Here is a 121896-nt window from a genome sequence, read left to right on the forward strand (position 1 = left end):
GGTCGCATGTGGGCTGTGAGTTTGACATGCTTGCTGTAGTTGATAGCCTGAGGCTAATCAAGTCTGAGTGTCAATGTGACTGCAGGCAGAGGCAGCTCTCTGGAGGCTTTAAGTATTTGTGTGATCCAATCCTGGGCACGAAATTAGGAAAAGCAGACGGTGGTTCACACCGTGGTTCTTTCCAAAGGCACCCAGCCCCCATAGAGGGAGCCACAACCTGTGGGCTGCTGATAGCTTGAAACAGGGGACTCAGGGCCAGTCACAAACAGCATCTGATGTTGTTCTGCACTAGAGATTGGGAGGCGTAGCAGATCTACCTAATAGGTAGCCAAAATGGGGAGACAAAAAGAAACTCCAAATGAAAGAACAAGAGAATTTTACAGAAGAAGAGCTAAACGAAATGGAGATAAGAAATTTACCAGACATAGCGTTCAGAATAATGGTGGCAGAGATGCTCACCAATATGAATAAAGATATAAAAACTATGAAGAATGACACAGCACTAATAAAGAGCACATTGGAAGGAATACACAGCAGATTAGGGGAAGCCAGTGATCGGATCAGTGAATTAGAAGACAGGATAGGAAAAAATCACTCAATCAGAAAACCAAAAAGAAAAAAAACAAAATTTAAAAACAGGGGACAGCTTAAGGGAGCTGTGGAACAACCTGAAACATTATAATATTAACATCATTGGAATACCAAAAGGAGATGAAAGTTAGCAAGGGATAGAAAACGTGTTTGAATAAATGGCAGAAAACTTCCCTAACCTGGTGAAAAAAAAAGTCACACAAGTTCAGGAGGCACAAAGAGTCCCAAGCAAGAAGAACCCTAAAAGGCCCATGCTCTGACACATCATAATTAAAATGCCAAAAATTAAAGACAAAGAGAAAATCTTAAAGGCAGCAAGAGAAAAGCAAACTGTTACCTACACAGGAGTTCCCATAAGACTGTCACCTGATTTCTCATCAGAAACTCTACAGGCCAGAAGGGAATGGCATAATGTATTCAAAGTAATGAAAAGCAAGGATCTGAAATCAAGATTACTATATCCAACAAGACTATCATTCAAAGCTGATGGTGAAATAAAGAGCTTCCCAGACCAAAAAAAAAAAAAAAAGGCTAAAGGAGTATATAATCACCAAACAAGCATTGCAAGAAATTCTAAAGAGACTGCTGTAATGAGAAGAAATAGAGAGAGAAAGAAACATAGGTAATGGCAATAAATAAGTACCTATCAAACAATAACCTTAAATGTAAAAGGGTTAAGTGCTCCAGTCAAAAGACCTAGGATAACTGAATGGATTCAAATACGTGACCCACTTATGTGCTATCTACAAGAGACCCAACTCAGAACAAAAGACTCACACAGGATGAGAGTGAAGGGATTGAAAAAAAGCTTCAATGCAAATAGAAACAAAAAAAAGCTGGAGTAGCAACACTCATATCAGACAAAATAGACTTCAAAATGAAGGCCATCAAAAGAGACAACAAAGGCCACTACATAATATTAAAGGGATCGATGCAACATGAGTTTATAAACCTGATAAACATATTTGCACCCAATACAGGAACACCTAAATATATATTAAAAAAACACACACAACTTCTAGAGGAGTTTAAGGGAGGGATTGACAGCAATACAGTCATAGTAGGGGACTTTAACACCCCCTGGCTTCACTGGATAGATCTTCTAGACAAAAAATTAACAAGGAAACAGTGACTGTAAATGATACACTGGATTAGATGGATTTAATTGACATTTATAGACCATTCCACCCCAAAGGTATGAAATATACATTCTTCTAGAGTGCACATGGGTCATTCTCAAAGACAGACAACATACATGTTAGGGCACAAAACAAGTCTCTACAAGTTCAAGAAAATTTAAATCATATCAATCATCTTCTCAGATCACAATGGAATAAAATTAGAAATCAACTAAAACAATTACACCCAAAAACATTCAAACACATGTAGGCTAAATAGCATGTTATTAATCAATAAATGGGTTACCCAAGAGATCAAGAAAGAAACCAAAAACTTCCTGGAAACAAATTAAAATGAGCACACAAAATCTATGGGACACGGTGAAAGCAGCCCTAAAGGGAAATTCATAGCACTACAGGCCTACCTCAAGAAACAAGATAAATCCTATATAATAAAAGGGTAATATGCAAATTGACACTAATGGCAGAACCGGGAATGACTGGGAACGACCCGTCGCTATGACACGCACTGACCACCAAGGGGCAGATGCTCAACGCAGGAGCTGCCCCCTGGTGGTCAGTGCACTTCCACAGGGGGAGCGCTGCTCAGTCAGAAGCTGGCTCATGGCTGGCCAGCGCAGCAGTGGTGGTGGGAGCCTCTCCCACCTCTGTGGCAGCACTAAGGATGTTGGACATCCCCTGAGGGCTCTCAGCTGCCAGAGGGATATCTGACTGCCATCTTAGGCCCGAGCCCCCCAGGAAGTGGGCCTAAGCCATCAGTCGTACATCCCCCAAGGGGTCCTGGACTGTGAGAGGGCGCAGGCCGGGCTGAGGGACCGGCCCCCCACACCCTAAGTGCACAAATTTTCATGCAGTAGGCCCCTAGTTAATAATAAATTACAACTTAAAGAATTAGAAAGAGAACAACAAGAAAAGCACAGAGTAAGTAGATAGAAGAAAATAAATATTAGAGCAGAAATAAATGACATAGAGGCTAAAAATACAGTCTAAAAAAATCAATGAAACCAAGAGCTGGTTCTTTGAAAAGATAAACAAGATTTATGAACCATTAGCCAGACTCATCAAGAAACAAAGAGAGAGTCCGAGCGAGTCTCCACAACTGTCTCCTTGTGGTGTGATCCTCGAGCCTCTTCCCGTGGCGGCAGCGGCTGCCGCGGTGGCAACAGGAGGGAGCAGAAGCGAGCAGGCAGCAGGCTCCACGGAGAGCGGCGGATGCCGGAGCAGAGGTAGCACTTCCTCCACAGTACCCGGGCTCCAGTGACCCATGCTCTTGCCTTGCCCCGCGTCGGAGCGGCTGCCGGTTCCAGGACTGACTGGCCTCGCTGCCCACCCCGCGCCACTGCCTCACCTCCCGACACCCCTGCACCCGACTCGCCTGGGTCCCACTTCCCGGGGGGTGGCGGTGTCTGGAGGAGAATCGGCCGCCAGAGCTCACCTCTAAGATGAAGTTCAAGCTCAACCAGACACGGACCTACAACCACAAGGGCTTCAAGAAGTGGACATCGTGCCTGTGCTTCTGGACCAAGCAGGAGGACAAGGTGTTATTGGTGAGCAGTAGTTGGTACCCAGACAAATGGGCGAGGAGGAGCCTGGCAGTGCTGCGATGAGGGAGGTTTATAAAGAGGCTGGAGTCAAAAGAAAATTGAGCAGACTCCTGGGCATATTAGAGAACCAAGACCAAAAGCACAGAACATATGTCTATGTTCTTATTGTCACTGAAATATTAGAAGATTGGGAAGATTCTGTTAATATAGGAAAGAAGAGAGAGTGGTTCAAAGTAGCAGATGCCATCAAAATTCTCCAATGTCATAAGCCTGTGCATGCAGAGTATCTGGAAAAACTAAAGCCGGGCTGTTCTCCATCCAATGGAAATTCCACAGTCTCTTCTCTCCCAGATAATAACACCTTATTTGTAACTGCTGCACAGACCTCTGGCTTGCCATCTACTATAAGATAGAATGGGAGGTCATCTCCCACCATGTGCAATCTCATGGGAGAGGCTTCTTTATTTTCCTTGGTAAACATCTGAATAATGCTTGCAAACTGTCTGAATTTGCAATACAAGGTTTTCAAACAAGTTGCATGTTTTCCAGATGCTTTTGAATCTTTTTTTTAATAGTGTAAAATATTTTAATAAGCCAAAGCCATGTGGAGTGTTTTTTAGATGCCTTAACTGTGCCCCCAACCCCATCCCACCCTCCGTGTTATTTTGGTTGTCATTTTTTTCAGTTTTTTGTCCATTTGATGTCAGTCTGTAGTTTCTGTCAGATCACCTTACTTGTGGGTTTTACCCCCAAATTGTTTTCTCATTCACAGCATTAATGTATTCAACAAATCCTTCTGTTGTGGAAATTTACAAAAATAATTCTTGATGTTACAGGAAAACTTTTTCATAGTAAAAAAAAAACAAAGAAAGAGGACCCAAATAAATAAGATCAGAGACGAAAGCAGAGAAGTAACAACTGATACCATAGAAATACAAAGATTGTAAGAAAATGCTGTAAACAACTATATGCCAACAAGCTGGATAATGTGAACGAAATGGACAAATTCCTAAAAAAAAAAAAAAAAAAAAAAATACAGTCTCCCAAAACTGAATCAGAAAACCTGAATAGGCCAATAACAACTGATAAATAGAAGCAGTAATAAAAAAAAAACAACTCCCAGCAAACAAAAGCTCTGGTCCTAACTTCACAGGAGAGTTTTACCAAAGCTTCAAAAAATAACTAACACCTATCTTTCTCACACTATTCCAAAATATCCAAGAAGAGGAACACTCCCAAGCTCTTTTTATGAGGCCAACATTATCCTAATTCCAAAACCAGATAAAGACACTACAAAGATAACTACAGGCCAACATCCCCAATGAACACAGATGCTAAAATCCTCAACAAATTATGATCAAATCAGGTCTAGAAATATATTAGAAAGAGTATACACCACAACCAAGTGGGATTTATTCTAGGGATGCAAGGCTGTTATAATATTCTGCAAATCAATAAACGTGATACATCACATAAACATGATCATAACAGTAAACACAGAAAAAGCATTTGACAAAATCCAACACCCATCCTATATAATAAAAGGCTAATATGCAAATTGTCCCCTCGACCGGGAATTCAACCAAGAAGCAGGGCCGGCCAGCCAACCGCCTGCGGCCCCTCCCCCCGCTGGCCTGGCCCCATCGACCCTGATTGGAGCAGGCCAGCCGGACCCCACCTGTGCACAAATTTGTGCACTGGGCCTCTAGTTTTTGATAAAAACTCTCAGCAAAGTAGGACTAGAGGATCCTATCTCAACATAATAAAGGCCGTATATGACAAATCTACAGCCAACGTCATAGTCAATGGGCAAACACTAAAACCATTTCCCCTAAGAACAGGAACAAGACTGGGATGCCCACTTTCCCCTGAAAGTCCTAGCCACAAAGATCAGATAAGAAGAAGAAATAAAAGGCATCCAAATTGGTAAGGAGAAAGTAAAACTCTCATTATTCGCGGATGACATATTGTATATAGAAAACCCTAAAGACTCCACACACAAAAAATACTAGCTTTAAAAAAGGAATTTGGCGATGTAGCAGGATATAAAATTAACACTCAGAAATGGATGGCATTTTTATATACCAATAATGAATTCTCAGAAAGAGAAACTCAACAAACAATCCCATTTACCACTGCAACAATAACAAAACAAGAATAAACTTAACCAAGGAGATAAAAGTCTTGTACTCAAAAAACTACAGGATGTTGAAAAAAGAGATAGAGGAAGACATAAGCAAGTAGAAGAATATAGTGTGTTCATGGATTGGGAGAATTAACATCTTTAAAATGTCCATACTATACCCAAAGCAATCTACAGATTCAATGCAATCCCTATTAAAATACCAGAACTAGAATACTCCAAAAAATTTCTACAGAGCCAAAAATGTCCCCGAATAGCCACAGCAATCTTGAGAAAGAAGAGTTGGACGGATCACAATACCAGATATCAAGTTATACTACAAAGCCACTGTAATCAAATCAATTTGGTACTGGCACAAGAACAGGTATATAGATCAATAGAACAGAACAAAGACCCCAGAAATCAACCCAAGCCATTATACTCAATTAATATTTGACAAAGGAGGCAAGAACATACAATGGAGTCAAGACAGTCTCTTCAATAAATGGCGTTGAGAAAATTGGACAGATACATGCAACAAAAATGAAAGTAGAACACCAACTTACACCATACACAAGAATAAACTCAAAATGGATAAAAGACTTAAATTTAAGTCATGAAACCATAAAAATCCTAGAAGAAACCATAGGCAGCAAAATCTCAGACATCTCTCATAGCAATATGTTTACCCACACATCTCCCAGGGGGAAAGGAAAAGTAAGGAGAAAATAAACAAATGGGATGACATCAAAATTAAAAGCTTCTGCACAGCAAAAGAAACCATCAACAAAATGAAAAGGGAGCCCACTGTATGGGAGAACATATTTGCCAATGGTACATCTAACAAAGGGTTATTATCCAAAATATATAAGGTACTCATACAACTTAACAAAAGGAAGACAAACAATCCAATTAAAAGATGGGCAAAAGATCTGAATAGACACTTCTCCAAAGAGGTCATCCAAAAAAATGCTCAAGTCACTGATCATCTGAGAGATGCAAATTAAAATGACAATGAAGTATCACCTCACACCTGTCAGAATGGCTACCATCAACAAATCAACAAATGACAAGTGCTGGCAAGGATGTGGAGAAAGGGAACCCTACTACACTGCTGGTGGGAATGCAGACTGGTGCAGCCATTATGGAAAATAGTACGGAGTTTCTCAAAAAATTAAAAATGAAACTGCCATTTGACCCAGTGATCCCACTTCTAGGAATATATCCTAAGAAACCTGAAACACCAACAGAAAAAATGTATGTACCCCTATGTTCACAGCAGAGCAATTTACAATAGCTAAGATCTGGAAATAGCCCAAGTGCCCATCAGTAAATGAGTGGACCAGAAGCTGTGGCACATTTACACCATGGTTTACTCTGCAGCTGTAAAAAAGAAGGATCTTTTACCCTTTGAGACAGGATTGGAGGGACCTGGAGAGTATTATGCTAAGCGAAATAAGCTAGTCAGAGAAAGACAAGTATCACATGATATCACTCATATTTAATGAACAAAATAAACTGATGAACAAAATAGCTCCAAGGGAATTAGAAACATGGACAACAACGGACTGCAGAATCTCAGAGGGAAAGGGCGGGGGGGGGGGGGGGGGGGGGGGGGATTAACCAAAGAACTTGTATGCATATATGCATAATCCATGGACACAAACAATAGGGTGGTGAAGGCCTAGGGTGGGGGCGGGGGGCAGCTAGAATGGGTCAATGGGGGGAAAAGGAGGACATATGTAATACTTTCAACAATAAAGAAATAGGTGGACCCATATTCTTCAACATACCATGGGTCAGCGTTAGAGATTTGAAAATTTTATTAACCTTTGAATTGCCTCTAAACTGCCCATCTTTGTCTGATATATCAACAAATCACAGAACGCCAAAGCAAAGAGGGACTTTCAAGAGTACTTCGTTGTCCTTCTGCATTTTAAAGATGGGGAAACTGAGGCTCAGAAAGTTTCACTGGTCCGCAACTGGACAATATATCTGCGTACGTTTAAATTACCGGTAAACAGCGCAAATGTCTTAACTGGCAACGCGGGCCTGCTCGAGGTTTATAAACACCGTTTTCGTGTCTTTTCTGTGGAAGCACTAAGAAAAACACCTCTCACAAACCAACCAGTAAGCAGGCGCGGAGATGAAGGCACTCGGCGAGGACCTCCTTTCTCCCCCTTATCCAGCTCCGCGGCCCCCTGTCGGCCGGCGCTCGCGAGCTCCGAGAGAAGCAAAGGGCGCATGCGCGAAAAGGACGCAGCGCGGCACAGGGAACGGGCTGGTCCTCTCGGGCGCGTCCCGCCTCCCCCGGCCGCCCAGGTGGCCGCTTACCCGAACTCCAAATGACCCCCGGGGAGTTGGAAACTGCCAGCTCCAAATGACCCCTTCCTCTTTCCCAGGAGGACACAGCGAGGGTGCCTGCAGCTAGTCACCACTACGCCCACCCCGACTCCAGGCCGGTGGGCTCGCGGCTCGGCGCCGGCCGGCATGGCGCAGGAGGACCGCGAGCCCCTCCTGCTGACGCTCGCCCCGCCCCCAGGGCCGCACCAATCCCGTCCTGCGCCGGCTGCGCGCACGCCCCGTCGGCCCCCCCTCAGGCTCCGTGTCTGGTCAACGGGGGTTACAGCTTGTGAGGCACAGCAGTTGCTCTCAAAAGGACTGTGCAGGTCTTCGTTTTTACTAATGACACTTTCTGTTGCGCTTTCAACATGCTTTACTCTCAGTCCTCCAATCGATGCATTTCCCAGGCACCTGCTTTTATAGAATTGTACCTTTGCACATCCTATTCTTTTTTCTTCAATCTTCATACAGTAAACTCATTCTCACTCTAGTTCAAATCAGTGTGGTACCAGGGCAAGGCACATAAAGTAGAAACACTCTAATATAAATAAAAATATCTCAAATCATGGGGGGAAATAGGACTAAACAATAAGTTGTCCTGGGAGTTTGTAACCTATTTGGGAGGAAAAAGCAGACACTTCCAGTTACCTACCTTTGACCAACACAAAATCCCAGTTGAATCAGAGTTATAATTAAAACAAACTAAAATTCTCTCTCTTTATGGGGAGTGTTAATTTTTTTAAAATTATCATAGCCCTAGCCGGCTTCGCTCAGTGGGTAGAGCGTCAGCCTGCGGACCGATGGGTCCCAGGTTCGATTCCGGCCAAGGGCACATGCCTGGGTTGTGGGCTCTATCCCCAGTAGGGGGTGTGCAGGAGGCAGCCGATCAATGATTCTCTCTCATCATTGATGTTTCTATCTCTCTTTCCTTCTCCCTTCCTCTCTGAAATCAATAAAGAAATATATTTTAAAAAGATAAATAAATAAAAATTATCATAAATTGTTTTACTTCTACCAAAGTAATACGCACAGAATTTAACAAGGTCAAATGGCACCAAAAAAAAAAAAAAAAATGGCAACAAGAACAATTTTACCCTCTAATTCTCTTTCCAACCACTTCTAATTCTTTAAACTGTTATTTTTATACATATTTACATTATTACTACATTTTTTAAAGTATATTTTTTTATTGATTAAAGAGAGGAAGGGAGAGAGAGCCAGAAATAGAAACATCAATGATGAGAGAGAATCATTGATCAACTGCCTCCTGCATGGCCCCCACTGGGGACCAAGCCTTCAACCAAGGCATGTGCCCTTGGCCAGAATCAAACTTGGGACCCTTCAGCCACAGGCCAATGCTCCATCCACTGAGTCAAACCAGCCAGGGCTATTACTACATATTTTTAAGAAATATATTTATTCTGAATTTTGTAATGAAATGTGGCTTTTGGGGTGCAGACTTCTTGTGGGTCCTTGTCCGACAAAGTTGAAGAATAAATTCATGGACTAACATATTTCTTTAATACAAGTGTAGAAGTTTATTGGAAGCATATACAAACTCCATCTGGCCAGGGGGGCCCCCAAATAGGAAAAGCCTCCTCTCTCTCTCTCTCTCTCTGGAAAAAAAAAAAAAATCCAAAATCTAAAATCTGTCTTGTGTCCCTTTGTCTCCGGTTTATATATGCTGCAGTTCTCTGTCTGAACCTGATCCTTTTCAATTGGTTCCTTTCCTTAATTTAGGACCCCCGTGCTTTCCTCATTGGTCACTCTGTTATCCTATCTAATAAAAGAGAAACATGGTAATTGGCGTACAACCGCTACCCTTCCCATTGGCTAATCAGCAAGATATGCAAATTAACTGCCAACCAAGATGGCGGCCGGCAGCCAGGCAGCTTGAAACTAACATGAGGTTTGCTTGCTTCAGTGACGGAGGACTCCATCATTCCCCGCCTGCCTTGCCGGCCTCTGAGCCTGCAGTTTAAGAAACATTGTAACAAATATAGAAGCTAAACAAAACCCCAGAAACCTGCTTTCAGTGAGCCCGGGATCTCAGAGCTGGAGTTGATACAGAGTTTCGATTATAGAACACAAACAAACCAGATACCTGCTTTCAGAGCTGGAGCCAGAGCTAAAGCTGAAAGCCTCAGAGCTGGATCCAGAGCTAAAGCTGGCCGAGAATGAAAAAAAGAAAAGAAAAAAAGGAGCAGTTGGGAGCTTCAGTCAGCCTGAAAACAGCCCTCAGCCCCTCACCCAGACTGGCCAGGCACCCCAGTGGGGACCCCCACCCTGAAGGGTGTGTGGCCAGCTGCAAACAGCCATCATCCCCTCACCCAGGCTGGCCAGGCCCCCCAGTGGGGACCTCCACCCTGATCCAGGACATCCTTCAGGGCAAACCAGCCAGCCCCACCCATGCACCAGGCCTCTATCCTATATAGTAAAAGGGTAATATGCCTCCCAGCACCAGGATCAGTGGAGCCACGAGGCCTCCCAGCACCGGGATCAGCGGAGCCAAGAGGCCTCCCAGCACCGGGCTCAGCCTAACAGGGGGCAGCGCCCAAAACCCCTGATCGCCCTGCGGCTCTGTGTGTGACAGGGTGCAGCTCCCCAACCCCCTGATTGGCCCTGCTCGGTGTGTGGCAGGTTGCGGCGCCCCAATCCCCCCCCCCCCATGGGCCCTGCTCTGTGTGTGATGGGGTAGAGCCATAACCTCCCCATCGGCCCTGCCCTGAGTGTGTGAGTGGCGGCGCCCCAACCCCCTGGTGGGCCCTGCTCTGTGGGTGATAGAGGGTGGCGCCCCAACTACCCTCCCCACGGGCCCTACTCTGTGCGTGATGGGGTAGAGCCATAACCTCCCCATCAGCCCTGCCCTGAGTGTGACAGTGGTGGCGCCCCAACCCCCTGATCGGCCCTGCTCTGTGGGTGATAGAGGGTGGCGCCCCAACCCCCTGATCAGCCCTGCTCTGTGCCTGATAGGGGGGAGCTCCCCAACCCCCTGATCGCCCTGCGGCTCTGTGTGTGACAGGGTGTGGCGCCCCAACCCCCTGAGCAGCCCTGCTCTGTGTGTGACAAGGTGCGGCGCCCCAACCGCCCCGCCCCCCCATGGGCCCTGCTCTGTGTGTGATGGGGTAGAGCCATAACCTCCCCATCGGCCCTGCCCTGAGTGTGACAGTGGCGGCACCCCAACCCCCTGATCGGCCCTGCTCTGTGGGTGATAGAGGGCGGCGCCCCAACCCCCTGATCCGCCCTGCCCTGAGTGTGACAGGGGGCGGTGCCCCAACTCCCCTATCAGCCCTACTCTGTTAGTGACAGGGGGGAGCTCCTCAACCCCCTGATGGGCCCTGCTCTGTGCGTGACAGGGTACGGAGCCCCAACCTCCCTGATGGGCCCTGCTCTGTGCATGACAGGGGGCAGCTCCCCAACCCCCTGATGCACCCTGCTTTGTGCATGACAGGGTACGGAGCCCCAACCCCCCTGATAGGCCCTGCTCTGTGCATGACAGGGGGTGGCGCCACAACCTCCCCATCCACCCTGCCTTGAGTGTGACAGGGGGTGGTGCCCCAACCCCCTAATAGGCCCTACCCTGCGCGTGACTGAGGGTAGCATCACAACCTCCCAATCTGCCCTGCTCTGTGCATGATAGGGGGTGGCACCCCAAATCCCCAATCGGCCCTGCTCTGAGCCCGACCAGGGGCTGCACTTAGGGATTGGGCCTGCCCTCTGCCACCCGGGAGCAGGCCTAAGCCAGCAGGTCGTTATCTCCCGAGGGGTCCCAGACTGCGAGAGGGCACAGGCCGGACTGTGGGAGCCCCCCTCCCCCCGAGTGCACAAATTTTTGTGCACCAGGCCTCTAGTCCTTTCTAATAATAGAGAAACATGGTAATTAGCGTTCGACCGCTACCCTTTTCATTGGCTAATCAGGGCGATATGCAAATTAACCCCCAGCCAAGAGGGTGACTAATTTGCATACTGCAGGCAAGGCGGGACAGTGCCAACGCCAGCTCGCCTCTATCAGGGGCTGGTGGCAGAGGTCCCCGCCCTCATCCAGGCCTCCCGCGGTGGACACGGAGCTGGCAGGTGGAACCACGGTGATCGGGCACCTGCCCCGCCCTCATCCGGGCCTCCGGAGGGGGACCCAGGGCTGGCGGGTGGGATCGCGGTGATCAGGCACCCACCCCGTCCTAATCCGGCCTTCCCGCGGTGGACACGGGGCTGGCGGGTAGAACCACAGTGATCGGGCACCTGCCCCACCCTCATCAGGCCCTCCCACGGGGGACCTGGGGGTTGGCTGGTGGGACCGCAGTGATCGGGTACCCGACCCGGTATCCCCTGTGTGAAGGGACACGGGACGGCAGCAGCGATCGGCCGGCCAGCGCATCCTATGTGCCACCCAACCTGGGGTGGGTAGGTAGCTGGCAGCCTCAGTGCCTCAAGCCCCAGCAGCAGCAGCAGCAGCAGCAGCAGCGGCAGTGGCAGTAGCGGTGGCGGCAGTGCCCTCGACCTGCCCGCCCAGGTGTGAGCGGCCCCAAGCGGGCAGTGCGTTCCATCAGCCGCCACCCGGGCACACATGCGTGCAGTTGAAGTCACTGGCGCCTGTTTTCCCACAGGCCTGAGAGCCTCAGGCCTGTGGGAAAGCAGGTGCTGTGAGCTGGTGATCCCAAAGGCCTGTTAGCCCGGCAGTGGAGGTGGTGTTGGGACTGGGGAATGGTGAGCAAGCAGAACATGGGCCAGTCGCTATGACACCCACTATAGCCAGCACATGGCCTGATCAGGTGGTGGGGCCAGCAGCCAACTTCGCAGCCCCTCCCCGCTGCAGGCCTTCCCCTGATCAGACTCTCCCATCCACATCAAGAGCAGGGTGAACAGAGCCTGGACCCTTCCTGGCAGCCCTGAGTCTCTGGGGTTGAGAATTCTGATGGCCCTGCCCAGAGAGTAGAGGTGCCTGAGGGGCAGCCCCGAGTCCCTGGGGTTGAGAATTCTGATGGCCCTGCCCAGAGAGTAGAGGTGCCTGAGTGGCAGGGACAGGGACCACAGGCCTCCAGGGAGCACTGCAGAGTTGGCGATGAGAGGAGAGGGCCTGTGAAGGGGGAGAAGGTGAAGCCAGTGGACATCAGCCCAGAATCCAGCACTTCCCGTCCAGAGGCAGCAGGACCTAAACCCAGAACCCCAGCCCAAATTGGAAGAGCCTGAGATAGCTTCAGGAAGCTCTACGCAAAGCTGCACATTGAGAACGAGAGACTTCGTGAGGCCCTGACCCAGACCATGCTGCAGCTGGCGCAGCTCAAGGTAAAGCTGGAGCGCACCATGCAGAGGCAAGAGCGCTTTGCAGAGAGGCTGGCCATCCTGGAGCTGGCGAGATTTGAGTGCAGGGCCCTGGAGTGCAAGGCCGCTGAACTGGAAAAGGAGCTAAAGGGCCTGTCCAGTCTCCGAGCTGACAACCAGTGCCTCAAGGATGAGAATGTGGCCCTGATCTGCGTCATCAGCAAACTGTCCAAGTGACCCCAGAGGACTTGCCCCTGCACTCGCATTTATACAGCTGCTTTTGCCACATGCACCCCTTCCCTGTGTGAGCATGAGTGACAGGGCTGTCGAGGAGTCTCTGAGAAGCCATAACCTTCCTTGAGATCTCCAGGTTAGGAGGGGAGGACAGAGCCCCCAGGAGCCAAGGGGGCCATCTGAGTCCAGGATGGAGACAGGAGGCTGATCCAGGTAGGGGGACCAGGGCTGCAGGAGGGACCTGCAAGGAACTGGGGACCAGGAAGTGCCAAGACCAGTAGCCAGGACCAGAGTGGTCACCCAGAGGTCCCCTCTCACGTGTGCTGCCACCAGTCACCCCTCCAGCCCCTGAGCAGGGATCCTAGAATGTGCCAAGCATCCTGCTGGCCTGGGCCAGGTGAGCCTGTATATAGGGCCTGTGTGCAATAGGAAGGGATGTCTTCTATTTTTTGCTGCCCCCTTCCCATCGTTGTCCCGGGCAGGGGGAGAAGGTATTTTTCAGACATAGCACAGGCACCACAAGTAAAAGTTGTGAAGTTGCCAAAAAAAAAAAAAAAGAGTAGGCCGGCTGGCCAAATACCCCCTCTCTTCTCACCACCACCCCACCACCAGCCCCGCCCTTGATCAACCTGCCCCACCACAATAGGCCCACAGCCCCTCCCCGTGGCTGTCTGCCCCTGATTGCACCCCCCCACCCCCAGAGGGGGCAGGGCTGGGCGGCCAATGTCCCGCAGCCCCTCCCCAGGCCAGTCCCACCCCTGATCCCCCCACCCCAAGAGGGGGCAGGGCTGGCCAGCCAATCTCCTGCAGCCTCTCCCCTTGCCCAGCCTGACCCCAGATTGCCCCCCCCCCACCACAATCAGGGGCAGAGCTGGCTGGCCAACCACCCATGGCTCTTCCCCCAGGCCACTGGCCCCGATCGCCACCCCCCCAACCCATTTGGGGGGGTGGCTGCCCAGCCCACCAACCACAGCCCCTCCCCATGGCCAACCCCTCCCCCAATTGGCCCCCCAACCCCAATCAGGCTGGCGAGGAGGGGAAGTTGGGAGCAATCAGGCCGGTGACAGGGGGTAGTTGGGGGCAAACAGGCTGGCAGGGGAGGCAGTTGGGGGGGATCAGGGTGGCAGTTGGGGGTGGTCAGGCTGGCAAACAGAGTGGTTAGGGGCAATCAGGCAGGCAGGCAGGCAGGTGAGTGGTTAAGAGCCTGTGGTCCTGAATTGCGAGAGGGATGTCCGACTACTGGTGCAGGATCGGGCCTAAACCAGCAGTCTGACATCCCCCAAGGAGTCCCAGATTGGAGAGGGTGCAGGCCAGGCTGAGGGACCCTCCCCTCTCCCCCCAGTGCACGAATTTCGTGCACCAGGCCTCTAGTCCTGTATAATAAAAATCTAATATGCAAATTGACCAATACTGGTGGAACAAGCAGTCGCTATGACACACACTGACCACCAGGGGGAAGATGCTCAACACAGGAGCTGTCCCCAGCCCATAGGCCCCAGGCCAGCCAAAGTGGGTGCCAGCGGGGGCCCCAATTGCCCCACTGGTTGCCCCACAGATTGGCTCTGATCGCCGGCCAGGCCTAGCGACCCTACCCATGCATGAATTTCATGCATCAGACCTCTAGTATATTATCAGTTTCAAAGTCTAAAGCCCATGTGGTGTCTTCACATATCCATCTTATCTGTTCAGGTTAGAGTTGCTTTTGATCTCCCTAATGGTTGCTTTAACTGCTCAGGCCAGAGATACCTCTGTCCTTGATGTAAGGTTGTTTTAATTGCTCAGGCCTCCTGGACCCACCCCCCCACCCCTTCCTGTCTGCCTAATTAAGCTAGTTAGTTAACCCTTATCAGTAGTAAATAAAGATTAAGCTTTCTTACATCATCTCTTTCTACTCACAAACACATCTTCAGTGTGTGGTGCACCACAAAGGCATTTTATAATAATTTTCCAAATAAAAATTGGCAACAGGTAAAAAAAAAAATAAGATAATATATAATGACTGAATGGATTATTCTCAGAAATATAAGTTTGGCTCAAATTTTGAAAAATCAATCAGTATAATTTACCATATTAACAGATGAAAAAAGGGAAACACATATAATCATCTTAATAGATGCAGAAAATATTTGACAAAAGTAAGTACTCATCCATGATTGTTTTTAAATTTTAAGCAAACTAGAAATAAAGGGAATTTTAATAACCTGATACAGGGCATCTATGAAGGTCTGCAGTTGACTTCATATTTAATTATTGTTATGGGCTGAATCATGTCCTGCCCCAAATTCATATGTTGAAATTCTAACCACCAGAGAGCATAATGTGACTGTTTTTATAGATAGGATCTATAGAGAGGTAATTAAATAATTAAATTAAAATGAGGTCTTTAGGGTGGGTCTTAATCCAATAAGACTGGTATCCTTAAAGAAGAGGACATTAGGACACAGACACAGAAGAAAAGACCATGTGAAGACACAGGGAGAATACAGTCATCTGCAAGCCAAGGAGGCAGATCAGAAAAAAACAACCCTGCTGACACTTTGATCTTAGACTTTTAGACTCCAACATTGTGAAACGAAATTTTTGGACTGGAACATGCTGTGTTCTCCTGGACTGGAACCCAGATTCTTTGTCCACCGTAATCGAAGAATGAATCCATGGATAGAGGGTGGTATAGCAACGGTGGAAATTTACTAAAGAACAAGTACAGACTCCCACGTGGAGAGGGGGAAAGGGTCCACTGAGTTCCTTTTCCTATGATTTATAAAAGCTGCAGTATTACTCTGAGATTATTTGACAAGAATAGTTCTTTAGCTATTTCCACTTTAGTAACTTGTCATACTGATTTCTTAAAATGTGTATCTTTCTTCTATTATAGGTAGCAAACTTTCTTGTAGCCTTGAATTTTTCCTCATATTATGGTATACTAGAGGCCTGTTGCATGAAGAGATTCGTGCAATAGGCCTTCCCTTCTCCTGGCTGCCGGCACCGGTTTTCCTCCGGCACCCGGGACCCAGGCCTTCGGTTTTCATTGTGGATGAAGGCCAACAAGCTCCAGATCAAACAGGCTGTGAAGAAGCTCTATGACATTGATGTGGTCAAGGTCAACACCCTGATCAGGCCTGAGGGCGAGAGAAGGCATATGTTCGACTGGCTCCTGACTATGATGCTTTGGATGTTGCCAACAAAATTGGGATCATCTAAACTGAGTCCAGCTGCCTAATTCTAAATATAAAAATTTTACACTGGAAACAACAACAAAAAAAACCCCACAAAGTTACATATATTAAATATAGAAGATGCAAACATGAAAAAATGTATAGTAAAAAAGAAGGAGCTCTGTCTGGCCAGTGTTGCTCAGTGGTTGAGCATCGACCTATGAACCAGGTGGCCATGGTTCGATTCCCACTCAGGGCACATGCCCAGGCTGCAGGTTCAATCTCCCATAGGGGTGTGCAGAAGACAGCCAATCAATGGTTCTCTCTCATCATTGATGTTTCTATCTTTTCTCCCTCTCCCTTCCTCTCTCTGAAATCAAGAAAAAAATATTTTTAAAGAAAAAAGGAGTTCTTAGCTGTTGATACAGCATTGATGGACCTATAGACTATTATGCTAAATGAAATAAGCCAGATAGAAAAATACAGATATCACATGATCTCACTAATATGTGGAATCTAATGAACAAAATAAACTGACCAACAAAATAGGGCCCAAGGTATGGATGCATGGAACAGAATAAACAGATCTGTTATTCTGGGGGACAGGAAGAGACTAACCAAAGAGCATATAGGAATGTATACATAACCCATGGACACAGATAATAGTATGGGGAAGACCTGGGGTGGAGAGAGGGTTGGATGGAGAGGGGCTAAAGGGGAGGAAATAGGAGACCTCTGTAATACTGTCAACAATTTTTTAAAAAATGCTGTGATCACAAAAGTAAGCAACCCTCCATAAATATCTAAAATTTCATAAACATTTCTAACTTTAAAAAAAAAAAGAGCCCAGCTGGCATGGCTCAGTGGTTGAGCTATGGTTCGATTCCTGGTCAGGGCATATGCCCGGGCTGCGGGTTAGATCCCCAGTAGAGGGCATGCAGGAGGCAGCCAATCAATGATTCTCTCTCATCATTGATGTTCCTATCTTTCACTCCCTTTCCCTTCCTCTCTCTTAAATCAATAAGACTTTTTTTTAAAGAAATGTACAAAGAGGAAACAAGTTTACCAGCCTAAGATAACTAATGTTAACATTTGCATGATATTTCCCTGAGTCCTTTCCTAAGACACCAGAAAATTAATAAATGTCTTTTCTACTGCTTCTTCTTCCTTCATATAAAACATAGAATAAAGTTAATTGGGGCCTGAGTTTCTACCTTTGCATTTAGGTGAATACTAGTTGTACCTTCTTCTAACAGAAACAATCTCTCTCTCTCTCTCTCTCTCTCTCTCTCTCTCTCTCTCTCTCTCTCTCTCTCTCTCTCTCTCTCTCCCCTTTCCCCCTTCCCTCCATCCCTTTATTTCAGCTACTGCTCAGCCTCTACTGTAATGTTGAGAATTCACCTTAGGAGAAGGCATTCTAGGTCACACTCCATTTCTCGAACAATGACTTTAGAAGGACAAGGGCACTTTGGAAAGCTGCTCTTCAGGGCATAGACTTTCAATTACTTTTGTGCTTTATGTCCACCTTTTTTCCACTAATGGAGGTTTGAAGTGCATATCACTGTTTCCTTCACTCATTGTCCTTCTATGTTACAACTCTAGCAACAGGATATTCATTCCCACTTTTAACAAATGTACTTCAAGAACTTGCTAACTGCTAGGGTCATAGTGCTGGACCCTAGGGATACAATGGTGAACAAGACATCTAGTCCCTGCCTTCACGCAGCTTTCAATTTAGAGAGCAGATAACCTCAGTTTTCTCTTAAATGAATGCTCATTGCTTCTGTACCCTTGGCTAATCCATAGCCAGCCTTTCTCTATTACCCTTTCCACCTCCTTGTCTTAACTAAAATCTGACTCTTTCTGATGTTAGCACTTTTTCAGCCAAGTTAACAGGTGCCTGTAGGGTGCATTTGACAAATTTGAATGACAAACCTTTTGGGCTGATGCAATCCATTGGGGCACAGCATATGGAAAGATTCTTTTAATGTGTCCCTTCCTCTAAGTTAAATTTTGGCTGTCAATGCCCTTATACTGACTTAACCTCAGGAACCAGCATTAGTTTGTGTCCACCTGGCTTATCATTTCTTCCAAACTGTTACTCCCTCACACTTGCAAAAACTTCTCCATTACTAAGGGTCATGCCTTTTGACCAGCTATGTTTTCCCTCTCCAAGTCCCTGTCATATATCCACCTTATGGTTACACTTCATCATTCAATAAAGACGGATGCACAGCCTTCTCTACCAAGTGAGCCATCACCCTCAATGTACTAGTATGACCTCCAAAACTCTCTGATTTCCCCATCTCCACTGGCTTTCTCTTTACTTCTGCTACCCACTCCCACAGCCACATCCTGGATCTTGTCATCATTTAAAAATGCCAACTCCAAAATAAAAAATGTAAGCATTTTTATCTATAGTTGAGTAGGTAGGATATGGGTTGAGGTTTGGGGCTTCTGCTAATGGTTGATGGAGAAGCAAAGATGATGCTAAAAAGGTGCAACCCTTTACTACTTTATGTGTATTAACTCTCACTCCATTGATTTCATGCTCTTCACCTTTCATCATAATTTAAAAAAAATTTTGTACTGGCCTGTGTGGCTCAGTTGGTTGAGTATTGTCCCATGCACCAGAAGGTCATGAATTCCCGTCAGAGCAAATGCCTGGGTTGCAGGTTTGATTCGCAGTAGGGGTGTGCAGGAGGCAGTTTATCAATGTTTCTCTTTCACATCGATATTTCTCTCTCTCAATAAAAACATAGTACTCCCAAATACATTACAGTGTTTACAATATTATTGACTATATTGCCTATGCTGTACTTTACATCCCATGAGACTATTTTATTACTTCCAATTTGTAAATCTTAATCTCTTCATCTTTTCATACAGCCCCCAAACCCCTCTCCCTCTGGCAACCATCATTATGTTCTCTGTATCTATGGGTTGTTTCTTCATTTATGTCATTTTTAAGATTTTATGTTTAAGTGAAATCATCTGCTATTTGTCTTTCTCTGTCTGACTTATTTGCTTAGCATAATGACCTCTAGGTCCGTCTATGTTGTTACAAATGGTAAGATTTCATTCTTTTTATGGCCAAGTAATATTCCATTGAATATGTGTATCATTTATTCTTCTTTTAGTTTAATTATCACTGGAGGAGATGCTTAGAGAGACAGAGAGAGGGAGAGAAGGAAATGTCAATGTGAGAGAGAAACATTGATCGGTTGCCTTCCATATGTGCCCCGACCAGGGATCAAACCTGAAACCCAGGTATGCCCTGACCAGGAATCCAAATGGCAACCTTGTGTATGGGACGACACTCCATCCAACTGAGCCACTATAGCCTGGCTGTACCATTTATTCTTTATCCAATTTTCTAGGTACTAGAGGCCCGGTGCACAAAAATTTGTGCACTCGGGGGAAGGGGGAGTCCCTCAGCCTGGCAGTCTGGGACCCCTCAGGGGATGACCACCTGCTGGCTTAGGCCCGATCCCCGGGGGATTAGGCCTAAGCTGGCAGTCAGACATCCCTCTGGCAGCCCGGGAGCCCTCAGGGGATGTCCACTTGCCAGCGGGGAGCAGACCTAAGCTGCAGTCAGACATCGTTAGCGCTGCTGAGGAGGCGGGAGAGGGTCCCACCACCACCGCTGTACTGACAGCCATCAGCCTGGCTTGTGGCTGAGCAGAGCTCCCCTGTGGGAGTGCACTGACCACCAGGGGGCAGCACCTGCATTGAGAGCCTGCCCCCTGGTGGTCAGTGTGTGTCATAGTGACCAGTCATTCCCAGTCGTTCTGCTGTTAGGGTCAATTTGAATATTACCCTTTTATTATATAGGATAGAGGCCTGGTGCATGAGTGGGGGATGGCTGGTTTGCCCTCAACAGTGTCCTGAATCAGGGAGAGGGGTCCCACTGGGGTGCCTGGCCAGCCTGGGTGAGGGGCTGATGGCTGTTTTCAGACTGGCCACACCCCCTTCAGGGTGGGGGTCTCTGCTGGAGTGCCTGGCCAGCCTGGGTGAGGGGCTGAGGGCCGTTTTCAGGCTGGCCACTGCCCCTTCAGGGTGGGGATCCCCCCTGGGGTGCCTGGCCAGCCTGGGTGAGTGGCTGATGTCTGTTTGCAGGCTGACCACTGCCCCTTCAGGGTGGGGGGTCCTGCTGGGGTGCCTGGCCAGTTTGGGTGAGGGGCTGATGGCTGTTTGCAGGCTGGCCACGGCCCCCAGGCACCCAAGCTCCCAGTGGAGGCTGGCTGGAAGCAGGTATCTGGGATTTGTTTATCTTTTATAACTGAAACTTTGTTGCCTTGAGCGGAGGCCACAGCCGGTCAGGGCAGGCAGGAAGCTTGGCTTCCTTCATCGCCAGGGCAACCAAGCTTCCTGCTTGTTCCAGCTTGGTGGCTGCCGGCCGCCATCTTGGTTGGGTTAATTTGCATATAGTCACTCTGATTGGCTGGTGGGCGTGGCTTGGGGCATAGTGGAGGTGCAGTCAATTTGCATGTTTCTCTTTTATTAGATTAGATGGACATTTTGTTAATCAGCTTAACAATGTTAATCAGCTTAACAATAACCCACAACCGTCGGACCAACTTAGATGGACATTTTGAATACTTCCATATCTTAGCTATTGTAAGTAAGGCTGCAATGAACATAGGGATGCATATATTCTTTAGAATTAGTGTTTTTGATTTCCTCAGAATGCTCAGAAATGGGATTGCTGGGTCATTTGGCAGTTCTATTTTTAATTTTTGGAAAAACTTCTATAGTGGCTGTACCAATTTGCAATCCCACCAATAGTGCATGAGGATTCTCTTCACATCTTCACCAACACTTTTTGTTTGTTGATTTTTTAATGATAGCCATACTGACAGGTGTAAGGTGATATCTCATTGTGGTGTTACTTTGCATTTCTCTGATGATTAGTGATGTTGAGCATCTTTTCATATATTTATTTGCCATTCATATATGTTCTCTTTGGAGAAATGTCTATTCAGGACCGCTGCCCCTTGTTTAATCAGATTGTCATTTTGGGATCAAAAGCAATGGTGGGTAAACTGCTAGAACTTAGCAAGAATCAAGGCTGTGGCACCAAACCATAATGATAATCATTGAATTATTCACCAACACACACATGCACACACACACACACACACACACACAAGCCCAAGCCAACTTTATTTAAGAATGTTCTTGATGACTCAGTATAAATGATTAATTTCATAAAACTCAACCCATAAGTACCTCTTTTTAATATTCTGTGTGACGAAATGGGATGTGTTCATAAAGTATTTTGTGCTGCAGTTGAACGAGGCTGGTTGTCTTGAGGAAAACAACTGTGTGATTGAGTTGTGAGCTGAACTACCTGCTTTTTTTTTCATGAGTCACCATTTTTTTACTTCAAATGACTGATAGACAAGTTATGGTTTTCTGACTTGAGTATTTGATAAACACTGTCTCAAAAAAAGGAACAAAACAAGCTTGTCTTTTCAAGGTAAAAAAATTTACACTATTTATTGCTAAAATGATACAAATCAAGCTTTTAATTGGAAGTGAGAATTATGGAAAACTTATGGCAGCACCCTGAGCTGGACAGCTTCCCAGTACTCAATGGTTTTTCTTATGAAATAAGCAGTGATATTAACAAATGTCATTGTAAAAGTGTTTTATAATAATTATGTCAACATTTAGAATTGCTACATAACTCAGAGAACCGGTACTTTTTTTTTTTTCAAATGATCAACACATGTTATTGATTTCAGAGAGGAAGGAAGAGGGAGAGAGAGATAGAAACATCAATAATGAGAATCATCAATCAGCTGTCTCCTGCACAACCCCTACTGAGGATTGAGCCACCAACCTGGGCATGCGCCCTGACCAGGAATTGAATCATTACCTCCTAGTTCATAGGTTGATGCTCAACCACTAGCCACACTGGCCAGGCTGCAGCAAATCTTTAAGAAACTACCACTGATTGAGTTTTGGTACAGTATCAAAGACAAATATCTATAACTAGTGGCCTAGTGCACAGATTTGTGCACATTGAAAGGAAATTAATTAGAAGAAATATTACACCCATGGCCAGAGGTGGAATCGCGGGGCCCCATGAGGAATTGGGCTCCCTCCTCTCTGATTCTGGGATGCATCACCCGAGAAACACTGCTGCCAAGTCACTGCAGCTTGGCAGCTCCTGCATTGAGCATCTGCCCCCTGGTGGTCAGTGCGCATCATACCTATTGGCCAGTTGGATGGTCCGATGGTTGCTTAGCCTTTTACATATATAGATTATCTGAAAAGTCCAATAAAACACTCCCTTCTTTCCTGAGTATGTATCCACACACATTTTCCTCATATACTTCAACCAAAACACATATTCCAACAGATTCGATGTGGAAACAGATATGACAATCTTGCTGTCTTCTATTAAGCCAGACATTAAACAGATTTTCAAAAATGTAAAACAATGCCACTCATCTCACTAATGTTTTTTGTTTTGTTTTAGTGAAGAAGTATATTTATGCTAACATGTAATATGTTATTGTTATTTTATATGTTTTTAATGATTTTCATAAAAACATATAAAAAGTATATATACATTAACATGTAATATGTTATTATTATTTCTATATGTTTTTATTGATTTTAGAGAGAGAGGAAAGAAGAGGGAGAGAAAAAGAGAGAAACATTGATCGGTTGCCTCTTGTACGTGCCCTGCCTGGGGACTGAACCTGCAACCTGGGCATGTGCCCTGGCCAGGAATCAAACCAGAGACCTTTTACTGCACAAGATGATGCTCAACCAACCACACCAGCCAGGGCTTATGTTATTTTTAAAGTAAGTAGCTAAATCTAAATTTTCTCAGGTTAAATGAAAATTAAGATGGTATATTGATAGATATAACCACATAAACCAAAGCTTTTGGGGGTCCTCGACAACTTTAAGGGTGTACTAGTAAAAACATCCTGAGGTAAAAAGTTTGAGAATTGCCAAAACCGGTTTGGCTCAGTGGATAGAGCGTCGGCCTGCGGACTGAAGGGTCCCAGGTTCGATTCCGGTCAAGGGCATGTACCAGGGTTGCGGGCACATCTCCAGTGGGAGGTGTGCAGGAGGCAGCTGATCGATGTTTTTCTCTCATCGATGTTTCTGACTCTCTATCTCTCTCCCTTCCTCTCTGTAAAAAATCAATAAAAATATATTAAAAAAAAAAGTTTGAGAATTGCTGGTGTAACCTGCTTTATATATGTAACCTAGATTCTTTTAAGGATTATAACCTTATCTCGTTTGGAATTCTTAGTGCTTACCAGGACCTGGGCAAAGGAGTTACAGCTCACACCAGCTGACAGTTACTATTCATAGAAGATAGAGTGGACATTGGGCAAAGGAGTTACAGCTCACACCAGCTGACAGCTACTATTCATAGAAGATAGAGTGGATATTGAAGGATACATCACTTTTTTATCTTTCTCTTACGGTGCTATGGGCCAAAGAGTGCAACAGCCAGTCACCATGGCCCATAAGCCAAAGGGAAACCATTTTTTCACATTAACAAGATAGATTTCAAATCATAAACCCAGCTGGAACTGTCCTATGGAACTATTTTAGATGAGCCTTTCTAAACAAAGGAAGAATTTAAAGGCTTACTTAGAGTTAGGATTTAGGATAGTATTGATATCCATATTACAGTGACGGTTAAATAAACCTCATTTTGTCCTTTTGTGGTTGTTGTTGAGTTGTTTGCCTTTTTATTTCCTTTTGGTGAACTTATAATATGTATAATTAATATTTATAACAAAATGCACCTTTATAGTTTATTATTGAAAAGGGTAAGATTTCGTCCTGGCCAGTGTGGCTCAGTTGGTTGGACATCATCCAGTATACCGAAAGGTTGCCATTTGTAAAAGGCGAAAGATTTATACGATCTGAAGAGAAACCAGAGTATTGAAAGGTTGCCATTTGATTCCCAGTCAGGGCATATGTCCAGGTTGCAGGCTCGATTCCTGGTAGGAGGCATGCAGGAGGTAGCCGATTAACATTTCACTATCACATTGATGTTTCTCTCTCCCTCTTTTTTCCTCTCTCTCTAAAAATAATAAAAAGGATTAGATTTATACACGTTAGTCTATAATAATTAAATCAAATTTTAAGTTTGAATGGATTTATTTTCATTGTTTAGGAAACAAATTAATTCATTTATCAAGTAAGCTACAGCTTCAAAAAAAGAAAAAAGATAGAAACACAGAAGATGCCCAATTAATTCAGGCATATTTTATCCTCTAGATCTGTTATAGAAATGATACTTCTCTTTCATTTGATGCATACATTCTATATACAATTCCTGAGCAATATTTAAGATGGCTGTAAACCATGTCTTTTTTAAAAAATGTTTTTATTAATATTTTGAGAGAGAGAAAGAGAGGGAGAGAGAAACATTGATAAGAGAGCGGTTGGCTGCTTCTTGCACACCCCTACTGGGCATGTGCCAGACCAGGAATTAAACCAGCGACCTCTTGGTTCTTGGGTCGACACAACCGCTGAGCCACATCAGCTGGGCTGAAAACCCTTTCTTGAAAACTTTCATAATACTTGGATCAAACACACCTTGGTTATAATGCATACATCCAAGGTTTTGTAATGCCATGATGAAATGTTCTGATATTTATCAAAATAATCTTTATAAAATTCTTGCTCAGTTAATAAAAAGACAAGAAATAAAAACAAAAAGTTTTCTTTACCAATTAGTTTCAAGATAATATTTTTAAACCAAAAATTGATACATTCAAATCAACAATCTGGGAATTATCCATGTGCCTGGCTAACTTGCTGACTAGTTTTAGATTAATTTCATTTATTAATTCATTAAATCATTTAGTGAACACTTACTGAGTGTCCAAAATATGTCATTGACTGTTAAAGGTCTTGGGTGATTACAAAGGCAAAAATATTTGCACTTTTTGTTTTATATTCTAAGCATAATCATGTAATTCCTAAGTGGCTTATTTATTTGGAAACTTAGTACCTAGCAAATAAGAATAATGACAACAATGATAAGGAATACATTTTGAGAGATATGTTCCAGGCACTGTTCCAAATGCTACATATTTAGGAACTCATTTGATTCTCACAACACTTTGAAGTAAGTTATTTATCAATTACCCTCAGTTTGCCAATGAAGCACAGAGAAGTTAAGTAATTTGCCCAATGCCACATGGATTTCATGTGGTAGAGTGGAGATTGCTGCCCAAGTTGTTTGGCTTTGTAGCCCATGTATTTACCACTATATTGCACTGTTTGCTTTGGTGGGCATTGAATAGAATGAATGAATGAATGAATGAATGAATGAATGAATATCTAGTTTAGCTCTGCTTCCTAGCCACAGATTGTATACTTAAAACTGGCTGGCAATCTTTCAAATGTATACCTCAAGAATAAGGGCCTCAAGGTATAGAGACTAGCATCACCACCAGAGGATGGGCAATATGCTCTATTTTCATTAGGCAATGTCATGTTTGCATAGGAAAGAGAACTCATTTTCTGTATGCAACTACTTCACTTAGATATGCCATTCTCTCCAGACATTCTCCCCATGCCATTCTCCTAGAAAGGCGACATTGTTCTCTCTGCCAGATCACAGGATAGGCTGGTCAGGAAAGAAATGGTCAGTTGTAACGTAATACTCTGGTGTAACTTTTCTGAATTTGTTACAGAAACAAATGAGAGGAGTTTGGAAAACCTTGGATTTGAGGACACAATTGTAGTTTATCCTGTGCTGATTGTTGAGGGAATAGGAAATAATTTATGGGGGTTTATAAATTGATAGCACTTTAGCATAGAAAGAGACCCCAGAGGTCTCTCATATTACAGATTAGAATCTGAACAGAAATTGATCCATGCCATTATGGTCAATTACTATTTGACAAAGGAGGCAAGAACATATAATGGAATAAAGACAGTCTCTTCACGAATGATGTTGGGAAAATTGGACAGCCACATGCAAAAAAATGAAACTAGACCACCAATTAACACCACACACAAGAATAAACTCAAAATGGATAAAAGACTTAAATGTAAGTAGTGAAGCCATAAAAATCTTAGCAGAAAACATAGGCAGCAAAATCTCAGACATCTCTCATAGCAATATGTTTGCCGATACATCTCCTAGAGCAAGAGAAACAAAAGAAAAAATAAACAAATGGGACTACATCAAACTAAAAAGTTTCTGCACAGCAAAAGAAACCATCATCAAAATGAAAAGGGAACCCACTAGGAAGAACTTATTTACCAATGATACTACTCATAAAGGGTTAATTTCCAAAATATATAAAGAACTTACACAATTTAACAAAAGGAAGACAAACAATCCAATTAAAAAATGGTCAAAGGATCTGAATAGACACTTCTCCAAAAAGGACACACTAGTGTCCCATAGACATAGGAAAAAAAATGTGCAACGTTACTGATCATCAGAGAGATGCAAATTAAAACTACAGTGAGTTATCACCTCACACCTGACAGATGGCTACCATAAAAAAGTCAACAAACAACAAGTGCTAGTGAGGATGTGGAGAAAAAGGGAACCCTACTACACTGCTGGTGGGAATGCAGACTTGTGCAGCTACTATGGAAAACAGTGTGGAGTTTCCTCAAAAAATTAAAAATTAAAAAAAAAAAAAAAAAGTTGACATTCAATATTATTTAAAAAAAAATAAAATAAAATAAAAATAGCCCTAGCGGGTTTGGCTCAGTGGATAGAGCATCGGCCTGTAGACTGAAGGTTCTGGGGTTCAATTCCGGTCGAGGGCACATGCCCAGGTTATGGGCTCGATCTCCAGCTGGGGGTGTGCAGGAGGCAGCCAGTCAATGATTCTCTCTCATCATTGATGTTTCTATCTCTCTCCCCCTCTTCCTTCATTTCAATTAAAATATAAACATATACCAGTATTTTAATTAAAAATGGAACTGCCATTTGACCCAGTGATCCCACTTGTAGGAATATATCCTAAGAATACCAAAACACCAATCAGAAAGAATATATGCACCTCTATGTTCAAAGCAGCATTGTTTACAATAGCTAAAATTTGGAAACAGCTCATGCCCATCAGTAGATGAGTGGACAAAAAAGCTGTAAGACATTTACAGTATGGAATATTATGCAGCTGTAAAAAAAGAAGGGCCACTTATCCTTTAAGACAGCATGGAGGGACCTGGAAAATATTATGCTAAGCAAAATAAGACAGTCAGAAAAAGACAAATATCACATGATCTTACTTACTTGTGGAATCTAAGGAACAAACTAAACTGACCAACAAAAAGGTTCAGAGGCATAGAAGCATGGAAGAGACTGAGTGATCTCAGAGACAAGGGGTACCGGGAAGGGAAAGAGGTTAACCAAAGAACTTGTATACTTATATGCATAGCCCACGGACACAGACAATAGAGTGATGAAGGCCTGGAGTGGGGTAGGGGCTGGGTGGGGGGTTGCAAAAGGGAGAAATTTATTGTAACACTGTCAACAATAAAAAAAATATTTAAAAAAGAATCTGAAGCATAAAGTGGTTATTTGACTGCTCGATGGTTATATTGCTAGATAATAGAAAAAATGTGTTAGCGTTGCCACACACACACACACACCCATTTCCTGAATCTTAAAAAAATTACTATTTCCTCTTTAGACTCCTGGTACAATTTAACAGAAGACAAATATAAACATGGAAGGAGATCTCCTGGAAGATTTCATTTTCCTATAGTCAAAGAATATGAAAAAGAGCCATTCTGGATAGCTGAGCTGGTTTCAAATGTATGTATTTGTGGCAAACACATTCAGCTCACAAGGAAACCCTTCTCCTAACACATCACTGTACACTGTTCTAGTTTAAGCCTCCTCCTAATGCCATGCCCTCATTATATCAGCGTGGGGGATGGAGGAAAGACCTTAACCCTTCTTGCTGTGACTTCTACCCTTTAGTGTGTGTGTGTGTGTGTGTGTGTGTGTGTGTGTGTGTGTGTGTGTGTGTTTGTGTGTGTGTGAATTTTTGACATTGTATTCTCTTAATTACTAACTCACATATCTGGTTTTACCAGTCATCTTGCTTCTTGGGTTTCTCTACTATGTTCCATGTAAATCCCCAAATTAACTTGCTTTTAACATTGCCTAGGACAGCGATTTCAACCAGTGTGCCACTGTACATTGATGTGCTGCAAGAATTTTAAGACATGCAAGACCTATTTAGTCAGGGGCTTTGACCTCTTTTCCCTTAGATTGTCAAACACAACTATCGTCGTTTGGTGTGAATGAGTCAAAATTATACATTTTTGGGGGTCAGACTGGCAAAAACTTTATTTTTTGGTGTGCCACAGAATTATAGTAATTAGTTTGTGGACCATGAAATGAAAAAGACTGAAAATTGGTGGCCTAGGAGAAGGACAAAGAGCAGTAAAGACAATAAGAGTGGAGTTATTTATAACAGGCAGCTCTGTTTAATAACTAAACATGATTTTGTGACTACTAATTTGTACTTTTTAATTCTTTCACCTTTGTGAAAGAACCAGCCTCCTTCCCTCTGGCAACCATCAGTCTGATTTCTATATCTATGAAACTGTCTCTATTTTGTTTGTTCATTTATTTTACCCTTTAGATTTCATATTTAAGTGAGAGCATATGGTATTTGTCTTCCTCTGACTTATTTCACTTAGCATAATATCCTCTAGGTTCATCCATTGGTAAGATTTCATTTTTATGGCTGAGTAATATTCCATTGTATATCTGTACCACTTCTTTTTTATATACTGGTCTAGTGATGTGGATTGCTTCCATATCTTGGCTATTGTAAACAATGCTGCAATAAACATAGAGATGCGTATATCCTTTTGAATTACTATTTTGGGTTATTTCCCCACTATTTTGAATTGGTTTGATTTAATTTTACAGGGGCCTGGTTGGAGTTTAGTATGTAATTATAAGTCCAGTAACAATTCTACAAAAATGGACATACAATGACAGAATTTCTTCAAAGCAACTAATACTTTTGCATGAAACATGCATTAACTGCCATATGTTGGCCACAATCAGTCTCTACAAGAAGAGATAGTCCAATACAGTCAATAAGAAAACTAGTTGTGAACAAAAGGTTTTTAAAAAGAGAGATTTTCTGGTTAATATAAAAGAAGGAAGAGTACCTTTCATCAAACTAGCCCTTGAGCACTGGATGATTTGTATTATTGTGTTGCACAGTATTGCGTCATCTCTGAGACCTGATCCTGACCTGTTATAAGAAGTAAGTAACTTTCTGGTAGTTAAATAAAACATTTGAGAGGTTATAAACTTTCAGGACACAAAGGTCCACTACTTGTGTAACCTTGTAACGAGGGTGCAGAAATCTTGACTTGGAAGAGTTCCCAAGCTGGGGATTGCAAACATCCTCTAAGATACCCTGAGCTTTCCAACCTAGCCTGTTTACCATTTTTTTAGAAGGCCAGTCCAGACCATACATGCATCTCCTGTGACCGTAAGACCTTCCAGCTCCGTACATCACTCTTCAGGAGGATCTGTAATTAGGTGTGATGCAGAAAAACACTGGATGGACCATTTCTTTGAGGCCTTGACTTCCTGTAGTTCTCATTCATCTCATCCAGAAATCAGTGGACACTTGTCTAAGTGGCGGCCTGTGTGAGAACGCTCCATACTCCACTCTGGCTGCAATAATACTGCATACCATCCACTCTTCTCTTTTTTTACTGAAATTCTTCAAAAAACTGTGGGATATCCTTTCTCTTTACAACCATGCCCTCATTAGCAAATCTCTTGAGATAGTCCTTAAGTTTAGTCTTAAGTCATTATATTCACAAATAAGTTTCACTTGTTAAACTCTGTTAATGCTGTTAAGGGTACCATTAAAGGATTTGCCTTGTCAGCTGCCTGGTCAACCTTGCCCTTATTTTCATAAGCCAGAACTGTATCATATTCATCTGTCAGAAATAGGACATCTAGATCTCCATACATTTTCATGCGTCTTTGCAGGAACATAACTTGCTATGCCAGTTTAGAGGCCAATAGGTGGCAGTGTCTCTCTTTATAAAACATGGGGTTTTTTTTCCACATTTAACCTAATTTTATTCATGCTTGCCTTGGGATGGGGACTAGATCATTCAGTAAAAATAAAATATGTCTTATCATATACAACTTTTAAAGTACAATAATGATGTGCCTTACTTCCATGCACATTTGTCTAACATTACAGTTGTTTTTGTGTGTTTTTTTATTGTTGAGGTAATTACAGATGTTCCTCTCCCTACCCCCTCTCTTTGCTCCCCTCCACCTGGGTCCTACCCCACCCCAGGCCTTCCCTTCACTATTGCCTGTGTCCATGGGCTATGCATATGTACATATAAGTTCTTTGGTTAATTAAAACACTTAGTTTTAACCTCCTGAAGTCTGCAGCCATGCTGTGATTCTGTGTTGAGACATTGACTCTCAAACACTGTCTGGAGGTCAGCTTCAGAAGTGGAGCTGGTCCGTGGTTTATTAGTCTGCTCTGCTTTAACTTCCTTCACAGCATCCTTTGTATGTTATGGAACATCCTCTTTGAACGTAATATCTTGATGATCTTCATTTTCAGGTTTGATAACTTCCTGATCTCCTGTTCCATCGACATTCAGCACTAACCCACCATTCTCAGCAGGTACTTTGGTTACTGCCAATTGTGCAGCATAAGCCCATGAGAAAGAGCAGCGTTTCACACAAGCCTGGCAAATCATTTCTTAGAAATAACCTACTCTCAGGGGGAATGGCACTTCCATGGAACCAGTCTTCATAGACTACATCCTGAATCATCTCATCTGAAATTTCATCTTCACGATAAGGTTTCTTACAAATGCAGTACAATCCAAAAAAGTTGTCATTATACTTATTGCCAGAATTTATCTTTGCATTGTCAGGAAATAATTTGCATTCTAAATTTTTAAACTTGCTGTTTCCACAATCACAAGGAAAATTTATTTTTGTGAATAGCTCAAATAGTTTATGACTTCCATGACATTCAAGACTGCAAGCTAGGCAAATTCCTGCTTGGTTCTTCTCTCTCAGGGGTGCAGGTACTAACTACAGGTAGATAGTGCTTGTCTCTTTATTGAGCTGCAATTAGGAACACTTCTTGGGGTTGCTGCCGCCCAGTATGGCGCATCCCTCATTTTCCAACTCTTCCTCGACCAGCCAGCAATACCACGGGCTCCAGCTCCCACTGCTGTCCAGCGTGACCCTCAGCTCCAGCCATCCTCAGCTGTCACGGGACTGCAGCTTTGCTCTAGTGGAGGCAGGAAAAGAGACAACGAGAGGCGTGGCTTTGAGTTTGTTTTATCTAGAAGTGGAATTGGTGGGCCATAAGGCAATTCTAATTTTAATTTTTTTGAGGAATCTCCATGCTATAGAGGCTGCACCAATCTGCATTCCCACCAACAGTACACAAAGGTACACATTGTATTTACCCATAGTTTTGCTTGCTATGGTCTTCTTTCCTTCCTGATGTTCCAAGGTTTCTTCTTTGATCTTTTCCCTTATGTTTAGAGACCTTCTTTTAGGTATTAAGTTCTCTGATGACCAATTCTCTTAGTTTTCATTCATTTGAAAATGTCTTGATTTCTCCTTATTCTTGAAGAATATTTTCATTACATTTAAGATTCTGGGTTGCCAGTCCTTTTCTAATCAGGACTTGAAATTTATTGTGCTATTTTCTTCTGGCCTCAAAGATTACTGATGAGAAAATTTAGGTCACTTGAATGTTTTAGCCCCTACAGGTAAAAGTCATTGTTCTCTGATTGTTGTCAAGATTTTTTCTTTGTCTTGGTTTTCAGAAATTTAGTTATGTGTCTACAGGAAGCCACCGCTTGCCAATACTGTCATGAGCATGCACCAAGGAACACGGGAGGCCAGTGGACCTTGAGCGTCATCAGGACTGACAGTAGGCACTGATTGTTCATGTTGAGATAGTGGTGGCTCGAAGCAATCTCCTGACCTTATTGCCTCCAAGTAAATGTTTACTGGACTCACTGATCTTTACTGACCTTTGAGACGGTCTGTCTGCTACCTGTTTGCCATGCTTTACTGAGGGCAAGATGTATATCTAAAACTGAATAAAAAGCGGATATCTCTTCAAGAAAGAGACTCCACCTGGCCCCCAATGCCTTCTAAATTGATATTTCTTGTATAGTATTTTCATTTGTGAGTCCGCCCCTCCTTCAGATCCTGAACCTCGCTGTGAAGGTCACGGTGTGTGTCTTCTGTGAATTTCTTTGACCTGCTTGTAGTTTGCCCAACTTCTTGATATATAAGTTTATGTCTTTTGTCAAGTATGGAAAGTTTTCAGCCATTATTTCTTTGAGAACTCTTTCAGCCTTGTCTTCGTCATTCTCTTCTTCTGGGATTCTGATGACATGAATATTGAATCTTTTTGTTATAGTTCCATAGATTTCTGAGTTTATTTTACTTTTCAGTTTATTTCCTCTCTATCTTTATTTCTATTCTTCTATCTTCCAGTTCATGGATTCTTTGCTCTGTTTTCCATTCTGTTATTTAGCCCATCACTGAGCTTTCTTATTTCAGTCATTATATATTTTTCAGTCCTAAAATTTCTATTTGTTTCAAGCATGTTCATAATTGCTCATTGAAACATATTTATCTTATTTAGCATTAAAGTCTTTGGCAGATAATCTAGCATCTGTATGGACTCTGTGTTGGCAGGTATTGATTTTCTTTTTTATTCAGTTTGAGATTCTGGTTCTTGGTATGATGAATATTTTTAAAATGAAACCTGGAAATTTTTGTATTATGTTGTGAGAATCTGTTTTAGCCTGATTTTTTTTTTTTTTTTTTTACACTGCTTTAACAAGGAAAAGGGGGAAGTGCTGCTTAGGTACAGTCAGGTAGAGGTGGAAGTCCAGTTTCTCCTCTTGGCCTTCATTAACCCCCAAGGTGTTAATGCAGGTTAGGGGTGGGAGTTCCCATTCTCACTGACACCACAGTGGGTGGTTTTGTTATCACTGAACAATAGTGAAAGTAATGACTATTAGGCCTCTCCATTAGGCCTCTTCTGGCACTACCCCAGTGGGGAAGAGGAGAAGTGCCTCATTACTTCTGGATTGGGGCAGAAGTCCAGGCTCCCCATGTGGTTTTCACTAAGACTGTGGGAGGGGGGGCACTCATTGACAGTCTCTGGGAATAAGATTTTCAGTGTCCTTCTCTGACACCACCCTTCCTTAAAAAATTATTTCTATATCTATCGCTACATATTGAAAACCATGAGTTTATACCAATAAATTCTAATTAAGAGAAAATTCTAACTTTCTCTTTTTTCATATTTTAACTCCTTCCTTGATATAGAGAAATCTAGTTCCCACTATTTTTAATGTATTTACTTATTTGCTCAATATCCCTTACAAGGTTTTGAGAGATGGTAGAATATATGTTGTTAATTTTCTACAGAAAGAAGTGTCCTGAGGATAGAGTCACTTCCCGTTCTAATTCTCACAAGGGCCTGTATAAACTTAGGGTAGCCCTGGCTCTGCCTCAGAGGAAATTTTCTGGGCAAACCTATGGGAAGCTGCTAGGGTTGCCAGGGTTACAGTACATGTCACTGGGGGGGATTTAATAGGTGAGTCATGGAAAGTGGCAATGATGATTATAGCTTACACTTGCATAATATTTTCAGGTGCTTTCACTTACTTACCTTACTTGTTCCTAACTATAACTCTGTCAGATGGTCAGGGGATTAATTATTAGCTGTATTGTGATAGGCTCAATTATGCCCCTCTGAAAGATATTTAGTTCCTAATCCCTGGAACCTATGAATGTTACGTTAGATAGCCAAAGAACTTTGTAGATGTAATTAAACCGAGGACCTGGAGATGGGGTGATTATTCTGGATTATGTTGGACCCTTAATGTACATGTATCCTTATAAGAGAAAAGATTTGACAGAGAAGAGAAGGAGGCAGAAATTAGAGTAAAGTGGCCACAGCCTAAGGAGTACCAGTAGCCACCAGAAGCTGGAAAAGGAACGGAACAGATTTTCCCATAAAGCTTCCAGAGGAGTGTAGCTGTACTTATACCTTGAATTTGGCCAGGTGATAACAATTCAATTTTGGGGCTCCAAAACTGAGATTTTTGAAGATGGCGGCATAGGTAAACACCGGAGTTTGCTGCCTCGAACAACCACTTCAAAAATACAACTAAAAGACGGAACAGACATCATCCAGAATCACAGGAAGGCTGGCTGAGTGGAAATTCTACAACTAGAAGGAACGAGAAAAGCATACCGATACTCAGAGGAGGTGCAGTGTGGAAGTAAAATACTAAGGTGCGGAGGTGCATGCGGAGTGGGCTGGCGATTGAGGGCGCGGTTGTCGTTTTCAATCGGGAGGGAGTCTCAGGCTCTGAGCTCCAGTTCCGGGCGCATCTCTAGGGACCCAGACTCATATGGGAGAAGCGGGACTGTCTGGCATCAGTCGGAACTCGAGGGAAGCTTTCTCTCTGAGGGGCTTGCAGCGATTACCGGGACACTGAGAAGCAGAGCCTCTGAGGGCTGGACTGAGAGCAGCCATAACTGCTAGCCCTGCCCTGTTGATCCCATGGGACCCACCCCGCCCAAGCCCTGCAGGGAGGCTTTTGCTGGATAGCCTCAGGCAAAGGCTAGATTAGCACCTCCCTAGAGATCCAGGAGCCAGGAAACCCAGAGGTCAGAGTGGGACCATCCAGTTTGCAGCTCCGTGGAACCATAAAGGACACACTCAGGGGGCAGACTCAGTGAGCACCAAAGCCCCATTGAAGCAAGTCTTGCCCCAGAAGGGTGTCTCCAGCACAGAAGTTCTCCCACTATAGACACAGCTGATTCTCACCTGGAGGTCAATTCCTCCCAGTGATAACTACAACAGTCAAGGCTTAACTACAACAAGACTGTGCACAAAGACCACAAGGGGGTGCACCAAGAGTGTCCTCCTCAGGTAATTGGGGAGGCTGAACCACTGGGCCCTAGAGGACACTCAGCACAGAAAACCTCTTTATCAACACAGGGAAGCATAAAAAATGTGGAGACAAAGAAACAGGACACAAATGACAGAAATGGAGGAAAGCAAACTACTGGATATAGAGTTCAAAACCACACTTTTAAGGTTTTTCAAGAATTTTCTAGGAAATGCCGATAAACTTAATGAGATCTACAAGAAATCTAATGAGATTCTCGAGGTTGTAATAAAGGACCAACTAGAAATTAAGCATACACTGACTGAAATAAAGAATATTATACAGACTCCCAACAGCAGACTAAAGGATCGCAAGAATCAAGTCAAAGATCTGAAATACGAAGAAGCAAAAAACACCCAACTGGAAAAGCAAAATGAAAAAAGAATCCAAAAATACGAAGATAGTGTAAGGAGCCTCTGGGACAGCTTCAAGCCTACCAACATCCGAATTATAGGGGTGCCAGAAGAAGAGAGAGAGCAAGATATTGAAAACCTATTTGAAGAAATAATGACAGAAAACTTCCCCCACCTGGTGAAAGAAATGGACTTACAGGTCCAGGAAGCACAGAGAACCCCAAACAAAAGGAATCCAAAGAGGACCACACCAAGACACATCATCATTAAAATGCCAAAAGCAAAAGACAAAGAGAGAATCTTAAAAGCAGCAAGAGAAAGAAACTCAGTTACCTACAAGGGAGTACCCATACGACTGTCAGCTGATTTCTCAAGAGAAACTTTGCAGGCCAGAAGGGAGTGGCAAGAAATATTCAAAGTGATGAATACCAAGAACCTACAACCAAGATTACTTTATCCAGCAAAGCTATCATTCAGAATTGAAGGTCAGATAATGAGCTTCACAGATAAGAAAAAGCTAAAGGAGTTCATCACCACCAAACCAATATTATATGAAATGCTGAAAGGTATCCTTTAAGAAGAGGAAGAAGAAGAAAAAGGTAAAGATACAAATTATGAACAACAAATACACATCTATCAACAAGTGAATCTGAAAATCAAGTGAATCTGATGAACAGAATGAACTGGTGATTATAATAGAATCAGGGGCATAGAAACGGAGTGGACTGGCTATTCTTGGGGGGAAAGAGGTGAGGGGGATGCGGGAAGAGACTGGACAAAAATCGTGCACCTATGGATGAGGACAGTGGGTGGGGAGTGAGGGGGGAGGGTGGGGTGGGAACTGGGTGGAGGGGAGCTATGGGGGGAAAAAAGAGGAACAAATGTAATAATCTGAACAATAAAGATTTAATTAATAAAAAAAAACAGAAAAAAACTGAGATTTTTAAAGCCACCAAATTTGACACCAATTTTCACAAATGTGGAACTTGAAATTTCAGACCATACAGCTAGCAGGTGGCAGAGCTAGAATTCAAATCCAAGTTCACTGACTTTAAATCCAATGCTCAGTCATGGTGACTGCCTCCTCCTTTACTGAACCACCACTTCCCCCACACCCTAACACCCCACTCTCCCTTGAAACAGAGAGGATAGTAGAAAGAGTAAGACAGGAGTAGTTGTCATCTTTGGGTGTTCATTAAAAACAGGGGAACTTGTACAAAATACCACTCTAAGTTCCACCCCAGACAAAACTGAATTATATTCTTCGGTGGTGGGGCCCATGCAAAGGTTTTTTTTAAAGCTCTCCAGTAGTTCTAGGGTGCAGCCAAGGTTGAGAACCAATGGTGCACTGATGCCAAGTTCATTCATATGTTCATGTGTATGAGAACCATGACTATTTTCCTAGCCCACCTCTTCCTAGATTAAGGTCTTGCCCACTGACACATTTTGAAACCCTATGTCCAGGGCAGAGTGGGCGTCTAGTCATTTGTCCAGTGGTCAGTTCCTTGGTGGGGCACACGTCATATCAGGGTTTTCAATGCAGAGTGTGTGCATCTGATTAATCTACAGAACCCTAAGAAATACCGATGTCCTGACTCCTCTCCTCAGACAGTCTGGTAAAGGTGTTTTTTAGAGAAGCTACCCAAGTAACTCCGGCGTGCGTTCTGCATTGATAACTAGTGGCGACCCTCTTTTCTTCTAGCGCAGGAATCGCTGTTTGTGCGTGTTTTTTCCCCTCACCTGAGGATATGTTTTTATTGATTTGAGAAAGAGAGGCAAGGAGAGAGACATCGATCTGAGAAACATCCACCCGTTGCCTCTAGTTCCCGCCTAAGGAGGATGAACCCGCAAACTGGGTATGCGCCCCAACCAGAATAGAAACCTCAACCTTTTGGGCGTAGAGGACGATGCTGGGACCAACTCAGAATTGTGCTGTTTTACTCACCATTGTATCCCAAGGGCTCAACTTAGTGTTTGGCTCAAAGTAGAAATTCAGTACTCATTTTTTGAATGCAGCCCACCTTACATATGAAACAACTGAGGCTCAGAGGAGTGAAGATTGCACAGGTGGAGACGCTGGTTGTCCTTCCATTACATCTCACTAGGAAATATACAGGTGCTTTCTGGCCGCAAGTCGGATATTGAGGCTGCGGTGCCCAGTTCCAAAGGTCAAAGTGTGCTGCACACCCGCCCAGTCCCGCTTCTGCAGCGCAAGCAGATCCCGCATTTGCCCTCTGCAGGGCGTGCGGCAGCGGGCGGGTTAACTCCGGGCCCGCCCCGAAGGAGGGCCCGAGGGCGGGGACGCGGCCCGAGCAGCGGCGTCGCCGGCCGCCTCGCTCCGCTGCGCCTGCGCAGGCGCCGAGGGGTCGGGGTCGGACTCAGAAATGGCGGCCTCCATATTCTCCAGCCGGCTGCTGGCCGCCGCCACCCTGAGGAGCCACCCGCCCCGGACGGCGCTGCGGGCCGCCGCCCAGGTATGGAGCCCCGGCTCTCTCTGGCCGTGGAGGGTCGGTAGGAGGAAGGGCGAGGCGGGCGACACGGCTCCTGTGGGCGAGGCGGGCAGGGATCCGAGGCCCGGCTCGGGGTCACTTCTCCGTCGGTGACATTGGTTGACACGGGGCGCCCGCCGGGGAGCGCTGGCTGCCAGGACGGCGAGCCGGCTCAGTCCGTGAGGAGCCCGGCGTCCCGGCGGCAGCCGCTCCCCCAGTCTCCGAGGGTCTGCAGCCGCGTCTCCCGCCTCCCGACCCGCGCGGGGCCACGGCGTCGGCGGCCGGCTTCGCGGCGGGACGCGCCCTTGAGACGAACTTTGTGTTCCTTGGGGCGCCGTGGGCTGCGTGCCCTCGCCAGGGCCGCGGCGCTCGCTGACTGGGCTTTTCTGGACGCGGCCGGGAAGTGTCCTCCCTCCCCCGTCGCCGTGTTTGTTCACCGTGGTAATAAGATGGTGTGTGCTGGGTTTCCAATTGGGGAAGTGATCTTTGGAGCACTTCAGCTTTGGATAGATGATAGCATAACGGCCTCAGGTTTTGTTTGGCTTTTTGAGTGTTTACCGTGTGCCAGGCAGTTTTACCAGGCTTTTCAGCAACACAGTAAGGGAGCCGGCTACATTTGCATCATTGATGGAGAAACTGTTGCCAGGAGAGCAGGTGATTTGGGTTGGGCCAGGACGTAGGTAAAGTCAAAGCTTAGCTTTAGTTCCAGAACCGAATGGCTCCAGAGCTTGTGTGCTTGAATCTGCTCTACAGGGTTTCCCAGAACATAGGAATTGGCCGATTCTTTTCAAGGATAAAGCTTGGGGAAGGGCATCATTGGCTTTGTAAGCCAGCTATGTTCTGAAGTAACTCTTCAGACGTGCCATGCATGAATCGATTTTAACCATTATTTTTCTTTTAAAAACTATTCACACTTTCAGCCTACAGGTAGTGAGTTCCATGAGTTTGCTTCCTAATAAAAGTGTTGTTGTTTGGTCTCGAACTTTCTTGTGAGTTGTAAAAGGTGCTGTCTAGTTTTTAGAATATATTTTCATTCTAATCATAACCTTTAGCCTTTTGGAAATTCCTTTGTCAGCCTTGGTGTCTCCATATGGAGATGCCTAATCTATTGTCTTAATAGCATCTCTTCTACTCTCACATTAAGTAATGTAGCTTTAGAGTTTGGAAGGACCTCAGTAGTCTGTCCCCTTGCTTTTGTAGATGAGGACACAGAGGTGCAATCAGGGTCTTAGGAAACTTTTTCAAGATCACACATTGAATTTAGTTGGAAAGGATTATCAAAGTATTTTAGAGTGGTATAAATACTTAAAGTGGTATAAAAGCTATCAGCAGTATCCTATGTGTACTACAAATTCTTTGTAAATATGTGTTTGAAAGAAACCATACAAGTATACAGAAGTCTCCTCTTATCCATGAGCGATACGTTCCAAGACCCTCAGTGGACACCTGAAACCATGGATAGTACCAAACCCTTATATATATTGTTTTTTCTTTTATACATACACTAGAGACCCAGTGCATGAAATTCAAGCACGGGTGGGGTCTCTAGGCCTGGCTGGTGATCAGGGCCTATTGGGGCTGTCTCACCCAGGCCCTTTGGGGGGGGGGGGGGGCTGCGAGCTGGGAGGGAGGGCCTGGGGGAGGTTGGCCGTGGGAACGCACTGACCACCAGGGGGCAGCTCCTGCATTGAGCATCTGCGCTCTGGTGGTTAGTGTGCGCCATATCGACTGGTCGTTCAGTCGTAATGGTTGCTTAGGTTTTTATATATATAGATACCTATGATAAGTTAATTTATAAATAGGCACAATAAGATTGACAACAATAACTAATAGTACAATAGAACGGTTATTAAAAAAACAACAACACTTAATAGCAGTTAGGTGAGAGGTTTTGGAGCCAGTATTAAGTAAAATAGGAGCTACTTGAATGTAAATGCTCTGATACCATGGCAGATTTGATAACCAAGATGTCTACTAAATGACTAATGGGCAGGCACTGTATGCAGCATGGATATGCGGGACAAAGGGATGATTCACATCCCAGGCTGGATGGAGCTGGACAGTGTGAGATTCATCTTGCTACTCAGGATGGCAAGCAATTTATTTATTCATTTATTTTATTTTAGAGGAAGGGAGAGAGAAACATAAATTTGTTGTTCCACTAACTTATGGTTTCATTGGTTGATTCTTGTATGTGCCCTGACAAGGGATTGAACTTGAAACCTTGGTGTATTGGGAAAACGCTCTAACCAATTGAGCTACCCAGCCAGGGCTGAATGGCGAGCAATTTAAAACTTAAATTGTTTGTTTCTGGAATTTGCCATTTAATATTTTCAGACTGAGCTTGACCATTAGTTTCTAACTGAAACTACAGAAGGTGAAACCACCATGGATAAGGGTTGACTGCTGTGCCAGTTAAGGGAATTATTTAGAAAGTATGTATTATAGTTGATGTTGCAGATCAGTTCTCTGATATGATACTTGTAGGCTATTAGATGGAGAGATCCTTGGAGAAAGTCTACTGGAGAGTGATCTCTGAGCCAACTCCTTTGGGAGAGTGAAGAAAAAAGGGTTGAATAAAAGAAGAAGTAAAATTGTGCAATTGTAGTAGGGGCCTCTGCTGTTACCACAGGAGATCTGCAACTAAGATGATCTTTCTGCATTGTCACAAGTTGGGGTGAGGTATCAGATTTTTTATATCCCTCCTTTAATCCCCATTGACCAGTGATTGGATGCAGGCTGACAATATAAAGGAGGTGTGACTTTGGGTTAGGATGCTCCAATGACAGGACTCATCAGAGAGCTGCCACAACCAGCACTCCCAGCAGCTGGGGCAGTGAATGCCTTCGTGCTGAAGGGAGGATCTGGACAATACACCACAATATCTAATACATGGCTTTGACTCTTTTAAAAAAACAAAGCAAAAACAACCACATATTTTTTATTGATTTCAGAGAGGAAGGGGGAGGGAGAGAAGGATAGAAACATCAATGATGAGAGAGAATCATTGATCGGCTGCCTCCTGCACATCCCACATTGGGGATCGAGCCTGCAACTCAGGCATGTGCCCTCACCAGGAATCGAACTGTGACCTCCTAGTTCATAGGTCGATGCTCAACCACTGACCCATGCTGGCCAGGCAGCTTTGACTCTGGAGTGTATAAAAGAGTAATGGTACCAAGTCATTCAATTAATCACATATCTAGTGCCAGGTACTTTGTTAGGTGCTAGAGCTGTGGTTCTCAACCTTCCTAATGCCGCGACCCTTTAATACAGTTCCTCATGTTGTGGTGACCCCCAACCATAAAATTATTTTCGTTTCTACTTCATAACTGTAATTTTGCGACTGTTATGAATCGTAATGTAAATACCTGATGTGCAGGATGTATTTTCATTGTTACAAATTGAACATAATTAAAGCATAGTGATTAATCACAAAAGCAATATGTAATTATAAATGTGTTTTCTGATGGTCTTAGGCGACCCCTGTGAAAGGGCTGTTCGACCCCTAAAGGGGTCGCGACCCATAGGTTGAGAACCGCTGTGCTAGAGGACTGGTGGAGAGAAGAAAGTTGGGAAGGATTTTTGGTTTGTTGGGAAGATAAGATTGGTTTTACATCTACTGAATTTGGCCTTGAGCTAGAAATGCTTTGAATATCTTTAGAGATATGATAGTAAAACTCAAATGAAAGATAAGGACTAGAGATGATGAGGAAATTGTTAAAACTACAAGGGTAACATTTGACATTTAGCTGGCAGATTAGCTTTTAATTTTAAATTGTAATTTAGGTACTGTGAATGTTATATTTTATTTAGTGTAGTAGGTTTGTTGCAGTTATGAAGAACCAAGTACTATATAGAGAAAGAATTTTGAGAAGGTGTTTTTACTAAGAATAACTGCCAATTTAGTATCATATAATTATATCCCAATTTCTTTAGGTTCTGGGAAGTTCTGGATTGTTTAACAACCATGGACTCCAAGTACAGCAACAACAACAAAGGAATCTCTCACTACATGAATACATGAGTATGGAATTGTTGCAAGAAGCTGGAGTCGCCATTCCCAAAGGACAAGTGGCTAAGTCACCAGATGAAGCTTATGCAATTGCCAAAAAATTAGGTACTAATTTTAAAAAACTCATGCTACCTTGACATGGCAGCTCTGATAAGATGTGAACTGTACTTTTGGTTTAATAACAACTTTTAGTTTTTATTTTGTTAATAAAATAAAAAATAAATTTTATTTACTTAAAAGAGAAGGCAGAACTTTATGATTCTTGACATTCTAAAATTATTATGAACTCCCATAGTGCTAGTGACTTAAGAATCATTTATGTTGGCATTAGGAAGCTGAAGTCTTATTTTAAGTTGGAATATAATGTATTGAGAAGGAAATTATACTACTCCATAGTTTAAAAGTATTGTGGCTGTGATGATTCTTCAGGGAATTGGTGAAGGATAATCTTGCTGTTTATGTGATAGTAAAGAGAGGTCCAATATCCTCTCTCCCTTTTTTGACATTAAAAAAGAAGGGAGCCAAAAGGGAAAAAGAAAGTCGAGCCCTAGAATGTAAACTCTATGAGGGCTGCTTTGTCTAATTTTGTTTACTGATATCTCCCAAACTCAGAGAAGAGTAAGAGTACCTGACGCTTAGGTAATCAGTAAATATTAACATTTGTTAAGTGAATTAGGCAGTTACCTATGTTTATTAGTAGGTCCTTTTATTTATTTTTTATTTTTTTAAAAAATATATGTTATTGATTTTTTACAGAGAGGAAGGGAGAGAGATAGTCAGAAACATTGATGAGAGAGAAACATTGATCAGCCGCCTCCTGCACATCCCCCAGTGGGGATGCGCCCACAACCCAGGTACATGCCCTTGACCGGAATCGAACCTGGGACCTTTCAGTCCGCAGGCCGACGCTCTATCCACTGAGCCAAACCGGTCTCGGCGGTCCTTTTATTGATAACAGAACTCTTCGTAGCTTATATTATTTGAATTTAATCTCTGAATTAAAAAATAATTTTTGACTAGAAAATATGCTTCAGTTTACATTTTTTATAATTTAATATGAGAACTTAATAATAAGTAAAATACTAGCTATATAATGCATTTTCTTTTTAGCAGTATTTAAAATTCCACCAATATCTTAGTGGGTTAACACAATTGATTACTCTTTTATGTGCCTTTGATTAATATGGCTTACAACATGCTTTGGTGAAGCCTTTGTTTTTATTAATTTCTTAAGATGTGGAACATTAAAAAAAATTTTTTTAAAGTTAAAGTTTTATCTAGGTTTGTACTTATTTGTTTCTAGAATGGGTTTTATTTTTTTCAAAAGTGAGGGCATGTACAAGTTTCTAATGTTGTATATTATAAACTATGTTTTTTAAATGTGATTTCTTTGACTTGAAAGCATGATTTTTTATTTACAGTATTTTTTTGTTAATCTGAAAAAAATTCTTTATATTCATATTACAAGCAAACTTCTTTTTATTTAGCAGAAGCCTTTATAAAAGTTCATACTGATTTTGGTGAAATTTTTATTAATTAATGGTGACCTGTAGTTTGAACTTGCACATGGTAAATGATGTACCTCATTTTTACCTTTGAAACAATCTATGCTAATTAGACTGGGAGACCTTCTGGACGTCCTTCTGGACAAAGCCATGGTGGCGGGGCTGAGGCAGAGGCGGTTAGGGGCGATCAGGCCAGGAGGGGAGGGCTTTTGGGGGAGGGGGCTGTTGGGGGCAAGCAGGCCGGTGGGGGGGCCAGTTGGGGGCGAGCAGGCTGGCAGTGGGGGGCAGTTGGGGGCAAGCAGGCCTGCAAGGGGGGGCAGTTGAGGGCGAAAAGGCCGGTGGGGGGGCGGCAGTTGGGGGCAATCAGGCTGGCAGACAGAGTGGTTAAGGGCCAGCGGCCCCGGATTGCGAGTCAGACATCCCCCGAGGGGTCCCAAATTGGAGAGGGTGCAGGCCGGGCTGAGGGACACCCCCCTTCCTCCATGCACGAATTTCGTGCACCGGGCCACTAATATATGTATATATATGTCTCTTAAGGGTCAAGGCTTAAAGAAAACTAATGATTGTACTTCGTATGTCTATAGTATTTCTTGCAAAGATTACTTTTTAAAAATATATATATATATTTTATTGATTTCAGAGAGGAAGGGAAAGGGAGAGAGAGAGATAGAAACATCAGTGATGAGAGAGAATCATTGTTCAGCTACCTCCTGCACACCCCCTACTGGGGATCAAGCCCGCAACCCAGGCATGTGCCCTCGACTGGAATTGAACCTGGGACCGACCCTTCAGTCTGCAGGCTGATGCTCTATCCACTGAGCCAGGCCAGCCAGGGGGCAAAAGTTACTTTTTAATAACTACTTTGAGATTCAATCTTATATGTATAACCTAAATGTTAATTTCTAAAGAAGACCTAGCTAAGAAAGAAGGAAAACTTAGAAATGTAATTGAAAAAGTGTAAGTTTTTCTAATTCTATCCTGTGTCCTTAAGGATGAATTTCCAATCATTTGATTTTATTTTTCTATTTTTGTTAGTCTAATTTCTTGAGTGATTTTGTTGTTGTTGTTGTTTCTTTGTTTGTTTTACCAATGTTTTCCTTCATAATAATGCTGAATGTTTTCCATACCAATATTATTAGGGCCTGGTTTATATACAGTGAAGTCAGTAAAAGTTATTTCTTTTTCTGTTTCTAAATTATTATAATTGGTTTTCTGTAGTTTTCCATATACTTTCACATTTAGTCTAATTTCACTGTTTTGTTAGAAAAAATAATTTGTATAAACTTGAAATGAATAGCATTTATTCAAATGCCAATCTTTTTATTTCTTGATTCTTTGTAAACATCTTTAATGATTCCTAGCTATGGAAAAAAGAATAGTTATGTTTAAGATATAATAAAACTATGGTTATTTCTGGCAAATTCTCTGGGACTAGGACTTACAAGTAGTAAGGAGCAGGTAGGCTGCTCTAATTTTGATCCCCCCTTGCTACAGAAAGCATCTTGTTCATCTAGAGAGTGTGCTTCTTTTTTTTTTTTTAAATATATTTTATTGATATTTTACAGAGAGGAAGGGAGAGGGACAGAGAGTTAGAAACATCGATGAGAGAGAAACATCCATCAGCTGCCTCCTGCACACCCCCCACTAGGGATGTGCCCGCAACCAAGGTACATGCCCTTGACCGGAATCGAACCTGGGACCCTTGAGTCCGCAGACTGATGCTCTATCCACTGAGCCAAACCAGCCAGGGCGAGAGTGTGCTTTTTGTTGTTAATTTTCACCCAAGGATATGTTTTCTGTTGATTTTTCAGAAAGAGTAGAAGGAAAGGATAGAGAGAGAGAGAGAGAGAGAGAGAGAGAGAGAGAGAGAGAGAGAGAGAAAGAAACAATTGATGTGAGAGACATATCAATTGGTTGATTCCCGCATGGGCCCCAGCTGGGCCCAGGGATCGGTGTGTGGGCTGACGCTCTAACCAATGAGCCATGCCAGCCAGGGCTAGAAAGTGAGTTCTTCTTAAAGAACACTACAAATGAAGATTATAGTGGGATTAGTAACTAATAAGGACCTTTAAACCTAGAGGAACAGAAGCTACTTTTTTTAAATCATCTCCTGAGGATGTTTTTATTGATTTAAGAGAGAGGAAGGGAGAGAGTGAGAGAAACACCTATCAGTTGCCTCCCATACGCAACCTGACGGGATCAAACCCAAAACCTGGGTGAATTGAATTGAACCCACCTTGGAGTGCCACCTTTCGATGTATGGGGTGACACTCCAACCAACTGAGCCACACCAGCCAGGGCTAAGGGGTAGAGACTTTTAATAGTATATAATACGACTTTGCCTTCTTTTTTCTTGTTTTTAAAATAATTTTTAATTCTTCAATTACAGTTGACATACAATAGTATATTCGTTTCAGCTTTATAGCACAGTAATTATGCATTTATATAGCTTACAAAGTGATCTTCCTGATAAGTCTATCACCCATCTGACACTATACTTAGTTATAACAATATTGACTATATTTGCTGTACTTTACATTCCCATGCCTTGTTTTTATAATTGGCAATATGCACATCTTAATTCCTTTCCCCTTTTCACCCATCCTGCAAACCCCCTCCCATATGGCAACCATCAAAATGTTCTCTATGAGTTCATTTCTATTTTGTTTTTAGTTTCCATATATAAATAAAATTATATAGCATTTGTCTGTCTCTGACTTATTTCACTTAGTATAATACCCTCTAGGTCCATCCACATTGAAAATGGCAAAATGTCATTAGTTTTTTATGGCTGAGTAATATTTCATTGTATATATGTATCACATCTTCTTTGCCTATTCATCTATTGATGGCCATTGAGATTGCTTCCATACCTTGCCTATTATAAATAACTAGAGGCCTGGTGCACAAATCGTGCATGGGTGGGGTCCCTAGGCCTGGTCAGTGATCAGGGCCGATCGGGGCCATCTTGTTCAGTCCCAATTGGGGCTGGGCTGATCGGAGCCTGCTAGCCAGGGGGAGGGTCAGCGGAAGGTTGGCTGGCTGGCCGGGGGGAGGGACTGCGGGAGGTTGGCTGACCGAGGGAGGGACTGCGGGAGGTTGGCCAGCCAACTATGGGGAGGGACTGGCCGGGGGGAGGGACCATGGGAGGTTGGCTAGCCGGCTATGGGGAGGGAAGGCCGGGGGGAGGGACTGCAGGAGGTTTGCTGGCCAGACCCGATCAGGGCAGAGCAGGACTGGCCAGCTGGGAGGAGGGGTTGGCTGGGGAGGAGGGACTGTGGGAGGTTGGCCAGGTGGCCTGGGGGAGGGACCAGAGGAGGTTGGCCGACTGGAGGAGGTTGGCTGTGTGAGCACACTGACCACCAGGGAGCAGCTCCTGCTTTGAGCGTCCCGCTCCCTCGTGGTCAGTGTGTGTCATAGTGACTGTTTGACCGGCCATTCGGTCATAACAGTCGCTTGGGCTTTTATATATATATATACTAGGGGCCCGGTGCACAAATTTGTGCACTTGGTGGGGGGGGGGTCCCTCAGCCCAGCCTGTGCCCTCTTGCAGTCTGGGACCCCTCGGGGGATGACCACCTGCTGGCTTAGGCCCGCTCCCCGGGAGATTGGGCCTAAGTTGGCAATCAGACATCCCTCTGGCAGCCCGGAAGCCCTCAGGGGATGCCCACTTGTCAGTGGGGAGCAGGCCTAAGCTGCAGTTGGACATCCTTAGTGCTGCTGAGGAGGCGGGAGAGGCTCCCACCACCACCGCTGTACTGGCAGCTGTCAGCCTGGCTTGTGGCTGAGCAGAGCTCCCCCATGTGGGAGCACACTGACCACAAGAGGGCAGCTCTTGCTTTGAGCATCTGCCCCCTAGTGGTCAGTGTGTGTCATAGTGACCAGTCATTCCCAGTCTTTCTGCTGTTAGGGTCAGTTTGCATATTACCCTTTTATTATATAGGATAGAAGCCTGGTGCATGGGTGGGGGCCGGCTGGTTTGCTCTGAAGGCTGTCCCGGATCAGGGTGGGGGTCCCTCTTGGGTGCCTGGCCAGCCTGGGTGAGGGGCTGATGGCTGTTTTCAGTCTGGCCACACCCCCTTTAGGGTGGGGGGTCCCTACTGGGGTGCCTGGACAGTCTGGGTGAGGGGCTGAGGGCCGTTTTCAGCCTGGCCAAGCCCCTCCCCCCCTGGCGACGGAAGCTCCCAGCCTCTCCTTTTTTTCTTTTTTCTGTTTTTATTCTGGGATTTATTTACCTTCTATAGTTGAAACTTTGTAGCCTTGAGAGGAGCTCAGAGCCGGCCAGGGTGGGTGGGAGGGAAGCTTGGCTTCCTCCATCGCCAGGGGCAACCCAAGCCTCCTGCTGGCTCCAGCTCCTTGGCTGAAAGCAGGTATCTGGGGTTTATATACCTTCTATAATTGAAACTTTGTTGCTTTGAGTGGAGCTCAGAGCTGCCGCGGCAGGCGGGAAGCTTGGCTTCCTCCATCATTGGGGCAACCAAGCCTCCTGCTTGCTCCAGTTCCGTGGCTGCCGGCCACCATCTTGGTTGGGTTAATTTGCATATACCCACTCTGATTGGCTGGTGGACGTGGCTTAAGTGTAGCGAAGGTACGGTCAATTTGCATGTTTGCCTTTTATTAGTGTAGACTAGAGGCATGGGTGGGGTCTTACTGGCCCGGCCCCAATTGGGGCGGATCAGGGCTGGGCCTGTCGGGAGGAGACAGCGGGAAGTTGGCTGGCTGGCCGCCCCAATCTGGGCCCAATCAGGGCTGGACTGGTGGGGGGGGGGGGTTCCATGGGCAATTGATTGACCAGCAAGCTCCGCCCCCAATTGGAATAGGGGGGCCAATTGGGGGCAGGGCCGGCTGAGGGGAGGGGCTGTGTGTGGAGGGCCAGCCAGCCCTGCACCTAATTGGTGTGTGTGTGGGCGGTTGGGGGCGGAGCTGGCGGGGGGTGGGGCTGTGGGCCAGTCGGGGTGGTGGGGGCTAATCGGGGGTAGGGCCGTATGGGGTTGGGGGGCCGATCGGGAGCCAGCAGCCAGAGGGAAGGGCTGTGGGTGTTGACTGGCCAGCCCTGCCCCCGAATGGTGGGGTGGGGGCGATGGGGAGGCAGGGTCAGCCATGGGGAAAGGCTGCAGGCATTTGGCCAGCCGGCTCTGCCCCTGTTCAGAGTGGGGGGGGGGCAATCAGGGGTGGAGCTGGCTGGGGGAGGGGCCACAGGCAGTTGGCTAGCTGGCCCCCATTGGGGTGGGGCCAGCTGGGGGAGGGGCTGCAGGCCAATCGTGGTGGTGGGGGCCCATCAGGGGTGGGGCTGGCTGGGGGGAGGGGCCGCAGGAGGTTGGCCCCCAGTCCCACCTATAGTTGGGCTGGTTTGCTGGCCACAGTGGGCATCATGGCAACCGGTCATTCCTGTTATTTCAGTGTTCCGGTCCCTTAGCCCGACCTGCACCCTCTCCAATCTGGGAGCCCTCAGGGGAGCCCTCTCCAATTGGGAGTTTCTGTCTGTTTTTGCAATCATATGAGCGAATTGTCTGAGATCCCAACTCAATTTGGTTTGTTGCTCACAGAATAATAGAGGCATTTTTTTTCTTTGCTTCATTGGTGGAGATTTCCTGGAAGTTTTTGGATATCTTCCCTTTAATTTTTCCTAGATACTCTGATTTTACTTATGTCTCTCATCTTTGCTTTCCCTCCATCCCCCACCGCAACTGTAACTTGCTCCAGTCTCACTTTGCTCTAGTGTCTAGGACAGGGGTGGGCAAACTTTTTGACTTGAGGGTCACATTGGGTTCTTAAACTGGACCGGAGGGCCGGAACAAAAGCATGGATGGAGTATTTGTGTGAACTAATATAAATTCAAAGTAAACATCATTACATAAAAGGGTACGGTCTTTTTTTTTTTTAGTTTTATTCATTTCAAATGGGCTGGGTCCGGCCCGCGGGCCGTAGTTTGCCCACGGCTGGTCTAGGAGATCCGTCATTCCTAGATTCCCAGCATTCCTGGTGCTCCCTGTGCTCTGGGCTTCAGCTTCTGATCCTGGGGCTGCCACCAGAACTACTATTCCCAGAATTCCTGGTGCTCCCTGCGCTCTTGGTTTTCCCTTCTTGCTTTGTCTCCGTCCCGCTGCCTCCCACTCTGCCAAGTCCTCCAAGCCGCCACCTCTCCCTCTCTGCTCTTGGTCTAGTGGCTTGGGGGCGGCAAGTTCCCCAAGCTGTTCCACTCTCCGCCGGCTCTCCCACTCTGCTCTCCACCTGGCGCCTGTGTCTGCAAATTAACCCACCATCTTTGTTGGGTTAATTTGCATACTCCTGATTGGCTGGTAAGCGTAGTGGAGGGATGGTCAATTTACATGTATATCTTTTATTATATAGATCCTAGTAGATGCTGCAGTGAACATAGGGATGTATATGTCTTTTTGAATCAGTGTTTTTGGTTTCTTTGGATAAATATCCAGAAGTGGAATTGCTGAGTCCTTCTTTGTCTCTTGCTATAGCTTGTTTTGTAATCTAATTTTTGTGTGATATAAGTATTGCTACTCCAGCTTTTATTCCATTTTCATTTGCATGAAATGTCTTTTTCCATCTTTTTACTTCCAGTCAGTGCGTTGTTTGTTTTTTTTTATTTAATCTGAAGTGGGTCTCTTGTAGGCAGAATGAGCGTGGGTCTTGTTTTCTTATCCATTCAGACACCCCATGTCTTTTGATTGGAGCATTTAACCCAAATACATTTAAAGTAATTGTTAATAGACATGTAAAATTGCCATTTTAATATTCAAATTTTGTAATCTTTATTTTCTTCTTAAAGAAGTTCCTTTAACATTTCTTGTACTACAGGTTTAGTGGTGGTAAACTCCTTTAGCTTTTTCTTGTCTGGGAAGCTCTTTATTTGTCCTTTCATTCTAAATGATGCTTTGCTGGGTAGAGTAATCTTGGTTGCAGGTCCTTACTTTTCATCACTTTGAATATTTCATGCCAATCCCTTCTGGCCTGCAAATTTTCTGATGAGAAATCAGTTGACAGTCTTATGGGAACTCCCTTGTAGATAACTAAGTTATTTTTCTCTTGCTGTTTTTTAAGATTCACTCTTTGTATTTAACCTTTGGCATTTAAATTATGCTGTGTCTTGGTGTGGGCCTCTTTAGGTTCATCTTGTTTGGGACTCTGCTTCCTGGGCTTCTATGTCTATTGACTTCGACAGGTTAGAGAAGTTTTCTGTCATTATTTCTTTAAATATGTTTTCAACATTTAGCTCTCTCCTCCTCCTGGTACGCCTACGACATGAATGTTGTTACACTTAATGTTGTCCCAGAGGTGCCTTGAACCAGTGATTGCCAACCTTTCGGACCTCACGGCCACCAGTGCTCCGTGGACCACCAGTTGGCAACTGCTGCTCCAAAGGTTTCCTTAAACCAGCGGTTGCCAACCTTTTGGACCTCACGGACTACCAGTGGTCTGCAGACCACCAGTTGGCGACTGCTGCCTTAAACTATCCTCATTTTATTTGGATTCTTTTTTTTTCTCCCCTGTTCTGATTGGGTGTTTTCTGCAACCTTGTCTTCCAAATCACTGATTTGATTCTGTGCTTCACATAATCTGTTGATTCCCTCTAATATAGTCTTTATTTCAGTTATTGTATTCTTAATTTTTGACTGGCTCTTTTTTATGTTTTCCATCTCCATTTTTATGTTTTCTGTCTCTTTGTTAAAGTTCTCATTGAGTTCATCTGTTCTTCTCCTAAGTTCATTGAACATCCTTATGACCACTGATTTGAATTCTGCATCTGGTAGATTGCTTGTTTTGGTTTTGTTTAGTTCTTTTTCTGGAGTTTTGTTCTATTTGTCTCCTCATTTTAACTCCTTCCCTGTGTTTGTTTCTATGTATTAGGTAGATCTGCCATATCTCCTGATTTGGGCAGGTTGGCCTTATGTAGTAGGTGTCCTATGTGGCCCAGTGGCGCCATATCCCTGGTCACCTGGGCTGGGTGCTCTGGGGTGTCCCTTGTGTGGGTTCTTGGGCCCTCTTGTTGTTGAGCCTTGATTGCTATTGTCAAGTCAGTGGGTTGGATACACCCTCAGGCTAACTTGCTGTGAGGACTGGCCATGAGTACAATGGACGAGCTGTTGTTTGGGGCATTGGTGTCTGCTGAGTCCACCCTTTGGGAGTGTTGTTTGTGGAGCCAATTGTGGGGGTGCTCTGGACACTTGAATTTGCTCTGGGGCCTCTTGGAAGGGGCTCTGATGCAATCTAAGGTCAGCCACTGCCTGTGCCTGGCTCAGGGCCACCTGGTATGAGCTACAAAATGATCTGTAGATAATTGCCTTGTACTTGGAGGTGCCTAGGAGAGGTTAAGCTGCCAACTGAGGCCAGCTGCCATTAGTACTTGTCTTTGGGCTGCTTAGCAAGAGGTATGGGGCATGCCATAGCCAGTTGCTACTTGTTTGGAGTTGGGAACATTTGAGAGGTTTTGGGAAAGTTTGCAGCAGAATGGAGACAGGCTGTATTAAAAAGTTGCTGAAAGTCACTTGGTTGGGCCTGCAAGTTGGGTTGGATGGAGTCTCTGAGAATCAGCAAGGTAGTGCAAGTGGTGTTAGCCAGTTTAGACTCAGATTTGGTGCCTGTCTGTGCCTGCAGGCTAGGTGGACGAATTGCTTACCTAGGAACAACAGTGTCTGTCTGCATTTCTGTCAGGGAGAAAGCTGTTAATCCAGCCCTCACCTTGAAGCCAGACAATTCATTTCTTACCTGGGTCGCCCTGGCACTTTTTGAGCTGCTGCCCCATTGCCGGAGCTCAGAATGAGTGAGTCCAGCAAATAATCCTTGTGCCTAGGACTTCAGCAGCCCTCTGTGGAGCCCTGGGCTGGGGAGCCTTGTTGGGAGGCGTGGGGACTCCTCAACGAGGATGTGGATGGTGAGGAGATTCTGCAGCCAAGCTGTCCCTCCTGATTTTTAATCACCACCCCATGGATGTGGGGCCTTCCTGATCCATCTTTTTGCCCCTCCTACCAGTCTCTGTGGCTTCTTCTGTACTTCTTCATTCCTTTCCTTCCCCTTCCCTTTTCCCTTTCCCCGCCCCTCCCCTCCTCTCCCTTCCCTTTCCTCTCTTTTTTCTTTCTTTCATTCATTATTTATTTATTTGATTGATTAGAGAGAGAGATGGATTTTGTTGTTCCACTTATGTATTTATTGGTTGCTTCTTGCTCGTGTCCTGACTGGAGATCGAACCCACAACATTGGTGTATGGAGACGACGCTCTAACCAACTGAGCTACCTGATTAGGGCCTGCATATCCTTAGTTACAGGACTTCTGTTCAGCTAAGAGTTAGGCATTCTCATACATGGAATGGCTATTTTTTGACATTGTGGATAAATGACTTTACTGCATTTATAACACCACTTAATATGTATGCTTAAATAACAAAATATTGTGTCTTGCATGCTCCCCCATGCTTTTTATCTAATAGAAGTGTTTTTCTTCTAGGTTCAAAAGATGTTGTGGTAAAGGCACAGGTTTTAGCTGGTGGTAGAGGAAAAGGAACATTTGAAAGTGGTCTCAAAGGAGGAGTGAAGATAGTTTTCTCGTAAGTCATGTTTTTTGAAGAAAAACCATTAATGAAAAAAAAATCATTGTAAAAAATTCCCCTATTTATTGAATTGATGAAAATACTGAGATTTAAGTATTAGATGAGATGAGATTTTGTCTATCATGTGCTTTTGTTTTACTCATTTGGAGGAAAAAAGAATTTGAGTTGTTTTTCTTATTTCAGTCCAGAAGAAGCAAAAGCTGTTTCCTCACAAATGATTGGGAAAAAGTTGTTTACCAAGCAAACAGGAGAAAAGGGCAGAATTTGCAATCAAGTGTTGGTTTGTGAGCGAAGATATCCCAGGAGAGAATACTACTTTGCAATAACAATGGAAAGGTCATTTCAAGTGAGTAACTGTAGTCATGATATATTTAGGATGATTTTAATACGTTCAGTTTCAGAAGTTGATTATTCTGTTTATATGTATCATAAGCACAATACTTATTTAAAGTGTCATTTTTTGAAAATAGCATGGTTAATGCTATAAAGTTTAATATATATTATCGTGGCAAAAAAAGTTATAGGCAAAACCCTGCTGTAATAAAATCCACAGGATTTTTAAATTGTTAATTTGCTAAGAACACCTTAAATCATCTCTAGATTTTATAGACTGAGAAAATAATTTCTAACAGAGTAAAATTTCTAACCAAAGGGAAAATCCCAGTAAGAGAATGTGTATCCCTGGCTTCATCATTTTCTTTTTCATCCTGTTGGTATTTTTTATAGTTTGGGATTTCTTTCACTAGATAATTTGGTACTTGATAGGTTGGAAGGTAACATTCAATAACAAACGATATGATTCTAAGGAGCATAACCCTAGTTGTGCTTCCCTCTCTTAATGGAACCTAAAATGTTAATTTGAACTTAAGTCATCAGATGAAGAGAAAGCTTTTCATAGACCTGGTGCTTAAAGAAGGCATTGGTAATCATTTTGTACTGTAAATATTTGGCTTTTTGCATGCATTGGTTAAGTTTTATGAGCTGAGTCTGTGTAACTAGTTTGTCTTCTGGTATAAGCTAGATATGTATTTGGAAGCCCTGGTAAGGATTTGCTATAATCAAAATTTTAAGTCATGAAAATATTTTTCTTATATAAAACAGCTTTTTAAAAAATAGTTATTTTCTATATTGTGATTTTTGTTCCTATAGTTAATTAAATCTCCTATTAATGTTTGAATGATATTTTCAAGTGTTTTTGTAACTTTTAAAGGAGTATTTCTTAAGGTGACATTAGACAGTAGTAAAAACTACTCCGGATCTGGTATAATAAAAGGCTAATATGCAAATCGACCGAACAGCAGAACGACCGGTTGCTATGACACACACTGACCACCAGGGGGCAGATGCTCAACACAGAAGCTGCCCCCTGGTGGTCAGTGCGCTCCCACAGCAGGGAGCGCCACTCAGCCAGAAGCCCTGAGCCGGGCTCACAGCTGGCGAGCGCAGTGGCGATGTTGGGAGCCTCTCTTGCCTCTGTGGCAGTGCTAAGCCATCAGTCAGACATCCCCCGAGGGCTCCGAGACTGCAAGAGGGTGCAGGCCTGGCTGAGGGACCCCTTTCCCCCCCTCCCCCCCCCATGAACGAATTTTATGCACCAGGCCTGTAGTATAAGATAAAAATCACTGATGTCTTTACCTCTATAGGTGTCTCTATATAGTAGAATTTAGTTTTGTAAGTTATTTTAGAAATCTCATGACAATATCCTTATATATTACACACATTTGCAAAAATTGTATTCACTACATTTTTATATCAACATCTATCATTTTGCTACTTATTATGTTTTCACTTTTGGTTATAGCCAGAAACAAGGTATAAATGCCTGAACAATTTGAGATATGAGTCCCATTATGTTGTACATTCAGAGTAGCTCATATTGATTGCAGTAACTGTAGCAAATTGAATCTGCATTATTAAAGATATTATAATACTCTTAATTGTATCTTATTAAAGACATATTAACATTAGGGGAAAGGATGACATTTGAATTCATTTTAAGAACTTGAATAATCAGAGAACTATTTTAGTCTCATTAAGGAAATATGTTTTTATTTCATTTGCAAAAGTATTGCATAGTTGTAATAATCCAGACTAAAAATTTCATCGTACTAGTGACACCATTTGGCCAAAGATATTATAATGTTAAAATAACGTGGAGTTGGTTGGTATTACTTTTGGGGATATAGTGAATTGTTTTTTTGAATCCCTGTGGACAGGTCCTTATTAAACAACAAAAAAATTAGCTATTGATAAAAAGAGCATTTTTTTATTGAATTAAATTCATGTACATAGGAGTTAACTGTGTATTCCATCAGGAAGCCGGGGGCAGATACTACCATAGAATTGGTGTTCTAAGAAAAATCAATTTAAGTACCTACTCTATCTTGGCACTTTTTAAAAGTCAGATTTCTTAACATTTGCTCAGTGCCTGTTGTATACATTTCTAATTTAAAAGGTCACATTTGCTACTTTATTTTTCTAGTAGAACATTATAATCTGCTGCAAATTGGTGGTACTATATCAATTTTCTATTTTGCCTGGAATAAATATTAAATGTGTTATAAGAATTATATATTTTATTTTTCATGTTTTTACTTTTTAAAAAGAGATCTTTATTAAGTGGCTTCTTTGTCATGTTATTTTAAAGTAATTTATTTTAAGGCAAACCTTTCTGCAAGCTAAAAGAGAAGGGAAATGTAGGCCAAGAAGGTGAAAATAGCATTATTAATTTATTTGAAATTATAACTGTTTGCTACAACTTACATTGTTCTGAAAGTTTATTACTAAAATTTAAAAATCAGATTGTTTAAACAAAAACAGCTATTCACTCAGCAGTCATGATAGAATTCAGAACTGTAGTCATTTTTTAACTGATCTTTATTTAACCCATGTAAGCTTTCTTCTGACCAGCTGGCTACAAATTTTGGGGTTTCTTTCTAATTTGTCAGGGAATTAGTACATTAAAGCCTATTTATTCATTTTTTTATATATTATTATTTCATATGGGTTTTTTTTAGCTTTTTCTTTAACTTATAGCCAACTCTTAGAGATCTAATCATTACTTTAGTGAGAATTTTATATTATCTTTTTTCTCCTAGAAGTGTTTCCTTCTGTATAGATATAAGTATATATTTTTATTGTTGATAATATTACAGATGTCTCCCATTTCCCCCCATTGATCCCCCTCCTTCCAGCCTCTACACACACTCCCAGGTTTTCACTACCCTGTTGCCCGTGTCCATGGGCTATGCATATAAGTATATAAGTTCTTTGGTTTATCTCTTCTCATTCCTCCATCCCCACATCAATGTATGTCAATTTGTCCCATGCTTCCATGCTTTGGGTCTTATATTGTTGATCGATTCATTTTGTTCATTAGATCTACAAATAAGTGAGATCATGTGATATTTGTCTTTCTCAGACTGGCTCATTTCACTTAACATAATATTTTCCAGGTCCATCCATGCTGTCCCAAAGGGTAAGAGATCCCTCTTTTTTACAGCTGCATAATATTTCATTGTGTAAATGTCCCACAGCATTTTTATCCACTCATCTACTGATGGGCACTTGGACTGTTTCCAAATCTTAGCTATTGTAAATTGTGCTATGAACATAGGGGTGCATACATTCTTTCTTATTGGTGTTTTGGAATTTTTAGGCTCTATTCCCAGAAGTGGGATTGCTGGGACAAATGGCAGTTGCATATTTAATATTTTGAGGAAACTCCATACTGTTTTCCATAATGGCTGCACCAGTCTGCTTTCCAGCCAGCAGTGTACTAAAGTTCCCTTTTCTCCACATCCTTGCCAACACTTGTCATTTTTTATTTGTAATGCCCATCTTTGAATTGGAGTGTTTGTCTTCTTTTTCTTGAGTTGTATGAATACTTTATATATTTTGGGTAGTAATTCCTTACCAGATGTATTATAGGCAAATATGTTCTCCCATTCAGTGGGTTCCCTTTTCATTTTGATAGTGCTTTCTTTTGCTGTTCAGAATCTTTTTATTTTGATGTAGTTCCATTTGTTTATTTTCTTCTTAGTTTTCCTTTGCCCTAGGACAGTGGTTCTCAACCTTCCTAATGCCGCGACCCTTTTATACAGTTCCTCATGTTGTGGTGAACCCCAATTTCACTGTTACAAATTGAACATAATTAAAGCATAGTGATTAATCACAAAAACAATATGTAATATATATGTGTTTTCCGATGGTCTTAGGCGACCCCTGTGAAAGGGTCGTTTGACCCCCAAAGGGGTCGCGACCCACAGGTTGAGAACCGCTGCCCTAGGAGCTGTGTTGTCAAATATTCTGCTACTTGAGATGTCTGAGATTTTACCACCTACGTTTTCTTCTAAGATTTTTATGGTTCCATGACTTACATTTAAGTCTTTTATCCATTTTGAGTTTATTCTTGGATATGGTGTAAGTTGGTGGTCTAGTTTCATCATTTGCATGTGGCTGTCCAATTTTCCCAACACCATTTGTTGAAGAGACTATCTTTACTCCACTGTAGGTTCTTGCCTCCTTTGTCAAATATTAATTGAGCCCTGACTGGTTGGGCTCAGTGGATAGAGCACCAGCCTGCAGACTGAAAGGTCCCAGGTTCGATTCCGTCCAAGGGCATGTACTTTGCTTGCGGGCACATCCCCAGTAGGAGGTGTGCAAGAGGCAGCTGATCGATGTTTCTCTCTCATCGATGTTTCTAACTCTCTATCCCTCTCTTCCTCTCTGTAAAAAATCAATAAATATATTTTTATTTTTTTATGTGTTTTTTTTATTTATTGCTTAAAGTATTACAAAAGGTATTACATATGTGTCCATTTTATCCCCCTGCCCTAGACAGTCCCCTAGCCTCCCCTATGCCCCAGTGTCTTATGAAAAATCAATAAATATATTTTTTAAAAAATTAATTGACCGTAATGGTGTGGGTCATTTTCTGGGGGGGGTCTCTGTTCTGATCCATTGCTCTATATACCTGTTCTTGTGCCAGTTCCGGGCTGTTTTGGTTACAATGGCTTTGTAGTATAGTTTAATATCTGGTATTGTGATTATTCCAACTTTGTTCTTCTTTCTTAAGTTTGCTGCAGCTATTCAGGGTCCTTTATGGTTCCATATAAAGTTTTGGAGTATTTGTTCTAGTTCTGTGAAGTATGCCATTGTTATTTTAATAGATTGAGTTGAATTTGTAGATTACTTTGGATAGTATAGACATTTTGATGATGTTAATTCTTCCAATCCATGAACATGGTATACGTTTCCATTTGTTTGTATTTTCCTCTATTTCTTTATCCAATGTCCTATAGTTTTCCAGGTACAGATCTTTTACCTCCTTGTTTAAGTTTATTCCTTGCTATCTTATTTTTGTTATTGCAATGGTAAATGGGATTTTTTTTAAGTTTCTCTTTCTGAGGGTTCATTATTGGTGTATAAAAATGCAATTGTAGCCCTAACTGGTTTGGCTCAGTGGATAGAGCGTCGGCCTGCAGACTGAAAGGTTCCACGTTCGATTCCGGTCAAGGGCATGTACCTTGGTTGCGGCTACATCCCCAGTAGGAGGTGTGCAGGAGGCAGCTCATCGATGTTTCTAACTCTCTATCCCTCTCCCTTCTTCTCTATAAAAAATCAATAAAATATATTAAAAAAATAAAAATGCCATTGTATCCTGCTACCTTGCTGAATTTATTTATTTATTTATTTATTTATTTTAATCTAAATTCTTTATTGTTTAAAGTATTACATGAATCTCCTTTTTCTCCCATTGACCTCTCCCTGGCCACTCCCACCTCCCAGCACATGCCCTCACCACCCTACTGTCTGTGTCCATTGGTTATGCTCATATGCATGCATACAACAAGTCTTTTGGTTGATCTCTTACCCCACCTCCCCTCCCCTGCCCTGTTAGTCACTTAATAGCAATCTTGGTTATCAGATTGACTGTTCAGGGTATCACAGTACTTGTGTTCAAGTAACCCTTATTTTATGTATTAACCCTCTAAACTGCAAGAGTACTGATGTATATTAGCAGTTTGGATATGCCAGGGAGAAGTTATAAAATGCTTCCTTTAAGTGAAAAATATGTTTGTATAGAAAAAAATATAGTATATGTAGGGTTTGATACTATCTGCATTTTCAGGTATCTATTTGGGGACTTGGAATGTATCCCTGCAAATAAGGGGGGACAGCTATATTGCAAAAAATTAGAAAGCTATTTCTAATGTAGGGTGTGGACAAACAACCATTTAATAAGGAGATTAGTATGCGTGTGAAGCATGAACTACGAGAAATGTCTATTAGTTAAGCCACAAGGTTTATGGTATTTTGTTACAGCATCCTAAGCTGACTAAGACATATCTCCTTTGGGAAAATGTCTATTCAAGTTTTTTACCCATTTTTAAATTGGATTGTTTGTTTTGTTGTTGAGTTGTAGTTCTTTATATATTCTGAATATTAATCTCTTTTTTTAAAAATATATTTTATTGATTTTTTACAGAGAGGAAGGGAGAGGGATAGAGAGTTAGAAACATCGATGAGAGAGAAACATCGATCAGCTGCCTCCTGCACACCCCCAGTTGGGGATGTGCCCACAACCAAGGTACATGCCCTTGACCGGAATCGAACTTGGGACCCTTCAGTCCGCTGGCCAACGCTCTATCCACTGAGCCAAACCAGCCAGGGCTGAATATTAATCTCATTAGATATATGGTTTGCAGATATTTTCTTCTACTCTGTAGGTTACCTTTCACTCTGTTGATTTTTCTTCCGTTGCATAGAAGTTTTTGTTTGATATAGTCCTATCTACTTATTTTTGCTTTTGTCACCTGTGCTTTGCTATCTTATCCAAGAAATTACTGTAAAATCAATGTCATGAAGCTCTTTCCCTGTGTTTTATTTTAGGAATTTTATAGTTTCAGGTCTTACATGTCTTTAATCCATTTTGACTTAATTTTTGAATATGGTATAAGGTAAAGGTCCTACTTCATTATTTTACATGCGAATATCCAGCCTTTCCAACACCATCTGTTGAAGAGACTGTCTTTTACCCATTGTGCAGCCTTTGTCACCTTTGTTCAAGACCAGTTGACATGACCAGTACATGAGGGTTTATTTCTGGGTTCTCTACTCTGTTTTATTGTTCTGTATATCTGTTTTTATGGCAGAACTGTACTCTTTTGATTGCTATAGTTTTGTAATATATTTTGAGATGAGGAAGGATGAGACCTCCAGCTTCGTTTTCTTTCTCAAGATTATTTTGGCTATTCAGGGTCCTCTGAGAGTGAGTTTTAGGATTTTTTTTCCTTTCTGCTTTTGCAAAAACAACAACAACAACAAAAAACCGAAGGAGGGGGAATGGGAAAAGATTTTATTGGGGAAAAATAGCATTGGGGTTATAGTGGGGATTGCATTGAATCTGTAAATTGCTTTAGGTAGTATTGGACATTTTAACAAAATTAGACCTCTCAATCAATGAACACAGGATGTCTTTCTATTTGTATCTTCTTCAGTTTCATTCAGCAATGTTTCATAGTTTTCAGTGTATAAGTCTTTCATTTCCTTGGTTAAGTTTATTCCTAATATTCTAGTCTTGTTTATGCTATTGTAAATGGATCATTTTCTTAATTTCCTTTTTGGATTATTTATTGTTAGTGTATAGAAAGCAAAACATTTTTATGTTGATTTTGTATCCTGTAACTGCTGAACGCATTTATTAGTTCTTAAATGGATTTTTTTGGTTCTTTAGGGTTTTCTATATATACTAATAGATCATGTCATCTATAAATAGTAATTTTTCTTTTTCCTTTCTTGTTTGGATGCCTTTTATTTTCTTTCTTGCTTGGTAGCCCTGGTTAAGACTTTTAGTACTGTGTTGAATAAAGTGGAAAGAGTCGACATCCTTGCCTTTTTCTTGACCTGGGAAGGCAAGCTTTCAGTTATTCACCTTTGAGTATGATGTTTATTGTGAGGTTTTGTATATGGCCTTTATTATATTGAGGTAATTTCTTTCTAGTTTAAGTGTTTTTATGAAAGGGTGTTGAATTTTTTCTAATTATTTTCTGTATCAGTTAAGATTAACAGACTTAAGGTCATGTGGCTATTGACCTTGAGTCTGTTAATGTGCTTTACATCAGTTTTTGTATGTTGTATCATCCTTGCATTCAAGGAATAAATCCCATTTGATCATAATGTATAATTCTTTTAATGTGTTGCTAAATTTGGTTGGCTAGTATTTTGTAGAGAGTTTTTGCATCAGTATTTATCAGGATATTGGTTAGTACAACTTTGGTGAGCGTTGTCTTTCTGTCTGCAGTATTACAAGTTCTCTGGTGCTGTCACAAGCTCCTGAGATCTTTTTTGTACTCAGTGGCACCCCAGCCATTCAGAGTATGCAGGTTTTTAGTTAACTCTCTAAGTCAGGTGAGACTGAAACCAGTTTTTTGAACATCCCTCTGAAAAGCAGTAATTATGGATGCACATTCTGCTTTCTCTTTCCCTCTCAAGAGAGAAGCCCAGCATGGGGCTGTTTCTCCTATCTTGAGCTATTTTTACTTGTTGAGGTTAAGAGGGTTGTGGGACAACATGCTGACCTAGATGAAATGAAACAGCTTTCATACTTGTTTCATTGCAATTGAACTTGCTGATCTACAACTTCCCGACTCGTTTCTGGTAGTCTTACCCAGTATAAAGGCTACTAATATATTTAGATCACATATTGTTGTAAAGTTAGTGTTTCTGTAGGAGAGCAAGGTCTGGGGGTTCTTATTCTGCCATCTTGCTGATCCTGATGTGAGTTTTCTTGGGTGACTTTATTAAGTAGACGCAATTGATTAAATCATTGGCCACTTAGTTAAACTTAATATCCAGGCCCTTTCCTTCCCATAAGGGTGAGCTGATATGTAACTCAAAGCTCCAACACTCTAATTACATTGTTGGTCTTTCTGGCCTGACCAGCACCCAACTGAATCACCTTTGTATTAGGAACCCACCTGTGTCACCTCATTAGCATAAACTCTCAGATGCAGTGGAGGGTTTGCAGCTTTGGGCAAACTACGGCCCGCGGGCTGGTTCCGCCCGTTCGGCTGTTCTATCCAGCCCGTGGAGCCAAAAGAGCGGAGGGTTCTCTTGCTCTCCCTTCCGCTCGTTCACCAGCAGCAGTGTTAACATGTATTAGTTCACACAAACACTCCATCCATGCTTTTGTTCCGGCCCTCCGGTCCAGTTTAAGAACCCGTTGTGGCCCTCGAGTCAAAAAGTTTGCCCACCCCTGGTGTTACAGAAAAACTGGACCAGAACCAAACAGCGCTCTGAGAGTTTGGAGTTACATTTTATTCACCGTGGCGGGCTCAGGGAAATGAATCCAAATCTAAGCAAAGCTACAAGCAGAACTTCCCTTTTTATAGAAGAGCCAGCCCTTTGTGTGCTTGCTGGCGGCGGCCTTGAAAACTATACAGTTCTATCCAATTAAAAAATGCACCTGGCATGGCATTGGGTGTATCTAGTCTCTGGCCTACAAGGTCAGATAGCTAAGTTTATCTCCCTCACTATTCAAGCAGGCTAGAAAGCAAAGTTACTTTTTCAGAATAAGAGGCCATCTAAAGAATAGCAGAGAACTCCAAACAGTAGTTTTACAGAATAGGGGTTTTCCTTCACATTCCCCCCCCCCTCCTTGTTTTACAAGCTTTTCAGCCTTGTGGTACAACAACCACGTGATGTTAAGGTGAACAGGGGCGTTGATCGATTTTTTACTACTTCCTGCTGAAAAAGGGCAACGTCCAAGGGTTTAACATCCCATTTCTTCCTCTTGGAGAGGTTTGTAGGGAATTCTTCTGGCTTGTAGGACCATTTGAAGTTTAAAGGCATCTAGACTTGATGAGATAAAGCAAGTTAACAGAATTAGAAGACATGGTCCTAGGATTATGGCCATGAGTAGCATTAACAGTTGTCCTGTCAATGGAAGGAGCTATTTCCAGATCCCCCTCCCCCCCCATGCAGTCCAGGTTTTAGATAACTTCTGTTTTATTCATCTTGTTTTTTTTTGTTGTTGTTTTTTTTTTTATGTAGGAAGCAGTAATTTTATGGTGCTCTGTATTCCAGGAAGGGCAGAAGAGTTCTCCTCCTGGGACTAGCCTCGGGTTCCTGCGGCACTCATAAAAAGACAAAATGAGAATTACTAGAAAGCTAAAAACAATGATTATCCAGAAATACCAGAGCATTTTGCCCTTAAGAGAAGATAAGAAACAAAGTGTAAGGAAGAATTCAGCAGGGTGTTCTCTGAATCCTTTGGAGCAGGTTGATTAGCCAGGTCTGTTGTCTTCTTGAGGGTATTCTGCAGCGGGTGTGTCTGGTCAGAGGTCACCTTCCAGTCAGGCTCCTTGCTGTCCTGGGCACAGAAGGAGCTGGGCTTGTGACCTGGAAGAGACAAACTATAACAAATGGTCTGGTGGAAGGGAAAGAAAACATTTCAGTTTTAACAACCTCTATTGAAATAGGATTTTTCTCCTTAAAATTTCTCTAAGGTTATTAAAAAGCCAAATTAAGACTAATTTATCTGCTGTATTCAATTTGGCCTGATGTTTGCATAAACACAACAAGAATGGTAACTGACTACCTTTGCCGGAATTTCATGATTGAATCTTAATGTGCCCTGTAGGGCCAGGAAGCCAAGCCATCCAGTTGCCATCAGGCCTGCCTACAGTATCTGCTGAGTTAGGTGAATCCCTCACCTGTAGCAACTCCACCTGAGCCCACGCTCTAGGCTTTAAGGCCCATCTCAGTAGCCCTCCTACTTGTTGCAGCCCAGAGTGAGTGGGGGTTCCGCAGGGATGCAGAGGCGTCCTTATTGCTCCCCTTCTACTCTGACCAACTGCCAGTGATGGTAGGGCATGGGCCTGACGTTCCAGCGCCAGCCATCTTCAGGGCTCCCAAGCAGGATACCAGGCTTTTCCCGTGGCACTCTTATTGGCTTCAAGTCTTCAGAGCCCAGACAGGTCTTTTTAAAACATGATACTCTGGTCAAAGTTTTCCGTTAATAAAACCACTATTAGGAATCAGTCTTATTGAATCTATGCAAAGAAATGTATTGCCATGATTTATTAAGCATTGTTAAATTTCAGAGGAATTATATAAGGAGAAAAACATACTGACCTGATATGCTCCAAGATTTCCTGATTTTCCTTGTCAGTCCCTTTTCATGGACTTTTCAGAGTAATATAACTGTCTTCAAATGGAAAGAAGAAATTTACAATATGTCTATATTCAAATAGATAGTTATAGCTCCCCCTGTAGTAGGGCTCCCCTCACTTGACTTGTTTTCTCAGAATGGACTAAAGGAGTTCTATTTTCTTACAGGGTCTCACATGTCACAGGATTTTACAGGGTCTGTAATTCCTGTAACAGAGGGCTACTATTTATCCTTTTACTACTTCCTTCTGTTTTAAACAGGCCTTCCCCAGTTTTCTACAGTTGAGGTTTGTACCACCCCTGACATGGGCATGGTCACACAGGCCTGCAAGACAGTATACAGGCTGCCAATTGTTAACTGTCTCTTAATAGAGACCAAAATCTGATGGGTATTCTTCTTTGCCCAGTTGGGCACCTGCCCTCTTGGCAGCTAGACATCCTTTACTTTTGGGGTTCACCCCACATAGTCCCTTTCCAGGACAGTTAACATATGGCCATAACAATGGCCTTTAGTATGGGAAACTGAACACTTGCCAGTTACTTCCAAAGACTACCAAGGACTGTAGACCAACACAGGTCTACAGCAACTGCTGATAGCTACATTCAAACCTGCAAAAGAATCAAAGGTTAATACAACATATTAATACAATGAAACATAATATTGACAGCATGGCCGCTTCAGGAGCCAAATCTCATGCTACCAAACATGACACATGGTAGGTTTATATAAATACCTTTGAGGGAGGGCAACTAAAGTTTACTGTTGACTCTTTCTACACAAAACAAAACTGTTCTGGGCTTTCTGGAGTCATGTTTATGAGAAGAAGGCATCAGCCAAGTCCATCACGTAGGCCATTGCTCTAATGCCATACAGGGTGATTCATGCTCTTGGCTGGAACCAGCACCTGGGAATGTAGCAGGGGAGTCATCTTGCTCAGTTCTCTGCAAGCCACAGTCAGGGCTTGTGTGCGGCAGTTATTCTTCTCCTCTCTAGTTGCAAACACAGTCTGAATAATCTCCATAAAATGCATTCTGCCAAAACCGGTTTGGCTCAGTGGATAGAGCGTCGGCCTGTGGACTGAAAGGTCCCAGGTTCGATTCCAGTCAAGGGCATGTACCTGGGTTGCGGGCACATCCCCAGTAGGGGATGTGCTGGAGGCAGCTGATCTATGTTTCTCTCTCATCGATGTTTCTAACTCTCTATCTCTCTCCCTTCCCCTCTGTAAAAAAAAAAAAAAAAAAAATGCATTCTGGCATAGGAGAAAGTTGTTTGCTGCACAGAGGCAGCTAACCTCTACACAACTGGGCTCGGACATCTGCCCAGCAAACTGCAGTCTATAAGTTCAATATGCAGCCTCCAGTTCTCCTAACCCAAGGAGGTTTCGGCCAGTCTCTGAATCAGACTCCTCCTCTCTTGGAGAATTTCAAAGTCCTGATGGCTCCCAGGTCCAGGGAGAGTGCTCTTTTCTTTGCCTTTTTGTTAACCCTGTTTATTAGTTACAGGGCCCTGCTATCCTTGACTTTCCACCAGTCCCCTTTGTGGCAGAGTAGCAACCAGGCCTCTTCCAAGGGAGTGCACTGGAAGGGGATATTAGCCCCTCCTCTTCCAGCAGCAATAGGTACTGAACCCTTTCAGTACATTTGCAAACAGGGAGCTTTCGCTAGCTCTATCTGCAGCTTTTTCTACTTCTCTTGCTGCTGCTGCTTCTTTCAGGGCAGCGGGCAGCTCAGGCATCCAGCCCCCCTTCTTTGACCTGGCTCTCAGGGGCTGAGTCTGCCTAGCAAACAGTTCTGAACTTCTAAATCACCAGGGCGGCTGCGGATTTCAGGTCTGTTTCTCCTCCGCTTTTTTCCTGGGAGTTTAGTTGTTTTTAATGTATTAGAATTTTTTTATTCTTAGAAACGTTAATCTTTTAATGATTATCAAAAGTGAACAGTCAGTAATTTTAGATTAATATTTATGAAGACATTTTAAAGTACTTTTACTCTTAAGATATATCTAGACCTTTTGTAATAAAACTAAGAACAGGTATCGGTTTAATTTAGCATTGGAAGGGTTAAAAGAATAAACCAGGGCAGAGAAAGACTGTGCTTACAGAAAACTTGTTGTGACCTTGAAGTTAGTTGATAATGCACCTGCTAGCAGTCTGCAGCCAGTAACACCCCCCTTCTTTGTCTCAGCCCAAGCCCGTTTTTTTTCCTTTTGATTTCTCCGACCAATTTCCCTGTCCTCCAGCCCAGTTGTTTGTCTCCCTTTAAACAGTGGGAGTTTCAAAGAAAACTATAGACTGCTCCTATAGAGCCCTCCCTCCCGGAGGCTGGGGTCCGACCTGTGGGGAATCATGACTCTTAGTCGGCCTGGAAAGATAATGGGTGCATAGGGAGGTTTTTTGCAGACAGAGAGCCTGGAGACCACTTGAAATCCAGTTACAGATGCTTTCAGAATTGGGATGAGGGAAAGACCAGGTTATATCCCCTATGAGGATTTTAATAAATAACTGAAAACGGAAAGTCAAATAAAACATATAATCACAAAGACAAAGACAACAGACCACACGAGACACACAATCAGGGGTTAACGGGGTCTATAGATAGTTAATAATAACTTTAGCCTTAGGTGGCTCATGTTGGACTATGATGTCACAGGCAAGGTCAGGGCCAATAAATCTCTCCGTCCTGCAGAGCTGTAAGCCCTTTGTGTCCACTAAAGAGATAAGAAAACCATAAATAACAAGTTCTTTGAAATTTACTACTTTGTTAATTTGCTAAGAAAACAGTTAACTTGAAAAGACTTCTCTCTTGCTTTTTTTTTTTTTTTACAAGCAATCTTGGAACCTAGCCAGCCTTTATTTTAGCCTTTAAATTTACCCTAGCATTTTAAAATTTCAATTTAATACAGCGAATTTACAATCCAGGTAAGAGCAACTGATAGAAAGTTTTGTTAGCGAAGTAGGCTGATTCCTTCTGTAATGGCGAGCAAAAGACTCTGAGAACTATTAGAGACTCTTGCAGCCCATCGCAGGTCAGGTCCAAACATTCAACCAGATGAATTAACAGAAATGCAAAATAAATCAAAGTAGTTTTCACTTCACACAGACCAGTAATGAGCAGCCAAAATAGACAAGCACTTATATTCACACTCTCTCAGTAGACTAGCCCAGACTGGAGCTGAGCAGATAAACAAAACAATGCCCAACTCCCCAAATGGGTGTGGGGGCACTCCTGGCACCCATGTCCCAGAACAGAATTCTCGACCAACGTCTTGGTGAGAACCTACCGGAGGAGTTAAGACTGCGTCCAGTCCCCCTTCTCGGTAGCAAATTGGCTAGTCCTACACAAACAAACAGCTGTTCATTCAGAGTTTAAACAAATTTCCAAATTCAAATAAATTCCAAATTTTAAATTCAAACAAATTCCAAATTCCAAACAAATTCCAAATTTCAAACAAATTCCAAATTCCAAATTCCAAACAAATCCCCAATTCCTAAGGGAGCTCTGTGGCTTCCTGGGAGGTGATCAAGCTCCCCTTCCACTCATTCCGAGTGGGCCAAATGGTAGGGGATTGGGGCCCCTACCTTATTAATTCTTTTGACAGGTCCCAAGGTGTGTCCGTCCACGCTCTCCAGATGCCAGCCGGGTCCTGGGCTGAGGTCCGGGAGTGCCCAGAGTTCCCCCGGTTCAATTCTGCTAAATTAGCAGAGCGGCGCCTCCCGGGGGCCTATCCAGCTCCCCCGGTCCTCAAACCCAGTCCACACCAGAGGCCAAGAGGCCATAATGGGTGGTTCCCCGGTCTTCCCGAAATGTCAGGGAACCAATTATGTTATAGAAAAACCGGACCAGAACCAAACAGCGCTCTGAGAGTTTGGAGTTACATTTTATTCACCGCGGCGGGCTCAGGGAAATGAATCCAAATCTAAGCAAAGCTACAAGCAGAACTTCCCTTTTTATAGAAGAGCCAGCCCTTTGTGTGCTTGCTGGCGGCGGCCTTGAAAACTATACAGTTCTATCCAATTAAAAAATGCACCTGGCATGGCATTGGGTGTATCTAGTCTCTGGCCTACAAGGTCAGATAGCTAAGTTTATCTCCCTCACTATTCAAGCAGGCTAGAAAGCAAAGTTACTTTTTCAGAATAAGAGGCCGTCTAAAGAATAGCAGAGAACTCCAAACAGTAGTTTTACAGAATAGGTGTTTTCCTTCACACTGGTAGAGGTTGCTTCTCAGACACTGGGGACAAAGGCCAGCCAGTTTTTATTTTACACATGTATATTGAAATCTAATAACATAGTATAAAATTTAAAAGGCACAAAAAATGTGAAGAAAATAAAAATTTTTCACACACCCTGTTCCTCAGTTTTTCTCCTTGGAGGCTGGTACTTTTTTCTCTAAATCATTTCCCCCCTACATAATCATTAAATCTCTTAAAATGTAATGGATATTTTTCTTCCCCTTTGGCTATTGACTTATTTTGCGGATTTGACGGACTGCTTTGTTTTCTAAATAGTAATGACTAAAATACTATTCCTCTCCTTTACATTATATCTTGAAATGAGTTTGTTACTGAAATACTGGGTGCTGGGATAGAAAAGTGAAATTAGTTTCTCTTTTTTTTCTTTTTCTTTTTATTAAAGCAATACTTTTTTCTGGATTAAGAATAATAATATGTTCATGCCTTGGCAATTAGAGCATCACCTCACCATCATCTCCCCCCTCCACACCGAAGGGCCACCAGTTCGATTCCTGGTCAAGGACATGTACCTACGTTGCATATTCAGTCCCCAGCCCCATTCAGGGCACATGTAGGAGGCAACCAGCCGATGTGTCTCTCTCACATTGATGTGTGTGTGTCTGTCTCTCTCTCTCTCTCTCTTTTTCTCCCACCCAACTCCCTCCCTTCTACTCTTTTTAAAAAAATACCAATGGAAAAAATATCCTCCAGTGAGGATAAACAACAAAAAAAATAGTATGTTCATCAATGCAATTCCTGTCAAGATATCAATGGCATAGTTTATAGAACTAGAAAAAATATTCCAAAAATTTATATGGAACCACAAAAGACCCCAAATAGCCACAATTTTTTAAAATATATATATTTTTTTATTGATTTCAGAGAGGAAGGAAGAGGGAGAGAGAGATAGAAACATCCATGATGAGAGAGAATCATTGATCAGCTGCCTCCTACAAGTCCCCCACTAGGGATTGAGCCCACAACACAGGCACATGTCCTTGACTGAAATCGAAACCGGGACCCTTTAGTTTTCAGGCTGAAGCTCTATCCATGAGCCAAACTGGCCAGGGCCACAATAATCTTGAGAAAGAAGAACAGAGTTGGAAAAATCATGCTATCTGTTATTAAACTATACTACAAGGCCATAGTAATCAAACATCATGGCATAACAACAGACATATAGGTCAGTGGAACAAAGGAGGCAAAAAATACACTGAAATAATAGTCTATTCAATACATGGTACTGGAAAAATTGGACATATATATTGGACATGCAAAAAAAATGAAACTAGACCACCTTACACCATACATAAGAATGAAATTGATTAAAGACTAGCCTGGCTGGTATGACTCAGTAATTGAGCATCTACCCATGAACCAAGAAGTCATCAGTTCAATTCCTGGTCAGGACATACGCCCAGGTTGCGGACTTGATCCCCAGTGGGGCATGTGCAGGAGGCAGCCAATTGATTTTTCTCTCTCATCAATGTTTCTATCTCCCTATCTTTCTCCCTTCCTCTCTCTCTAAAAAGTCAATAAAAACATATTTTTAAAAGTATGTTAGACATGAAACCAGAAAAAATCCTGGAAGAAAACATAGGCAGTAAAATCTCAGACATTTCTCATAGCAATATGTTTTTCTGATATATCTCGTCAGGTAAGGGAAACAAAAACAAAAAAAATGAACAAATGGGACTACATCAAACAAAAGATTTTGTACAGCAAAGGAAACCATCAACAAAATGAAAAGACAACCCACTGAATGGTAGAACATATTTGCCAGTGATATATCTCATAAGGGATTAATATCTAAAATTTATAAAGAACTTATAAAACTCTACATCAAAAAAACCCCCAAACAATCCAATTAAAAAATGGGCAGAGGTCCTGAATAAACACTTCTCCAAAGAGGACATACAGATGTCCAATAGACATATGAAAAGAAGCTCAGTGTCATTAATCATCAGAGAAATGAAAACCACAAGATATAACCTTACACTTGTCAGAATGGCTATCAATAAATGCACAAACAAGTGTGGCGAAGTTGTGGAGAAAAGGGAACCCTTGTGCATTGTTGGTGGGAATGTAGATTGGTTCAGCCACTGTAGAAAGCAGTATGGAGTTGCCTCAGAAAATTTTAAATGGAACTGCCTTATGACCCACAAGTTTCATTTCTGGGAAACATTTGCACCCCTATGTTCATTGGAGTGTTATTTACAGCTAGAGGCCTGGTACATGAAATTTGTGCACTTGGAGGAGGAGCATCCTCTCAGCCTGGCCTTCGCCCTCTCACAGCCCAGGAGCCTCAGGGGATATTCCATGGGGAGCAGGCCTAAGCCGTCAGTTGGACATCATTAGCGCTGCCGTGGAGGCGGGACAGGTTCCTGCCTCCGCTGCTGCGCTTGCCAGCCATGAGCCCAGCTTCTGGCTGAGTGGCGCTCCCCCTGTGGAAGCGCACTGACCACCAGGGGACAGCTCCTGCATTGAGCGTCTGCCCCCTGGTGGTCAGAGCGCGTCATAGCGACCGGTCATTTCACCGTTCGGTCTATTTGCATATTAGCCTTTTATTACATATTAGAGGCCCGGTGCACAAAAATTTGTGCACTCGGTGGGAGAGGTGGGGTCCCTCAGCCCAGCCTGTGCCCTCTCACAGTCTGGGACCCCTCAGGGGATGACCACCTGCTGGCCTAGGCCTGCTCCCCGGGGGATTGGGCCTAAGATGGCAATCAGACATCCCTCTGGCAGCCCTCGGGGTGTCCACTTGCCAGCGGGGAGCAGACTTAAGCTGCAGTCAGACATCCTTAGTGCTGCTGAGGAGGCAGGAGAGGCTCCCACCATCACCGCTATACTGGTAGCCATCAGCCTGGCTTGTGGCTGAGCAGAGCTCCCCCCTGTGGGAGTGCACTGACCACCAGAGGGCAGCTCCTGCTTTGAGCGTCTGCCCCCTAGTGGTCAGTGTGTGTCATAGTGACCAGTCATTCCCAGTCTTTCTGCTGTTAGGGTCAGTTTCCATATTACCCTTTTACTGTATAGGATAGAGGCCTGGTGCATGGGTGGGGGCTGGCTGGTTTGCCCTGAAGGGTGTCCCAGATCAGGGTGGGGGTCCCACTGGGGTGCCTGGCCAGCCTGGGTGAGGGGCTAATGGCTGTTTGCAGCTGGTCACACCCCTTTCAGAGTGGGGGTTCCCACTGGGGTGCCTGGCCAGCCTGGATGAGGGACTGATGGCTGTTTTCAGGCTGACCACACCCCTTTAGGGTGGGGGTCCTCACTGGGGTGCCTGGCCAGTCTGGGTGAGGGGCTGAGGACCGTTTTCAGGTTGGCGGGAGACTGAAGCTCCCAGCCTCTCCTTTTTTCTTTTTTTTTATTCTGGGATTTATTTACCTTCTATAATTGAAACATTGTTGCCGTCACTGGCGCTCCCAGCTCTGAGGCCGCGGCCCGCTGAAAGCAGGTATCTGGGGTTTGTTTAGCTTCTATAATTGAAACATTGTTGCTTTCAGGCTCAGAGCCAGGCCGCGGCAGGCCGGGAACCTTGGCTTCCTCCATCACTAGAGCAAGCAAGCCTCATGTTCACTTCAGCTGCGTGGCTGCCGGCCACCATCTTTGTTGGCAGTTAATTTGCATATTGCCCTGATTAGCCAATGGGAAGCGTAGCAGAGGTACTGTTAATTACCCTTTTTGTCTTTTATTAGATAGGACTAGAGGCCCGATGCACAAAATTTGTGCAAGGGTCTCGGTGCCCGCGGCGGCGGCCGGAGGCCCCTGCCACTGTGGCTTCGTCCAGAAAGACGTCTGGTCTAATTAGCATATTACACTTTTATTATTATAGACTAGAGGCCCGGTGCACAAAATTCATGAAGGGGGCGTCCCCTCAGCCCAGCCTGCACCCCCTCCAATCTGGGACCCCTCAGGGGATGTCTGATTGCCATTTTAGGCCCAATTCCAGGGATCGGGCCTAAACTGGCAGTCGGATATTCCTCTTACAATCCAGGACCGCTGGCTCCTAACCGCTCACTTGCCTGCATGCCTGATTGCCCCTAACGGCCTCTGCCTGCCTGCCTGATCACCCCTAACTGCCCCCCTGCTGGCTTCATCACCCCTAACCGCCTCTGCCTACTACTGGCCTGATCGCCCCTAACTGCCCCCCCTGCCAGTCTGGTCGCCCCTCACTGCTCCTCCTGCCAGCCTGGTCACCCATGCAGCCTGCTGTTCGGTCATTTGATCACCCCTTACTACCCCCCCTGCCAGCCTTGTTGTCCCATGCAGCCTGCTGTTCGGTCGTTTGGTCACCCCTTACTACCCCCCCAGCCGGCCTGGTCGCTCCACACAGCCTGGTGTTCAGTTGTTATGCGAGGGTGTCCCAACCAATTTGCATATTGCCCTTTTATTAGTATAGATAGCCAAGATTTGGAAGCAGCTCAAGTGTCCATCAGTAGATGAGTGTATAAAAAAGCTGTGGTACGTTTACACAATGGAATACTACTCTACCATAAAAAAGAAGGAAATCTTATCTTTTGTGAGCATGATGGACCTGAGAGCATTATGCTAAGTGAAATAAGCCAGTGAGAGAAAGAAAAGTACCATATTATTTCACTCACATGTGGAATCTAATAAACAAAATAGAAGTAGACTTATAGAGAATAGACCGACATCTGTCAGAAAGGAGGGATGTTGTGGGGCTGGGTGAAAAGGGTAAAGTGATTAAGAAAAAAAAATTAAAATAAAACCCCGAACTCATAGACAACAGTATGGTGAATACCAGAGGAAAGGGGGGCAGGTAAAAAAGGGAGGAATAAATGTCAATGGAAGGAGACTTAACTTCGGGTGGTGAACACACAATATAATGGACAGATCGTGCATTATAGAATTGTACACCTGAAACCTAGATAATTTTATTAACTAATGTCACCCCAATAAGTTCAGTTAAAAAATAAAGTTCAGGTACTGAGAGCCATTACTCTCTGTATGGGTGGATGAGTGAAAGATCAAATATGAATAAAATAAATAAATAAATAAAAAGGATAATAAGAAAATTTAGGTTAGGAAAAAAAGAATTCCCACTGGATACTCATAAGTAAATGGAACTGAAGGGACCACATACTTCATTTCTTTTCTCTTTATGATTCAAATCATCTCCTCCTGTTTAGACTATAGCTGGTTGAAACTAATATGTGACCAAAATATGTTAGATGATTAACACTAATAGAGGCCATAGGGAAATATTAACTATCTCAGCCAGGTTTTCCCATCATGCACAACCTGACCAATTATATAGCTTTGTTTCTGTCCAAAAGCACATCCCCTCTCTGTTCATTCCTATTCTGGTCAGAAACACAGAACAAACATTGGTCACTACAAAAGAAAAAGAAAAAAGAAGAAAGGAATAATATGTTCATTGTAAACAAAATTTGTGTGGAGGGGGCATAGCTGGTGTGGCTCAGTTGATTAAGCTCCAGGAGTTCGAAGTTCACTTCTCAGGTCAGAGCACATGCCCAGGTTGCAGGTTGCAGGCTTAATCCCCGGTAGGTAGCATGCAGGAGGCAACAATCATGTTTTTCTCCCCCTCTCCCTTCCTATCTCTGAAATCAATAAAAAACATTTTTTAAAAATTGTTGGGGGTGGGAATAGTGACATATGAAGTAACAAAAGTATTATCATTTATTGTTTTATTTGCCATGTTTTTTCTATTTATATGAATAGTGAGTGTGTGCACATTTAAACACACTTAATGTTAAAAAATATACCTGAGAATAACCTTTAGTAACATCCTTTAACCATTTCCTTATTTTTGCATAATAATATTATTTCTAGTTTTGTGCATAAATTAGCAAATCTATTAGATAATTTTGCCTTAAGTTTTTTTTCTTGATTGATTTTAAAAGACTTAACATTTGATTAATTAATATTTATATCTTCTTATATTGTTAATGGTAGTAGTCTGAGATATTCTTTAAGGTAGGTAGCTTTCTGTTTTATTGACTTATAAGCCTGGAGCTTATAAAATCTGGAACTTTAGTTTATTAGATTTGTTCATTATGATTTTTCAAAAATGCATAGGTTCTGTTTCACATATACATGTTTATATTAACTTGTTAGAAATTTTGTATATATTTTTAACCTTTTTCCCTCACAAAGAACTATTTTCTTTCTCTTCCTTTTCACTTCTTTTCTATAATTTCAGTTGAACATTTATTATAAGGGGCATTGTGCAGGAGATACTAAGATAAATTCTCACGAAATTTAAAAATAGGAATGGGGAGTGATAGATGCATAAGTCTCATAGTGTGCACATAGAGGTTTTAAAATTTTATTGACCGGTCCAAATAAAATCTAGATGTTTTAGCTGTTTCCTCTCCTCCTAGGGTCCTGTATTAATAGGAAGTTCTCAAGGTGGTGTCAACATTGAAGATGTTGCTGCAGAGACTCCTGAAGCCATAGTTAAAGAACCTATTGATATTGTAGAAGGCATCAAAAAGGAACAAGCTGTCCGGGTATGTTGCATTCCAAAAATTTCTAGCTTTTGATTAGGTAATTATAATACTTGAAGAAAGAGAACCTATTTTGTACAAGTGAAATTATTGACAAAAATTTTTTTTAATGTTTTAAGTGTCAAGGCATGTTAATATCTTGTTTGAAATGGAAACTTAAAGAGGTATCTACAATATTTTTCTTTATATCCTCCATAAATATCTCAGTATGTATCTTTAAAAGATAATTGCCATAACTAGTGGAACTAACAGTAATTCCTTAATATCATTACTTATCCTGTCATTCAAATTCCCTAATATCTCTCTTTTTTTTTCCACTTTGAGTGGGGATCCATATAAGGCCCTTCATTGGTATTGGTTAATGTTTCATAGGTTCTTATCTAATTTATAGGTTTCTTTTCCCTCACTCTCTCCATCTTTTTTCTTTCTTTTATTGAATAAACTAGTCTGGATATTATATCCCTATGGTGGCCTTTAACTGTTCCTCTCTCCCTTTTTCCCCCCTGATAATTGGAATGGTAGGGGTACTATCTTATATAAACCAAATAAATCAGTGGTTTTACTTTTATGGATGCTTTTAAGAATCTGATGAAAGTTATAGACTTTCTCTGTGTACACACATTCGTGATAATTCTGTTTACAATTTCACTAGTTTTCTGTACTGTTCTTGTGTGCTTCTTCCACCTGCCTTATGATGATTTGGGGTAAAAACTTTTTAACCATTTATTAATAGCTGCTACTTCAGTGATTAATGTTTGACTTCAGATGATTCGTGCTTATTTAAATAATAAATTAACAAGGTTTTTTATTACAATAATTTAATGTTGATTGGATATATGTGGCATTCCTGTAATAAAGAGACAAATTGCTTTCAGCTTGCACAGAAGATGGGATTTCCACCTAATGTTGTGGATTCTGCAGCAGAAAACATGGTCAAGCTTTACAACCTTTTTCTGAAATATGATGCAACCATGGTAGAAATAAATCCTATGGTAGAGGATTCAGATGGAGCTGGTAAAGTATCTTCTTTTATCAAACATTGATTACATATTTATCCACCTAGTGTGTGCTTTACTAAGGAAGTTGAAGTCATAAGGAAGTGAACTCATTCCTGTATAGAAGCTTATTTTATAATATTTATTTATCCTCACCTGAGGTTATTTTTTCCATTGATTTCTAGAGAGTGGAAGGGAGAGAGGGAGAGCGAGAAACATTGATGTGAAAGAGACACATCAATTGCTTGCCTCCCACATGAGCCCTTACCAGGGCTGGTGAATCTGCAACTGGAATACACACCCTTGACTGGGAATTGAACCCATGACCCTTTGGTCTGTGGGCCGATGCCCTAAGCAATGAACCAAACAGGCCAGGGCAGTTTTATAATAAATAGAATCAATGTAAACAAATATTATAGAGGCCCATTAAATCAAACACCTTAAATATATATTTAGGTACACACAGAGGGCGTAAAACTGCATTGTCCAATATGGTGGCCACCAGTATATTTGGGGATAAAATTAATTAAAATGATATAAAAATTAAAATAATTTCTCAGTCACACTATTCACATTTCAAGTGCTCAGTGTAGGCACATTGGTTACCATAATAGCACACATACAGAACATTTCTATCATTTCACAAAGTTCTTTGGGCAGTGCTGTTTGGAGTATACAGTGTCGTAGTAAATAAGTAGTTGTAGCTCTGGGGAATTAACCATCTTAATCTTCACAAATTTTAAATTTTAGAGACATCATAGATCTTTATTTTTAGCTACTAGAGAAGCAAGATTAGCTTGTCACTTTGACGCTTTTCTTTTACATGTGTTTAAAAGGTAAATCAGATTCTGAATTACCATGCCTTCCATGTATAGTTGTTTTTATCGCTATTTTATATTGAGTGCTTCTGTTGCTATGATTTATTTGATTTTGTTTTAGGTCTCTTTGGACATTTCCAGTCTTAAGCATTTGTAGGTTATATTTCACCTTTATACTTCTAATTAGCTATATTCTTTATGACAGAAATCAAGTTTTTTGGTTAGTCATTTATATGGCTATATAAAGAAGAATGAGTAAATTCTTTTATGATAGTAGAGGTGGTTTGTAAAACTAACAGTAATTGAATTTTTAAGGTGAAGGCTGAAGCACATTTTTATTTTTTTATTTGTATTTTTTTATTAAAGCTTTATTCAGATTATTACATTTGTTCCTCTTCACCCCCCCACAACTCCCCTCCACCCAGTTCTCACCCCACCCTCCTTCCTCACTCCCCACCCACTGTCCTCATCCATAGGTGTATGATTTTTGTCCAGTCTCTTCCCTCATTCCCCTCACCCCTTCCCCCCCCAAGAATAGCCAGTCCACTCCCTTTCTATGCCCCTGATTCTATTATAATCACCAGTTCATTCTGTTCATCAGATTATTCACTTGATTTTCAGGTTCACTTGTTGCTAGATGTGTATTTGTTGTTCATAATTTGTATCTTTACCTTTTTTTCTTCTTCCTCTTCTTAAAAGATACCTTTCAGCATTTCATATAATACTGGTTTGGTGGTGATGAACTCCTTTAGCTTTTTCTTATCTGTGAAGCTCTTTATCTGACCATCAATTCTGAATAATAGCTTTGCTGGATAAAGTAATCTTGGTTGTAGATTCCTGGCATTCATCACTTTGCATATTTCTTGCCACTCCCTTCTGGCCTGCAAAGTTTCTCTTGAGAAATCAGCTGACAGTCATATGGGTACTCCCTTGTAGGTTTCTTTCTCTTGCTGCTTTTAAGATTCCCTCTTTGTCTTTTGCTCTTGGCATTTTAATGATGATGTGTCTTGGTGTGGTCCTCTTTGGATTCCTTTTGTTTGGGGTTCTCTGCGCTTCCTGGACCTGTAAGTCTATTTCTTCACCAGGTAGGGGAAGTTTTCTGTCATTATTTCTTCAAATAGGTTTTCAATATCTTGCTCTCTCTCTTCTTCTGGCACCCCTATAATTCTGATGTTGGTACACTTGAAGCTATCCCAGAGGCTCCTTACACTATCTTCGTATTTTTGGATTCTTTTTTCATTTTGCTTTTCTGGTTGGATGTTTTTTCCTTCTTTGTATTGCAAATCGTTGAATTGATACTTGCAATCCTCTAGTCTGCTGTTGGGAGTCTGTATAATATTCTTTATTTCAGTCAGTGTATGCTTAATTTCTAGTTGGTCCTTTATCACAACCTCGAGGGTCTCAGTAGATTTCTTGTAGATCTCATTAAGTTTATTGGCATTTCCTAGAAAATTCTTGAAAAACCTTAAAAGTGTGGTTTTGAACTCTATATTCAGTAGTTTTCTTTCCTCCATTTCTGTCATTTGTGTCCTGTTTCTTTGTCTCCGCATTTTTTATGCTTCCTTGTGTTGATAAAGTAGTTTTCTGTGCTAACTGTCCTCTAGTGCCCAGTGGTTCAGCCTCCCAAATTACCTGAGGAGGACACTCTTGGTGTACCCCTTTGAGGTCTTTGTGCACAGTCTTGTTGTAGTTAAGCCTTGATTGTTGTAGATATCACTGAGAGGAATTGACCTCCAGGCCAATTGGCTGTGAGAATCAACTGTATCTGCAGTGGGAGAACTTCTGTGCTGGAGACACCCTTCTGGGGCAAGACTTGCTTCAATGGGGCTTTGGTGCTCACTGAGTCTGGCCCCTGAGTGTGTCTTTTATGGTTCCACGGAGCTTCAAACTGGATGGTCCCACTCTGACCTCTGGGTTTCCTGGCTCCTGGGTCTCTAGGGAGGTGCTAATCTAGCCTTTGCCTGAGGCAATCCAGCTAAAGCCTCTGTGCAGGGCTTGGGCGGGGCGGGTCCCACGGGATCAACAGGGCAGGGCTAGCAGTTATGGCATTTCCGCTTCTCTGTATCCTGGAAATCCCTGCCAGCCCCTCCGAGAGAAAGCTGCCCTGGAGTTCCGACCAATGCCACACAGTCCCGCTTCTCCCATATGAGTCTGGGTCCCTAGAGACTCGCCCAGAGCTGGAGCTCAGAGCCTGAGACTCCCTCCCGATTGAAAACGACAACCGCGCCCTCAGCCGCCATCCCTCTCCACACGCACCTCCGCAACCTTTGTATTTTACTTCTGTACTGCGCCTCCTCTGAATCTCGGTATGCTTTTTTCTTTCCTTCTAGTTGTAGAATTTCCACTCAGCCAGCCTTCCTGTGGTTCTGGATGATGTCCGTTACGTCTTTTAGTTGTATTTTTGAAGTGGTTGTTCGAGGCAGCAAACTCTGGTGTTTACCTATGCCGCCATCTTGGTTTCTCTCCTGAAGCACATTTTTAAAATGGCATGTTCAGTAAAGGAGAATTACCTGTATAAGACAGATATTTCTTGAATTATTTTCTTCATTATATTAATTAATGATGTTGAAAGCAAGACTCTTGAATTCTTTCTAGTTGTGAAATTCTACAGCCATATTCTGTTGCTAAGGGAATGTCTTTGTTCTTTTAATTTAGTAACTTTTTTTCTTTGTATTCAATTTTTCTTTTCTTCGTATACATTTTTATGTTTCTAAGCAGTTTTTTTCCTCTAAAGGCCCTGAATATGTATTATAGAAAATTTTCGAAGTGCTAGGAAATATAGGTTAGAAAAAAGAACTCATTACCCAGCACTCTTTTAATATTTTACATAGATTATTACAATCTTTTTTGTAACTGGAATCATAGTCTATTCAAATTATATCTTTCCCTTTTTAAACTTAAAAGTATATAATAGCCATTTTCTTCATGTAAAATATTTTTCAAAGATAGAGTTTTTTTTTTGTTTGTTTGTTTTTTGTTTTTTGTTTTTTAAATATATTTTATTGATTTTTTACAGAGAGGAAGAGAGAGAGAGAGAGAGAGTTAGAAACATCGATGAGAGAGAAACATCGATCAGCTGCCTCCTGCACATCCCCGACTGGGGAAGTGCCCACAACCCAGGTACATGCCCTTGACCGGAATCGAACCCGGGACCTTTCATTCCACAGGCCGATGCTCTATCCACTGAGCCAAACCGGTTTCGGCCAAAGATAGAGTTTTTAAGGGCCTGTATTATATCCTATCTAATAAAGGGGCAATATGCAAATTAACCGTCACTCCGTCGCATAAGATGGCCGTGCCCAGTCCTCTCAGTTCCGACAGAGTCCCCCAGTCCCTGGGGGGGAGAGGGGGACACGGCCGCTGAGAGAGGGCAGTGTGAGCGGTCAGGCAGAATGCTTGCTTTGAGGCCCTGCCCAAGCCATGGCGGAGGCTTGAGCAGAGCTGAGGGGCCCTGCCGAAGCCTTGGTGGAGGCTTCAGCAGGCCCGGAGCAGAGTCAGGGTGGCCCCAGCCCAAGCCGTGGCAGAGGCTTGAGCAGGCCTGGAGACGGGGGTGTGCCAGCCATGGCTTGCCAGCAGTCCCACCTCTGCGTGTGAGCTGCAGAGGAAACACCTTTTCTGACTGCTCATTGGCTAAGCTCCCTGTACGCCACTGGCAGTGCTCTTGGTAACTTGGGTAATAAGAATCCAAGAAGGTGATCTCCTCATTCCTGGAGGAAAAAATGAAGGTCTTCTGCTGGAGGGCTAAGAAATGTCATATCCTGCCCTATCCGGTTTGGCTCAATGGATAATGCCTCAGCCTACGGACTGCAGGGTCCGGGTTTGATTCTGATCAAGGGCATGTACCTAGGTTGCAGGCTCCTCCCTGGCTCGGGCCCTGGTCAGGGCTCATGCAGGATGCAACCAATTGAAGTGTCCCTCTCACATTGATGTTTCTGCCTTTCCCTCTCTCTAAAAATCAATAGAAAAATATCCTCAGGTGAGGATAAAAAAAGAAAGAAAGAAAGAAATGTCATATCCTATGAATGACACATCTTGAAAATGCCTAAAGAAAGTTGTCATTTTTTGTGGTGAAGGAACTGGAGTCCGTGTTGATGAAAACACCTTAGAGGCTGTGGCAGCCATCAGTGGCAGCAGCAGCAGGATGGTAGGGGTGGCGCCTTCCCCTGATCAGCCTGGTCGCCTTCTGCAGAGGGAGACCAGACTGCGGCTTAGGCCAACTCCCTGAGCGGGTCTAAGCCGTCAATAGGACATCCCCTGAGGGCTCCTGGACTGTGAGAGGGGGCAGGCTGGGCTGAGGGACACCCCCCCCCCCCGTGCACAAATTTCATGCACCAGGCCTCTATTTATAAATCTTTAATAGAAATTATCTTTCATGTAGATTCTTAGAATTAGATATTTTGGGTTGAAGAGTAATAATATTTTTAACATGTTTTGATTATTGGGTCAGAATAACAACATTTTGAGATGTATTTTGCCAGATTGTTGTTCTGACATACCATGTTTATTTCATTGCCTACCTGTGCCAGAAGTGAGTGTTGCATTAGGTTTAATCTCTGTCAAACTGATGATCAGGAAATGGTATTTTATAATATTTTCAGTTTTTTTTATTGCTAATGATGTTAAGAATTTTTCATTTTTTTAAATTAAATATTTATTGTTCAGATTATTACAGTTGTTCCTCTTTTTTCTCCCCATAGCTTTCCCCCACCCAATTCCCAACCCACCCTCTGCCCTTACCTCCCCCCCCCCACTGTCCTCATCCATAGGTGTATGATTTTTGTCCAGTCTCTACCCGCACCCCCCCACAACCCTTTCCCCACTGAGAAGTCAGTCCACTCCCTTTCTATGCCCCTGATTCTATTATATTCACCAGTTTATTCTGTTCATCAGATTATTTATTCACTTGATTTTTAGATTCACTTGTTGATAGATGTGTATTTGTTGTTCATAATTTGTATCTTTACCTTTTTCTTCTTCTTCCTCTTCTTAAAGGATACCTTTCAGCATTTCATATAATACTGGCTTAGTGGTGATGAACTCCTTTAGCTTTTTCTTATCTGTGAAGCTCTTTATCTGACCTTCAATTCTGAATGATAGCTTTGCTGGATAAAGTAATCTTGGTTGTAGGTTCTTGCTATTCATCACTTTGAATGTTTCTTGCCACTCCCTTCTAGCCTGCATAGTTTCTGCTGAGAAATCAGCTGACAATTGTATGGGTACTTCCTTGTAGGCAACTGACTTTTTTTCTCTTGCTGCTTTTAAGATTCTCTCTTTGTCTTTTGCTCTTGGCATTTTAATTATGATGTGTCTTGGTGTGGTCCTCTTTGAATTTCTTTTGTTTGGGGTTCTCTGCACTTCCTGGACTTGTAAGTCTATTTCTTTCACCAAGTAGGGGAAGTTTTCTGTCATTATTATTCAAGTAGGTTTTCAATATCTTGCTCTCTCTCTTCTTCTGGCACCCCTATAATTCGGATGTTGGTACGCTTGAAGTTGTCCCAGAGGCTTCTTACACTATCTTCATATTTTTGGATTCTTTTTCCTTTTTGCTTTTCCGGTTGGGTGTTTTTTGCTACTTAAGTTTTCAAATCTTAGACTTGATTCTTGTGATCCTCTAGTCTGCTGTTGGAACTCTGTATAATATTCTTTATGTCAGTCAGTGTATGCTTAATTTCTAGTTGATCTTTTTCATATCCTCGAGGGTCTCACTACGTTTATTGGCGGTTTCTAGAAAATTCTTGAAAAACCTTATAACTGTGGTTTTGAACTCTATATCCAGTAGTTTGCTTTCCTCCATTTCTGTCATTTGTGTCCTGTTTCTTTGTCTCTGCATTTTTTATGCTTCCCTGTGTTGATAGAGTGGCTTTCTGTGCTAGGTGTCCCATAGGGCCCAGTGGTTCAGCCTCCTCAATTACCTGAGGTGGATACTCTTGGTGCACTCCTTTGTGGGCTTTGTGCACAGTCTTGTTGTAGTTAAGCCTTGATTGTAGTTGGTATCACTGGGAGGAATTGACCTCCAGGCCAGTTGGGTGTAAGAATCAGCTGTGTCTGCAGTGGGAGAACTTCTGTGCTGGAGACATCCTTCTGGGGCAAGACTTGCTTCAGTGGGACTTTGGTGCTCACTGAGTCTGCCCCCTGAGTGTGTCCTTTATGTATCTGAGGAGTTGTAATCTGGATGGTCCCACTCTGACCACTGGGTACACTGGCTCTTGGATCTCTAAGGAGGTGCTAATTTAGCCTCTGTCTGAGGCTACCTAGCAGGAGCGATGGAGAGACCTGCAAATTCCTCTTCTTTGCTTGGGGTTTGGAGGTGCCCAGATGAGGCCCAGCTGTGAAGCAGTGCAAGCTGCTGTGGGGCCTTGGGCCTTCTTTTGGAAGTTCTAGGTCTCTCTGACCCAGCTGCAGTTTGTTAGGTAATTTTAGATCTCAAAAGGCCAGCCCATTCATATGCAAAAGCCTCTGTGCACAGCTTGGGTGAGGCGGGGTTTCAGGGAATCAACAGGGCAGAGCAAACAGCTATGGCTGCTCTCAGCCCTACCCTAAGAGGCCCCAAGTCTCAGTGTCCCGGTAATCGCAGCAAGCACCTCTGAGAGAAAGCCACCCTCGATATCCGACTGATGCCAGATAGTCTAGTTTCTCCCCGTATGAGTCTGGGTCCCCAGAGCCTCGCCCGAAACGAGTTCAGAGCTGTCGGGAGCTTGAGACTCCCTACCGATTGAGAAAGACAACCCCCAATCAATTGTTCCCTCAGTTGCCAGCCCTTTCCGCGTGCGCCTCCGTACCTCTGCACTTTACTTCCGCACCTCCTCTGAGTCTCAGTGTGCTTTTCTCTTTGCTTCTAGTTGTAGAATTTCCACTCAGCCAGCCTTCCTGTGGTTCTGGAGGATGCCCATTTTGTCTTTTAGTTGTATTTTTGAAGTGGTTGTGCGAGGCAGCAATTTCCGGTGTTTACCTATGTCGCCATCTTGGTTTCTCGCAAGAATTTTTCATTTTTGTTGGGCATGTTTTCCTCAGTAGACAGAATTTTCTGTTGATATCCTTTGCTACCTGTTTCCCATAGCTACTATAACAAATTGCTACAAACTAGTTGGCATAAAATAGCAGTCTCTCACAGTTTTGGAGACCAGAAGTCCAAAATCAATATCACATCAATTCAAGGGGCCAGCAGTTGGCTGCTCCTTCCAGAGCCTCCAGGGAAGAGTCCAGTCCTTGCCTTTTCTTGATGGCATTTCTTGATTGTGGCCACTTCATTCCCGTCTCTGCCTCTGTGGTCACATTGGCTCTCCTCTCTGTGTGTATCTCTGTGTGTAACACTTGTGATGTTATTTATGGCCCACCCAGGTAACTCAGGATAATCTCCTCCTTTCACGATCCTTATTTTAATACATCTGTAAACATTTTACCATAATAAGGCAGTGATTTTCAAACTTTTTCATCTCATGGCTCATATAAACTAATTACTAAAATTCTGCAGTACACCAAAAAATATATATATATATTTTGGTGATCTGACAAAAAAATAAAAAAGGGTATAATTTTGATTCATTCACTCTAGACAGCTGTTGTTGTGTTTGCTTTTGTCATTTTTTTACTTGACAATGTAAGGGAAAAGAGGCCGGCCAGTCCCCCTGACTAAATAGTCAGGTATGCATGTTTTAAAAATTCTTGGTGCACACTAGTGTGTTCTTGGAGCACATTGGTTGAAAATTGCTGATATAGCCCTAGATGGTTTGGCTGAGTAGATAGAACGTCAACCTGCAGACTGAAGGGTCCCAGGTTAGATTCCGGTCAAGGGCACATGCCCGGCTTGTGGGCTCGATCCCCAGTAGGAGACATGCAGGAGGCAGCTGATCAGCGATTCTCTCTTCCACTCTCCCTTCCTCTCTGAAATCAATAAAAATATTAAAAAAAAAAAAAGAAAAAAATCGCTGATATAGGATAACATTCACAGATTCTATGTATTAGGATGTGTTATCTTTGGGTGCCCAATGTTCAGCCTACTAAAGTACCCAAAGGAAACATGGATAGATTTTCTTATTAATTTGATGAGGTTTTTGTTTATTTTTTAAAAATTTATTTACATGGGTCAAAACTTAGAACAATAGGCCAATATATTTCTACCAGTTTCACTCATTTATCTTGAAATTTTGTTTTCTCTCCATCCTTACCTAGTCCTGTTCCTCTCTCCTCATTTTTTAGTTTCTTGTGTGTTTTCCCCACTGTTTTGTGGTTTTGTTTTGTTATTTGCAAACAAAAACAAATATGACAGTAGGTCTTAACTCCCCCTTTACAGAAAAGATTGTGTACTCTATATACATTTCATATTTTTCTTATTCACCTAATAATACATTCTGGTGGTGTTCCCATGTGTTTATACTCTTTATATATTAAAGATGCTACTTAACTGGCATTTGTTATTAATACTTCCCCAAGTTTGTCTATTGATCAATTTGGTTTGCTTTTTTGGACATACTAAAGCTTTTTGTTTTCCATCTAGTCAGGTCTTATTTTAACTTCCATTGCTTCTATGCTGAGAGATTTTTTTTTCCTCTAAGAAAAAATAGAATTATTTTCTTTATGTGGGTATTATATTTTTTCATAGATTTGTTTGTATATTTTTGGTTGCTATTTTGAATGGGAAGTCTTCTGCAATTATATAAAATCAGTAGATATTTATCTATAGTGTGTTCTTTTCTTTATTATTTTGCTTTTTGATTTTCAGTCTTTGCTTAATCAAGATTTTACTTTAGCTTTAATTCTTTTTTTCCAAATTGTCAGTTTTCCTAAATTCATTAAATATAATATCCTTCCTTACTGATTTTTATACCCCTTCTTACCATATTCACATGTCTGATTCCATAGGTCTGTTTGTTTTTATTTCAATAATTGTAAGTTTCAAGAATGAAAAAGTCTTCCCTCATATGCTTATTTAAAAATGCCTTTTTTTTTTTTAAAATAAACCTTTATTATTCAGATTGTTACAGATGTTCCTCTTTTTTCCCACCCACAGCTCCCCTCCAACGGGTTCCCACCCTACCCTATGCCCTTACCCCCCCCCCCCACTGTCCTCATCCATAGGTGTAAGATTTTTGTCCAATCTCTTCTCGCACTCCTCAAACCCCCTTCCCCCCAAGAATTGTCAGTTCACTCACTTTCTATGCCCCAGATTCTATTATATTCACCAGTTTATTCTGTTCATCAGATTTTTTATTCACTTGATTTTTAGATTCACTTGTTGAAAGATATGTATTTGTTGTCACTTTGTTGTCCATAATTTTTATCTTTACCTTTTTCTTCTTCTTCCTCTTCTTAAAGAATACCTTTCAGCATTTCATTTAATACTGGTTTGGCGGTGATGAACTCCTTTAGCTTGTTCTTATCTGTGAAGCTCTTTATCTGACCTTCAATTCTAAATGGTAGCTTTGCTGGGTAGAGTACTCTTCTTTGTAGGTTCTTGCTATTCATCACTTTGAATATTTCTTGCCACTCCCTTCTGGCCTGCATAGTTTCTGTTGAGAAATCAGCTGACAGTCGTATGGGTACTCCCTTGTAGGTAACTATCTGTTTTTCTCTTGCTGCTTTTAAGATTCTCTCTTTGTCTTTTGCCTTGGCATTTTAATTATGATGTGTCTTGGTGTGGTCCTCCTTGGATTCCTCTTGTTTGGGGTTCTCTGTGCTTCCTGGACCTGTAAGTCTATTTCTTTCATCAGGTAGGGGAAGTTTTCTGTCATTATTTCTTCAAATAGGTTTTCAATATCTTGCTGTCTCTCTTTTTCTGGCACCCCTATAATTTGGATGTTGGTGCGCTTGAAGTTGTCCCAGAGGCTCCTTACACTATTTTCATATTTTTGGATTCTTTTTTCTTTTTGCTTTTCCAATTGGGTGTTTTTTGCTTCTTTGTCATTCAAATCTTTGCCTTGATTCTTGGGATCCTCTAGTCTGCTGTTGGATCTCTGTATATTATTCTTTATTTCAGTCAGTGTATGCTTAATTTCTGATTGGTCCTTTTTCATATGCTTGAGGGTCTCACTAAATTTCTTAGAAGTTTCTAGAAGATTCTTGAAAAACCTTATAACTGTGGTTTTGAACTCTATATCCAGTATTTTGCTTTCATCCATTTCTTTCATTTGTGACTTGTCTCTGTATTTTGGTTGCTTCCCTGTGTTGATATAGTGGCCTTGTGTGGTAGATATCCTATAGGGCCCAGTGGCTCAGTCTCCCCAATCACCTGAGGTGGGTACTCTTTGTGCACCCCTTTGTGGGCTGGGTGCATAGTCCTGTTGTAGTTAAGCCTTGATTGCCGCTGGCATCACGGGGAGGAATTGACCTCCAGAGGCAGCTCTTATTTGTTTTTTTAGACTTGTATTACAGAATTCTTTGTAAGTCCAAGATCTTTTAAGAATGCAGTGAAGGCCCTAACCGGTTTGGCTCAGTGGATAGAGCGTCGGCCTGCAGACTGAAGGGTCCCAGGTTTGATTCCAGTCAAGGGCATGTACCTTGGTTGCGGGCACATCCCCAGCAGGGGTTGTGCAGGAGGCAGCTGATCGATGTTTCTCTCTTATTGATGTTTCTAACTCTATCCCTCTCCCTTCCTCTCTGTAAAAAATCAATAAAATATGTATTAAAAAATTTAAAAAAAGAATGCAGTGAAGGATAGCACAGCCTGCCTGGAGGCACCTGGAAGAGTCTGTGGGTTGCTTTGGAGTTCCTCCAGCCTATTTGTCTAGCTAAAGTTTTGATCAGTTTTCTTATACTTTTCTCTTAAACTTTTTAAAAAATATATTTTTATTAATTTCAGGGAGAAAGAGAGAGGGAGAGAGAGATAGAAACATCAGTGATGAGAGAGAATCATTGATTGGTTGCCTCCTGCACACCTCCCACGGGATCGAGCCTGAAACCTGGGCAAATGTCCTAGGCCGGAATCTAACCCGGGACCCTTCAGTCTGCAGGCCAGTGCTCTATCCACTGTGCCAAGCTGGTTAGGGCTTATACTTTTCAAAGATCAACTTTTGAGGTGCTTCCAGTCAAGTTGGCAGAATAGGAAAACACGGTGCTCATCACCTCCCACAACCACGTGAATATTATAACTAAACTATAGAACAACCGTCATTGAGAACTGCCTGAAGTCTAGCTGGACCGAAGTCCTATAACTAAGGATATACAAAAGAAATCGTATCAACTGGTGGGAGGGAAAGAAATTTAATGGGCTGGTCCCATACTCATTTGTGGTAGATACAGCTTGGGAGGGATATCTCGGTTGTCGAGGTCTCCCCCAAGGTACAAGGGGTTCCCGTTTTGGGAAGAGAAGTCCCCATAACTTCTGTCTCTGAAAACCAGTGGAGATTGTGGCTCCTGTTGTTCCATGCATTCCTCTTAAAGGAACCATGCTTGGATGCAATCCCCCTGGACTCTAGTGCTAGGGAGGCAGCTGAAAAGGCACCAGAGACTTTCAGGAGAAACTGAATTGACTGGTTTTAGGGCGAGGGCTGGAGGAGCAGTTTTCTCCAGACAGAAATGCTATCAGAAGCCATTTTTCCTATTTTGAGCCTCCTGCAACCCAACCTACATGCTCAGACAGGCACCTCATCTGAGTTTCCATCAACCTTGCTAACACAATATACTCCACCCTAGTGATTCTCTGAGACTCCACCTCACCTAGCTTGCTGGCCACCCAAACCACTTAAACTACTTCAAGTACCTTTTCCCTTCAAAGCACCTTGTCTAGTCTCATGTTGTGGACTTTCCTAAAATCTCTCAAAGGTTTACAGGTCCCAAACCAGCATCTGGCCTCAGCATGCTCCAATACCTCTTGCTAAGCAGCCCCAAACCCAGCACTAGTGACAGCCAGCCTCAATTTGCACCTTAGCCTCTCCCAGGCACCTCTTAAGCCCAGCACAAGTGGCAACCATCTGCAAATCACTTTGTAGCTCATACCAAATGGCCCAGAGTAGGGCACAGGCAGCAGTTGATCTTGGCCTACACCAGAGCCAAGAGGTCCCGGAACCAACATATATGATTGCCAGCTTCAGATCACACCAGAGCACCACCCAACCCCCTCGCAAATGACACAACCAAAGGGCAGACTCAGCTGGTACCAGAGCTCCATAGGGTCAGCCCCTGCAAAACAGCACCTTCATCATAATCTCTGCCAGTCTTCACAGCCAGTCAGCCTGAGGGTCAGTCATCTCATTGACATTTGAACAACAATCATGGTTCAGCTACAACAGGAAGACACATACGACCCACACAAAGGACATACCTGGAGCACCCGGTTCAGGTGACCACTGGGCCCCAATGGACACCTACTACATAAGGCCATTGTACTAAGACTAGAAGACATAACAGCTCTACCTAATAGAAGCAAACACAGGGAGGCAGCCAAAATGAGGAGACAGAAATGTCCCAAATGAAAGAACAGAACAAAATTTCAAAAAAAGAACTAAACAAAATGGAGACAATCTGCCAGATGCAGAGTTCTAAGCTCTGGTTATAAGGATACTCAGTGATCTCAGTGAGAACTTGAGCAAAGAGAGAGGAAACATAAAAATGGAAATAAAAAAGATGAAAAAGAACTAGACAGAAATGGAGAATATAATAACTAAAATGAAGAATATATTAGAGGGAATCAACTGTAGATTACATGAAGCTGTAGATCAGCGGTTCTCAACCTGTGGGTCACGACCCCTTTGGGGGTCGAACGACCCTTTCACAGGGGTCGCCTAAGACCATCGGAAAACACATATAATTATATATTGTTTTTGTGATTAATCGCTATTCTTTAATTGTGTTCAATTTGTAACAATGAAAATACATCCTGCATATCAGATATTTACATTACGATTCATAACAGTAGCAAAATTACAGTTATGAAGTAGCAATGAAAATAATTTTATGATTGGGGGTCACCACAACATGAGGAACTGTATTAAAGGGTCGCGGCATTAGGAAGGTTGAGAACCACTGCTGTAGATTGAATGGGCAATTTGGAAGACATGGTATCAGAAAACACCCAAGCAGAATAGCAAAAAGAAAAAATAATTATTAAAAATAAGGCTAGTTTAAGGGACCTCTGGGACAACATCAAGCATAACAACATTCATAGGGGTACAGAAGGAGAAGAGAGAGCACAAGGGTTTGAAAGCCTATTTGTAGAAATAAAGATGGAAAATTCCCTTAACCTGGTGAAATCAATAGATATATAAGCCCAGGAAGTACAGAGAGTCCCACACAAGGTAAGTTCAAAGAGGTCCACACCAAGAGTCAACATAATTAAAATACCAAAGGTTAAAGACAAAGAGTTCTCCTAAAAGCAAGAGAAAAGTAGTTATCTATCAGGGAGCTCCCAATAAGACAGTCAGCTGATTTCTTATTAGAATCTAGGCAGGCCAGAAGGGATTGGCATGATATGCTCAAAAATGATTAATAGCAAGGACCTAAAACCAAGAATACCCAGCAAAGCTGCCATCTAGAATCAAAGGACAGATAAAGAGCTTCACAGACAAAAAAAGCTAAAGGATTTCATTACCACCAAACCAGTAGTACAAGAAATATTTTAAAGGGATTTCTTTAAGAAAAAGAAGGGGGGGGGGGGGTGTAAAAATGGGAATATTGAAATGGCAATAACTGCCTATCAGCAATTACTTTAAATGTAAATGGATTAATTGCTCCAGTAAAAAACAAGACACTTACATACTGCCTATAAATACTTTCAGTCAAAAAGATAGTCACAGACTGAAAATAAAAGAATAGAAAGAGATATTTTGTAAAAATGGAAACAAAAAATCTGGGGTAACAATACTTATACCAGACAGAACAGACTTTAAAAACAAAGGCTATAGCCGTAACCGGTTTGGTTCAGTGGATAGACCATCGGTCTGTGGACTGAAGGGTCCCAGGTTCGATTTCGGTCAAGGGCATGTACCTGGGTTGCGGGCACATCCCCAGTGGGAGGTGTGCAGGAGGCAGCTGATCGATGTTTCTAACTCTCTATACCTTTTCCTTCCTCTCTGTAAAAACTCAATAAAATACATTTAAAAAAAAACAAAAACAAAAAACAAAGGCTATAAGAGACAAAGAAGGACCCAGCAATTCCACTTCTGGGTATTTATCTGAAGAAACCTAAAACACTAATTTGAAAAGACATATGCATCTATATGTTCATTGCAGCATTATTTACAATAGCTAAGTTAGCAACCAAAGTATCTACCAGTGGGTGAATGGATAAAGAAATGGTGCATATATACAATGCAATGTGATGCAGCCTTCAAAAAGAATAAAATCTTGCCCTAACTGGTTTGGCTCAGTGGATAGAGCATCGACCTGCAGACTGAAAGGTCCCGGGTTCGATTCCAGTCAAGGGCATGTACCTTGGTTGCGGGCACATCCCCAGTAGGAGGTGTGCAGGAGGCAGCTGATTGATGTTTCTCTCCTATCAATGTTTCTAACTCTCTATCCCTCTCCCTTCCTCTCTGTAAAAAAATCAATAAAACATATTTTAAAAAATTTAAAAAAAAAATGAAATCTTGCCATCTGCAGCAAAGTGGATGGACCTAGAAGGTCTTCTGAGTGAAGTCTGACATTAAAAGACAAATGCCATATGCTTCACTTATATTTAGAATCTAAAAAACAAAATAAAGCATAGACAAACACAGATACAGAGGACCTTTTGATGGTTGCCAGATGAGAGGGGTACTGGAGGAATGGATGAAAAAGGGGAAGGGATTAAGAAGTACAAATTGGTAGTTAAAAAGGAGTCATAAGGATGTAAAGTATAGGTTGGGGGATATAGTCAGTAATATTTTAATTACTGTGTGGGTCAAATGGGTATTAGATTTATTAGGATGATCACTTCATAAGTTATATGTCTAATCACTGTGTTGTACACCTGAAACTAATATAATATTGTATGTCAGCTGTAATTGAAAAATAAGAAGTAATTAAAAACGCGAATGCAGTGAGAATTGAATGAAAGCAAGTTCCTTCATCCAAGGAAAGTGCTCTAGTGTTTCCATGGGAGCATGTGTACAGGTACTATTTTTCTTTCTCTTTTTTTTTTAACTATGTTGTTATTTATTTTAGAGAGAGGAAGGGAGAGGGAGAGAGAAATATTGATGGGAGAGAGAAACATTGGCTGCCTCCTGTACACCTCCTACTGGGGATCTAGCCTGCAACCCAGGCATGTGCCCTGACCAGTAATCAAACCAGATGACGCTCAATTGAGCCACCCAGCCAGGGCCACAGGTACTATTTTTCATTCAGTCTAGAGCTTCACAAACTCCTTGAAACCTTTGGTTCTGATTTGGGTACTTGGATGTCATATTACTGAGTCCTATTGTTAGACAACGTTTAGAATCCTTTTGTCAGATTTCAAAAAAATTATGCTGGAACTAGAGGCCTGGGGCATGAAATTTTTGCACAGTGGGCGGGGGGGTCCCTCAGCCCGGCCTGCACCCTCTGCAATCTGGGACCCCTGCCTGCCTGATCACCCCTAACCACCTCTGCCTGCCGGCCTGATCCCCCTAACTGCACTGTCCTGCCAGCCTGATCTCCCTAATGCTCGCCCCTGCCAGCCTGATTGCCCTAACTACTCTCCCCTGCCTGCCTGATCACCCCTAACCACCTCTGCCTCGGGCCCCGCCACAGTGGCTTTGTCCAGAAGGACGTTCTGAAGATGTCTGGTCTAATTAGCATATTACCTTTTTATTAGTATAGATCAGCGGTTCTCAACCTGTGGGTCGCAACCCCTTTGGCGGTCGAACGACCCTTTCACAGGGGTTGCCTAAGACCATCCTGCATATCAGATATTTACATTACGATTCATAACAGTAGCAACATTACAGTTATGAAGTAGCAACGAAAATAATTTTATGGTTGGGTCACAACATGCGGAACTGTATTTAAAGGGCCAGAAGGTTGAGAACCACTGGTATAGATTCTATTGGGATTGTAAAATTGGGGGGAGGGGGCAGTTAATGTCTTAGTATAGTCAGTTTTCCCAACTAGAAATACATTTTTTTCCATTTATACAAGTGTTAATTTATAAGACTTACAAGATTGTTTTTTTTCATATTCCACATATAAGTGAATCCCTATGGTATTCATCTTTCTCTGCTTGACTTATTTCACTTAGCATAATACCCTTTAGATTTATACATGTGGTTGCAAATGGCAAGGTTTCATTCTTTTCTGCATCATAGTCCAGTGTGTGTGTGTATCTTTATCCATCTGTTGATGGACACCTAGGTTGCTTCCATATCTTGGCTATTGTAAATAACTAAAGGCCTGATGCACGAGATTTGTGCACTCAGTGGTCCCTCAGCCCACCCTGCGCCCTCTCGCAGTCCAGGAGTCCTCGGGGATGTCCGGCAGTCGGACATCCTTAGCGCTGACGTGGAGGCGAGTGAGGCTCCTGTCACCACTGCTGCGCTCACCAGCTGTGAGCCTGGCTTCTGGCTGAGCAGTGCACCCCCTATGGGAGCACACTGACCACCAGGGGACAGCGCTGCATTGAGCATCTGCCCCCTGGTGGTCAGTGTGTGTCATGGTGACCGGTCGTTCCGCCATTCGGTTGATTTGCATATTAGCCTTTTATTATATAGGACTAGACATCCGGTGCACGAATTCATGCATGGGTGGGGTCTGGCTGGCCTGCCCCAGTGGGGGATATAGGGCCGGGCCAGCAGGGTGAAGGGACCTCAGGTGGTTGGTCGGCTGGCCTTGCCCCCAATCAGGGCTTTGGGGGTTGATTGGGCACTGAGCCGGCAGGGGTGGAGGGTGTATTGGGGCCCAGATCAGGCTGGTTGGCTGCTGCAGTGCACATCATAGCCACCAGTTGCTCTGGTCATTCTGGTCGTTCCGCTGTTCCAGTTGCTGGGCTTTTATATATATAGACTAGAGGCCCGGTGCACAAAAATTTGTGCACTCGGGGGGTGTGTGGGGGTCCCTCAGCCCGGCATGTGCCCTCTCGCAGTCTGGGACCCCTCAGGAGATAACGACCTGCTGGCTTAGGCCTGCTCCTGGGTGGCAGAGGGCAGGCCTAATCCCTAGGTGCAGCCCCTGGTCGGGCTCAGAGCAGGGCCAATTGGGGATTTGGGGCACCACCCCCTGTCATGCACAGAGCAGGGCGGATTGGGAGGTTGCAATGCCACACTCAGTCACGCTCAGGGTAGGGCCGATTGGGGGGTTGGGCACTGCCCCCTGTCACACTCAAGGCAGGGTCGATGGGGAGGTTGCGGTGCCACCCCCTGTCATACACAGAGCAGGGCCAATCAGGGGGTTGGGGCGCTGCCCCCTGTCACTCACAGAGCAGGGTCGATCAGGGGGTTGGGAAGCTCCCCCCTGTCACGCACAGAGCCGGGTCAATCAAGGGGTTGGGGAGCTCCCCCCTGTCACGCACAGAGCAGGGTCGATCAGGGGGTTGGGGAGCTCCCCCCTGTCACACACAGAGCAGGGCCGATCAGGGGGTTGGGGCGCCTTCCCCTGTCAGGAACAGAGCAGGGCCTATAGGGAGGTTGTGGCCCCGCCCCCTGTCACACACAGAGCCGCAGGGCGATCAGGGGGTTTAGGCGCTGCCCCCTGTCACCCTGATCCCGGTGCCGGGAGGCCTCGCGGCTCCGCTGATCCCGGTGCCAGGAGGCATATTACCCTTTTACTATGTAGAATAGAGGCCTGGTGCATGGGTGGGGGCTGGCTGGTTTGTCCTGAAGGGTGTCCTGGATCAGGGTGGGGTATCCCCACTGGGGTGCCTGGCCAGTCTGGGTGAGGGGCTGAGGGCTGTTTTCAGGCTGGGACTGAAGCTCCCAACTGCTCCTTTTTTCCTTTTTATTCTGGGCTAGCTTTAGCTCTGGCTCCAGCTCTGAGGCCTCTGCTGCTGAAAGAAGGTATCTGTTTTGTTTAGGTTCTGTAATCGAAACTCTGTATCAACTCCAGCTCTGAGATCCCAGCCAGCTAAAAGATGGTTTCTGGGGTTTTGTTTAGCTTCTATATTTGTTACATAGTTGCTTAGAGTTGCAGCTCAGAGGCGGGCAAGGCAGGTGGGGAACGTTGGAGTCCTCCATCACTGAAGCAAGCAAGCCTCATGTTAGTTTCAAGCTGCCTGGCTGCCGGCGGCCATTTTGGCTGGCAGTTAATTTGCATATCTCGCTGATTAGCCAATGGGAAGGGTAGTAGTCGTATGCCAATTACCATGTTTCTCTTTTATTAGATAGGATACTGCAATAAGCATAGGAATGCCTGTTTTTGAATTAGTGTTCTTATTTTCTTTGGATAAATACCCAGAAGTGGAATTGCTAGAGTGTATGCTATATCTATTTTTAGTTTTTGAGGAATCTTCATACTATTTTTCATAGGAGCTGCAATTTCCAGCCCCACCAAATATATACAAGAGTTTTCTTTTCTCCACATTCTCACCAATACATGCTATTTGTGGACTTTTTGTAATAGCCGTTGTAATAGACTGGTGTGAGGTGATATCTGATTATGGTTTTGATTTGTATATCCCTGATGATTAGTGATGTTGAACATCTTATATGTGTATTGGTCATCTGTATCTCTTCTTTGGAGAAATGTCTTTTCATGTCTTCTGTTCATTTTTCGATTGGATTGTTTATTTTTTTGTTATTGAGTTGTATGACTTTTAAAAATATATTTTGGCCCTAGCCAGTTTGGCTCAGTGGATAGAGCAGCCTGCAGACTGACGGATCCCAGGTTTGTTTCCAATCAAGGGCAAATGCCCAGGTTGTGGGCTCGATCCCTGATAGGGGGCGTGCAGAAGGCAGCTGATCAATGATTCTCTCATCATTGATGTTTCTATTTCTCTCTCCTTCTCCCTCTCCCTTCCTCTGTGAAATAAATAAAAATATTTATATATATTTTGGATATCAACCCTGCAGGGATGGGGAATTTTTTTTGCCAAGAGCCATTGGATATTTATAACATCATTTGAGGGCCATACAAAATTATCAACTTAAAAATTAGCCTTCTCTATTTGTCAAACATTTCAGTAACTCACCCTTTATGCCTTAGCAGGGCCAGACCAAATGATAAGGCCCGCGAGCCTGACGTTCCCCACCCCTGCCTTCTTGGTTAATATCATTTGCACATATATTCTCCCAGTCAGTAGGTTGCCTTTTTGTTTTATTGAAGGTTTTTTTTCACAGTGCAGAGCTTTTTAGTTTGATGTAGAATCATTTGTTTATTTGTGCTTTTGTTTCTATTGTCTAGAAAGATATTACTCAGATTGATGTCAGATAGTTTACTTTCTATATTTTCTTCTAAGGTTTTTTTGTTTTCAGGCCTTTCTTTTAAATCTTTAACTCATTTTGAGTTTATTTTCATATATGGTGTAAAAGAGTGGTATGGCTTTATTATTTTGCAGTTATCTGTCCAGTTCTACCAGCACCACTTGTTGAAGACGCTGTTGTTATTCCATTAAATGTTTTTGCCTCCTTTGTTATAGATTATTTAACCATATAAGTGAGGATCTGTTTCTGAGTTCTCTATTCTGTTCCACTGATCTATTTGTCTGTTTTTGTGCCAGTAATATACAGTTAGATTAATACACATTTTTAGTATAGTTTGAGATCAGTGAGTGTGATACCTCCAACTTTGTTCTTATTTCTCAAGATTGCTGTGGCTATTCCACGTCTTTTGTGGTTCCATATAAATTTTAGGATTATTTGTTCCTGTTCTAAGAAGAATGACATTGGTATTTTGATCGGAATTACATTGAATCGGTAAATTGCTTTGAGCTTTATGATCATTTTAGCAATGTGAATCCTTTCTATCCATGAGCACAGTATATCCTTTCATTTATTTGTGTCCTCTTCAATTTTTTTCTTCAATGTTTTATAGATTTCAGAGAAGAGGTCTTTCACCTCCTTGGTTAAATTTACTCCTAAGTATTTCTTTTTTTTTTTAATATATTTTTTATTGAGTTCAGAGAGGAAGGGAGAGGGAGAGAGAGGTAGAAAATTCAATGACAAGAGAGAAGCATTGGTTGGCTGCCTCCTGCATGCCCCACACTGGGGATTGAGCCCACAACCCGGGCATATGCCCCTGACCAGAATCGAACCTGGGACCCTTTGGTCCAAAGGCCGAGGTTCCATCCACTTTGTCAAACCGGCTAGGGCTTTCCTTACTTTTTATTTGTGGTATACAGAGACTATTTGCTGATTTTATTCACTTGTAGATTTTAATTCTATTGTTGTATTTTTTCCCTTAGTCTTTTAAAAATGTCTCTGTTGTATTTCAGGTTGTCTCTCATGTTCAGTTTATTTTCAGTTTCTTATTTCATAATACATAGTTTTGAATTTTTTCCCTCTATTTAACAAAACATCCTATATAATAAAAGGGTAATATGCAAATTGACCCTAACAGCAGAACTATCAGGAATGACCAGTGCACTCCCACAGGGGGAGCTCTGCTCAGCCACAAACAAGGCTGATGGCCGAGAGTGCAGCAGCGGTGGCGGGAGCCTCTCCCACGTCCTCTGCAGCACTCAGGATGTCTAACTGCAGCTAGTCCATCAGTTGGACATCCCCCGAGGGCTTCTGGGCTGCCAGAGGGATGTCTGACTGCCAGCTTAGGCCCAATATCCCAGGGAGTGGGCCTAAGCTGGCAGGTGGACATCCCCTGAGGGGTCCTGGACTGCAAGAGGGCGCAAGCCAGACTGAGAGACCCCTCTCCCCCGAGTGCGTGAATTTTTGTGCAGTGAGCCTATAGTAGCAAATAATGTTTGTTAGGCACTGTTGTAAGCACTTTACAGATATGAACCCGTTTACTTCATTTGGTGTTTATAACAGTTCAGTGAGGTTGGTACTACTACTCCTAACCTTATTTTATAAGTTAGGAAAATGTGTTACCAAAGGATTAAGTGGTTGCCTCAGGACTCATTGCTAGTGGTGAAGATTTGATCTCACTAACACTCCTTAGTGTTTTCTTGACCCATTGAGCTTAACCATCAAGCCTATGACCTATCAAGGGTAGGTAGACATGGAGCTTTTGAGGTATGAGAGTTTAGCTGTCTAGGTAGCCCTGCTCTGACTTTGAGGCTGCCATCCTTTTCCCAACTACGGTTCTTTTGGATATTCTGGGGACACCTGTATGTAGTTTGGATGTTTGTCCTCAGAAGTTTCTGAAATGGGTTAAAATAATATGCTAATATCAGCTGTAAGAATGTATTTTGCTCAATTCCATAAATTCATTCTTTCCTGTTTTGTTTTGTTTTTTCTTGAATAAAAAAGAGCTGTTTTAATATGGTGCTTTTGAGATGGAAGGTCTTGCTCCTCCTTGTAGAATATTCTTTTGACAGATAGCCTTATCACACTTATACAATAAGCACATGTCAAGTACAGTTTTATTAAATTTCTATTATGTTAGTAAAATATTAATTCATTTTCATTGTTTAAAAAATATTAAACATTTTATTTTTTTCCTTTTATAAAATTTAAATTCTTTATTGTTTAAAGTATTACATAAGTCTCCTTTTTCCCCCATTGACCTCTCCCCAGCCGCTCCCACCCCCCAGCACATGCCCTCACCCCCCTACTGTCTGGGTCCATTGGTTATGCTATAGATTCTTCACCATAAAATACTCTAGTAGTAAACTCTGCATAAAGACACACCTGGAATTTAAAGCCCAAATGTAATAAAGTCCAAATGACTTAGAGAACTGAAGTACCAAGTCAGATTTTTCTTCTGAGTTAGGAGTCCAAAAAAATTAATGTGTTAAAACTTATTGAATATTTTTATAATATTAGCTAGACAGGTTATGAATTCTGGATTAAGTCTGGATTATTTTAGCCATGGCAGTTTGGACTGTTTCTCATAGTAATGGGTATAGTTTCCTCATGGTTTCAGAAGTTATATTGTTTGAATATCAGATCTTTTATGGGCCTCACTTTTTTTTTTTTGAATGCCTAAAAGAAGGTCATTTTCATGTTTGTCTTCTATTTAGGGGAAAAGTTATATTTTTTGGATTTGTTATTTATAACTTTATACATCTAAGTCTTCTAGTTTCTTTTATTTTTTAAAATTTATCTTTTATTGTTGAAAGTATTACAGATGTCCCCCCTCTCTTTTTTTCCCATTGACCCCCCTCCACCCCAAACGCATCCCTCCTAGGCCTTCACCACACTGTTGTCTGTGTCCATGGGCTATGCATATATGCATATAAGTTCCCCAGTTAATCTCTCCCCACACCCCCACCTTCTCTCTGAGATTTGTCAGTTTGTTCCATGCTTCTGTCTCTGGATCTGTTTTGTTCATCAGTTTATTTTGTTCATTAGATTACACATACAGTGGGGCCTTGACTTACGAGTTTAATTCGTTCCGAGACCGAGCTTGTTAAGGAGCTCGTTAACTCAGATTATTCTGTCAACTCAATGCAAAAAATCGGCCGAGAGACAGCTGGTATCTCAAAAAACTCGTTAGTCGGGACACTCATAAGTCAAGGCCCCACTGTATAAGTAAGATCATGTTATACTTACCTTTCTCTGACTGGCTTATTTCGCTTAACATAATATTTTCCAGGTCCCTCCATGCTGTCTCAAAGGGTAACAGATCCTTCTTTTTATTGCTGCATAGTATTCCATGATGTAAATGTACCACAGCTTTTTTATTCACTCATCTACTGATAGGCACTTGGGCTATTTCCAGATATTAGCTATTGTAAATTGTGCTGCTATGGACATTCTTTCTGATTGGTGTTTTGGGTTTCTTATAGTATATTCCTAAAAGTGGGATCACTGTGTCAAATAGCAGTTCCATTTTTAATTTTTTGAGGAAACTCCATACTGTTTTCCACAGTGGCTGCACCAGTCTACATTTCCACCAACAGTATACTAAAGTTCCCTTTTCTCCACATCCTTGCCAGCACTTGTCATTTATTGATCTATTGATGATAGCCATTCTGAGAGGTGTGAGTTGATACCTCATTGTCATTTTAATTTGCATCTCTCGGATGATTGGTAACTGAGCATTTTTTCATATGCCTCTTGGCCATCGGTATGTCCACTTTGGAGAAATGTCTATTTAGATCCTTTGCTCATTTTTTAATTGAATTATTTGTCTCTTTTTTGTGAAGTTGTATGAGTTCCTTATGTATTTTGGAAATTAACCCTTTATGAGAAGTAACATTGGCAAATATGTTCTCCCATGCAGTGGGCTCACTTTTCATTTTGTTGATGGTTTCTTTTGCTGTGCAGAAGCTTTTTATTTTACTGTAGTCCCATTTGTTTATGTTTCCCTTAATTTCCCATGCATGGGCCTCACTTTTAAAGAGGTACACAAAGTTAATAATACAAATGTATCATATCATTAACACCTCAGTTATCAAATTTGTAAAAAACAAAAGTACAAGCCATTCCCATCATCAGGAACAACGATACCAACACAGTTATGTTCCCAGAACCTTGTACTTAGTTTTATCAAAGGTCATGGAAGAAACTGAGTGGAAGCTGAGTGAAAGAGAGTAGACTATATTAGTCTCACCAGGCTGCCATTTTGTCCTGATTGTATTACCTGTGAACGTAAAATCGATGCGTTTGTGATTGTGGGGTTGAGGATTGGGACATGACTAATATATCAATCTGTAGTCTCTTTCAAATTTTTCCCCTTTTGAGAACCATGATTTTGGCACTCTAGTATGAATTGCGTATGGGTCCTGTTTACTGATACTGCACTCACCCTTGCAAGCATTGTCCGTGGCTCTTTCTACTGACTGTTATTGGGGGGAGGGGAGGGTTCAGGCCTAAGAATTCTGTTTCCTAATCATTTCACCCCAAGTATATTTGCATTGGAGAATCATCTTCAACTAGCTCCTGAGTGAATCTTCAGGAGTCTGTACCCCGAAGTACTAGTAAAGATTAATGCCTTTGCTATATGTTCCTCATTTTTTTTTGAACAGCACATTAAATTTTTTAACATAATGGAAAATGCATTTAGAAAAGCATTTAGGAAAGCATTTTTTTTTCAAATACCAATTAAAAAATAAAATACAGAGCCACAAATGAAAGTCTCAACAAATATTTAAGAATTAATAACATAGTTAATAGTCTTTACACACAAAGCAATAAAACTAGAAATTCATGTTTTTTAAAATTTAAAGAAAATATTTTAATTCATAAGTTAATGTAGAAATCATAATGGAACCTGCAACATGAGTATGTGCCCTGACGGGAAATCAAACCCGGGACCCTTTGGTGCATGGGATGATGCTCCAACCTGAGCCACACTGGTCAGGGTCCAATTTATTCCCTTTCAAACTGGAGGCCTGGACATGTGGCATTGCAGCAGGTGCAGCCCATAACTCTTGATCTGTTTCTCCTGCTCGGGTGCCCTCACCTGGCCCCACATTGTTTGAATTCTACCAGGTGGTCAACGGGCTCCCGGAGGTTCAGTGGCAAGCCCAAGAGGGGACATTTTTCACTGTTTTTTAAAAACCTTCAATCATTTTGTGTCCATGTGTGTATGTATAGATATGTGTATGTATATATTTAATTTTATCCCACACATAGATTTGTGTAACCACCAGCACAGTCGAGATACAGACCTGTTTCATTACCACTTCTCATGTAGTTCTTTTTATTCACATCCTTCACACAATTCTTCCCTACCCTGTCCTGTGCCCTGGAAACCACTAGTCTGTTTCCATCATTTTGTTATTTTGAAATTGTTATATAAATGGAATTATACTCTATGTAATATTTTGTGAACCACCTTTTTATTAAACAAATTGTCTTTGAAGTCTGCCCATGTTGTTGCATGTACCAATAGTTCATCCATTTTACTGCTGAGTTGTATTCCATTGTTTGGATGTACCAGAATTCATTCAACCACTAACCCTTTGAAGGTATTTTGGGTGTTTTCAATATTTTGCTCTTACTAATAAAGCTATTATGAACATTTATATATCAGTTTTGCATGACCATAAGTTTTCCATGTTCTTTGAGCCCTTCTTTATTTTTTGTGCAGCAGGATATTCCAGGATTATTATCTTTTACTTTCTTACAATTCTGCAGTTAGCTTTTGCACCAAGGGACCCTGGTTCCTTTAATGGAAAGTGGTATTTAGAAACCAAGATATGCATTCTATCTGTGCTTGTTGCTGTTGATGTGTTATTTTTTCCAAACCTTTTCAGTGCACAGAGCCTAGAAGTAGAGAGAGAGAGAGAGAGAGAGAGAGAGAGAGAGAGAACGCACTCAGGTGGTGTAGCTCAGTGGTTGAGTGTCAACCTATGTACCAGGAGGTCACGGTTTGATTCCCGGTCAGGGCACATGTCCGGGTTGCAGGCTTGATTCCCAGTAAGGGGCATGCAGGCGGCAGCTGATCAGTGATTCTCTCTCATCATTGATATTTCTCTCTCTCTCTCCCTCTCCCTTTCTCTCTGAAATCAATAAAAATATATTTAAAAAAAAGAAAAGAGAATGTGATAGAGTGTGTATACATACATAAAAATACACCTATATTTTTATCTATGCCTATCTTTTAAAATCTCTGAATTTATACTGGTACCTCTAATTTCACTCCAATACCACAAAATCCATTCTAGTTCTTTTCCTTTCCATATTTGAAATTCTTTTAGCCAACATTGCTCATATAGACATATATTTATGGTATTATTTTCCTTTCTGTAGACCATGGTTTCTTAACGTTGTCACTGTTGTCATTTTGGGGCCAGATCATTGGGAGGGTAAGGATGAGAGAAGTCTGTCCTGTGCATTGTAGACTCAGATGCCAATTAGTGACCATTAGTTGTGACAACCAAAAATGCCCCTAGATATTGCCACATGTCCCCAATGGCACAAACTGCCTTGTTGAGACCACTGCTCTAGATTCTAATTCCACATGTTACATTCCTTGAGCCGGAGGAACTCCCTTTAGCATTTTCTCTTGATGTGGTCTGCTAGTCATGAATTTTGCCTCCATTTCTCTGAAAATATCTTAATTTTGTATTGTTAAATATATTTTCACTGGGTATAGAAATCTGGCTTGACATATATGTTTTTTATCTCTCCAAATATTTTTTTCTGCTACATTCTCCTCCCCGTCTCCTTCTAATTTCACATATTGTAAGATGACTTTATATTATCCAATAAGTCATTGAAGTGAGGTTTTTAATCATTTTCAGATTGGATGACTTCAGGATCTGACCTGTCTCCAATTTGTTAAGCCCACCCATAAATTTTTCATTTCAGATATTATGGTATTTAAAAACCAATACCTTTTTAGATTTTCTAATTAGTTCCTTTTTATAGTTTTATTTTCTGCTGAGATTACTTATCTGGTGCTTTATTATCATCTTTTCCTTTAAATCCTTAAACATTTTTAAAATAACTGTTTCATAGCCCTCTGATAATTCCAAATCTGTGTCATCTTGGATTGGGTACTCTTGATTGCTTTTTCTCTTTACTCTTAGTAACATTTTCCTGTTTCTTCACAAATGTAATAATTTTTCATGGTATATTGGACATTTTTGGAGTTATGGTGTAGAGATTTTGGATTCTGTTATCTTCCTCTGAAAGAATGTTTATTTTTTATATTAGTAGTTAACTTAGCTGGACTCCAAATTGTCTCTTGTGTTGGGCAGCAGCTAAAACTGCTCAGTTTTTTCAGCCTCTGTTCAAGAACTGCAAGGAGAATGTTATAGTTAGTTGGATTGGAGCAAAGAATGTGGTTGAGTACTGAAAGATGAAGTTTGAGAGGTGAACTACGTATGAGCCTTGTTGTAGAGCACTGTAGGCTAAAGCCTGATTAGAGTGGATTAAAGAAAGGAAGGCAGAAGAAAAATTTGGTACAATGAATTTAATCACAGGGATTGGGAGATAAAATTTTGGGCTTTGTGGGGCACATATAGTCACAGTTGCTGCTACTTTTCTTCTTGTTCTTCTTCCTTTGTCCTTTCCCCTTTATTCTTCCCAACCTATCTACACTAATAAAAGAGAAAAATGGTAATTGGCGTACGACGCTACCCTTTTCATTGGCTAATCAGGGCTATATGCAAATTAACTGCCAACTAAGATGGCAGTTAACTGCAAACAAGATGGCGGTTAATTTCCATATGTAGGCACAATGCAGGGAGGCGAAAGGGAAAGCAGGAAGAAGCCCCCTGCCACTGACAGTGATCGGAAACCCAGGGGGGAGCTAAGAGGTGAGGGGCAGGGCAAAGGCGGCCCCAGGGCCGCCTTTGCCCTGCCCCCCAGCCATGATCGGAGAATCAGGCACCTTTGCCGCCCTGGCCAGTGATAGCAGGAAGTAGGGGTGGAGCCAGCGATGGGAGCTGGGCACGGTCGAAGCTGGCAGTCCCAGGAGCTAGGGGTTCCTTGCCTGGGCCTAAAGCAAAGCCCACGATCGCGGGGCCGCTGCCACTGCGGGTCCCCGCTGCCCGGGCCGGACACCTAGGCCAGAGGCGTTAGGCCTGGACAGGGGCGGAGCCTGCAACCACGGGGAGCTGGGGGTCCCCTGCCCAGGCCTAACACCTCTGCCGGAGGCCTCAGGCCTGGTCAAGGGGCCGATCCGGTGATTGGTGATCAGAGGGTGATGAGGGTCAACTCCTCTGGCCGAGGCATCAGACCTGGGTGGGGGGCGGAGCCGGGGATTGGGGGGATATGATGGTCCCCTTGCCCAGGCCTGAAGCCTGGGTCAGAGGCGTCAGGCTTGGGCGGGGGGTGGAGCAAGCGATCAGAGGAAGATGGGGGTCCCCTGCCCAGGCATGATTCCTGGGCCAGAGGCCTCAGGCCTGGGCGGGGGTCAGAGCCAGTGATCGGGGGGAGATGGGGGTCCCCTGTCCAAGCCTGACACCTCTGGCGGAGGTGTCAGGCCTGGGCAAGGGGCCGATCAGGCGATCGGAGGGTGATGGGGGTCTACGCCTCTGGCCGAGGCATCAGGCCTGGGCAAGGGGCAGAGCCAGTGATGGGGGGAAATGAGGGTCCCCTGCCCAGGCCTGACGCCTCTGACAGGGCAAGGGGCCGATCCTGCGATTGGAGGGTGATGGGGGTCAACGCCTGAGGGCTCCCAGTATGTGAGAGGGGGCAGGCTGGGCTGAGGGACACTCTCCACACCCCACCCCCCACACCCAGTGCACGAATTTCGTGCACCAGGCCCCTAGTTAAAAATGTAAAACCCATTATTAGTTCACAGGACATAAAAAATAGGCATAGGCTGAATCTGGCCCTTAGCCAGTTTCCTGATCCCTGGTTTACACAGACAACTCTCTCCATGAGTTTTGCTGTATAGAAAGAGAAGAGTAAGGGGAATATAACAGTTAAAGTACTTTTTATTAAGTTGGAGGAAAGAACAGCATTTTTTGCAAGTCAGTTTGATTTAGCCAATAGAAAAGGGGAGGATTTATAATGTAGGAAAAACAGAATTGCTGGAACAATGTCGTTGAATGCATGAGAGGGAATGGAATCTAAGGCCCAAGTGAAGGGTTTAACTAGGAGCATCCATAGTTAATTGGTAATTTTTAAAATATTTAAATGTTTTTCAGGGATTTCCCCTCTCCCCCTTCTTTATCTGTTGCCTAGGAGAGATATAGACCCAGTAACAGGTAGCACTTCAGATTCAATTCCCAAATTCTTTTTCAAGAAACAGTTTGAATTAAAAGTGAACATAAATTGAAGTATTTTCAATAAAGTAACATTGTCAAACTGCAGCGGGAAGGCCGGGGAGGGTAGGGGGGCAGAAGGCGGGGGTAAGAGATCAACCGAAGGACTTGTATGCATGCATATAAGCATAACCAGTGGACATAAGACACTGGGGGGTAGGGGAGGCCAGGGGATTGTCAAGGGCGGGGGGAAAAAAGGACACATATGTAATACCCTTTGTAATCTTTAAGCAATAAAAAAAAATAAAAAAATTAAAGTAACAAAATGTGTTTTTCCCCTAAAATGAAAAATGTTTGATTATTGGATAGTTTGTTACGTCTATCTTGAAATTAAGATCATTTTCTTTTCTTTATTTTCTTAAAAGTGCTGTGTATGGATGCAAAGATCAATTTTGATTCGAATTCAGCTTATCGCCAGAAGAAAATCTTTGATCTCCAGGACTGGACTCAGGAAGATGAAAGGGACAAAGATGCAGCTAAGGCAGATATCAACTACATTGGCCTAGATGGGAATATAGGCTGTCTAGGTACTATGTGTTTTTATGTTAGAGTTGGATTGGCTAAACTTAATTTATTTTTTTTGTGATTGTTGCTTATACAAATCATTTTCCCCTCTTGATAGTAAACGGTGCTGGTTTGGCTATGGCCACAATGGATATAATAAAACTTCATGGAGGGACTCCAGCCAACTTTCTTGATGTTGGTGGTGGTGCCACAGTCCATCAAGTAACAGAAGCATTTAAGCTTATCACTTCAGATAAAAAGGTAAGGGCAGGGCTTATGTTTTAGAATTTGAATGCTGAGAAGTAACTTGATTAATTAGCAGATGTGATTGTTACACTAGTTGAACATTAAAATTTAAGCCTTCCATTGTTTGAAAACAATGCAATAACAGTTAACTACAGAAAAAGATAAAGTTCCGCATAGTGATTTAGAAAACAAGATGAAGAAATGTTACATTATGTTAGACAATATTTTAAATGGTATGATTTGATATGGGAGCACATGACTATGAAAAATATTATGAAGATGTTAGTTGACCACAGAAGCCCAGAAATCTGATAAGTCTGTAAAGCTAAAAAGATGAAAATAAAAAATAATCTTTAATTTTATCCAGAGATAACTTTTGTTACTATTGATTTGATCTATTTTCCTTAAGACTTTTTAATGATTTCACATACACACACTCACACATACTACTTATTAAGATACTAGAGGCCTGATGCACGAAAATTCGTGCAAGAGTAGGCCTCCTTCCCCTGGTTGCCGGCACCGGCTTCCTTCTGGCACCTGGGACCCAGGCTTCCCTCCTCTGCTGCTGGCTGCTTCCCTCCTCCGGCCACCTGCAGTCACCCGGGACCCGGGCTAGCTTCCCTCCGGCCCCGGCTTCATCAGGAAGGAAGTCCAGAATGACATCCGGAAGACATTCAGTCTAATTAGCATATTATTTGTAGATAACTTACATAGTCCGGCCATTCATGTATATGTCTTTTAATGTACATATTTTGAGTCTTATTTTTGCTAACATATTATGAGTACTTTTTGCATTTACTAAGGTACTCTTCTAAACCACCTATTTTAATGTTTGCATAATCTGTCATATGCAGATATGACATGTAGATTTATGAATTTATAAGTGATTATCAATATACAAGGGATGTGAAGCATCATTATCTAAAAGACATACATATTATCAGTCACCAGATACTTTTTAAGCAGTATAGCAACTGTGTGGCCAATGTGGGTTTTAAGGCTTATGGAAAAATAAGATAATGGCCACCCTGGAACTAGTCTTATTGAATTAAGAATGAGAATTCCTCATTGATAGGGATCATATCTTACTCATTGTTGCCTCTGGCAGTGGTTGGCATAATGTACAGTACATGTATAGGTCATTTATAAATACTTATTATTGATGATGTTGACAGTGTACATTTTTGTTTTAGACTCTAGAATTGTTTGAAAAATTATTTTACTGCTCTTTGACTTTGAGCTTATAGACTTATTTGCCATCTTCAATTTCATAAAGAGAATTAAACTAAAATGAAACACAAATTGCTTTATTCTCCTTGTTGAATAATATTTTTTAAAAGTAAACAAATTTTATTGGAACTATATTTATATAGCTTTTTTTGGCATAAACTCTAAAAGAGAATTATGTAATTATCTAACTGCTGAGTCCTTTTGAAGGTGAACTGGAATTTTTGTTATATTTTTAAGCATGGCTTTTAGGGCCTAGGTACAAGTATAGATAAATGCATATAAAGAATTCCTGTGTTAGGGACTGACATTAAGAGCATTGGAGTTGGAAACAGTCCCGTAGCCCAGGAAGACAATGTAGATAGCATTGAAGTAGCTGTATACATGTTATAACTCTTTGTATTGGATACTGTGCTTGGATTTGGGAATACATGGCCCCTCCCCTCAAGGCATTTACTAGTATAGTCTGACTGGGGTGATAAACTGAATGCAGTGCTGTGGAAGAATACAAGATAACCAATAACTGTGAGAATCACAATGGCCTTCACTGAATGGATTATACCTTGAGCTATCTTGAGAATTGAATAAGTTTATTTAAAGGCATGGAGTTTAGAGACAGCCACTATGTTCATGGAATAAGATGCTTATGTATAAGAATAACATTTTTGGGGCGAATGATAAGAGATAATGTTGAGTCCATATTGTGAAAACACCTGTACCTATTGTTAAGGAGTTTGGAATTTAACCCCTCTACTCCAGCATATGTATATATACATGCACACACACACACACACACACACACACACACATACACACACACACCAGTGTGTGTGTGTGTGTGTGTGTGTATATATATATAATATATATATATATATGTACTAGTATATATATGTATGTGTTCCTTATCTTTTTATTTTCTAAAAAAGCGTAACTTTGCTAGTAGAGTGTGAAATGTAGAGCACGGAGGCACTGGTAGGATAGATCAATTTGGTTGTTATACCTCATTGTTAAAAAAGACGAAGAGGTCCTGGCAAAGGTAGTATAAGAATAAAGCAAAGATATTTAGAGGCATTTCTGAGATACAATCATTAAATTCATTTCTCTTCTTTTTTGGGTAGCTGGGGGGTGGCATTGAGAGAGCTTAGTTGGATTAACCAACCAGGGGTTGGTTAGGACTTTTGGCTGGGGACAATCATCGGGTGGTGATGATGTCCTTTGTGCCATCAAGAGGCAAAATAGAGAAATATGTATTTCTGAATGTGTTAATTTTGCACTGTGGGGACTATCTAGTTTATGGTTATAAAGATATATTTCGTATAATGGTTAGATATATATTTGAGAGTCTTCAGTATATTGAGAAAAGTTGAAGTGTTAGGAGTTGGTGAGATGACTCAAATGAGTGAGATGAGGAAACTAAGAATGGAACTAGCTCTTCACCTACCCCTCTCCTCCATGTTGAAGGATTGAATAAAGAAGGAGCGATAAAATCTACATATATAAAACCCTAATAATCAGATAGACCAAACGGCAGAACAGCAGAACAACCAGTCGCTATGACATGCGTTGACCACAAGGGGGCGCGCGTGGAACATGGCAGGTGCTGCAGCGAGATGGTGGAGCAAGTCAGCGGGAGCACCAGACCAAGGCGAGGCACTGGTCATTGTCATCAGGGCGAGCCTCTGGTGGTTACTGAAAATTCTTTGCTCCCTTGCGCCATGGTCTCACCTGGCGCTTGCACCCGCTGCTGGCGCTGGAGCCGCTGCCAGTACCCAGCGCTGGCCCTGATTGCTCAATGCGGTCGTCAGCAGGTGTGAGTGGCGGCTGCCAGCCCTGATCATCCCTCAGGGCTTCTCCACCTCCCCCTACTCCTGAGGGGTGATCAGAGCCAGCAGTTGCCTCTCACACCCACTCCCAGAGACGGCCCCACTCACACCCACTGCTGGCACCAGAGCTGCCACTCACACCCACTGCCAGCACCAGTCCCGCACAGCCGGAGCTGCTGCTTGCACCCACTGCTGGTGCCGGCGCTGTCAGTGGGTGCGAGCGGTGGCTGCCAGCCCCAGTCACCCGTGAAGGCTTCTCCACCTCCCCCTGCTCCTGAGGGGCAATCAGGGCAGAGGTTGCCGCTCACACCCGCCAATGTGCCAGCCCCACTCACACCCGCTGCTGATACCAGCCCCAATCGCTCTGCGCCGTCAGCGGGTACAAGTGGGGCTGGCACTGATAGCGCGTGGGAGCAGAGGTGACAGGAACAGGGCTGCTGGCAGAGAGGAGACCTGGGGTCGCAGCAGCAGGGGCTGGGCAGTGGCATGGAGGATGGGCCAAAACCTGCCCCTGTGCCCACCACAGCCTCACGGCCCACAGTTCCTTTCAAGGTGCACGAATTCGTGCACTGGGCCCCTAGTCTACATTATAAAGACCAGGGGCCATCATGTCCTAAACGACCAGACGACCGACCAGTCACCAGATGGGGGGAAGCGAGGTGGGCGCAGCGAGGTTGTTAGCCTCCAGCCCAGGCCGGGTGGAGGCCTAACAACCTCACCACTGCCTTGGCAGCTGCGGATCAAGCCCGGAGACAGGCCTGGAGAGAGAGGCAGGTCCTAATCAGCAGCCACAGCGGCTGCTCACAAGGCCTGGAGAGAGAGAGAGAGAGAGAGAGGCAGGGCCTGATCAGCAGCTGTCGAGTAGGCTGCAGAACAGGCCCAGAGAGAAGCCTGGAGGCAGAGGCAGGCAGAGGGGTTAAGAGCAATCAGGCAGGCAGGCAGAGGGGTTAAGAGCAATCAGGCAGGCAGGCAGAGGCAGTTAGGGGTGATCATGCAGGCAGGCAGGTGAGCGGTTAGGAGCCAGCATTCCCAGATTGCAAGAAGGATGTCCCCCAAGGGGTCCCCTATTGGAGAGGGTGCAGGCTGGGCTGAGGGCACCCACCCCACCCCACACACCAACCCCGTGCACGAATTTCGAGCACCAGGCCACTAGTAGAATAATAAGAGAGAACAAATTGACAGAGATAGTTGCAGATCAGGTGAGAGTGGTGACATTAAAGGACAGGATGAAGAGTTTTGAGAATTAAGAGGATGGGCAACAGTGTCAGATGTAGGAGCAATCAAGTACACTAAGTACTAAATGAAATGATTAGGAACCTTAGTAAGAATCATAGAGGAGAGGGGACCAGCTTCCCATCAGGCTGTAATGGATTGAGTTGAGATACTTTTTTAGGGCCTTTTTTATGAAGACACAGAAGGACACACTGCTAACAGTTGAATGAAAGTAGGGTTGAAGAGAGCTTTGTGGTATATGTTTGCTTGCTTGTTTGGGAGACTAAGAAGATGAGCTATATTTAGCTGCATGGAGATGTGTATTGGAGAAAGGAGGCTCATGAAGAGAGTGAAAGGTATGAGGCAGATTATTAAGGAAAGAAATGCTGATGAATCATTATTATACTGCTCTTTGGTTTATGCTAGTGTTACAGGATGGTTTTTTTGTTTGTTTTTGCTGTTTTGCTTTCCTTTAAAGTAGGAATGGATAAATTAATAGGATAGAAACATCCAAGAATGCATTAATTGAATTGGGGTAGTGGAGGTAGACTTGGTATGAGAGAATTGAGCATGCACATGGAATTATCATTGAATTGCTCAGCCATAGGTTCCAGGCTCTCTAGCAGGAGTGGGTAACGTCTGGCCCGAGGACCGTATAAGGCCTGCGAAATTATTTGGTTTGGCCCTGCCAAGGCATAGGGGTGAGTTAATTAAATGTCTGACCAAATATAGCAAGCTAATTTTTTTAAATATATTTTATTGATTTTTTTACAGAGAGGAAGGGAGAGGGATAGAGAGTTAGAAACACTGATGAGAGAGAAACATCAATCAGCTGCCTCCTGCACACTCCCTACTGGGGATGTGCCCACAACCAAGGTACATGCCCTTGACCGGAATCGAACCTGGGACCTTTCAGTCCACAGGCTGACCCTCTATCCACTGAGCCAAACCGGTTAGCAGAAGGCTAATTTTTAAGTTGATAATTTTGTATGGCCCTCGAATGATGTTATAAATATCCGAATGGCCCTTGGCAGAAAAAAGGTTTCCCACCCCCACTCCCTTGCTATAGTGAAGAAAGTCATGTTGGTAGAGAGCTGATACATCCAGTGATTAGAAAGGGGTTTAGGGACCAGAGGCTTTAAGAGGAAAAGATTGGGTTTGATAGTTAGTGATAAAAGGAATTAGAAGTGAAAGAGGAGGCTGGACAGAAAGTGGGATTTACACATTTGATATTGTAGAGATTCTCTTTCTGGTCAAGGGTTTGTCCTTGGTAAGAATTAGTTGAAATGGACTGGAGATAACAGTAACTTTAAGGCTAGGATGTCAGATGATGCCCTGTAGTGCATATTGTAGCTACCTAGAATGAGGTGGGAGGAAGAGAGCTAAGAAGGTGCCAGAGTCCACTATGAATTCTAGTCCATTATAATTTCTAGAAATAATAGTGGTAAATATGAGGAATGTGTAGTATAGTTCAGTGTGTCTCAACCTTTTTCATGTCATGGAATTCACAGATGTATTTCAGTGGGGCCTAGAAGGTATATGGAGAAGGTTGCTTGTGGTCAGAGGCCACTGGCCCAGAGGTGACAGCTGTCCTAGAACCTTCCTAGCTTCCCTAAGGGTCGAGGGAACAATATCTTGGTGTCTATAAGCTATTTATATTGCACTGGCTGAGGAACTCTGGTGTAGGTGAATGAACTACACCAAAGTAAAGTGCATTAAAAATGAAAAGTAGCCTGGCCAGTGTGGCCCAGTGGTTGAGCATAATCCTATGAACCAGGAGGTCACGGTTCAATTCCCTGCCCAGTTACTGGCTGGATCCCCAGTGTCAGGTGTGCAGGAGGCAGCCAGTCAATGATTCTCTCTCATCATTGATGTTTCTCTCTCTCTCTCTCTCTCTCTCTCTCTCTCTCTCTCTCTCTCTCCCTCCCTCCCTCCCTCTCTCCCTCTCTCCCTCCCTCTCTCCTTCCCTCTCTCCTTCCCTCCCTCTCTGAAATCAATAAAAATATTTTTTTTTAAATAAAAAGTGAAAAAAAATTTTTTGTACGTGATAGAAGAACAATGATTCAGATTATTGGTGTGATGATGAAAAAATACTGACCCAAACAGAGGTTTGGATGTGATGTGTAGCTAGTAGTGGGCTAACAGAAATTCAGTGATTTTTGAGGGCCTGGTTTGTGTGAAGAGTTTGTTGAATTGGTGGGGCTAAGTGAAGAAGAGATGATAGTCAATGAACATAAGTTGGAGCTCTTTATGTGACATTGTCTTACAACATGATCTGGGATATCATGTTGGTGAATGGCTGTGTTTAATAGGAAACAAGTAAAGGAGTCAGGTCTTATTCATATAAGACAGAAGAGAAGAGAATATGAGCCAGGTGTTGGAATTACCAGAAGAGGGGAAAATAAGTTCTGGTGTGTGGTGGACTGCACAGACTTCAGTGATGGCTGTTTTGTTTGAAAATGGTTCCATGGAATTAAATTTCATCATAAGGTATAAATACTAATATTTTCTTGAGAAGGAAGGACGCATACTCATTTCTTTAAAATTTTAATCAACCAAAAACATTCTGTTCACAGGTACTGGCTATTCTGGTCAACATTTTTGGAGGAATCATGAGGTGTGATGTTATTGCACAGGGTATAGTCATGGCAGTAAAGGATTTGGAAATTAAAATACCTATTGTGGTACGGTTACAAGGTGAGTGTAACAGATATCTTGTAATTGTTATATGAACGCTACTTGCTTAAAAGTTCATGATTCTACTGTAGGTGGTGGGAATAGCACCAGGTGGCAGTTGGACCAGACCTGAGTTCAGCAACCTCCATACTTGAGTTCTGTGTGGGAAAGAATTCAGAGACAAGACTCAAGCTATAAGAGAACATTTATTTATAAAATCACAGAGATAGAAGTAATATTTGTAGAAGAAATGAGCTGAGGAAATGAGTTATAGAGGTAAATAAAGGAAGGGCCTTTAAGAGCTTGGGAGTGAGGAAGCAAATGGTAAGGTGCTTGGGTGAGGGGGAAGGGAAAGGTGCAGGCATGCTCCTGGGAGGGAGAGTGCTCTGGGTCCTCTATCTTCAGGATTGTTAAGGTTGGTGATTTTAGATGCGGTCCCAGGGGAAGATTTCAATGGATATTTAGCACTTTTCCAGGTTGCTCTTTCAGGGTTGGGGTCTCCACTGATAGATTGGTCGGTGCCAGGGCAGGGGTCATTACCCAGTGCAGCTGGTCCTGAGATTAGCTTGTCTGGTTTTGCTTCTTTTCTGGGCTTGGAGCTGAAATACAACTGAGGCCTCAATATTATCTAGGGATGAAAGGTCAGTGTGTCCAAACTGCATGACCATTGATATGCTAAGGGAGGAAAGGTCCTCTGGGGGTAAGGTCCCACCCTACAATTGTCCTTTGCACCTGGGGCTTTTCTTCCTGGTGACCTTCTGTACCAGGCCCATTGTCCTTGCTCTGCTCATGTCTCTCTAACTGCCTACCACAATTCCAAGGAGTTTAGTTCTTTTAAATACAGTTTTCAAATAGCTGTATCTTTTAAATGAAAGTGTTAATATAAGAAACATTCAAACCTGTGAAGAATTTTTGTAGTTTATTTGAGCCAAACTGTCAACAGATGCTGGGAAGCAGAATCTCAATGGATTGAGTTAATGCTCAGGAGAATGGCAGTTTTGCACCTTATTTTATACATTACAATAAAGGAGGTGATTGATGTAAGTGGGTTATTGTGAAATCCATTGGTGATAGATTAGGGAGGCAGGAGAAAGCAAAGCAGGGAAACCTCTAAGATTGGATAAAGAGTAAAATGATAGACACACACTTAGATGAGTGCAGGATAGTTAAGTCAACAATTAACATGGTAATGATAACAATGATAATGAAGGTATTTGTGGTCTCAACTCTGCACTTTGAGGGCTCTGAAAAAGGGAAATTACTTTGTTTTTGCAAAGGCATAGTATCCTAGATGCCAAAAGACAAATGGACAGGCTTAGTTAAGGTGAAGATTAACCTTTGTTAAGAAAAAATACTGCCTTAAGACATGACTACACACCATAAATTGCTTTTATTTTTAAAAAGTTTTAATTTTAGACCATGCTTTGTAGTTACTTTAGGTCTCTGAGTTTGCAAGGCCATCACGCAGGCCTTCCCTGAGCTAGTCACGTTAGCATGTGGCCCCTTTTTGTCCACAAAAGTATGTAATTGGAAATTTTTAAAACATGGTATTAAAAAATTTCTAACATTGGGGCAAAATTGCTCACAGTTTTGGTTCGTATGATCTGATACATTATTTGTTGTGCTTTTTCGTGAATTCTAAATTGCCATTGATATGGTACTTCACGAAGTTTTTACAGTATTTTCTTGCTTTAGAGCATGTATTATATTAAATAATGAAATATTCTTATGATGGAATAACTTATGTATGATTTTGTGTCAATATTTAAAACATCTTTATATTTGCATATCTCATTTTCAGGTACACGAGTGGATGATGCTAAGGCACTGATAACTGACAGTGGACTTAAAATTCTTGCTTGTGATGACTTGGATGAAGCTGCTAAAATGGTAAACAGGCTATGTTTGCAAAGTGTATAAAGGATGTATAAATGTTTCCGATTGGGGTTATCGGCTGGTTCCTGGATTCTTCTCATTGACAATGAAAAGATTTTAAGGTCAACAAAAATGAAAGTAAAGCAAAGTGGGGTTTATTGAAGATACACTCCAAGCGAGGAGCAGGCCATCCATCCAGGAGAGATAATGGCCCCGAACTCCTGGGTTTAAATGAGGGATTTTCTGGGTGGAGACTCATTTGCATTCAGGGATGATTGACAGAAACGGGTTATATAACTATATTTCTTCTGCACATGCCCTTACCCACAATGCATACAGAAACCCCCAATGCTAATTTTATTATAATTAGTCCAGGGCCCTGGTAAGGTTGCATTGGCATTGAATTCATGTTGTTTTCCTCTGATCTTGGGCCAAGAATTGGCTGGTTCTGAACCTGCCCACTGGTGGACTGCTGACTGGGTTCGCCCATAGAGAGGAGATCTGAAGGCAGTGTTGGCCCGTCCCTGTTCAGAACCCCAGGGCAGGCCTCACCCCAGCCAGTCATGTCTAACTTCCTATCTAATGTAAACGTTTAGATTCTCAAACGAACCAGCTAATATCACTAAAAATGTGTTTCAGATAAATAGTAGTATTTACTTTCTATCACTTCGTGATAGAAAGTAAAGTACTATCTCTTAGACCCAAACTCCTATCCCAATATTGTAAGTTGAAATTTTGTATTTAAAAAACAAACTTATTTAGATGTGGTTTTCATTTATTTAGATGTGATTATACCTATCACCCATCTTAATTATCACCAATATTATTTCATTTGTATTGTTACCTACTTCCTTCCTTGCCCGTGATTATTTTGAAGCAAACCCCAGACATTATTATATCATTTCATACATGTCATCATGTATCTATAAAAGATAAAAGTAATGATACTATTGATAATGATATAAAGAAATTGTTTCAGGTGGGATAGTAATATTATGTTTCTATTTTATAAAAAAGAATCTAGTCAGTGTTGACATTCTTGGGATTCTCTGAAATATATATTTTTTTAAATATATTTTATTGATTTATTACAGAGAGGAAGGGAGAGGGATAGAGAGTTAGAAACATCGATAGGAGAGACACATCGATCAGCTGCTTCCTGCACACCTCCTACTGGGGATGTGCCCGCAACCAAGGTACATGCCCTTGACCGGAATTGAACCTGGGACCCTTCAGTCCGCAGGCCAACATTCTGTCCACTGAGCCAAACCGGTTAGGGCTGAAATATATTTTGTCTAGGTTCTTCATTAGTATTAGGATCACAGTAATTCTTTGCATTGCAGTTGGTTAATATGTTAGAAGTTTCTGTTAACCTATAAGTTCACTTTTGTTTATTTTCCTGGAGTTTATTTTTGAAAAGACAAGTTGATGATCTTACAGTGTTTCCCATAGTCAGAATATTAATGATTTTAATCCCTGGGGTGTCCTCTACCCCTATATTTCCTGTAAACTGATAGTGTTGGTCTGTAGGCTTGATCATATATGTATTTGATTTGGGGGAGCAGGGAGCAAGAATATTTTATAGTTGATGTTGTGTAATTCTATAAGGAAGTATATAGTTAATGTCAGATTATTTCTCTTTTTGTGATACTGCCAATCATTGACAATTATAGCTTAGGTATAAAATTTCATAAATGCAAAGTGGTGATAATCTAATTCTGTCATTTATTAAATGGAATACTTAAAAAAAGTGAAAATCCTTTATATCAACTACTTATTATGAAGTAAATTTTGCATAGGAAAAGCAGGACAGTTACTTGATTTTGCTTTTATTGATGAGTTTTCAAAATAATGGGTTTGTTCCCATTAATGTCCTACAGAAGTGACGTAGGCTTTTTGTTTCTTTTTTTAAAGTTTTTAGTGTGTGTGTGTGTGTGTGTTGTTTGTGTTGTGTGTGTACGCACATATGCACATATTATTTTTCACTCGGTGGATTTAAACCTATTTGATGTGGTTCAATCCATTTCAGTAATTGTTATTGGTGCTCAAATGATCCCATCTTTAGTCAATGGGAAACTCTTCAAGTTGGCTCCTGAGTCTTTCTCACATGCCCTGTGATATACTTTCTGGTTTGATAGATGTCCTAGTCTCATTTTTACATTTTTTGCTTAAGATCTGAAATCAGCAAAATGGTTTTTAGAGATCATAAGGGTACTCACAGCTACAGGGTTGTTCGTTGTTTCCAGGCTTTTAAAATGGTAAATCTAGGAAAATATGTATTTTTTAAAGAGATAAATACATGAGTACATACTGATATTTCCAGTGCAAATCCAGTAGTACAGGTCTTTTCTTATCTCTCCCATGTTATATTGACATACATATTACTTTGTCCCTCAAAATAGACTTTATAATTGTACAGAAATAATACCAACAATATGATTACTGAAAGCAATTTAAGATTTGTATGTGCAGTTCTTTCTGTCCTTTGAAGTATTTTTCATAACTTACTGGATTTTAAAATTCATGTAAAATAGCTCTGTTTTATCCCAGCTTGGTATATAATTAGTATCATTTAAGTTTTTTAAGAAATTGCTCTTAAAACCAATTTTTGTTTTGTACTATATAAGTATTTACATGGTTCCAAAGTCATAACTATAAAACAAAGTATATTCAGAGAATCTAACTTTTATACCTGTATCTGTTTCTTCCTTCCCCATAGTTAACCAGCTTTAAAAAAAAAAAAGAATTTTAGTTCATTGTTTAAGCAAATTGTGTGTGTATAACACATATGTATGTGTGTAGGCACACACATATATCTGTCCACTTTCCCTCATTATCTGATTATTACGTATATTTTACCTCATTTATTTTACTTAACATTATATTTTAGTGCACAGTCCATAGTAGATATAGAGATGTTCCTAAATGAGAACTTTTCCCACCTATATTTAAAGACAATTCGTGGAAGAGCTGTATGGTTTAATCAATAACAGGCTTTTGAGATTTGCTGCGTTAATATATCATTTCATAAGAATAATAAAGTGTTCTGTTTTTCTTTGGGACATACTCTAGGAAAGTACCTATTAGTAAATGAAATTCAACTGCAGTTTAGAGACAGAGGGTCTTATACTCAATCCTGAGTTTAAATTAAGATTTTGAGCATGGGAATGGCAGGGAGAAAGCCTATTTTGACTTTGAGATGTGGTATAAACTGTTGAATGGAAAAGTGAAGGATAGTAGGAGTCTGTCTAGGGCAGTAATTAGATGTGATGTGAGGTGAAGGTTATGGATAGGTTATGACTTGTCTCTGAAAATATGCTTGTTTTCAGTGAGAGCTTGAATTAAGAAAAGCTTTGTGGACATGGAAAGAAAGGAGAAGACTCAGATAGACGATGAAAGATAAAACAGTTGGTTTAAGTTGTGACTGCTATGTTTTCTACTGACTAAGAGATTATGGAAGTCATGACAATATTAATAATAATGTAATGATATTAGCAGCTGCTACCATTTATCAAGTATTTATTGTGCTTGCAATGCTAAGTTGTTTTCTTCAAATATTATCTTATTATGAGTTTTGTGATATAATCTCATTTTTATAGATGAGGGAACAGAGGCTAGATAAATTAACGTATTCAGGATCATAAGCATTAGAGATGGAATTTCAAACCAAAGTGGCTAACTAAAACCTTCTCTTATCTACTCTATAGGAGAGGAGAGAAGCTGAATTTATTATTTGGTTTTAGACGTTAATTGTCTATTTTGTATGGTACCAACAATAAAATACTAACTTCTAGAACCAAATTCCTATCCAATATTGTTAAGAGTGTATACTTTAGAGAAAAAAAAAGACAAACTGATTTATATGTGATTTGCATTGTGTAGTACTTAAGTACTATTTTTGTATTTAGGCAATAAAAGCAGGTATATACATATATTCAATACTTTCTAATTTTATAGATATTATTGAAAGTATTGAAGTGTGGGTTATTAAGAGTGTTAGATTTGAATGGCAAATGCTTATAAGAGTGTGAAGTGATTGATGTCAGAATAGCTCACATTTCAAATGAAAAAGATTGAATGTGCATCAATTTCACGTTGACCAATAGTTCTTATTTTTATGTTTTAGTGAAAATAGAGACAAAGATGGTTGTTGTTGTTTTTCTTTCAGGTTGTAAAGCTCTCTGAAATAGTGAACTTAGCCAAACAAGCCCAGGTGGATGTGAAATTTCAGTTGCCGATCTGATCTGAGAATCCAGTGGATGGCTGAAGGTTTTAAATGTGCTATAATCATTAAAAATACTGTGTTCTGTGTTATTATTGTTCCTTTTCTCATTCATGTGTGAAAACTATAAGTGCCGTCTAGGCATAAAAACTTTCAAAAGCATTTGTTCTGCATTTAATTCTATTGAGAATGGGCTGTTTGTATAAAGAATGTGTAATGCAGTTATCTAGTTTCTTTTGTTGCAGCCTCCTTTTTCACTTCTACAGAATGCCATTTGCAATATGCCAGTTTATTTTTGTTGGATACATCGTTCTTCATTAATATGAGTCCTATGAATAAAATAAATCTGAAGATAAAGCTTTATTCTTTAGTGTTAGAAATATTATATCTAATAACTAGCCTTATTAGTAGAGCAATGTATTAAAACAGTGATGGCAAACCTATGACATGCGTGTCAGAGGTGAAATGCGAACTCATTTTTTTTTGGTTGAGTTTTCTTTGTTAAATGGCATTTAAATATATAAAATAAATATCAAAAATATAAATCTTTGTTTTACTATGGTTGCAAATATCAAAAAATTTCTATATGTGACACGGCACCAGAGTTAAGTTAGGGTTTTTCAAAATGCTGACACGCCGAGCTCAAAAGGTTCGCCATCACTGTATTAAAACAATGTTTTATATAAGAAGTGTTTATCTTCAACACCAAATACCTAACTAAGTATATCAATCACTATTTATAAACAGAGCTTTCAAACACTCCTCAGAATATTCTTTTAAATATTTCAGTGAAGTAACTTAATTATTTGAACATTATCTTAATTGTTACAAAACACCGATAACTGCAAGTCTTTATGATCCTGTGGTATTGAGAAGAACCTGTAGGTTTTCGCCAAATAAAGGCATATATACTAAGGACTTGTCATACTAAATTAACAATGTCAATTTAAGTTAATAAAAATCTGGATAATGTTAATAAATAATGAATTAATGTTTTCTTTTTTAAGTAAGCACAGTAGAAGGAAGGTGTTGTGTTTATTATTGCACCAAACACCGCTAGGAACTGATTTGTAGATCATGTACTGAGGCATGACATTACCTTACATATTATTAAGCTGCCTGTGGATATTTCACTTGAATACTGTTTATGTGTGCCATCTCATACCTTCTCCAAAAATAACACTTTGTGTCTCTATGTGTGTATATATAATCTTTTTTCACTGCATAGAACAGTGATAACTATTAATAGTGTTAATACTATGTGATATTAACAGTATATATACCATGGAAGAAAATATCAGCCAAGCAGTAGACTATGAATGTAGTAGTGATGAATTTGAGAACTTCTATTTATTTGGATGGTCATAAAGTGTGATCAGATATACTGTGAGAGGTATCATACATAGCATAGTGATTATGAGCACAGAATTTGAAAGTCGACCATCTTGAATCTTGGCTCCACTGCTTACTAGCTATATGAGTTTGAGCAAGTTTCTAAATTTCAGTGTACCTCTGTTTCCTTAGCTCCTTTCTCATTCTCTGGGGGAGAGGGGAGAGAAAATTATTCAAGAGAACATACAAAATATATACTCAAACCAAATATCATTATCTGTCCAAGTTGATCATGTATTTACCTACCTACCTATCTTCCCTACCATATTAAAGACTAAATGGAACCACGGAACTGTTTGAAATTGTGATAAAGGTATAATTAAAAGTCTAAGCCTTTAGCTTTTCATTTAAAATTTTCTTTTTTAAAAAATTCATTCCAAGGAATGCCAGACAATGAATGATTAGTTCAGAAAAGATTGGTGTTTATATTAGTCGGGATCTAGTCAGGCATTAAAAACAATGCTTGGTATTTCGGAGAAAATATAATACATGCTGTTGGTGATATTAGTGTTTTAGTTATCTATTCTTGCATAATACAGTCATGGGTTGCTTAATGACAGAATACATTCTGAGAAATGTGTCCTTGGGGGATTTTGTCGTGCCACCATCAGAGTGCACTTACACCCACCTACATCTACCATGGTACAGCCTATTGCTCCTGTGCTGCCAACCTGTACAACATATTGGTGTTGAATACTGTGGGCAATTGTACCACAATGGACACTATTTGTGTATCTAAACATAGAAAAGGTACAGTAAAAGTATGGTATAAAGATTAAAAACTTATACACCTGTATAGGACACTTACCATGAATGGAGCTTGCAGGACTGGAAGTTGCTCTGGGTGATTGGTGAATGAATGTGAAGGCCTAGGACATCACTGTACACTTAGGCTATGCTCACTTTGTAAAATAGCATGAGGACTCCTGGACTTAACCATACTCCAACCATGTCAAACTCGCAGCCCACGGGCCGCATGTGGCCGCTGACAAATATTTTTGCTGCCTAGCCAATATAACGGTATGTAAGAAACGTTTTAATAAAAATTTCGTAATTTAATTTTTACAATGCCTGTTACACATAATTATTAATAACGAACTATAACGTTTGCT

At 42.2% G+C, this 121896-nt stretch overlaps 2 protein-coding genes and 2 pseudogenes across 4 annotated transcripts in view; 2 read left to right on the top strand and 2 right to left on the bottom strand.

Annotated features, from left to right (window-relative positions):
• Positions 1-7927, bottom strand: part of NUDT15 (nudix hydrolase 15) — a 45634-nt gene extending 37707 nt beyond the window's left edge. For all 3 annotated transcript variants that reach the window (XR_004965999.1, XM_036298690.1, XM_036298691.1), the window contains exon 1: positions 7731-7927. Coding sequence is in view for 2 of the 3 variants with exons in the window: in XM_036298690.1 (XP_036154583.1) it covers positions 7731-7888 (158 nt within the window). In the remaining variant the exon portion in view is untranslated. The remainder of the gene's footprint in view (positions 1-7730) is intronic.
• Positions 3173-3742, top strand: LOC118650330 (annotated as a pseudogene).
• Positions 7928-30769: 22842 nt separating the features above from the next.
• On the bottom strand, positions 30770-31641 carry LOC118650492 (annotated as a pseudogene).
• Positions 31642-38050: 6409 nt separating this feature from the next.
• On the top strand, positions 38051-119755 carry SUCLA2 (succinate-CoA ligase ADP-forming subunit beta). The gene is made up of 11 exons (XM_036298024.1): positions 38051-38207; positions 42162-42342; positions 53200-53299; positions 53486-53648; positions 75066-75194; positions 76067-76205; positions 105970-106131; positions 106227-106369; positions 113196-113316; positions 115097-115185; positions 119339-119755. Exons 1-11 carry the CDS (start codon positions 38118-38120, stop codon positions 119411-119413), a joined length of 1392 nt encoding a protein of 463 aa, XP_036153917.1. The 5' UTR covers positions 38051-38117; the 3' UTR covers positions 119414-119755.
• The last annotated feature ends 2141 nt before the right edge of the window (positions 119756-121896 follow it).

This window comes from Myotis myotis, unplaced genomic scaffold (genome assembly GCF_014108235.1).
Source record: "Myotis myotis isolate mMyoMyo1 unplaced genomic scaffold, mMyoMyo1.p scaffold_m19_p_3, whole genome shotgun sequence".
In the NCBI taxonomy this organism is placed as follows: domain Eukaryota; kingdom Metazoa; phylum Chordata; class Mammalia; order Chiroptera; family Vespertilionidae; genus Myotis; species Myotis myotis.

Bases quoted from the DNA above. Each gene is read 5' to 3' on its own strand.
- SUCLA2 (XM_036298024.1), top strand. From the start codon at position 38,118: ATGGCGGCCTCCATATTCTCCAGCCGGCTGCTGGCCGCCGCCACCCTG. The intron at 53,300-53,485 runs GTAAGTCATGTT...TTCTTATTTCAG, and splicing joins GGAGTGAAGATAGTTTTCTC to TCCAGAAGAAGCAAAAGCTG. The intron at 76,206-105,969 runs GTAAAGTATCTT...TTTTCTTAAAAG, and splicing joins AGAGGATTCAGATGGAGCTG to TGCTGTGTATGGATGCAAAG.